This window comes from Coregonus lavaretus (assembly GCF_964263955.1).
Source record: "Coregonus lavaretus genome assembly, chromosome: 23".
In the NCBI taxonomy this organism is placed as follows: domain Eukaryota; kingdom Metazoa; phylum Chordata; class Actinopteri; order Salmoniformes; family Salmonidae; genus Coregonus; species Coregonus lavaretus.
In genome coordinates this window covers 31430223-31574401 of record NC_140010.1, presented here as the reverse complement: position 1 = coordinate 31574401, position 144179 = coordinate 31430223, and the positions used below count along the sequence as shown (strand labels likewise).

General features: G+C 42.8%; 2 protein-coding genes across 5 annotated transcripts; one reads left to right on the top strand and one right to left on the bottom strand.

Moving 5' to 3' along the window:
• Nucleotides 1-90506: 90506 nt before the first annotated feature.
• Nucleotides 90507-101162, bottom strand: LOC311150646 (TLC domain-containing protein 4-B-like). 4 transcript variants are annotated; one of them, XM_084188141.1, is made up of 7 exons: nt 100987-101162; nt 96823-96989; nt 96495-96584; nt 96300-96358; nt 96102-96196; nt 93257-93330; nt 90507-92288 (listed from the first exon to the last, which is right to left on the bottom strand). In XM_084188141.1, exons 2-7 carry the CDS (start codon nt 96975-96977, stop codon nt 91973-91975), a joined length of 789 nt encoding a protein of 262 aa, XP_084044267.1. In that variant the 5' UTR covers nt 96978-96989; nt 100987-101162; the 3' UTR covers nt 90507-91972. The 4 variants fall into 4 exon arrangements, with proteins under 4 accessions (XP_084044267.1, XP_084044265.1, XP_084044264.1 ...); XM_084188139.1 differs by having other exon boundaries at nt 101084-101159; XM_084188138.1 differs by having other exon boundaries at nt 90513-92288; nt 100216-101120.
• An 11545-nt stretch (nt 101163-112707) lies between these two features.
• On the top strand, nt 112708-134619 carry LOC311099178 (calponin-3-like). The gene is made up of 7 exons (XM_084139858.1): nt 112708-113023; nt 127474-127595; nt 128034-128100; nt 129853-129990; nt 132258-132374; nt 132657-132803; nt 133040-134619. The coding sequence occupies exons 1-7, from the start codon at nt 112967-112969 to the stop codon at nt 133427-133429; spliced, it is 1038 nt and encodes a 345-aa protein (XP_083995984.1). The 5' UTR covers nt 112708-112966; the 3' UTR covers nt 133430-134619.
• The last annotated feature ends 9560 nt before the right edge of the window (nt 134620-144179 follow it).

The window sequence follows — 144179 nt, the reverse complement described above, 5'->3', positions numbered from 1 at the left end:
TGTCTTTCTGTTGTAGTTGCCAAGATACTGAAAAGGCACCTTGAGATTGATTATACTCAAGGAAATGTAGATTGATTAATGTAGATTGATTATTGTGATCTAAATCCATAAAAAAAATATTTCATAAAATAACCCAATAAAATGCATATGAAGATCAGAATTTGCTTTATTTTCGCTTGCTTTATTTTCATTTCATGAGTTGGACCATTTTAATATTTTATCCAAAATTAGATTTCCTCCATTTCCACAGTTCCTTTTACAGCTTTCTCTCATTTATTGCCTCATGAAAACCACAGTCTTTGTTCCATTGGTTCCCCAGCTCACCTCAGAGGGCACTGCTAAAGATGACTCCTTTATCCAGGGAAGATGAACAGGACTGGAGAATGTCAAGTGGATTAATGTCCTCAAATAAACCTTGACTGCTGAGAATTCCCAGACCTGTTAATGCTTTACGGCACTGTATGTTTACGTGACACACTTAGTACAGTGTATGACACAGTTTTTTATTATTTTACCAGAAAACGGCCAATTCAATCCCCACAAAGGAAAGAATATATAGAGTGATTGGTTGTGGCTCTGTATGTTGAAATTGGGTGTAGTTTAATCTATAATTTCTGAGCTATTACATTTTTGTGTGAGAACTGTTAAACTGGGAAACAGCACAGGGTTGTCTTTTAGTGATGTGGGTATATGATTAGATAGATAGCCTTGCTGCATTAATCAATGAGTGGTGTTCATCCAGGCATTTTCTCTATCCAATTACATTAGCCCCCTGTCCTCAAGGTGTTTTAAAACTAAGCCTTTACCCATTTAAGTAATAATTTCCAAAGTCCTGGAGTTGATGACCAAATTAAGGCATTAGTTTAGGCTCTAATTTTTCTCAATTTTATAGGTCATTATTAAGTTCTGATCAGGGTAATTTCAGTCTCTTGCCTAAATAATAGCACTAGTTTGTTCCAATCTACAGTATACTGAACTTCAGTTGTTTTTCATTAAAGAGCAACTGCACCTAAAAGGCAACTAATCCCTTTGAAAACGGCCTATGTGGCATCGATATGAGTCAAACATTTATTCTAGTGTCAAAATTGTCTACAAAATATTGGTCATAAAGTCAGTCTCGTCTATCAAATCATGCCCCCTTTTGCCAAGCTCCATGTGCAAATCGCCCCTCCGCCCACTTCGCCCCCCTTTATTGAATTGGGCTCTGTTGTTTCATCGCCTGCAATGCGTTCAAAGGATCACGGGCCCTATACGGATTGATCATGCCTCCACAGCCAAAATGTGATGGTTTGCATGCCCTGCCGAAGAAGGACCCTAGCTAGTATGCGGAATAGGTGCTTGGAGTTCGTCGGTCCCCAAATCTGCACCAGTAATGCTAGCGCTTGGTGTGCAACGACCGGTTGTGGTGAGTATAACCAGAGATACTGGGATATAATGACCTCTGGTATAATTTAGCTAACGACAACGATAGATAACGTTATTGCTGGTTATGTAGGTAGATATCTGTTGATAGTGAGGCAGGTTAGCTAATGTTATAACTAACGCTAGCGTAGTTAGTTCGTAGCTCATACAAGTGTATTTTGTATTGTCTAGGGCAAAACTAAATAATGGATGCAGCTATCGTGGTAGCGAACTCAAGTCTGACTAATATAGTGAAGTAGCAGCAACAAACCGTAACTGTGTCACCGGCCTGAATCTAATCTAATCTGGTGCTACAGTCAGTCTACAGTACATCTGTAAAGCATAGAATTAGGGGTTTCCACTAGTTACTACAGCCACAAAGGCAATATCGTAAAAATTCATGAATACTAACATTTGCTTTTGGTCTTAAGGTTAGGGTTAGGTATAAGGTTAGCAGTGTGGTTAAGGTTAGGTTTAAAATAACATTTTAAGAAGAGAAATTGTAGAAATAGGTGGGCTTTCTCACTTTGTGGCTGTGGTAACCAGTGATGACATAATTAGTTTGACCCGAATAACTGCCCTGATGACACAGATGGCTTCATCAACAACAAAGTTATATAAAGTTATATAGTCCATATTATGGCAAGAACAGCGCAAATAAGCAAAGAGAAACGACAGTCCATCATTACTTTAAGACATGAAGGTCAGTCAATACGGAAAATATCAAGAACTTTGAAAGTTTCTTCAAGTGCAGTCACAAAAACCATCAAGCGCTATGATGAAACTGGCTCTCATGAGGACTGCCACAGGAAAGTCCAAATTTGAGATTTTTGGTTCCAACCGCCGTGTCTTTGAGAGACACGGTGTGGGTGAACGGATGATCTCCGCATGTGTAGTTCCCACTGTGTATGGAGGAGGAGGTGTTATGGTGAGGGGGTGCTTTGCTGGTGACACTGTCTGTGATTTATTTAGAATTCAAGGCACACTTAACCAGCATGGCTACCACAGCATTCTGCAGCGATATGCCATCCCATCTGGTTTGGGCTTAGTGGGATTATCATTTGTTTTCCAACAGGACAATGACCCAACACACCTCCAGGCTGTGTAAGGGCTATTTTACCAAGAAGGAGAGTGATGGGGTGCTGCATCAGATGACCTGGCCTCCACAATCCCTCAACCCAATTGGGATGAGTCGGACGGCAGAGTGAAGGAAAAGCAGCCAACAAGTGCTCAGCATATGTGGGAACTCCTTCAACTGTTGGAAAAGCATTCCAGGTGAAGCTGGTTGAGAGAATGCCAAGAGTGTTTAAAGCTGTCAAAAGGCAAAGGGTGGCTATTTGAAGAATCTCAAATATAACATATATTTTGATTTGTTGAACACTTCTTTAGTTAATACATTATTCCATATGTATTATTTCATAGTTTTGATGTCTCACTATTATTCTACAATGTAGGAAATAGTACAAATAAAGAAAAACCCTTGAATGAGTAGGTGTCCAAACTTTTGACTGGTACTGTATGTGTTCACAGATGCATCTATGGAGCCAGCACTTGGAGATTTGCAAGATGATGTGATGGAGTCCAGACTGACAGACAGGCTTGATACTGATGTCTCTAAAGGGAGAGGGACCTGGCACTCGGCATAATTGTACTAAACCACTTTTACTTGGATTGTCTTTTTTTATTATTGAATTGAATGTTATCAGTCAATATGAGGAGGGAGAAAGCCTGTGTATTCTGCACCAGGATCAGGGAATTCCTGTTGTATATATGGGACACCACACAGGAAGGTATGACCACTCTGACATGTTTGCCAAGGTAGCCCCATTACCACCAGACAGAATGCTGATAGACACAGTATCTGTATCGGCTGGGAATGACAATAAAAGGTGAACATTGTTATATTACAGTGGGGGGGGAAAGTATTTAGTCAGCCACCAATTGTGCAAGTTCTCCCACTTAAAAAGATGAGAGAGGCCTGTAATTTTCATCATAGGTACACGTCAACTATGACAGACAAATTGAGAAATAAAAATCCAGAAAATCACATTGTAGGATTTTTAATGAATTTATTTGCAAATTATGGTGGAAAATAAGTATTTGGTCACCTACAAACAAGCAAGATTTCTGGCTCTGACAGACCTGTAACTTCTTCTTTAAGAGGCTCCTCTGTCCTCCACTCGTTACCTGTATTAATGGCACCTGTTTGAACTTGTTATCAGTATAAAAGACACCTGTCCACAACCTCAAACAGTCACACTCCAAACTCCACTATGGCCAAGACCAAAGAGCTGTCAAAGGACACCAGAAACAAAATTGTAGACCTCCACCAGGCTGGGAAGACTGAATCTGCAATAGGTAAGCAGCTTGGTTTGAAGAAATCAACTGTGGGAGCAATTATTAGGAAATGGAAGACATACAAGACCACTGATAATCTCCCTCAATCTGGGGCTCCACGCAAAATCTCACCCCGTGGGGTCAAAATGATCACAAGAACGGTGAGCAAAAATCCCAGAACCACACGGGGGGACCTAGTGAATGACCTGCAGAGAGCTGGGACCAAAGTAACAATGCCTACCATCAGTAACACACTACGCCGCCAGGGACTCAAATACTGCAGTGCCAGACGTGTCCCCCTGCTTAAGCCAGTACATGTCCAGGCCCGTCTGAAGTTTGCTAGAGTGCATTTGGATGATCCAGAAGAGGATTGGGAGAATGTCATATGGTCAGATGAAACCAAAATAGAACTTTTTGGTAAAAACTCAACTCGTCATGTTTGGAGGACAAAGAATGCTGAGTTGCATCCAAAGAACACCATACCTACTGTGAAGCATGGGGGTGGAAACATCATGCTTTGGGGCTGTTTTTCTGCAAAGGGACCAGGACGACTGATCCGTGTAAAGGAAAGAATGAATGGGGCCATGTATCGTGAGATTTTGAGTGAAAACCTCCTTCCATCAGCAAGGGCATTGAAGATGAAACGTGGCTGGGTCTTTCAGCATGACAATGATCCCAAACACACCGCCCGGGCAACAAAGGAGTGGCTTCGTAAGAAGCATTTCAAGGTCCTGGAGTGGCCTAGCCAGTCTCCAGATCTCAACCCCATAGAAAATCTTTGGAGGGAGTTGAAAGTCTGTGTTGCCCAGCAACAGCCCCAAAACATCTCTGCTCTAGAGGAGATCTGCATGGAGGAATGGGCCAAAATACCAGCAACAGTGTGTGAAGACTTACAGAAAACGTTTGACCTGTGTCATTGCCAACAAAGGGTATACAGTAATCCCTCGTTTATCGCGGGGGTTACGTTCCGAAAATGACCCGCGATAAGTGAAATCCGCGAAATAGAAAATTTTTTTTTTTTACAATTAGCAACTATTACATGTATACAAATACAGTGACTCACGTGTAGGCCGTTTCACTGCTCTTCAGACTGGGCCGCTGCATCCTGACTGCGCTCTGCAGTGTTCTCTTCTTCTGAAGCCCGCGGTGCAGGTGTGTTTGTTCGGGAGAAGAACATAGTGATAGGCAGCTGTTGTCGCTCTTTTTTCTTCTTTGCAAAAAGATCCTTGTACACCGACATGCCACCATCGATTACGTTGGAGAACTGTAATGAACGGCTCATCAAAGGGTCCCATTCCTCACGGCTGCATAGCTTTTACCTTCCCTTAGCATGTCCAGAAGTTTAACTTTATCTGAGATAGGTAGCATCTTCCGCCGTTTGGGCCCATCCGCAGGTGCTTTTGTCGGTCCAGGCCGTTTCGTCGACATTATGGGTTTAGGAGATGTTCGAAATTACAAGATAATTTGGCCAACTTAATGTAAATTTGCCAAGCTGTTTTATGTACGTACACATAACTGCACGAGACGACAAAATGATAGCACAATTCGTAGCATGTTTTGATACAAGAAGCGGGAGTGAGTTTTTAGCGAATCAGAATGCAGAGCACAATGCACCAAAAAAAAAAAAATGCATTATGAAAATCCGCGAAATAGCGAATCCGCGATAAGTGAACCGCGAAGTGGCGAGGGATCACTGTATAACAAAGTATTGAGAAACTTTTGTTATTGACCAAATACTTATTTTCCACCATAATTTGCAAATAAATTCATTAAAAATCCTACAATGTGATTTTCTGGATTTTTTTTTCTCATTTTGTCTGTCATAGTTGACGTATACCTGTGATGAAAATTACAGGCCTCTCTCATCTTTTTAAGTGGGAGAACTTGCACAATTGGTGGCTGACTAAATACTTTTTTCCCCCACTGTAGCAGAACCCTGCTCCTATGGTGTTATGTAAAGGGTTGTTTATTCTACATGGACCTGTTACTGTCATGAGCCTCTCACTCCACCGGGTTACCACCTTAATTTTCTTCCACTCTGCTCACCACTCTCTCTACTCAGCCTAACTAGCTCCACCTGTCCCTGCTCTGCTCTGCTCTAATTACTCTGCCAGCTGCGCTGCATTACCCACTACCTCTCCCAGTATTTAAGGCCCTGTCTTTCAGCTCTCCGGTGTCAGATCGTCTGCAAAGCTCACACCCGGAACCTGTTTGCTCGCGCTTCTGGCTCACCCTGGTTTTGTGACCCCGGACCTGCCTGATTTTTGGATACTCGTCTGCCCCAGGAGATCCAGACCTGCTTCTGCCATTACGACTCCTGACTACTCTTCAATCCCGGTAACTCTGACCAGCCTTCTGCCTTGCTACTACGTATTTTGGATTTCCCTTGAACTGTACTGCTGCCTTGTTTCATTCCGCCCTGTTGTGTCTGTGTCTCCCCCCCCCCAGGACTTCTGGACCACCCACCACCGGCTTCATAGGACGCATCGCTGCCACTGGGGGGGGCACAGACCCAGCACATTGGACGGGATCCCTGTTACCCCTGGAGCCTTCATTCACTCCCTACTTCCCTTTTCCCTTAAGTTTAATAAACTTTCTGGTGTGACGCAATTGTGGTCCTCTGGTCGTCTGTCTGAACCGTGACAGTACGATCTGACCATTATGGACTCAGCGCACACTTTCCCCGACATGGAAACCGATGAGCATGAGCAGCAGTTCCAGCAGCAGCAACAACAACTCGCCATGATCATTCAACTCCTCACCAACCTGACCCCAGCCAGTCTGCCCACCAGCCCTGCCCCCGAGTTACCTGCCCCGGTCATTGCAGCCGCTGCTCCGGAACCCAAGATTGGAAACCCCGAGCGGTTCAACGGCGATTCAACCCAGGTCCGGCCATTCCTGACTAGCTGCCGACTTCAGTTCTCCTTGCAGCCAAGGACCTTCGCCACGGAGGGGGCTAAAGTTGGGTATGCCATCACTCACCTGACGGGCCGAGCTCGACTCTGGGGAACAGCAGAGTTCGAACGTCAAACCCCCGCATGTGCAACCTTCGACCTGTTTGCTGAGGAGATGCTGAAGGTGTTTGACCTGGATTCACCAACCGCAGAGGCGTCTCGTGAACTGTTCAGTATTCGACAAGGCAGACGTACAGTCGCAGACCATTCCATCGACTTCCGAACCCTGGCTAGACGAAGTTCTTGGAACACACCATCGTGGGTGGACGCGTTCTTCCATAGTTTGGCTGACTATATCAAGGACGAGTTGGTCTCCCATGAACTGCCTTCCACTCTTGATGAAGCCATCGCACTGACTGTCAGGATCGACAGAAGGATACAGACCCGTCGTCGTGAGAGGGGGCGCCAAGGTCCACCTACTACCGGCATTCGGAGAGATCCGACTGGGCTCCTGTCATCTACTGCCACTCACCCAGGTCAGCTTGATCAGTCTGAGCCTATGGAGATTGGGCGAGCCTCTCTCACTCCTGCAGAGCGCCAGCGACGCTTCACCTCAAACCTCTGCCTCTATTGTGGAGGTGATGGACATCGTGTGGTAACCTGCCCTTTAAAGGGCCGAAGCTCACCGGGCATAGGGGGAGTCCGGTTGAGTTCAATGACCATCCAGTCCTCCGACCGCAAACCCCTGCTGCAAGTTCACCTCCGCCTCTCTGACTCTACTCACACCCTGGCTGCTCTGGTGGATTCTGGCGCCGAAGCCAACATAATGGACATCAAGCTGGCACGCCAACTGGGACTGGAGAACCTCCGTTTGACACCTCCTATTCCTGCCCGGGCACTGGACGGACACTTACTCGGATCGGTCACTCATGTCACGGCCCCGGTCTCGATGGGTCTGTCCGGAAACCATCAAGAAACTATCCAGTTTCACCTGCTCCCCTCTCCAGGCCAACCCCTCATCCTGGGTTACCCATGGCTCCGCCGGCACAACCCTCAGCTCGACTGGGTGACCGGGGTGATCAGGGAGTGGGGAGAGGACTGCCACCGAACCTGCCTGCTTGCTGCCGCACTACCCCCTCGGCCAGTACCTACTAACTCCGCTCCTGACCTCTCCAATGTCCCCGAATGCTACCATGGTCTCAGAGAGGTGTTTAACAAAGCAAGAGCCACATCTCTGCCCCCTCACCGACCGTACGACTGTGCCATCGACCTCCTCCCTGGAACAGCCCCTCCAAAGGGTCGTCTTTATTCGTTGTCTGCTCCTGAAAGAAAGTCCATGGAGGACTACATCAATGGCTCTCTGTCCGCAGGATTAATCCGTTCATCTTCATCTCCTGCTGGTGCTGGCTTCTTCTTTGTGGGGAAGAAGGACGGATCTCTTCGCCCCTGCATCGACTACAGGGGACTCAACGACATCACAGTGAAGAACCGTTACCCTCTGCCTCTGCTCACCTCTGCTTTTGAGTTGCTCCAGGGAGCCACTGTTTTTACCAAGTTGGATCTCAGAAACGCTTACCACCTAGTGCGGATCCGGGAGGGAGATGAATGGAAAACCGCATTCAATACACCAACAGGCCACTACGAGTATCTGGTTATGCCTTTTGGCCTCACCAATGCTCCTGCTGTGTTCCAGGCTCTAGTGAATGATGTACTGCGGGACATGTTAAACAAGTTTGTCTTCGTTTACCTGGATGACATCTTAATCTACTCCAGAAACCTGTCTGAACACACCCGCCATGTCCAGCAAGTCCTTCATCGTCTTCTGGAGAATTCCCTCTACGCCAAGGCAGAGAAATGTGAGTTTCACGTCAAGACAGTGGCCTTCCTGGGGTACATAGTGGCAGAGGGAAGTATCCAAATGGATCCTGCCAAAGTATCAGCAGTCACTTCATGGCCAGTTCCGGAGAACAGAAAGAAGCTGCAACAGTTTCTGGGGTTTGCTAACTTCTATAGAAAGTTTATCCGGAACTACAGTACCGTTGCTGCCCCTCTCACTGCTCTAACCAGCACCAAGCAACCCTTCACCTGGACCCCAGCAGCCGACAAAGCCTTCAGTACCCTCAAGGTGAGGTTCACCTCCGCTCCCATCCTCCAGATGCCTGATGTGGACCGGCAATTCATTGTGGAGGTGGACGCCTCGGATGTGGGAGTTGGTGCTGTGATTTCTCAGTGGGCTGCGGAGGATAGGAAGCTCCATCCCTGTGCCTTTTTCTCACGTCGGTTGTCCCCCTCTGAGTGCAATTACGACATAGGGAACCGTGAGCTGCTGGCTGTGAAGCTTGCCTTGGAGGAGTGGCGTCACTGGCTGGAGGGGTCCACCATTCCATTTCTCGTTTGGACCGATCATAAGAACTTGGAGTACATCCGCACGGCCAAACGGTTGAACTCCAGGCAGTCCCGCTGGGCCCTGTTCTTCACCAGGTTTAATTTCACTCTGTCATACCGGCCTGGATCACGCAACACCAAGCCAGACGCCCTCTCCCGTCAATTCCAGAAGGATGACACCCCCTCCAAGGACCCTGTGTCGATTCTGCCAAGTCCCTGCATCGTTGCAGCTCTGACCTGGGCTGTTGAGGAACAGGTGCTGGAGGCTCTCCGTAACCAGCCAGGTCCCAGCACTTGCCCAGCTGACCGCCTTTTTGTCCCCGAAGACCTGAGGTCCCAGGTCGTTCAGTGGGGACATGACTCCCGCCTAGCTTGTCACCCTGGCTCCACCCGCACTTACAACCTGCTCGCCCAGAGGTTCTGGTGGCCCTCTCTGAGGAAGGATGTACGGGAATTCGTCCAAGCCTGCCCCATCTGCAACCAACACAAGTCATCCTGCCAGCCCCCAGCCGGATTGCTGCAGCCCCTGCCTGTGCCCAGACGTCCCTGGTCTCACATCGCCCTTGACTTTGTCACGGGGCTGCCCCCTTCAAGTGGCATGACCGTCATTCTCACCATAGTTGACCGTTTCAGCAAGATGGCACACTTCATTCCCCTCCCCAAGCTCCCAACCGCCAAGGAGACCGCCCAGGTGGTGCTGGAACACGTCTTCCGGATCCACGGACTGCCAAAGGATGTAGTTTCTGACCGTGGTCCACAATTCTCCTCCGCTTTTTGGAAGGAGTTCTGTCACCTGCTGGGAGCCACAGTCAGTCTGACTTCCGGATTCCATCCCCAATCCAATGGGCAGTCAGAGCGGGCTAATCAGGAGCTCGAGAAGGCACTGCGATGCATGACTTCACGCAACCCCCACTCCTGGTCGCAGCAATTGACATGGGTGGAGTACGCACACAATTCTCTGACCTGCTCTGCCATCGGTATGTCCCCTTTCCAATGTGTTTATGGATACCAGCCTCCTCTATTTGCCAGCCAGGAAGAGGAGGTTACTTGCCCATCTGCACTTGCTTTTGCCCGTCGATGTCGCCGCACCTGGTCACAAGCCCGAGCCACACTCCTCAGATCCGTTGCCAGCTACACTACCGGGGCCAACCGTCGGAGAATTCCTGCTCCCACCTACCATGTTGGTCAAAGGGTGTGGTTGTCATCGAAGAACCTGCCACTCAGGGTGGAGTCGCAGAAGCTGGCACCTCGGTTCATTGGCCCATTCCCTATCATAAGAGTGATTAGCCCAACTGCTGTCCGGCTCCAACTGCCTAATTCCCTGAGGGTGCACCCCACTTTCCATGTGTCTAAGATTAAGCCCATCCATGAGAGTCCGCTGGTCCCTGCTGCGCCTTGTCCTCCTCCTCCACGGCTCGTCGATGGTGGTCTGGTTTACACCGTCCGCCGCCTGCTTCGGTCCAGACGGAGGGGTAGGGGTCTCCAGTACCTCATTGACTGGGAGGGCTATGGACCTGAGGAAAGGACCTGGGTGCCAGCTAGTCGGATTGTGGATAGGACTCTCATCACCGCTTTCCACCAACGGCATCCTGATCAACCTGCAATCCGTAGGGGCCGCCCCAGAGGGGTCCCTAACCGTCCTGCCCGCTCGGCTTCCTGTCCTGTGCCTGATCCTGTCTCGGGACCTGTCCCATCTCCCGACCACGGCCCTCCGGCTTCCTCCGAGGATGAGGACGTTCACTCGGACCGTTCGGAGGAGTTCTAGCCCTCCTCCGGCTCCCCTCCTCCCGCCCGGCGTGGTGTTGCTCTTGGGACTTCTGGGGCCGTCCCTTGGGGGGGGGGTTCTGTCATGAGCCTCTCACTCCACCGGGTTACCACCTTAATTTTCTTCCACTCTGCTCACCACTCTCTCTACTCAGCCTAACTAGCTCCACCTGTCCCTGCTCTGCTCTGCTCTAATTACTCTGCCAGCTGCGCTGCATTACCCACTACCTCTCCCAGTATTTAAGGCCCTGTCTTTCAGCTCTCCGGTGTCAGATCGTCTGCAAAGCTCACACCCGGAACCTGTTTGCTCGCGCTTCTGGCTCACCCTGGTTTTGTGACCCCGGACCTGCCTGATTTTTGGATACTCGTCTGCCCCAGGAGATCCAGACCTGCTTCTGCCATTACGACTCCTGACTACTCTTCAATCCCGGTAACTCTGACCAGCCTTCTGCCTTGCTACTACGTATTTTGGATTTCCCTTGAACTGTACTGCTGCCTTGTTTCATTCCGCCCTGTTGTGTCTGTGTCTCCCCCCCCCCAGGACTTCTGGACCACCCACCACCGGCTTCATAGGACGCATCGCTGCCACTGGGGGGGGCACAGACCCAGCACATTGGACGGGATCCCTGTTACCCCTGGAGCCTTCATTCACTCCCTACTTCCCTTTTCCCTTAAGTTTAATAAACTTTCTGGTGTGACGCAATTGTGGTCCTCTGGTCGTCTGTCTGAACCGTGACAGTTACTATATTTGAAACGTATCAACACTTAGTTAAGAATATCTACATAAATTCAGCAATTGCATTCTTCTCATGACTCTGTAGGCTACTGACCAATTCAAAGCTCACTGACCTATTCAAACCTGCAGGTGGTTTGTTTGTTATGATTGACTGGGGGGAAACAGCTGGGGGCAAGGTTCTGACAGATGGGTCTGGCAAGGACACACCCAAGAAACACCCACATCAAACCACACCCCCAAGCCAACTCATATTTGGCTTCTGTCATGGCCGCTAGTATTTATTTAGAAGCAAGCCAAAAAATGAGTCCAAATCAGCGGGTGCAGATTTCCGTATCTTATTGTGCTCTGCAGTGGTAGCCTAGTGGTTAAGGGTGTTGGGCCAGTAACCGAAAGGTCGGTGCCCTTGAGCAAGGCACTTAACCTTAATTACTCCTGTAAGTTGCTCTGAATAAGAGTGTCTGCTAAATGAAACATGTAAAAATAAGAGCATTGAACCAATCAAGTACTTAAATTAATAAATGGGTGACATTGGGGCTGCATAATACCCTGAGCATGTCCTTGTGACAAAATTGATAAAGAAGAGACCAATATAGCAGAATGGGACAATGCCAGTCCTTAGCTCAATTAAACACAGATTTCCCAAATAACATAAGGGCTTCTCTAGAAAACCTCTATAATTTCAGTCAACAAACCATTCATTTTTTTGCAAAGCCAAGTAGCCTTTGAAATGGAATCCTGGTCAGTGAAGTGTCTGTTTTAAAATGTCAGGGCACCACTCTTATTTCCTCCCTGTTTCCTTTAGTGGACCGAGTGTGTGAAAATGACAGTAGGTTACTGGCCTTCTTGTTTTATGTGCCCATAGAGCTTTGGCCTTTTTATTCCACTTTGTCCACAGTTCTGTTCTTATGGCCACTCACTTTCCCCCAGCCGTGACGACTCAAAGTGTTTGATGGATGGCAGCTCTGCTCAAGGGCTGCAAATGGATCTCGGAGCTGGACTGGAGTTGGTCAAAGTTTCTCTTGACTTGTACTGTATCTGTCATCTCATCCAGAGCTATTTCTCTCCCAGATCTTTCTTTATTCGGTGGCATTGTGAGCCAACATATCAGACTGATGATACCAGTCAATGGGCAGAATCATGATCTGGTTATATCTTTGTGAGGTTGTGTCTAGGAATGAAAGCATTTTCCCTTATTTTTCAGAGCAAGGTTGGAAAGTTATTGAAAAGTCTGCTAGTAATGTCAGACATTCATCGAGTCCATTCACCACCCTCTTTTAAAAGAAGCATGCACCGTCTAAACCAATAAACATTGTATATATTGTAGCTATTGTATTCAATACCAGACTGAAATATGCCTGCAATCTTCACAGCCAAAGAATGTGATTTATAAACGGATTTGGTCAAAAGATACCAAGGACGCTTAGTTGAAAAGACAAATGCTGTAACCTTTTCAGTTAATTATATATTATATCATCTTCACGTAAGTGTTCACTCACACCTCTAAGTTCAGCAAGCAGTGTTCAGTATGAGTGGTGTGGTCCTCTCTGCCATGGCTATGTAATGGGGGCTATTCTTAGAAGTACCTGAACTCCATGTCTTTAGGACTTATTTTACGAATGTGTTCTTGACCTTTTTACTTGGTATTCAGGGTTGAGTAGGTTACTTTCTAAATGTAATCCGTTGCAGTTAGTAGTTACCTGTCCAAAATTGTAATCAGTAACAACTTTTGAATTAGCCAAACTCAGTAACGTAATCTGATTACTTTCAGTTACTTTCCCCTTTAGAGGCATTAGAAGAAGACAAAAACAATACATCAAACACATTTACTGTGTCATCATTGTGGTCTATGACTTGTGGTCAGACTCACTCAGGTGGAGCAAACTTAAACTTGCACCTTTTTTCAAAGCTGAATTGAAAGTCCTTGAGAAAACAGAAAGGTGTCATAATGTATTTTTTTCACAAACATCCATTCTGAATTTAAAGGTCATCCAAGAAGTAATCGTCTAGTTTTTCAAAAGTATCTGTAATCTGATTGGTCATCAGATTACATGTAACTGATTACATGTAGGGATCAGTTACTCCCCAACCCTGTTGGTATTTTTCTAAATGTAATTGCTAATATATACTTAAGTATCAAAATTAAAAGTATAAATCATTTCAAATTCCTTATATTAAGCAAAGCAGACACCACCATTTTATTGTTTTTAAAATTTACAGATAGCCAGGGCCACACTCCAACACTCAGACATAATTTACAAATTATGCATTTGTGTTTAGTGAGTCCGCCAGATCAGAGGCAGTAGGGATGACCATGTGTTCTGTTGATAAGTGCGTGAATTTGATCATTTTCCTGTCCTGCTAAGCATTCAAAATGTAACGAGTACTTTTGGATGTCAGGGAAAATGTATGGAGTAAAAAGTACATTATTTTCTGTAGGAATGTAGTGAAGTGAAAGTAAAAGTAGTCAAAAAAATCTAATAGTACAGATACCTCAAAAAACGACTTAAGTAGTACTTTGAAGTATTTTTACCTAAGTACTTTACACCACTGCTCAATAACCAGGTTTCCATCCAACATTTTTATGCGTGTAAAGTACAGGATAAGAAATCTGCTAAAAAATGGCCTGATGGAAATTTGTCGGTAAACTTTCCAAATGTCGACAAAACAAAATACGCTAGACAAGGTGGAATTTTCTTTTGTCATGGAAAATTATTTATGAGAGAAGATTGAACTCTTTGGCCTGAATGCAAAGCGTCACGTCTGAAGGAAACCTGGTACCATCTATGCGGTAAACATGGTGGTGGCAGCATGTCAGGGGTGGAGTGTAGTGGGATGTGGAATCACACGCAGGACACAGAGATATAAATCCAAAGTTCTTTAGTGAAGTCCGTAGTGCACGCCAAAACCGGCAACAGGCCACAGGCGAAAACAAACGCACACTAGACAGTCAAAGTAAGTATGCACAACGTGCAGGACTCTATTACAACCCGAAAATAAGAGAGAACAAAATACAAAGGACCAAACAACCACACGACAGCAGAACAATTACACACAACCCCTGACCTAACACAAGGGAACTAAATAGGGTGCCTACTGAAACTAAACAACGAACAGGTGTGACAAACAGACAAAACCAATCAACCAAGAAACATCGAACGGTGGCAGCTAGTACTCCGGAGGCGACGACCGCCGAAGCCTGCCCGAACAAGGAGAAGGGGCCGCCTCGGCCGAAACCGTGACACAGCATCATGCTGTGGGGATGTTGTTCAGCGACAGGGACTGGGAGACTAGTCAGGATCGAGGGAAAGATGAACAGAGCAAAGTATTGAGAGATCCTTGATGAAAACCTGCTCCAGAGCGCTCAGGACCTCAGACTGGGGCGAAGGTTCACCTTCCAACAGGACAACAACCCTAAGCACACAGCTAAGACAACGCAGGAGTGGCTTCGGGACAAGTCTCTGATTGTCCTTGAGTGGCACAGCCAGAGCCCGGACTTGAACCCGATCTAACATCTCTGGAGAGACCTGAAAATAGCTGTGCAGTGATGCTCCCCATTCAACCTGACAGAGCTTGAGAGGATCTGCGGAGAAACTCCCCAAATACAGGTGTGCCAAGCTTGTAGCGTCATACCCAAGAAGACTCAAGGTTGTAATCGCTGTCAAAGGTGCTTCAACAAAGTACTGAGTAAAGGGTCTGAATACTTATGTAAATGTGATATGTAAGTTTTTTTATTTGTAATACATTTGCAAAATAATCTAAAAACCTGTTTTTCTTTGTCATTATGGGGTATTGTGTTTAGATTGATGAGGGGGGAAAAAATCGTTGACTTTGCTACTCTGATTGGTTAAAGATGATCCAATCACTGATTACTTTGTCTTGTACAACACCCATCATTTTGACGTCACCACAAACGACATCAATGATGGCATTCTCAGAATGAAGTATATAGCGAACGATAGAGCAGCGGAAGAATTCAGTTTGAGTCGTCAGTCAACTTCATCAGTACACCACACCTGCTTTTCCTCCAAACGTCGCTCCTCCATAGGTACTGGTCCTCCGTTGCCGAACATGTAGCACCCACCTGGGTGATGCCACTGCTGCTGAAAAGCCAGGCTGGTCTCATAGACTAGACGTAACATAGTAAACGGAAATCCGGGACACTCAAATGAGTATGTTATGTTACTTTTGGTATGGTTACACAAGACAGAAGGTTACTTAAGGCATAAACGTAAGGAGGGTGGTTGGTCGGGGTGGATGGATGGGAGTACAGATTAGATTAGAGAGTTGAATAGTCACATGTACAGTGGGGAGAACAAGTATTTGATACACTGCCGATTTTGCAGGTTTTCCTACTTACAAAGCATGTAGAGGTCTGTAATTTTTATCATAGGTACACTTAAACTGTGAGAGACGGAATCTAAAGCAAAAATCCAGAAAATCACATTGTATGATTTTTAAGTAATTAATTTGCATTTTATTGCATGACATAAGTATTTGATCACCTACCAACCAGTAAGAATTCCGGCTCTCACAGACCTGTTAGTTTTTCTTTAAGAAGCCGTCCTGTTCTCCACTCATTACCTGTATTAACTGCACCTGTTTGAACTCGTTACCTGCATAAAAGACACCTGTCCACACACTCAATCAAACAGACTCCAACCTCTCCACAATGGCCAAGACCAGAGAGCTGTGTAAGGACATCAGGGATACAATTGTAGACCTGCACAAGGCTGGGATGGGCTACAGGACAATAGGCAAGCAGCTTGGTGAGAAGGCAACAACTGTTGGCGCAATTATTAGAAAATGGAAGAAGTTCAAGATGACGGTCAATCACACTCGGTCTGGGGCTCCATGCAAGATCTCACCTCATGGGGCATCAATGATCATGAGGAAGGTGAGGGATCAGCCCAGAACTACACGGCAGCACCTGGTCAATGACCTGAAGAGAGCTGGGACCACAGTCTCAAAGAAAACCATTAGTAACACACTACGCCGTCATGGATTTAAATCCTGCAGCGCACGCAAGGTCCCCCTGCTCAAGCCAGCGCATGTCCAGGCCCATCTGAAGTTTGCCAATGACCATCTGGATGATCCAGAGGAGGAATGGGAGAAAGTCAAGTGGTCTGATGAGACAAAAATATAGCTTTTTGGTCTAAACTCCACTCGCCGTGTTTGGAGGAAGAAGAAGGATGAGTACAACCCCAAGAACACCATCCCAGCCGTGAAGCATGGAGGTGGAAACATCATTCTTTGGGGATGCTTTTCTGCAAAGGGGACAGGACGACTGCACCGTATTGAGGGGAGGATGGATGGGGCCATGTATCGCGAGATCTTGGCCAACAACCTCCTTCCCTCAGTAAGAGCATTGAAGATGGGTCGTGGCTGGGTCTTCCAGCATGACAACGACCCGAAACACACAGCCAGGGCAACTAAGGATTGGCTCCGTAAGAAGCATCTCAAGGTCCTGGAGTGGCCTAGCCAGTCTCCAGACCTGAACCCAATAGAACATCTTTGGAAGGAGCTGAAAGTCCTTCTTGCCCAGCGACAGCCCCGAAACCTGAAGGATCTGGAGAAGGTCTTTATGGAGGAGTGGGCCAAAATCCCTGCTGCAGTGTGTGCAAACCTGGTCAAGACCTACAGGAAACGTATGATCTCTGTAATTGCAAACAAAGGTTTCTGTACCAAATATTAAGTTCTGCTTTTCTGATGTATCAAATACTAAAATGCAAATGAATTACTTAAAAATCATACAATGTGATTTTCTGGATTTTTGTTTTAGATTCCGTCTCTCACAGTTGAATTGTACCTATGATAAAAATTACAGACCTCTACATGCTTTGTAAGTAGGAAAACCTGCAAAATCGGCAGTGTATCAAATACTTGTTCTCCCCACTGTACATGGTTGCAGGTGTAATTACAGGGTATAGTGAAATTCTTGGGCTCCAACAACTCAGGACAAAGTGAAATAAAACAATACAACTATAATCAAAATAGATAATAATACAAATTGAAATAATAATAATAATATATACAGTATATATTAACAACTGTGGCAATGATAAATGCTCTGGATAAGAGCATCTGCTAAATGACAAAAATGTAAATGTAAATGTGCATTGGGGTGGGGGCTGGGTAAATGACCGTTGAGGGGGAGGAGGAGGGGTCCATATGGGGAGCAGCAGGTGGTGGTGGCTATTCAGCATGATACATGTCCATTGGGGTGGGGAAGGGTAAAATGTCTGTGGGAGGGGGGGTAATCAGACCTACTACTGTTGTGTCGTCCGTTGTGGGTATACAGGGAGTACATTTTACATTTTAGCAGACGCTCTTATCCAGAGCAATTTACAGTTAGTGAGTGCATACATAACTTTTTAATTTTTCATACTGGCCCCCCGTGGGAATCGAACCCTACAACCCTGGCGTTGCAAACAAACCGGTCACAGCCGGCTACGACAGAACCAGGATCTCTAGTGGCACAGCTAGCACTGCGATGCAGTGCCTTAGACCACTGCGCCACTCGGGAGAGTACATGAGGGGACTGAGGGCGCACCCTAATGCAAACGTCTAGCAACCCAAAGGTTGCCTGTTTCGAATCTCATTTTAGCAACTTTACTACCTTTTTTAGCTACTTTACAACTACTTAGTATGTTAGCTAACCCTTCCTGAGTCCAGGTTGCAAAAGTGCACAAACAGCCACCACATCTTGGCAGTGGTTAAGAACAGTCCTTCAGCCATCTCTGTTCACAGCATGCAGTCCTTGTTGTAGTTATTCCCTACAGATTAAACAAAAAAAGCCAGGGCTGCATTATTCAATGGATGTGTTGCAGCTATTTCTCAATGCCAGAAATGCATATAATAATAATAATTTTGAGCATCCCAAGAAAACATTCCCAAATTACAAATTCTTAAATAAAATTGTATAATACTGTAATATTGTTCTAAAAGTTGGGTTTGAGGTTTTCTCCAAATCAGCTCTAACTTTGGAAACAATCTCACAACGCCCCGCGGTCAGCGTCACACAATGAAGAAATAAAAATCCATGCTCACCCTTCATATAATCGTTGAAAAATAAATATATAAAAGTACTTGTGGGTAGTATGGCGGGCGAATTGGGCATCTACTCTTCAATCTGCGGGGCACATTTCATCCTTGAGAACTTCCATGGCTATCAACAACGGAAGGAGGGCTTCATCAAAATGTTTCTTTTCAAAGTGGATGCTGTCCCTACCAACTACCTATAAAGTACAGTAGGGAAAAAAAGTATTTAGTCAGCCACCAATTGTGCAAGTTCTCCCACTTAAAAAGATGAGACAGGCCTGTAATTTTCATCATAGGTACACGTCAACTATGACAGACAAAATGAGAAAAAAAAATCCAGAAAATCACATTGTAGGATTTTTAATGAATTTATTTGCAAATTATGGTGGAAAATAAGTATTTGGTCACCTACAAACAAGCAAGATTTCTGGCTCTCACAGACCTGTAACTTCTTCTTTAAGAGGCTCCTCTGTCCTCCACTCGTTACCTGTATTAATGGCACCTGTTTGAACTTGTTATCAGTATAAAAGACACCTGTCCACAACCTCAAACAGTCACACTCCAAACTCCACTATGGCCAAGACCAAAGAGCTGTCAAAGGACACCAGAAACAAAATTGTAGACCTGCACCAGGCTGGGAAGACTGAATCTGCAATAGGTAAGCAGCTTGATTTGAAGAAATCAACTGTGGGAGCAATTATTAGGAAATGGAAGACATACAAGACCACTGATAATCTCCCTTGATCTGGGGCTCCACGCAAGATCTCACCCCGTGGGGTCAAAATGATCACAAGAACGGTGAGCAAAAATCCCAGAACCACACGGGGGGACCTAGTGAATGACCTGCAGAGAGCTGGGACCAAAGTAACAATGCCTACCATCAGTAACATACTACGCCGCCAGGGACTCAAATCCTGCAGTGCGAGACGTGTCCCCCTGCTTAAGCCAGTACATGTCCAGGCCCGTCTGAAGTTTGCTAGAGTGCATTTGGATGATCCAGAAGAGGATTGGGAGAATGTCATATGGTCCGATGAAACCAAAATAGAACTTTTTGGTAAAAACTCAACTCGTCGTGTTTGGAGGACAAAGAATGCTGAGTTACATCCAAAGAACACCATACCTACTGTGAAGCATGGGGGTGGAAACATCATGCTTTGGGGCTGTTTTTCTGCAAAGGGACCAGGACGACTGATCCGTGTAAAGGAAAGAATGAATGTATCGTGAGATTTTGAGTGAAAACCTCCTTCCATCAGCAAGGGCATTGAAGATGAAACGTGACTGGGTCTTTCAGCATGACAATGATCCCAAACACACCGCCCGGGCAACAAAGGAGTGGCTTCGTAAGAAGCATTTCAAGGTCCTGGAATGGCCTAGCCAGTCTCCAGATCTCAACCCCATAGAAAATCTTTGGAGGGAGTTGAAAGTCCGTGTTGCCCAGCGACAGCCCCAAAACATCACTGCTCTAGAGGAGATCTGCATGGAGGAATGGGCCAAAATACCAGCAACAGTGTGTGAAAACCTTGTGAAGACTTACAGAAAACGTTTGACCTGTGTCATTGCCAACAAAGGGTATATAACAAAGTATTGAGAAACTTTTGTTATTGACCAAATACTTATTTTCCACCATAATTTGCAAATAAATTCATAAAAAATCCTACAATGTGATTTTCTGGAGAAAAAAATTCTCATTTTGTCTGTCATAGTTGACGTGTACCTATGATGAAAATTACAGGCCTCTCTCATCTTTTTACGTGGGAGAACTTGCACAATTGGTGGCTGACTAAATACTTTTCCCCCCCAATGTATCACAAACAGCCAGCAGCACCAGCAGATATAGATCATTATTAGGTCTTCACCATTTAAGTGAAAGAGCTAGCTTGCTACCTCTATGCTAATGTTAGCTAGCTATAGAGCTACCGCATTTAGCTCACGTCTTCCATCTAAATAACACTGATTAACGAAAGCTAAAGTAACCAAATGAACATGTCTGCCAGCTGTTAGTAGCTAACTACTGGTGCTGTCATACTATAGATAGTATAAGCCTATAGGAAAATAGTTGTTTTGGTCACGATGGAGGTCAATGTTTCTGTATAGAGCCCTGTGGCTGGGGCTGAAGCTGTGTGTCCAATTTGTAAGTCACTCTGGATAAGAGCGTCTGCTAAATGATGTAAATGTGAATGTAAATGTGTGTGTCTATGTGACGCTTCAGCCATGTATTCGATCATGGATCTGGTGGCATTTCAAAGAAAGGAGACATGTTTTCTTTAGAGGGGTGGATTGTGGATTTTGCTCAATGGCAAAGTTTATTTCTGGAGCTTGCCGCATGAGTTGTGTTTTGGAAGCCGCTGGCTGTCTGCACTTGGGTTCTCGGTGTGGCTCGTTGGATGGTGTCTGTGGCACCGGGGGAGTTTTCTATGGAGCCTGCCTACTGGCTAAATTGAAATGCGACGCTTTGGTCATGGATCTGATCGGGGATCTAGGGTCATTTTGGAGAAGTCCCGGAGACAGGCTTTCTTTGGAGGGGATTGTGAATTTTGTTCAATGGGATTTTTTTTTTTTTTTTATCTTAGGATCAATGTTGTCACAGTTGCTTCTTGTTGAAGAGGCATCAGCTAACGTTAGCTTAATATAGCTAGCTATCCTCTTCATTCGGTTCTGAATTAATTTGTGGCTGTTTCTTTCTAGCTGGCAAAATAAGTGAGCTAGATTTTGTTTATGTACTGCCATATGTCGATAACATAGCCAAGTTTGTCACTGATATGGGCTAGTAAATATCCGAAAGCTAGCCAGCTAGACAGTTATAGCTGCAAGCTAAAACCGGGGAGAGAGACAGGAGATAATTGTATATATATTATACAGTAGGCTCACCATGTGAGTCATCAAAATCACGTTCTTGTGTTCGGGCCTTTCCTGCAGACTATGAGTTTTTTATATGCAGCACCAACTACATAAATATCAGATTGGGTCCATTATCTGCTACCTGGACTTTAAACTGCCATCTCTAGCTAGCTAGCTAGCTATCGTCCCAATTCTGCAAATCTGAGAGTCAAAACCACAAGATGTAACACCCCAGAGCAGTAAAACCCAAAGTTAATTTTATGTGCACTGCGTCATCACGCGCAACAAGTCAATTTGATGGAAACATCTCTGGTGGGAAAATGCACATCTTGTTTTACGCGGCTTTTAGAATATTCGCATGAGAATCTGTCACCAATTGGATGGAAACCTAGCAAATTACTCCCCCATCTGTCCTTGTTAAATAAAGTGAGTTTTACAGTATACACCCAGCATAGTTAATTAATGACAGTGTTGGAAACTTTGAATAAGGATAGAAATGTAGATGATACCTATAATATCTTAGGATGATTATTAATTAAAGAACAAAAGACTAAATAAAATACTGCACAACATTGTGGAATCTGAGAATCTGATGACTGTCAGCTAAAATTAAATGGTTACATGATATGTTATAGAATAGATTATAGAGATGCACCATTGAGTGTTGAGAGGGATAAGAGGGAGAACCCTTCAAGGCCACATTGATAGGTTTTCTAAAGCTGTGCTGTGACACACTGTGATCCTGCTACACGAGGTAGCTTGTTAAGGAGGGACACAGGGGCCACAAAGACTTAATGAAGCACAGTCGGCCAAACAAAGAGTTAGGAATAAAGGATCATTGTTAACAGGAGCTGTTAAGGTGTATCTGCTTCTCCACTGAGTCCTCACAGACACGTGTGTGTGTGTGTGTGTGTGTGTGTGTGTGTGTGTGTGTGTGTGTGTGTGTGTGTGTGTGTGTGCGTGCGTGTGCGTGTGCGTGTGTGTTTGAGAGGCAGAGAGAGAGAGAGTAGCGGGGGAATATCTGTTTGTGTGATGAGGTGTAAACACTAACCCGTATAGGCAAGCTTTCCTGTGATGCTGTGATGCACTTGCACAGGGTGGGAACGGGAGTTGCACAGTCAAGAAGACATGGCCTACCTACTCCCCTGCTATCCCTTTCCTCAAACACACACTCCCCTCCCCCCACACACACACCCCATCTCCACATCCCTTAGACAGGTCAGTGGTTCTCCCAGAGAGGGGCGCCCCTGAGCTTTAAGCTGCCTTGCCTGCCTGTTATCCTGTTGTGACCATTCCATAATCTCCCGGGAGATGTGCCCACGGCCCTTGACGCTGTGACCAATCCTATTTGCTCGAGGAAACCCATTAATGCCTGGGCGAACTCTCCGCTGCCGTGGCGACATACACTCCTCAGGGAGTTTCAGAATACATCTTGGCTCCTAAATCAGTAAGGCAAGGCAGAGAGCTAGGCCTCCTTTGTCATAATTCTGCCACTGATAGTCAGTGATCACCCATCCTCCCCTTGAAAACACATACTATACGTTTAGAAGATGAATGGAGGTTTCGAATGGCTACACAAAGCATGGGCAGTTTCTGTATTCTCCTTGTGAGCTGCTATATGGATGAAAACACTAGTACTTTACAGATTGAGGCCTGTAGTGGGGATCTGGATGGAATATAAAGGTCACGGAAGTGGGGTTAATGGGAGGAGCATCCTTCTGGGGAGTTTCAGATCACCGCAGACACACTTTAGTGTTTGAGACCTACACTGTGGCTGGAGGTACACCACCATGGCCACAGCTCATTGCAAAGCCCACTTAGCCTGTAGAGTTACAGGACATTTGTCATGCAACTACAAAGATCTCGCAGGAAGAGTTAATGGCAACCTTAATATGATACCCCTGGAGATCCCCAAACCCCTACAGTATTTCTATACTGAACAAAAATATAAACGCAAGATTTTACTGAGTTACAGTTCATATAAGGAAATCAGTCAATTGAAATAAATAAATTAGGCCCTAATAAATGGATTTCACATGACTGGGCAGGGGGGCAGCCATGGGTGGGCCTGGGAGGGCATAGGCTCACCCACTTGGCAGCCAGGCCCAGCCAATCCGAATGAGTTTTTCCCCACAAAATGGCTTTATTACAGACAGAAATACTCCTTGAGAAATCTGTAGCATTGTGTTGTGTGACAAAACTGCACATTTAAAGTGGCCTTTTATTGTCCCCAGGACAAGGTGCACCTGTGTAATAATCATCTTCTTGATATGCCACACCTGTCAGGTGGATGGATTATCTTGGCAAAGGAGAAATGCTCACTAACAGGGATGTAAACAAATTTGTGCACAACATTTGAGAGAAATAAGCTTTTTGTGTGTATGGAATTTCTGGGATCTTTCATTTCAGCTCATGAAACATGGGACTAACACTTTAAATGTTGTGTTTATATTTTTGTTCAGTGCAGAAGACAATTTCAGAAGTTATTATCTTCCTTATTTCTTTGGTATGTGTTTTAGCCGGAGTACACACACGCACATACACGTGATCATTGTTGAATGAGTGTGGGAGTGCTCCATTTGTTTGTAAGGGTTTATGGAGGGGACACCCAAGGGATGGACAGCTGTAGCGTAGATAATAATCAACCACCAGAGAGAGAAGTCCAAGACCAAACAGACTGAACAAATAACAGTAACACCTCTCTGGGCCTCCTGGGAAATGTACCGGCATCTGGGAGGTAACCCACAAATGAGGGAAATGTTAATTAAAGCTTATGGAGTAAAATCCATAACATATGGTTGATTAGTGGGCCTGAGATTTAAATCGGTCTGTTCCACTGTTGCCTAGTAGTTATTGCTTTTCCATTCTCCCCCATGTTTCACAGTTTCAGCTACCTCAGGCAAAACCTGCAAAACATACATGTTTCACAGTTTCAGCTACCTCAGGCAAAACCTGCAAAACATACATGTTTCACATTCAGCTGTTTTTCATCTTATACATTGATAAAATGCCTTGAGCTAGGCTATGTTATGCATATACACTATTTAACTAGCAGTTAGAAAAGAAAACATTGATATATATTGAAGGATTCTAATGTCAATAAAGTTGTAATGTTATATCAGGATTATTTTGTACCAAACATGATTTCTGTCTTCATGAATCAATAACCCTGCCTTCACTTCTTAATAAACGTCAGGACTGTTGTAAACAAAAAGAAAACATAATCCCTCTCTTCTTTCATTTCCTGTCTGTCTTGTATCTATCCATCTGAAGTGGTCCTGATATATCCTGCTGTTGTTTGTCAGGGCTTAAATCAGTGCTGTGGTTTTTGTTTTTTTGTCAGCCCAAAAGGTGGATTTGTTTTGACTGGGTCTTTGGTGATCGGTGATGGGTTTAGGGAGGGGGGAGTGCACACACACACATGCACACACACACCTTCCACACACTCACACGGTGTTGTGTTACAGTTAATTGGGAGGCAGTGTTGATGAGTCTGTCTGCTCGCTGGGGCCCTTATCTCTCCACCAGGCCCTTCCGGTGGCGGTTGGAAGATTGGAGTAGGGCAGGAGCAGAAGCAGACATGGGCTCTGGTGGCTGGCCGGCTGGCTGGCCGGCTGGCTGGCTGAGTGGCAGGGTGATTGACTGGAGTGACTTAGGAGCTCAGTGTTACCGCAATGCCTCCCCATCCTGCTTAAGAGGCCCATCTGCTGCAGCAAAGCCAGATCCATACATAGATAGATGGAGAGTTGGATATAGAGATGGAAGTAGGGATGAAATTGTGCTTCAGGCTGAGATTATCTGGAAACTATCAACAGTGTGGCGCAACTGTTTGTGACTTCTTCCTTTTGCATATTTGTATATTTATTTTATGTACTTTGAATGTACTACAGCTTGGTACTACTACCGTAAATCACCCCTTTGGAAAAGCAAGAATCAATATATAAAAACGATATATAAAAAACTAAGCAGCTCTGTAAATAAGCAGAATATGTCTCGCATAGTTCAGCTTTGTCTGGGTTTCAGCACCACACAGCAGGGTAAACAGCTTCCTGCATCCAGGGCAGAGGCTTGCGTGTATTTGACTGAAACTGAAGTGATACATAAGAGCATAACAACCTTGGACAAACCTATCTCTGCTGAACACTTGATTACATACTGTATCGATCTAAGGACCCCAAGGGGTATCAAATGAATTATGTGCCATGAAACCAGTGCCATTTGACAGAACTGTCTTCTGACTGGTAATAACGTCATTTTGTCCACTAGATCCTGGTATCACAAGAAAGACCCAATCACAGGGGAATATAATATTTGCTATTGATGGAAGGACACAATGAACATGTTAGATATACTTCCTCATGCCTTTTATTATTATGATCATAGGAGAATCTGCCACTAACTTCATATGACTACAGTTTATACCAGCGCTTCTGTGGAAGTAAGTAAGTCACATATACTGTAAGGTTATTGCTCTTGATAAAATCATCCTTTTATTGCTGAGAATGAAGAAAACGCCTCTCTATGTAAAGGTCCAATGCAGATGTTTTTATCTCAATATCAAATCATTTCTGGGTAACAATTAAGTACCTACAGTACTTAAGTATTTAGTCAGCCACCAATTGTGCAAGTTTTCCCACTTAAAAAGATGAGAGAGGCCTGTAATTTTCATCATAGGTACACGTCAACTATGACAGACAAAATGAGATTTTTTTTCTCCAGAAAACAAAAAGTTTCTCAATACTTTGTTATATACCCTTTGTTGGCAATGACACAGGTCAAACGTTTTCTGTAAGTCTTCACAAGGTTTTCACACACTGTTGCTGGTATTTTGGCCCATTCCTCCATGCAGATCTCCTCTAGAGCAGTAATGTTTTGGGGCTGTCGCTGGGCAACACGGACTTTCAACTCCCTCCAAAGATTTTCTATGGGGTTGAGATCTGGAGACTGGCTAGGCCACTCCAGGACCTTGAAATGCTTCTTACGAAGCCACTCCTTCGTTGCCCGGGCGGTGTGTTTGGGATCATTGTCATGCTGAAAGACCCAGCCACGTTTCATCTTCAATGCCCTTGCTGATGGAAGGTGGTTTTCACTCAAAATCTCACGATACATGGCCCCATTCATTCTTTCCTTTACACGGATCAGTCGTCCTGGTCCCTTTGCAGAAAAACATCTGACCATATGACATTCTCCCAATCCTCTTCTGGATCATCCAAATGCACTCTAGCAAACTTCAGACGGGCCTGGACATGTACTGGCTTAAGCATGGGGACACGTCTCGCACTGCAGGATTTGAGTCCCTGGCGGCGTAGTGTGTTACTGATGGTAGGCTTTGTTACTTTGGTCCCAGCTCTCTGCAGGTCATTCACGAGGTCCCCCCGTGTGGTTCTGGGATTTTTGCTCACCGTTCTTGTGATCATTTTGACCCCACGGGGTGAGATCTTGCGTGGAGCCCCAGATCGAGGGAGATTATCAGTGGTCTTGTATGTCTTCCATTTCCTAATAATTGCTCCCACAGTTGATTTCTTCAAACCAAGCTGCTTACCTATTGCAGATTCAGTCTTCCCAGCCTGGTGCAGGTCTACAATTTTGTTTCTGGTGTCCTTTGACAGCTCTTTGGTCTTGGCCATAGTGGAGTTTGGAGTGTGACTGTTTGAGGTTGTGGACAGGTGTCTTTTATACTGATAACAAGTTCAAACAGGTGCCATTAATACAGGTAACGAGTGGAGGACAGAGGAGCCTCTTAAAGAAGTTGTTACAGGTCTGTGAGAGCCAGAAATCTTGCTTGTTTGTAGGTGACCAAATACTTATTTTCCACCATAATTTGCAAATAAATTCATAAATAATCCTACAATGTGATTTTCTGGATTTTCTTTTCTCAATTTGTCTGTCATAGTTGACGTGTACCTATGATGAAAATTACAGGCCTCTCTCATCTCTTTAAGTGGGAGAACTTGCACAATTGGTGGCTGACTAAATACTTTTTTCCCCCACTGTAACTGTCACCAGGTAGGCCAAAAACTCCATCCCACCAAAACAGGCTGAAAGGTCAGGCGGTCTTTTCAAACAGCAATTACACTAAAAGGGCATTATCATTTTCACAATTTCACATTATTAGTCCAACCAGATGGAAATATATATATATATATATATATATATATATATATATATATATATATATATATATATATATATATATATATATATATATATATATATATATATGCATACACGTATTGGTCTGCACTGGTCCTTCGAAGTGCATTTTACGGAACAGCACAAGCTGCATAGTAATAAACATGATTTGTATTTGCGCACCAAGGGCCATAATTTCAACATCGATGTCAAATACCACAATGTCATCAAATTAAGTGCTTATGTGGCCCTTGGTGCACACACACACACACACACACACACACACACACACACACACACACTCCATGCGAATAATACCACAACCCAGCCCATAAAGCCAACCCCCTCTGCTGTGCCCCTCTCATTATGGTTTTCAGACAGAGAGAGAGGACATAGAGATCAGACTGAGGAATGGGGTCACTGTCCTCCTTGACTTTAGTGGACACTGTGGAGGAAAGTCACACTGGGCCTCACTGATGTCACACGCACACACATGCACGCTGTACACTTATACACGCACGCATGCACGCAAAGTCGAACACACACATACAGGCGCAAGCACACGCAAACGGACGCACGCATACACACCCGCATGCACGCACATACACGCATGCACACACACATACAATCCTCTGCCTCACACACATCATCTCACCAGGCCTGGACTCTAACGAGTGTGTTCAGTGGCTGAGTTCTGCCACCCAGGCTGACTGCTGCGGTCCTCTCACCCAGACCTCACACCTCCAACAGCCCCTCAAGCCAGTCCATGTCACATCTGCTCCAGTCTCACTCACACACGATGCTGGATACACACACACAGGAGAGGATGCCTGAAAACACACACACGTATTCACACGTGCACAAGAGCTGACTTACACAGAATGTACTGTATGAACTCTCTTTCTCATACACACATGTATGCATGCATGCACACACACACACTTAGCGGGTGCATTAGATGTGTGAGTCATCGCGGCAGAGGAAGCAATCACTTCCAGTGAAATGGAAAGGTCACGATGATGAGGGGACTCCCCCTTGCTGAGGGAGAGAGGAGGAATACCCACAACACACACAAGATCTCTCATTACTCCACATACTGTTCATGTATCCCATTCACACACAGTTTATTAAAGTTCGGCACACACTGATGATATATATTTAAATCATGGGCATATGTGAACTAAAAGACATTCTTCAAAAATCTATTAAACAATACAGTTCAAATATGTGTGCCCAGCCTACAAGTGATTCATGCAGGGATACAAGGAAATACCATTCAGAGATCGAGGGAACAATAGTGATTATTTCTTAGATGATCTGCCGCAAACAGAGATTTGTGGCCCAAAGAGTGTTTAGAGTTTGAGTGGAAATGGATGCCACTTGGACTCGTTTTAAATTGGTAGTTTTGTCTGCCAAAAGTTGTTAAACACATTGAGTATTTATCCATCACATTCAAAAACAATCAGATCGAGCATCGAGGGAGGAGTTTTTGTTGTGTGTGTGTGATTTGCTTCTTTATTTCACTGTCACTACCAGATATGAGTGGGTTGATTTGCTACTACATCAATTCTAAGAACTTGTCTATGGACTACACATAGTTTTCATCAATGCTTATGTACAGATACAGTGCATTTGGAAAGTATTCAGACCCTTGACTTTTTCTTACAGTCTTATTCTAAAATTGATTAAATAAATTAAATATCCTCATCAATCTACACACAATACCCCATAATGACAAAGTGAAAACAGTTTTTTTGACATTTTTGCACAAAAGCAAAACAAAAACAGAAATACCTTATTTACATAAGTATACAGACCCTTTGCTATGAGACTCGAAATTGAGCTCAGGTGCATCCTGTTTCCATTGATCATCATTGAGATGTTTCTACAACTTGATTGGAGTCCACCTGTGATACATTCAATTGATTGGACATGATTTGGAAAGGCACACACCTGTCTATATAAGGTCCCACAGTTGACAGTGCATGTCAGAGCAAAACCAAGCCATGAGGTCGAAGGAATTGTCCGTAGAGCTCCGAGACAAGATTGTGTCAAGGCACAGATCTGGGGAAGGGTCCAAAAAAGTTCTGCAGCATTAATGGTCCCCAGGAACACAGTGGCCTCCATCATTCTTAAATGGAAGAAGTTTGGAACCACCAAGACTCTTCCTAGAGCTGGCCGCCCAGCCAAACTCAGCAATCGGGGGAGAAGGGCCTTGGTCAGGGAGGTGACCAAGAACCCGATGGTCAGTCTGACAGAGCTCCAGAGTTCCTCTGTGGAGATGGGAGAACCTTCCAGAAGGACAACCATCTTTGCAGCACTTCACCAATCAGGCCTTTATGGAAGCCACTCCTCAGTAAAAGGCACATGACAGCCCGCTTGGAGTTCGCCAAAAGGCACCTGAAGGACACTCAGACCATGAGAAACAAGATTATCTTCGGCCTGAATGCCAAGCTTCACGTCCCTACAGTGAAAAATGGTGGTGGCAGTGTCATGCTGTGGGAATGTTGTTCAGCGGCAGGGACTGGGAGACTAGTCAAGATCGAGGGAAAGATGAACGGAGCAAAGTACAGAGAGATCCTTCATGAAAACTGCTCCAGAGCACTCAGGACCTCAAACTGGTTTTAAGGTTCACCTTCCAACAGGACAACGACCCTAAGCACACAGCCAAGACAACGCAGGAGTGGCTTCGGGACAAGTCTCTGAATGTCCTTGAGTGGCCCATTCAGAACCCGGACTTGAACCTGATCTGGAGAGACCTGAAAGAAGCTGTGCGGCGACGCTCCCCATCCATCCTGACAGAGCTTGAGAGGATCTGCAGAGAAGAATGGGAGAAACTCCCCAAATACAGATGTGCCAAGCTTGTAGCGTCATACCCAAGAAGACTCGAGGCTGTGATCGCTGCCAATGGTGCATCAACAAAGTACTGAGTAAAGGGTCTGAATACTTATGTGAATGTGATATTTATGTTTTTTTTTTTTTGCTAAATTTTGTATAAACCTGTTTTTGCTTTGTCATTATGGGGTATTGTGTGTGTATATTGGTGACGGAATTTCTTTAAAAAAATACATTTTAGAATAAGGCTGTAACGTAACAAAATGTGTAAAATGTGAAGGGGTCTCAATACTTTCCGAATGCACTGTATATCATCCAATATTGTAGGCAATGTTAGTTCACATTGATGCATGGAAGAGAAGCCAACCAAAAAGAAGCTAACGTCTCCGGGTCTCTTCATTTTATCCTGTTATACATGTTACAGATTTTTGGGGGCTCATCCGGCATAACTAATGTGGCAAAATGTTGTCTAAAGAGAGAGTTTTTTTGTCAATACGAGCACTGACCAAGAAGACAAATTTACCTCATCATATATTTATCTTGGTGGATAAAGGTGAAGCAGGTTGATGTTAACTCCTGCTAACAAATGACTTGCTTGATTAGAATCTGCTGTCAACGAGGAAAAACATTATAATTATCAACTACAGTGTTCAGGTAATTAGTCAGATGCAACTACGACCTGATGTTTCATGAATTCCTAATGTGCTAAACAGAACTTAACGCCATCGAAGGCACGGAGAACAATTGAGCAAATTTGTGGCATGTCAATCACAACGGTAAGATTTCAGTGGCTGTTATATGAGTATGTTTTCTCTGGAGAACCATTCAGGTTTACAGTGCTGTCTCCATCACAGGCAATTATAAGGGAGTGATAGCAATTATGCTTTTTTTATGTTCGTCTTTGCGTTTTTTCTCCCTCTTGTTCAATCTGTTCTAATTGAAACTGTGAGAGAGACGGTAAGGCGAGAAGGGGAGGAAATGGGAGGCAGAGGCTTAAGTGATTTGCAGATAGAGTTTTAATGACACTAGAATTACAGTCCAGAGTTAAAGGAAAATCGATCCCTATGCCTAGAACAGTGACATTGCCCAGTAGTAGTTAGGATTTCTAACTGAACATTCTTCAACCTAATGGTTTATTCGAGTCTTAGTTCACTCAGTAGCATCATGCATCGGCTACTAATGAATACAGATGGATTTGGACAAGCACTAAAGGACATAAAATGTAAACAATGCACTTTAACATTCCCAAGGTATCACTTTTGGCATAATATTAACAGCAAACAAGGCTCAATTAATGTAACCAAGGCTAGCACATAATGGTTGCCACAGGTGGGAATATGCTAATATACATTTAGCACAGGGAGGTCAAGGAGGCACGGAGACCTCCACCCACGCTCTTGCTAATGGCTAACCTAGTGTGGCTGGCTCGACAGGAGCGTGTCATTTGTAACACGGAGTGGACGCAACGCTGCGCCAGGCCTCCCCTGGCTGCTGGGCCACAGAGAGATTAGTTCCACCCAGGAAGGAGGCTTCAGGGGATCCATAATGGCTCAACAGATTGTTCTGGGCTGACCTTTCAACCATTCTGTTTAATTTGGAGATTAGCAGCCAAGAGCTGTGGATTAACGAAATTAAAGAGAACAACACAGGGAGAGGGGGAGGAGAGAGAGAGAGAGAAAGAGAGAGCATACAAATTTAAAAGAGGTAGAGGATAGAAACAGCGAGAAAGAAATATGCTCCAAACAAAGGGGGACAATAGATTGAATTGTTACATCCTGAGTGTGACTCATAATACAAATAGTACAAATAAAATAGTAGATTTATGTTGTCTCTGTATTGTTACCTATTTATTACATAGTAGCTAAAGCTCCAACCCGAAAATGTGTGCTTGTGTCGTGCATGCTTGTATATTTGTACAAGGGTTAGCATAACGGAATGTAATTGAGATTGTCTCATTTTCACTACGGAACGGCTGATGTCATCTGTAGGGTTGCAGGCCACTGGGAGACAAACAATGTCACTCTTTAGCTGCCAGAGATAATTGTTAAACTCACACCGCTCACAGCTCCATTACAAAGATGTACCACCAGAGCAATTCAAACCAAAATAAATCTCCAGCACATTAAATTCCAGGAAACTGCTTAAAATACGTCTCGGTCTCAAATGAGGCCTCCCTCGGGTGGACATATTTGTTTTTGGAACGGCTGCCTAAACCTTTAAATATAGCAGTTACTTCAGCACAGCAGCTAGTGGGCATGAGATGAGACCTGCAAGTGGTGGAATAATGTGTAAATGTTGGTTTTCAATTCTGGACTTTAGATCCAACCTGAAGTACATATGGGGTCCCACAGGGATCTATCTTAGACCCTTGTTTTCTCTTTGTACAGCAGAAATACCTATAGTATAGCTTCCATCTCTGTCGCAACCTAAACCTTCCAACGTTGACAAGATGGATGCTAATTTTAGCCATCCCTCTCAAGTCACGGAGAACACAGTGACAAAAACACACAGAGAGAGCAGAGAGAGTACAGCCGGCTCTCTCTCCCCTCGTTGTCTCTTCCAGTCTACTCCTCTTCCATCAGCTAATTGCACTAATTAATTTGCATAGCCTGCAGACAATGGGAGCTCCAGCAGCTAGGCCCTGGCCAGGTTATCACTTAAGTGTGAAATCAATTTACAGCTGTATGATGGAGAGAGGAAAAGAGCAGGAAGGGAATCTCAAAGTAGGATGGATCGAGATTGTCGACCCTTTTAAACAGTGGACTCTGACCGAATCGATACTTGTGGTATGAAGAAGAAGACGTTTTGGACTAATCATGTTTTCTAAGGGAGACAGACATGGCCGTAACTGCATATGAGGACACCGAGGTCCGGTCTAATTAGATTTTTTTTAAATAATAATAATGTTGTACACAATAAAGAAAATCAACATCTAAATATTGCTCCCATCATTGAAAAAAGCCCAGAACGCTTATATTATTGATCTGATTGAGTTCTAATCGTGCCTGCCTCTTTGCGAATGAGTGGAATCATGAACAGTGGTTTGTTCGTCATATTTGCATACATTTCCCAGATTTGCCTCCTGGATTTCCCTTTTTAGCAGCACATTCACCACTCTCTCAAACGGCTAACTCCACCCTCTCACGGCACAGGCCGAGGGCCTGAGACGTGTAACGAACTACCCCAGCTCCCAGTCGGCTCAAGTAGGCAACTAGAGAGTCAGATCTAGAGACGCTGAGGAAATGGGAGGCAGAGGCTTAAGTGACAGTGTGTTTGCGAGATGCCAGATAAAAGGCCATTTTAAAACCGTCTCGCGACTCCTGCCGTGTCTACAGACATCCCCCAAACAAATAAAAACTGACTCTGAGAATGAGTGCACAACTGGTAAATAGTCGCTTATAGATATGTCAGTCACTCAGGTGGCTAGCTACCGGCAGATACTTATATTGCAGTAACGTTGAAGGGCTCTGGCTAGTATTACTTAGCCAGCTAGAAGGATGAAGTCAGAAGTTAAGGTTAAACAGAGCCTACCCCAGCAGGAGTAAAAAATACGCTATTAAGTTTTCATAATACCTTTGCTTTACAGAGAGAGGCTACTGAGACAGACAGTGATGTGGCACTCAGTTGTGAGGCTGAAGCAGGCTGCAATGCATGCAGGAGGAAGCAGAGACAGAGAGAGAGGAAGCAAGCAGAGAGAGAGGGGTTAGTACAGTGGTTCCCAAACTTGGGGTCGGGGCCTCATGTGGGGTCCCCTGAGAAAATCTACTGCAATCAAAATGCAAACAATACAGTTCTAAAAATGACATACATTTTCGTTTCGTCACTGATGCTACGTGTCAGTGTGAATCATGTCTCATATTTCCATTACAATTGTATAGCTAATAGGCTATGTGTTTGTAGATCGACTGAGGTGAATTAACCTACACTCTTAGAAAAAAGGGTTCTTCAGCTGTCCCCTATAGGAGAACTCTTTTTGGTTCCAGGTAGAACCCTTTTTGGTTCCAGGTAGAACCCTCTGTGGAAAGGGTTCTACATGGAACCCAAAAGGGTTCTACCTGGAACCAAAAAGGGTTCTTCAAAGGGTCCTCCTATGGGGACAGCCGAAGAACCCTTTTAGGTTCTAGATAGCACCTTTTTTCTAAGAGTGTACAGCAGCCGAGGTGATAATGGCTGGGGTCATTTTTGCTTGTTTTTGCTGTTCTTCAAATAGCGTTTTAATATTTTTTTGATTGTATAGAAATGCACTAAATCAACTTTACCCCCCTTCCGGACCTCACTAAAACTCAAACCCTGGTTGCAGCTCTGGAGACAAACTATTGGTAAGTGAATGTGGTTGATGATTGAGTGAACCTGACAGAAGACATCTGAAAATTGTACTTTGCATACAGATGTAGTATCTTAATTTGATCACCTTTTGAAGGAGAATGCAAGAAATGTAAACCTGCAATGCAAGAAATGTAAACCTTGTAGTGTATTTGAAGTTTAAAAAGGCTTCTGAAGTTTCAATTTCAGACTTGATTTTCTCTTATGAAAAATGTAACAACCCCTACAAAAATGTCCATTATTTATAATCCACATAATAATTCACATTTCCTGTTGCTGCAGGATTATTTTCCTGCTGTAGCAAACATGCTCAAATTAAGATCCTACATCTGTAGATGTGCAAAAAAGTTGCTCGTTTTGATGAAAGCCTAACTACATGAAACTACATGCCAAACACTGAAGACAAAGCAGAAAGAAAGACAGAGTCCATTTCACTGCTTCTCTCACTTCTATAGGCTTTATTACTTCTCCCCTACCAAACCAAGCCAGTAACGTTTAGGTCTGTCACCACAACACAATGTAAACACACAAGACTGACGTTGACTGCCTCCCTATTTCCCTCCTGGCAAAGCTCCACTTTAAAGGTCAGGGTTCTCTAGTCACTGAGAGACTGATGGGAGGTGAAGATTCAGGAGCTATACTGCAGGTGCTTGTCACATCCACACAGAAACTCCAACCTGATGCCCCCTGTACTAAAGTCTACCTTTGTGTCGCATTGTACTTCTTTAGTGTAGATTGCAACAACACTGCATGGCCCTGTGTGTTATTTCAGAAGTACCTTACTGGGTATCCATGTACCACTTCAAATGAGTGAATGGGGAATGCAAAAATAAGTGATACTGTAGATTTCGTGAGAGCAAACTAATCAGCTGTATTAGCTCCTTCTCCACAGCCTCTCTCCAATGATACACTTTCCCATTCACCTCCCTGAACCTCTGTCCAATCAGGCGAGAGATCTCCTAGTGTACAAAAGCATTTGCCTCGTGAGACAGAGATCAACCAACCACAATCTACCATCACAATGAGATCAGAGTCCCATCTCCTCTCTTTTCCTCTATCTACCCTGTCTTTCACAGATGGAGGCTCTGGCTGACTCACAGTCGACTCCAGCAGCGTCGTTCGGTTTGGTTCAGGTCATGTATCTCCCCATACAGCGCGATAGGAGAGTGACAGGAACCCAGAATAGAAAGGCCACCCAGAGAAGCTGTTGTCAATTGGGCAGAAAATAGGAGATGACAGGCAGTCTGGCCTGCATGCTGAAATAGATCGACTTGCCTTAGTCCCCTTCTCCCCAATGGCTCTTAATGACATTATTACCTCTCTGATGCTCTGTGGCAAAATGGCTCATTCAGTGAGGAAATGCCACGCCATGTTACAGGCTATAGGGCTTAGGATTTTCGTGTATTCTTCACCGGGATTGGTTTGACAAGTAGAAAACCATGTGAGGCAGGTGTTTTTGTAGAGATACTGGACTGATTCATTTTCTATTTTCTGCCTTTCTCACTTTTTCCCCCTCTAAAAAAATGTAATGTTGTAAAGGCATTTGTTGATTCAGCCTTTTGTTAAATAGGAGAACGCATGTTAAAATGTTAGAAAATTGAGACACACAGCTACACTGAAAAAGCATTGGACAAGCTAAGCCGAACACCTATCAAACCTGCAGCAGAACACACAAGTAAGACAACAAATGCCATGCGGCAACATATGAGTGTAAAGTAGATTTGGGATCTTCACATTCTTTTTTCTACTACTTTAAATATTCTCTTTAAAGCAAACAAGGTTAAAGCAAAGCCTCAGGCCCAAACACACATATTACCCATTTTGTTGTCCCTCTGTAAAATACTGATAGGTTTTTGGGGGGAGAGAGCTCAATCGATGCACTTCAAAGTGAGGGGAACCTCAGAGGCCAGGAGCTACAGTGTTGCGTCCCTGGGTTTGATGGTCTCAAACAGGTCCTCAAGAACCATTGAGAGAGGAAGTGGGTTCTTCTGAAGGAGGAAACACACAGCGGTTAGTGTGGACAGATATCTAACCTGCTGGGGAGAAAAGGGGGGTTAAAGCTAAACTCTGAGTGTGGAATAATTCAGCAGAGATCAAAGACTATTATGAAGCCTGGAAACCCTGCATGGGAGCTGCCATACATTTAAATTGACACTACATTTACATTTTTGTAATTTAGCAGATGCTCTTATCCAGAGCGACTTACAGGAGCAATTAGGTTAAAGTGCCTTGTTCAAGGGCACATCGACAGAATTACCATGTTGTGTGTTACACGGCTTCCACTTATGAGGGGTCACACACCTGATACGGTAGGGGTCACACACCTGATATGGTAGGTGTTGGCGTGGGTGTGAGTTGAAGTCGTTGAATATCTAGCTATGGTTCTATCCCTTGAATTCCAAAGTAAATATCAATCTCAATGAATGAATCAATTAATCACATTGTATTTGCATAGTACTTTTTACAAATACGTTTGATACAAAGTGCTTATCAGCAACCCAGGCCAAACCCCCCTGAATTTAGATAGAATGTACAGTTGTAACTATGTATATGGGAAATGTTGCATTATCAATGTATCTGAGTGAACATGCGTAGCCCTACATTTGGCGTAGTCGGCAGGATAAGATATGTATATTTATTAGTCCCCTGGATATACAACGCCTTCAGAAAGTATTTACACCCCTTGACTTTTTCCACATTTTGTTGTGTTACAGCCTGAATTTAAAATGGATAACATTTAGATTTTTTGTCACTGGCCTACACACAATACCCCATAATGTCAAAGTGGAATTTTGCATTTCAAAATGTTTACAAATTCATTAAAGTTGAAAAGCTGAAATGTCTTTAGTCAATAGGTATTCAACCCCTTTGTTATGGCAAGCCTAAATAAGTGCAGGAGTAAAAATGTGCTTAACAAGTCACATAATAAGTTGCATGGATTTACTCTGTGTGCAATAATAGTATTTAACATGATTTTTGAATGACTACCTCATCTCTGTACTCCACACATACAATTATCTGTAAGGTCCCTAAGTCGAGCAGTGAATTTCAACCACAGATTCAACCACAAAGACCAGGGAGGTTTTTCAATGCCTTGCAAAGAAGGGCACATATTTGTAGATGGGTTAAAATAAGAAAAAGCAGACATTGAAAATCCATTTGAGCATGGTGAAGTTATTAATTACACTTTGGATGGTGTATCAATACACCCAGTCACTACAAAGACACAGGTTTCCTTCCTAACTCAGTTGAGAGGAAGGAAACCGCTCAGGGATTTCAGCATGAGGCCAATGGTGACTTTAAAACAGTTAGAATTGAATGGCTGTGATAGGCAAAAACTGAGGATGGATCAACAACATTGTAGTTACTCCACAATACTAACCTAATTGACAGAGTGAAAAGACGGAAGCCTGTACAGAATATAAATATTCCAAAACATGCTTCTTGATTGCAACAAGGCCCTAAAGTAATACTGCAAAAGAATGTGTCAAAGCAATTCACTTGAATACAAAGGGTTATGTTTGGTGTAAACCCAATACAACACATCACTAAGTACCACTCTCCATATTTTCAAGCATAGTGGTGGCTGCATCATGTTATGGGTATACTTGTAATCGTTAAGGACCAGGACATTTTTCAGGATAAAAAAAATTAATGGAATGGAGCTAAGCACAGTCATAATCCTAGAGGAAAACCTTGTTCAGTCTGCTTTCCACCAGACACTGGGAGATGAATTCACCTTTCAGCAGGACAATAACCTAAAACACAAGGCCAAATCTACACTGATCAATAACCAATTTGACAGAGATTGAATACTTTTTTAAAGAATAATGGGCAAATGTTGCTCAATCCAATTGTGGAAAGCTCTTGGAGACTTACCCAGAAAGACTCACAGTTGTAATCGCTGCCAAAGGTGCTTCCACAAAGTATTGACTCAGGGGTGTAAATACTTATGTAAATGAGATATTTCTGTATTTATTTTCAATAAATGTGCTACAATTTCTAAAACATGTTTTCACATTGTCATTATGCGGTATTGTGTGTAGATGGGTGAGGGGAAAATATATATATTTAATACATTTTGAATTCAGGCTGTAAGACAACAAAATGTGGAATAATTCAAAGGGTATCAATACTTTCTGAAGGCACTGTAGTATGTTGAGTAAATAGGCCTTATCTTGTATTCTGGGAGAGAGGATATGTGACACTCCCCTAAATCCATTGTGACAATCCATGAAAACGTGATTTAGAGGCCGAGCCGAATCCCAAATTATTTAGCTCATTACGTCAAAAGTGTAACAGAGTCGGGATTTGAAATTTTAGATAATTGATTTAATTTTTTTGCTGCAGAGGATTGCCACGAATACCACAGCATTATGCAAGAAGAACTGAATACATCTCTTCAATATCATAGTCCATTGACGTTAGAGAACAGTATAGTGTTAGGCTGTAGTAAAGAAGAGTTATATAGGTTGTCCTCGAGAAAGAGAGAGAAAGAGAAAGAGAGAGCTGATACTGTAGCTAAAGAAATGGATATGGTATACGTATCTATGAGGCTCTGCTATGCTCCAGTCTGCCTGGTTTCTCCCATCATGCACCATGAATTTATCCTGCAAGCTGCCACTTCCTGTTAAAGGTCTGTGTTCAAGTGGGCAGGTCAGATTGGTGCTGTGTCTGCTTGAGTGGAGTCTCTCTCTCTCTCTCACTGTCTTTCTCTTTCTCTCTCTCTCTTTCTTTCTTTTTTCTTTCTCCTCGCCCTATCCTCTTCCTCTCTATACCTCTCCTCTCCCCGAGTCTCTTTCCCTTCCCCTTTCCCTCTCCCTCTCTAAAAAGGCAGTCTTATCCAGTCATCTCTCTGTCCCCTCTGAACCTCCCACTGATCAATATGTCTCCCTTGACTGACAGAACGGAGCCATCGCTCTGTGGCACATTGTAAAGCTAAACAACAATATTCCCTCATCGCTCTCTCTCTCTCTCTCTCTCTCTCTCTCTCTCTCTCTCTCTCTCTCTCTCTCTCTCTCTCTCTCTCTCTCTCTGACACATTGGGTCTAGCAGCTAGCTGAACCCGACACTGCAATTGCAATGATAAGTCGTTGTCCAGTGCTGAAATGTTATCCCCTAACTTTCAGACTCAGGTTGTCTGGGGATCTTAAAATCATGTTAGTCCTCCGAGCTAAAGCCCAGGCATTCGCTCTGGGATACCATCAAGACTGATAGAGACTATTAGAAATACAGCCACCCACTCAAATAAAAATGTATGGAGTATCTTTCAATAAGATTAGTGACAACCTTTCTGCAGACCGGCTGATTTACCCTTTGTGTGTTTTGCTCATGGCAGTTCCACAATATATGGTCGAGGTTGATGTATAGCTCTATAATTACCTCAAGCTATAACGCTTGTCAAAGGCTTCGCTGCCTGGCTGTAGCTCCAGGTGTTTATCGCCTTGATTTTCTCTCTGTGGTTTGTATTTTTCTCTTTCATTTTCCCGCTCCCTCCGTTTTCCTTGGGGGTCTCCCATGGCTTGTTAAATCACAACATGCCACACGGCTTGATTGCAACAGTCAAGCTTTAATGTATGCCACCTGTGGGTGTGCTTTAAAGTCTGTAAATTATATTAGCCCCATAAAACAAGATAAGCTATCACAGGTTCCACGATGAACTGAAAGAATAAAGGTGCGGGTTTCATTTTGCCCGCAAAGCTCCAATAAGCCAGGTTTGAAGACAGGGAGATAGAGAGGGAGATAGAAGCAAAGGATGTAAAAGCAGGGTGATTGAGTGTGGCTGGGTTGGGTTGTACTCTCTTGTGGAGACATGATGGGGTTTGTTTTTGGGAGAGGAGGGGGATAAAGAAACTGATGTTGCGTTGATGAACATGGAACTTAATTGCATGCCACTCGAAATCAAGGTGAATCTGGGTTATAGATTTCTTATGCCTCCGTATTTAGCAAGGAGTACAGTATACTGTAAGCTAGCTCCAAACAGAAATATTCGGATCAAGTATGTTAGTGAACAGTGGAGATGGTAAATAATGGATGTTCTGCTTCATCACTGTTTCAACCGAGTTTAAGGCTTAACTGAATGAACAACAGAGAAAAAATGCAATATGAACGTTTATTCAAATTGTTTGGGTAGTGGCCTCATCGCCAAGGAAAGCTCCTCGGAGCCAGATGCTGTTATCACAGGTAGCCCTATGCGGGGCAGCTGGTATCAACCCCCATCACTGGGTATTGAAGCTCATTGTTGAAAAATGTATAATCTTGGATATTAGAAGTCTTGGGCCATATCAAATAAACAATGTAAATTCTACTAAAGTCGTTATTTTCAATTGCGGTATCATGATATTTAAATGTAGCCTAATTATGTATAAAATCACCATGGCAAATAAATATAATTAATATCAAATCAACACTGTTGCTTTGGTTTATTTTATATTTTTATGATTCAGAATTCGCATGTTAATGAAATAGAGTGAAATGAATGAATGCCCTCTATGCATAATGTAAAATCAGTTTTACAATGAACCCAGTGCCAAAATTCTATTAACTTTAACACAGAAATGCACCAATCACCCAGATGTTGTGATCTCTATGCTTCATTTTAGAAGTATGATATCTAACATTTCACACACACACACACACCCTCACTATATGGCAGTTTCTAAGGACCCAGGTCAACTGACCATCTCCCAGACCCCGGCCTCAACCTGTCATGATCATCGTCCTGTTTGATCGTTCCTCTACAGAAAACGTCAGGGTGCCATGGAAACAGTGGTAGGCAGCATTTAATGAACAATGGCCCGGTCGGGGGCCTGAGTGACGGATGGCAAAGGGAGGAAAGGGAGAGTACAACTGTAACTACCAGGCCTGAGTTTGTTTGTCGCCCCGGGCGTGTGTCTCCTACAACAGCCCCCCCACTGCTTGTGCTGCCGGTATAAATTATTGAGGAAGCTGCCGGAAGGTACACTTTGTGTCTCCTATGTTATAACACTTCACCTCAAGACTCAGAGTCAAGACTGTGTCATGATAGGGTGTGAAGGTAGGGGGAAGACCACTTTTAAATATGTTTAATTTAGGAGGTGTTTGAGGGTGAGCTACTGTGTCCACTTTGTTGCCCTGTCCACTTCATTACCACTAAGTCAAATGACTGACATGCCATGGACACGTGAGGTGAACTAAGAGTAAGTAACATGGGTGAGAGTAACAATGAATGGGGGATTTTCTACTCATAACTAATAACTACAGTATATGCAGTGATAGGGGTGTTAAATACATTGAACAAAAAGCTACACGCAACATGCAACAATTTCAAAGACTTTACTGAGTTACAGTTCATATAAGGAAATCAGTCAATTGAAATAAATAAATTAGGCCCTAATCTATGTATTTCACATGACTAGGAATACAGATATGCATCTGTTGGTCACAGATACCTTTAAAGAAAAGTAGGGGCGTGGATCAGAGAACCAGTCAGTATCTGTTGTGACCACTATTTGCCTCATACAGCGTGACACATCTCCTTCTCATAGAGTTGATCAGGCTGTTGATTGTGGCCTTTGGAATGTTGTGCCACTCCTCTTCAATGGCTATTTGAAGTTGCTGGATATTGGTGGGAACTGGAACATGTTGTCATACACGTCAATCCAGAACATCCAAACATGCTCAATGGGTGGCATGTCTGGTGAGTAAGCAGGCCATGGAAGAACTGGGACATTTTCAGCTTCCAGGAATTGTGTACAGATCCTTGCAACATGGGGCCTTGCATTATCATGCTGAAACATGAGGTGATGGCGGAGCACGACAGGATCTCATTATGGTATCTCTGTGAATTCAAATTGCCATTGATAAAACGCAACTGTGTTGGTTGTCTGTAGCTTATGCCTGCCCATACCATAACCCCACCGCCACCATGAGGCACTCTGTTCACAACGTTGACATCAGCTAACTGCTCGCCCACACAACGCCATACACGCTGTCTGCCATCTGCCCAGTACAGTTAAAACCGGCAGTCATCCATGAAGAGCATACTTCTCCAGCGTGCCAGTGGCCATTGAAGATGAGCATTTGCCCACAGAAGTCGGATACGATGCCAAACTACAGTCAGGTCAAGACCCTGGTGAGGACGACGAGCACGCAGATGAGCTTCCCTGAGACGGTTTCTGACGGTTTGTGCAGAAATTCTTCGGTTGTGAAAATGCACAGTTTCATCAGATGTCCGGGTGGCTGGTCTCACATGATCCCGCAGGTGAAGAAGCCGGATGTGAAGGTCCTGGGCTGGCGTGGTTACACGTGGTCGGCTGTTGTGAGGCCAGTTGGACTGCCAAATTCTCTAAAACGATTTTATGGTAGAGAAATTAACATTCAAGTCACTGGCAACAGCTCTGGTGGACATTCCTCCAGTCAGCATGCCAATTGCACGCTCCCTCAAAACTTGAGACATCTGTGGCATTGTATTGTGTGACAAAACTGTACATTTTAGAGTGGCCTTTTATTGTCCCCAGCACAATTTGCACCTGTGTAATGATCATGCTGTTTAATCAGCTTCTTGATATGCCACACCTGTCAGGTGGATGGATTATCTTGGCAAAGGAGAAATGCTCACTAACAGGGATGTTAACAAATTTGTGCACAAAATTAGAGAGAAATAAACTTATTGTGCATATGGAACATTTCTGGGATCTTTTATTTCATCTCATGAAACATGGGACCAACACTTTAAATGTTGCGTTTATATTTTTGTTCAGTAGAGTTATTTCTAATTTTGCTTTAACAAGTGCTTGCAAATCATTCAAGTCATAAATTAGGAAATGTATTATTTAGGAAAGATTTTTCAGTAAGAAACCCGCTTTTTGAGGATTCCTTGTGTGGGACAATCTTTTCAGAGACATTAAAAATATTTATTGCGTAAATCACAAATAAGGAGGCAGATTTATGTGGAAAGGAGAAAGATTAATTTGCCTGCCAATCTGAATTAACTGAAATGAAACGTTTCACTCTCAGCAACAAAATCTGATTGTAGTGGAGCCGCCTGACAAATTACGTTTATTAAGTTGTCTTCGCTTCTTAGAATAAAACGTATCTGATAGCTTTCATTATTAAGATTCGGAAGCTCTGATTCTTGGATTACTCAAATGTATAAAATTACTCTTAATCCATTTTAACAGGAATGTTTTTGTTAGCTATAGTTATTGGTATGCTTCACATTTATAACCTATCTTTGTTCCTCGGGTTCAAAGCTGTGTGTGCGCGCGTGTGATGTGTCCCACGCATGTTTGCATGCATGCACGCCAGTCATGTTTGAGTGTATAAGCTAAATGTTAGGCCTATCAATTCATAATCCCTCACTAGAGGCCGGTATCCAGGTAGCCTGATATGATTTCATTAGTAACCTGCACGTTACCTCCCATCACCTGGACTAATAATCACTGACTGTCTGAACACATTGCCTAACATTATCTTTGTTCACTGAGACACAGTGAGCATGGAGACCAGGCAAGCGAGGCTTGGCAGAGGAGGAGAATAAACATGAATTATGCATAAGCACCCCATCATTGGCTATTATCCCTTTTTAACGCTGTATGTATGGCAGGTTCCTGGAGGATCCTTTAGGGGTTCTTCAAATTGAAACTGTGGGGGAAAACCCCTAAAAGTTATTTGGATCCTCTAAGAATCTTTTGAATAACCTTTTTGGGGTACATTTTTTAACTACACTCTAAAAAATAAAGGTTCCTGGAGTATCCTTTAGGGGTTCTTCAATTGAAACTGTGGGGGAACCCCTATAAGTTCTTCAAATAACCCCTTTTAATGGATCCTCGATTAACCTTTTGAATAACCTTTTGGGGTAAATTTTTGAACAACCCCCCCTATTCTATTATTATAACAATAACAACAATAACACAATATTTTAGTTGTCAGTGTTTATTATGATTTTAGTGGCAAAGCTAAAATTGTCTGCATCACTTCCAATCCCCCATGTTTATATATATATATATATACAGTGAGGGAAAAAAGTATTTGATCCCCTGCTGATTTTGTATGTTTACCCACTGACAAAGACATGATCAGTCTATAATTTTAATGGTAGGTTTATTTGAACAGTGAGAGACAGAATAACAACAAAAAAATCCAGAAAAACACATGTCAAAAATGTTCTAAATTGAATTGCATTTTAATGAGGGAAATAAGTATTTGACCCCTCTGCAAAACATGACTTAGTACTTCGTGGCAAAACCCTTGTTGGCAATCACAGAGGTCAGACGTTTCTTGTAGTTGGCCACCAGGTTTGCACACATCTCAAGAGGGATTTTGTCCCACTCCTCTTTGCAGATCTTCTCCAAGTCATTAAGGTTTCGAGGCTGACGTTTGGCAACTCAAACCTTCAGCTCCCTCTACAGATTTTCTATGGGATTAAGGTCTGGAGACTGGCTAGGCCACTCCAGGACCTTAATATGCTTCTTCTTGAGCCACTCCTTTGTTGCCTTGGCCGTGTGTTTTGGGTCATTGTCATGCTGGAATACCCATCCACAACCTATTGTCAATGCACTGGCTGAGGGAAGGAGGTTCTCACCCAAGATTTGACAGTACATGGCCCCGTCCATCGTCCCTTTGATGCGGTGAAGTTGTCCTGTCCCCTTAGCAGAAAACACCCCCCCAAAGCATAATGTTTCCACCTCCATGTTTGACGGTGGGGATGGTGTTCTTGGGGTCATAGGCAGCATTCCTCCTCCTCCAAACACTGCGAGTTGAGTTGATGCCAAAGAGCTCGATTTTGGTCTCATCTGACCACAACACTTTCACACAGTTCTCCTCTGAATCATTCAGATGTTCATTGGCAAACTTCAGACGGGCCTGTATATGTGCTTTCTTGAGCAGGGGGACCTTGCGGGCGCTGCAGGATTTCAGTCCTTCACGGCGTAGTGTGTTACCAATTGTTTTCTTGGTGACTATGGTCCCAGCTGCCTTGAGATCATTGACAAGATCCTCCGGAGTAGTTCTGGGCTGATTCCTCACCGTTCTCATGATCATTGCAACTCCACGAGGTGAGATCTTGCATGGAGCCCCAGGCCGAGGGAGATTGACAGTTATTTAGTGTTTCTTCCATTTGCGAATAATCGCACCAACTGTTGTCACCTTCTCACCAAGCTGCTTGGCGATGGTCTTGTAGCCCATTCCAGCCTTGTGTAGGTCTACAATCTTGTCCCTGACATCCTTGGAGAGCTCTTTGGTCTTGGCCATGGTGGAGAGTTTGGAATCAGATTGATTGATTGCTTCTGTGGACAGGTATCTTTTATACAGGTAACAAGCTGAGATTAGGAGCACTCCCTTTAAGAGTGCGCTCCTAATCTCAGCTCGTTACCTGTATAAAAGACACCTGGGAGCCAGAAATCTTTCTGATTGAGAGGGGGTCAAATACTTATTTCCCTCATTAAAATGCAAATCAATTCATAACATTTTTGACATGCGTTTTTCTGGATTTTGTTGTTGTTATTCTGTCTCTCACTGTTCAAATAAACCTACCATTAATATTATAGACTGATCATTTCTTTGTCAGTGGGCAAACGTACAAAATCAGCAGGGGATCAAATACTTTTTTCCCTCACTGTATATATATATATACACAGTATCTCACAAAAGTGAGTACACCCCTCACATTTTTGTAAATATTTGAGTATATCTTTTCATTTACACTGAAGAAATGACACTTTGCTACAATGTAAAGTAGTGAGTGTACAGCTTGTATAACAGTGTAAATTTGCTGTCCCCTCAAAATAACTAAACACACAGCCATTAATGTCTAAACCGCTGGCAACAAAAGTGAGTACACCCCTAAGTGAAAATGTCCAAATTGGGCCCAATTAGCCATTTTCCCTCCCCGGTGTCATGTGACTCGTTAGTGTTACAAGGTCTCAGGTGTGAATGGGGAGCAGGTGTGTTAAATTTTGTGTCATCGCCCTCACACTCCCTCATACTGGTCACTGGAAGTTAAACATGGCACCTCATAGCAAAGAACTCTATGAGGATCTGAAAAAAAGAATTGTTGCTCTACATAAAGATGGCCTGGGCTATAAGAAGATTGCCAAGACCCTGAAACTGAGCTGCAGCACGGTAGCCAAGACCATACAGCGGTTTAACAGGACAGGTTCCACTCAGAACAGGCCTCGCCATGGTCGACCAAAGAAGTTGAGTGCACGTGCTCAGCGTCATATCCAGAGGTTGTCTTTGGGAAATAGACGTATGAGTGCTGCCAGCATTGCTGCAGAGGATGAAGGGGTGGGGGGTCAGCCTGTCAGTGCTCAGACCATACGCCGCACACTGCATCAAATTGGTCTGCATGGATGTTGTCCCAGAAGGAAGCCTCTTCTAAAGATGATGCACAAGAAAGCCCGCAAAGAGTTTGCTGAAGACAAGCAGACTAAGGACATGGATTACTGGAACCATGTCCTGTGGTCTGATGAGATCAAGATAAACGTATTTGGTTCAGATGGTGTCAAGCGTGTGTGGCGGCAACCAGGTGAGGAGTACAAAGACAAGTGTGTCTTGCCTACAGCATGGTGGTGGGAGTGTCATGGTCTGGGGCTGCATGAGTGCTGCCTGCACTGGGGAGCTACAGTTCATTGAGGGAACCATGAATGCCAACATGTACTGTAACATACTGAAGCAGAGCATGATTCCCTCCCTTCGGAGACTGGGCCGCAGGGCAGTATTCCAACATGATAACGACCCCAAACACACCTCCAAGACGACCACTGCCTTGCTAAAGAAGCTGAGGATAAAGGTGATGGACTGGCCAAGCATGTCTCCAGACCTAAACCCTATTGAGCATATGTGGGGCATCCTCAAACGGAAGGTGGAGGAGTGCAAGGTCTCTAACATCCACCAGCTCCGTGATGTCGTCATGGAGGAGTGGAAGAGGACTCCAGTGGCAACCTGTGAAGCTCTGGTGAACTCCATGCCCAAGAGGGTTAAGGCAGTGCTGGAAAATGATGGTGGCCACACATAATATTGACACTTTGGGCCCAATTTGGACATTTTCACTTAGGGGTGTACTCACTTTTGTTACCAGTGGTTTAGACATTAATGGCTGTGTGTTGAGTTATTTTGAGGGGACAGCAAATTTACATTGTTATACAAGCTGTACACTCACTACTTTACATTGTAGCAAAGTGTCATTTCTTCAGTGTTGTCACATGAAAATATATACTCAAATATTTACAAAAATGTGAGGGGTGTACTCAATTTTGTGAGATACTGTGAGGGAAAAAAGAACAGTGAGGGAAAAAAGTATTTGATCCCCTGCTGATTTTGTACGTTTGCCCACTGACAAAGAAATGATCCGTCTATAATTTTAATGGTCGGTTTATTTGAACAGTGAGAGACAGAATAACAACAACAAAATCCAGAAAAACGCATGTCAAAAATGTTATGAATTGATTTGCATTTTAATGAGGGAAATAAGTATTTGACCCCCTCTCAATCAGAAAGATTTCTGGCACCCAGGTGTCATTTATACAGGTAACGAGCTGAGATTAGGAGCACACTCTTAAAGGGAGTGCTCCTAATCTCAGCTTGTTACCTGTATAAAAGACACCTGTCCACAGAAGCAATCAATCAATCAGATTCTAAACTCTCCACCATGGCCAAGACCAAAGAGCTCTCCAAGGATGTCAGGGACAAGATTGTAGACCTACACAAGGCTGGAATGGGCTACAAGACCATCGCCAAGCAGCTTGGTGAGAAGGTGACAACAGTTGGTGCGATTATTTGCAAATGGAAGAAACACAAAATAACTGTCAATCTCCGTCGGCCTGGGGCTCCATGCAAGATCTCCCCTCGTGATCATGAGAACGGTGAGGAATCAGCCCAGAACTACACGGGAGGATCTTGTCAATGATCTCAAGGCAGCTGGGACCATAGTCACCAAGAAAACAATTGGTAACACACTACGCCGTGAAGGACTGAAATCCTGCAGCACCCGCAAGGTGCTCAAGAAAGCACATATACAGGCCCGTCTGAAGTTTGCCAATGAACATCTGAATGATTCAGAGGAGAACTGGGTGAAAGTGTTGTGGTCAGATGAGACCAAAATCGAGCTCTTTGGCATCAACTCAACTCACCGTGTTTGGAGGAGGAGGAATGCTGCCTATGACCCCAAGAACACCATCCCCACCGTCAAACATGGAGGTGGAAACATTATGCTTTGGGGGTGTTTATTTGCTAAGGGGACAGGACAACTTCACTGCATCAAAGGGACGATGGACGGGGCCATGTACCGTCAAATCTTGGGTGAGAACCTCCTTCCCTCAGCCAGGGCATTGAAAATGGGTCGTGGATGGGTATTCCAGCATGACAAGGACCCAAAACACACGGCCCGGGCAACAAAGGAGTGGCTTCGTAAGAAGCATTTCAAGGTCCTGGAGTGGCCTAGCCAGTCTCCAGATCTCAACCCCATAGAAAATCTTTGGAGGGAGTTGAAAGTCTGTGTTGGCCAGCGACAGCGCAAAACATCACTGCTCTAGAGGAGATCTGCATGGAGGAATGGGCCAAAATACCAGCAACAGTGTGTGAAAACCTTGTGAAGACTTACAGAAAACGTTTGATTTGTGTCATTGCCAACAAAGGGTATATGACAAAGTATTGAGAAACTTTTGTTATTGACCAAATACTTATTTTCCACCATAATTTGCAAATAAATTCATTAAAAATCCTACAATGTGATTTTCTGGATATTTTTTCTCATTTAGTCTGTCATAGTTGACGTGTACCTATGATGAAAATTACAGGCCTCTCTCATCTTTTTAAGTGGGAGAACTTGCACAATTGGTGGCTGACTAAATACTTTTGTTCCCCCACTGTATATCCCTGTCACGATCGTCAAAAGGAGCAGCGTGATATGAGTACATACTTTTATTTTAATTCACCACACGAACAAAAACAACAAAACGATACGTGAAGTCCTCGGTAACATACACAAACCTACACGGAACAAGATCCCACAAAACACAAGTGCACAACAGGCTGCCTAAGTATGGTTCCCAATCAGAGACAACAAGCAACAGCTGATTCTCGTTGCCTCTGATTGAGAACCACCCCGGCCAACCTAGAAAACACATGAACTAGAAACAGAACATAGAACACAAAACATAGACCCTACACACCCTGGCTCAACATATAAGAGTCCCCAGAGCCAGGGCCTGACAATCCCTCATCTACACAAAATTGAAGCTCTCTCTCACTACCCCTGCTCATAGACACCCGTCGGCTCTGGGAAATGCAACCATTTCCCCTCTCACTCACTTAACGCCGCACCTTTCCAAACACAAAAATGCACACCACATGGTTGACTGCGGAGGAAATGGGCCGAGTGCACAAACGCACCCGCATCCCACACCTGCCGCAAGGGGAAAAGAACGCCAGGGAGAACACAGGACCAACCACAACAACCGTCCGCCAAAACAACAACTGCCTGCCAAAAAAGCCATGTTCTAATTAGTTGTATTTGAAGATGTATTATTCTGCTTGTTATCTTTTCTTGTTATATCGTTTTATCCTTTTTTAAAATACTATACTTACTATAAATGTTCTTTAATATTACAATCCCTATCATTGCTAGTATTTGGTGTTCCATTATTCGACTCCTCTATTACAACTTTTAGAATAGCCATGGAGTAGTCTTTGTGTCTCTGAACATTTGGTTGTCAATATATAGTTTATCGACCAAAAGTGCAACACGTTTATCTTTTAATCTATTTTCCTTGAAGATTGGATACAGAACTTTGCGCCTTTTTGCAATCTCCCTCGGAAACTGATCATTCATGCCTATTTTCGTGCCAGCAAGTCTTTTACCTAGGCTTTTAACCATTGCTTTATCCTTAAAAAAAGCAAATTTGGCAACGATTGGGCGATCATATTTCTGTCCTCTTTGTCCGAAACGGTGTACACGTTCGAGTTGGATTTTATCGACAGCCTCGAGTGGGATTTGAAGCGCTGTATGCAGGAAATCCTTCATAATATTCTCGGTTATTTCTCCCTCCTTTTCCTGAATACCTGTAAGTACTAGATTTTCTCTCAACGATCACAGAAGGTTGTTCTCCTTTTTAAGTTCCCTAACGTCCGTTTCCATCTTAGTGACTGTCACTTTTAAATTTTTGGTTTCTTTCTCCATTATCGCAGCTTTTTTGTCACTCATTTCAAGACTCGCTTTCAACTCTTTTACGTCCTTACTGACCAATTCTAGTATGCCCAATTTGTCATTTATCAACTTCAACAGGTCGCTTTCCACACTTACCAGACCCAGTGGTGAAAAGCATATATCATCTGTATCAGTCCACGAGTCGCGTTTTCTCTTGGAGATTGGTTCTCCTCGTTTATCTTCCGCCATGTTTGGGTGTTGTGTGTTGTTGTAATATTTGTTGATATATTTCTCTAGCCTTATGATTTGTTTTGTGTTATTATCCAGATTGAATTTTATTAACTGCGAATATATGAAATGCTAATATTTAGTCTAACTTACTGATTTTGAATATTATTTTTTTATCTTGATGTGTTGGTACCATTCTTTATTCATGGCTGTGTTCTTAGGCAACATTGTGAGTGAGCCCACTCCCTTGGCTGAGAAGCAACCCCACACATGAATGGTCTCAGGATGCTTTACTGTTGGCATGACACAGGACTGATGGTAGCGCTCACCTTGTCTTCTCCGGACAAGGTGTTTTCCGGATGCCCCAAACAATCGGAAAGGGGATTCATCAGAGAAAATGACTTTACCCCAGTCCTCAGCAGTCCAATCCCTGTACCTTTTGCAGAATATCAGTCTGTCCCTGATGTTTTTCCTGGAGAGAAGTGGCTTCCTCGCTGCCCTTCTTGACACCAGGCCATCCTCCAATGCACTCACACCTGCCTGCTGCCATTCCTGAGCAAGCTTTGCACTGGCGGTGCCCCGATCCCGCAGCTGAATCAACTTTAGGAGACGGTCCTGGCGCTTGCTGGACTTTCTTGGGCGCCCTGAAGCCTTCTTCACAACAATTGAACCTCTCTCCTTGAAGTTCTTGATGATCCGATAAATGGTTGATTTAGGTACAATCTTACTAGCAGCAATATCCTTGCCTGTGAAGCCCTTTTTGTCAGCTGGTCCTTTTGTGGCAGGGCTGAAATGCAGTGGAAAAACATTTTCATGGCAAAGAGGGACTTTGCAATTAATTGCAATTAATCTAATCACTCTTCATAACATTCTGGAGTATATGCAAATTGCCATCATAAAAACTGAGGCAGCAGACTTTGTGAAAATTAATATTTGTGTCATTCTCAAAACTTTTGACCACGACTGTATACACAAAAGTGAGCAGTTCAGTCATCTGCACCCAATACTGCTAGCCTTCAACATATTCTTATACATTTACGTCATTTAGCAGACGCTCTTATCCAGAGCGACTTACAGTTAAGTGAGTGCATACATTTCCATACTGGCCCCCTGTGGGAATCGAACCCACATCCCTGGCGTTGCAAACGCCATGCTCTACCGACTGAGCTACATCCCTGCCGGCCATGCCCTCCCCTACTCTGGCTTATTGTGCGCCGCCCCATGGGTCTCCCGGTCACGACAGAGTCTGGATACGAACCAGGATCTCTAGTGGCACAGCTAGCACTGCCTTAGACCACTGCACCACTCGGGAGACTACATATTCTTACCTCTTTGTTGATTGATATCCATTGAATTGTGTCCATTTTCTGTTTTAGAAAGATTTGCACAAATATGAAAAGATAAATGGTATCATCATAAAACAATATAAATTTAGATCATATAAGGGACTAACCTTACCTTCAATTGAGGATATCTTTAAATGTTTCAGTTAAGTGCCTGCACCTGCTGTCCTTTCAAATTGAAATCCAAATGTTTCAGTTGGGCAGTTAGGTTCCTGCAAGAACCCCAACCAACTAAGGAGGTTCCTCGATGAACCCCACCTCCTATGGGGTTCTTGGAATAACCTTTTGGGGGCAATTTTCTTCGAATAACTTTGAGGATCTTAGAAGAACCCTGGTTGAATCCCTAATTTTTAGAGTGTAGAAATGACTACTGAGCCCATGGAGAGATGGAGTACACAAGTCAACTGTACTAGAGAGAGAGAGAGGATGGTTTGTCTATTGTAATGTAAGACACGGATATGTAGACAATGCATTCAGACACACACACACACACACACACACAATTGTCTCTCTCTCACACACACACACACACACACACACACACACACACACACACACACACACACACACACACACACACACACACACACACACACACACACACACACACACACACACACACACACACACACACACACACACACAAACACACTGAAACTGTGGACCAATTTCTTCTCTACAATGATAATTGATAGTCCTCAACAATCAATGCAGATGAAAAGTATATAGCGATGTGGCGTCAGAAATCACATTTGTGTTGGAGCTGTAATCTTAACATGTTTGCCGAATAACCGAGTAAATCACGTGTCCTGCGTTTTACAGAGAATATTTGTAATGAAGCGCTGTCGTTGGTTGACGATAATTAAAATGTTGCTATGCATCGACGCTCCTGTCAAACATCAGCTTTCCGCTTCAAGCCTCACACAGTCGCTCTCGGAGCTATCTTTTCACTCAGTGAACCACAGCTCCCCTCTCCACACACACACACACAAACAAACACACACACACATTGCATCCGTTCCCTGTCTGCCACAGTACAGGGGCTGGTGTGTTAGTGTATGGCTGTTGCATTTGGTATGGTTGATCTAACTTGAGCTGGTCTCACACGTACTTCCTCATCCTATCTCATCTTCCAGTTCATGTGTATCATGAGTGACGTACAACTCTGATGTGGAACAACTGAAGAGTCCACTGAAATGTAATGAGCCTGTGGCACAACTGAATGTGATTGCTGAGATTATCGTCAAAGTGCTTTATGCATAGAGTTGACTCTCCATTCTTCATAAAAAGCTGAACAATTATCTCTCTGTAAACATTCTGTTTTTGGAATTTGGTGAAATGGGAGGCATTGCTGACTGCACTGATCTGCATATGTTTTAGCCAACTCCTCTGACTATTGTTGTCATACCATACAATCTGGCCTCAATGTAGTTAAAATTCTCATATGCAAGGCATTTCCTGTAACAAATCCTTAATGTAAACTGAAAAGCTACGCTTAAACTGCAGTGCAGGGTAGATAGCAGCAGGGGTGAAAGTAATCCTCTACAGTTTGGTACTGCATCCCATACATGAGCCTACCACAATAATTAAAACAAAATGCCAAGAAAACTATAGGTACCATTATTTAACATTACCGCATGTCAGCTGCATGAAAATGAGCGAATTTACTTGAAAACGGGCGGTATACCCTCCAAATTGTGTTGTTGTTTGATGAGTAACATTTTGCCAAGGCGGAGATAAGTGGCCAAGATCGACCGAGACGTGCCCGTACAGCAGTGGATGCATCAATTCAGGCTCCAAATATAGTGGGCCTAATGACAATCCCTGAATGTCATTACACTTTTAGTTGACTTGTAGGCTAACAGATATCTCTTTCCATTCATCAAATTGCAGGTGAACAGTGCTCTGTTTGGATACTGGAATTATTTTGACAAACGTTCGTGGGTAGCCAACAGGAACACCTTTTGAAGGGATTGTTTGACAATCAGATGAAAGCATCATGACTGGTTGCGTTTATGCCACCTCAAAAAGTGATATGACAAACCTTTACAAGGCCTACTAGTCCCATAGAGATCACACAACATTTATAGGTATTCTATATGTAATTCTGTGATTAGACCCATACATTTTCTTTCGTGAGTGCACACATAGTAAATCTCATACCGGTAAGAAATGAAAGATACTTTCACCCCTAGATAGAACTATAGTATAGAATAGAGATGTATCTCTTAGCGAGAGGTGAGTATGCCATGTGTTGAGACTTGGCCTCTTGCCAGCTCCCCCACTGAACCAGAGGCAAATTACATCACACACACACATTTGTCTGCGTGCCATATGGTACGAAGGAGCTCTCGCAGAGGTCAAGACGGGTCAGCTCAAACCAAGGATTATTAATTGATACAGGTTGTGATGAGGTGTGAATGACGGAGTCAGGCGCAGGAGGTCAAAACACAGAAATCCAGAGTTTATTCAGTGTACATGTATAAAGTGCAGTAAGCATCAAAACGGAACTAGCACAAGGGAAAATCCACAAGGAAAGAGTAGCTCAACCGAGCTACTCACTCTCACAATGAACAATCACTCATAAATGACAAGGGGGCAGAGGGAACATTTATACACAGACTAATGAGGGAATGAGTACCAGGTGTGTGTGATTGACAAGACAAGACAAATGGAGTGATGATAAATGGAGCGGTAGTGGCTAGTATGCCGGTGACGACGAACGCCGAAACCTACCCGAGCAAGGAGGAGGGGCAGCCTCGGCTGAATTCGTGACACAGGTCTAACTATCTGTGTAATCAGAATGCTTATAGCAGTCCTACTGTGAGTGGCTATTTCTAGGCCACAATATTACTGTTGTAATAGAAAACCAACTCTTAACTACTCACCTCTGACCTCTTCGGTAGAATTGCTGCTAATGAGAGGAAGTTGGTTGTGTATAATTATTGCACTTTGGCCTAAAACAACCAACTCAAGTGGGTTTTGATATTCTGGTAAAACAGTTGAAGTCGGAAGTTTACATTCACTTAGGTTGGAGCCATTAAAACTCGTTTTTCAACCACTCCACAAATTTCTTGTTAACACACTAGTTTTGGCAAGTCGGTTAGGACATCTACTTTGTGCATGACACAAGTAATTTTTCCAACAATTGTTTACAGAAAGATTATTTCACTTATAATTCACTGTATCACAATTCCAGTTGGTCAGAAGTTTACATACTCTAAGTTGACTGTGCCTTTAAACAGCTTGGAAAATTCCAGAAAATGATGTCATGGCTTTAGAAGCTTCTGATTTTGGAGGTGTACCTGTGGATGTATTTCAAGGCCTACCTTCAAACTCAAAGCCTCTTTGCTTGACATCATGAGAAAATCAAAAGAAATCAGCCAATACATCAGAAAGGTCCTTTGCTGTTGTTCTGGGATTGATTTGCACTTTTCGCACCAAAGTACGTTCATCTCTCGGAGACAGAACGCGTCTCCTTCCTGAGCGGTATAACGGCTGCGTGGTCCCATGGTGTTTATACTTGCGTACTATTATTTGTACAGATAAATGTGGTACCTTCAGGCGTTTGGAAATTGCTCCCAAGGATGAACCAGACTTGTGGAGGTCTACAATTTGTTTTCTGAGGTCTTGGCTGATTTCTTTTGATTTTCCCATGATGTCAAGCAAAGAGGCACTGAGTTTAAAGGTAGGCCTTGAAATACATCCACAGGTATACCTCCAATTGACTCAAATTATATCAATTAGCCTATCAGAAGCTTCTAAAGCCATGACATAATTTTCTGGAATTTTCCAAGCTGTTTAAAGGCACAGTCAACTTAGTGTATGTAATCTTCTGACCCACTGGAATTGTGATACAGTGAATTATAAGTGAAATAATCTGTCTGTAAACAATTGTTGGAAAAATGACTTGTGTCATGCACAAAGTAGATGTCCTAACTGACTTGCCAAAACTATAGTGTGTTAACAAGAAATTTGTGGAGTGGTTGAAAAACAAGTTTTAATGAGGAAGGAAAATGATGTGGATATATATACATCACAAAGCCCTGACCTTAATCCTATAGAAAATGTGTGGGCAGAACTGAAAAAGCGTGTGTGAGCAAGTTGGCCTACAAACCTGACTCAGTTATACCAGCTCTGTCAGGAGGAATGGGCCAAATTTCAGCCAACTTATTGTGGGAAGCTTGTGGAAGGCTACCCGAAACGTTTGACCCAAGTTAAACTATTTAAAGGCAATGCTACTAAATACTAATTGAGTGTATGTAAACTTCTGACCCACTGGGAATGTGATGAAAGAAGTAAAAGCTTAAATAAATAATTCTCTCTACTATTATTCTGACATTTCACATTCTTAAAATAAAGTGGTGATCCTAACTGACCTAAGACAGGGAATTTTTACTAGGATTAAATGTCAGGAATTGTGAAAAACTGAGTTTAAATGTATTTGGCTAAGGTGTATGTAAACTTCCGACTTCAACTGTTTATCTAATACATTATTTCTAATGTGTTTCGCTGGTTCATATCTGTCTCGAAGGACCACATATTTTTTATCACTGTAAAATTCTCACAGTCAAATATGTTGAATAAATTGTGTATTTCTGAACAGGTATGGTGGTGAGAAAGTAGCAAATATCTCATGGAGTTCAGTAAAATAGTTATTGACGCAAGCTCCAAATAAACCTACCTAACATATTCAAAGGCTAACTTTTAATATTGAACGATCTTCTGGTCTCAGTGTGAAATGTATTCTATGCATCATATTATTGATCATTCATGAGGAAATGTACCTTTTAATACTCTTAGATATCGAGTGGAGTCAATGTGGAGAGGTGGGCCTCTTGCTAATACCAGAGAGATCAAATTCCCTTCCCTATAAAACCTTCAAACCTGACAATCTATTCCTCAACTACTATTTATTTTACTATACCTATTTTTGAAAATGGCAAATATCAACTTGAATCATATATTTTTCTCTCAACCTTTTGCCTTTCCAAATCTGTCACACACCAATTACTTAAAGTAAGATGTCTCATTGGTTCTGAATAAGTAAAACCTTGGCATGCACGCAGTCCTCCCTTGTCTTGCTTGAAAGAAATGCAACTACACTCTCAATTAGATTACATGAACTGTGAACAACAGTTAAAATGGCTTCCCTGCTGCCAGGAACAACAGTTAAAACGGTAAAACCACTGTATGTTGGAAGTAAAGCAGAGAACACCCGCTGTTACCAGCCTCTTCTCTCGCCAGATTCTTAACAATAAAGCATTTGTTTGGTGGTTTCTACATTAAGTACACCATTTATTTCCAAAACAATGTTTTACTTTGTGCAAAATTCCTTCTTTTGGCGTTTCACCATCAAATGACCAATAGACGGTTAAATTCCCACCAACAGGTTAACCACCAGTGCAATATGAAGAGGTGGTTATCTGGTATTTGCTGGTGCTGTATTTAAAAGGGCAGTGTCTGAGGGAGCCCCAGTGGGGAGTAGCAGGCTGGAGGGTTTGACAATAATCCACAGTGATGTATCTGTTTAGTTAGATTCTCAGATGAGGTAGAGCGAACACACTGCATTCACTATCACTTTGCAGCACCTGCCATTTTATAAGCTAACAAATTGCATTTGTGAGGCACTCCAACAGCTCATTTAAGAAGTGTAAATGTGTGTGTCTGTGTGTCTGTGTGTGTGTGTCTGTGTGTCTATGTGTGTCTGTGTGTCTATGTGTGTCTGTGTGTCTACAGTATGTGTGTCTGTGTGTGTCTATGTGTGTCAACGTGTGTCTACTTGTGTCTATGTGTGTCTACGTGTGTCTACAGTATGTGTGTCTGTGTGTGTCTGTGTGTGTCTATGTGTGTCTGTGTGTGTTTATGTGTGTCTATGTGTGTGTGTGTGTGTGTGCGTGAAGTGTAAAAAAAAATATGTATATATATATATATATATATATATATATATATATATATATATATATATATACAGTGAGGGAAAAAAGTATTTGATCCTCTGCTGATTTTGTACGTTTGCCCACTGACAAAGACATGATCAGTCTATAATTTTAATGGTAGGTTTATTTGAACTGTGAGAGACAGAATAACAACAACAAAAAATCCAGAAAAACGCATGTAAAAAATGTTATAAATTGATTTGCATTTTGATGAGGGAAATAAGTATTAAGTACTCTGCAAAACATGACTTAGTACTTGGTGGCAAAACCCTTGTTGGCAATCACAGAGGTCAGACGTTTCTTGTAGTTGGCCACCAGGTTTGCACACATCTCAGGAGGGATTTTGTTCCACTCCTCTTTGCAGATCTTCTCCAAGTCATTAAGGTTTTGAGGCTGACGTTTGGCAACTCGAACCTTCAGCTCCCTACACAGATTTTCTATGGGATTAAGTTCTGGAGACTGGCTAGACCACTCCAGGACCTTAATATGCTTCTTCTTGAGCCACTCCTTTGTTGCCTTGGCCGTGTGTTTTGGGTCATTGTCATGCTGGAATTACCACTCTACGATCCATTTTCAATGCCCTGGTTGAGGGAAGGAGGTTCTCACCCAAGATTTGACGGTACATGGCTCCCGTCCATCGTCCCTTTGAGGCGTTGAAGTTGTCCTGTCCCCTTAGCAGAAAAACACCCCCAAAGCATAATGTTTCCACCTCCATGTTTGACGGTGGGGATGGTGTTCTTGGGGCCATAGGCAGCATTCCTCCTCCTCCAAACACGGCGAGTTGAGTTGATGCCAAAGAGCTCCATTTTGGTCTCATCTGACCACAACACTATCACGCAGTTCTCCTCTGAATCATTCAGATGTTCATTGGCAAACTTCAGACGTTCCTGTATATGTGCTTTCTTGAGCAGGCGGACCTTGCGGGCGCTGCAGGATTTCAGTCCTTCACACCGTAGTGTGTTACAAATTGTTTTCTTGGTGTCTATGGTCCCAGCTGCCTTGAGATCATTGACAAGATCCTCCCGTGTAGTTCTGGGCTGATTCCTCACCGTTCTCATGATCATTGCGACTCCACGAGGTGAGATCTTGCATGGAGCCCCAGGCCGAGGGAGATTGACAGTTCTTTTGTGTTTCTTCCATTTGCGAATAATCGCACCAACTGTTGTCACCTTCTCACCAAGCTGCTTGGCGATGGTCTTGTAGCCCATTCCAGCCTTGTGTAGGTCTACAATCTTGTCCCTGACATCATTGGAAAGCTCTTTGGTCTTGGCCATGGTGGAGAGTTTGGAATCTGATTGATTGATTGCTTCTGTGGACAGGTGTCTTTTATACAGGTAACAAGCTGAGATTAGGAGCACTCCCTTTAAGAGTGTGCTCCTAATCTCAGCTCGTTACCTGTATAAAAGACACCTGGGAGCCAGAAATCTTTCTGATTGAGAGGGGGTCAAATACTTATTTCCCTCATTAAAATGTAAATCAATTTATAACATTTTTCTGGATATTTTTGTTGTTATTCTGTCTCTCACTGTTCAAATAAACCTACCATTAAAATTATAGACAGATAATTTATTTGTCAGTGGGCAAACGTACAAAATCAGTAGGGGATCAAATACTTTTTTCCCTCACTATATATATATATACAGTACCAGTCAAATGTTTGGACACACCTACTCATTCAAGGGTTTTTCTTTATTTTCACTATTTTATATATTGTAGAATAATAGTGAAGACATCAAAACTATGAAATAACACATATGGAATCATGTAGTAACCAAAAAAGTGTTAAACAAATCAAAATCTATTATATATTTGAGATTCTTCAAAGTAGCCACCCTTTGCCTTGATGACAGCTTTGCACACTCTTGGCATTCTCTCAACCAGCTTCATGAGGAATGCTTTTCCAACAGTCTTGAAGGAGTTCCCACATATGCTGAGCACTTGTTGGCTGCTTTTCCTTCACTCTGCGGTCCAACTTATCCCAAACCATCTCAATTGGGTTGAGGTCGGGTGATTGTGGAGGCCAGGTCATCTGATGCAGCACTCCATCAGTCTCCTTGGTCAAATAGCCCTTACACAGCCTGGAGGTGTGTTTTGGGTCATTGTCCTGATGAAAAACAAATGATAGTACCACTAAGTGCAAACCAGATGGGGTGGCGTATCGCTGCAGAATGCTGTGGTAGCCATGCTGGTTAAGTGTGCCTTAAATTCTAAATAAATCACTGACAGTGTCACCAGCAAAGCACCCCCACACCATCACACCTCCTCCTCCATGCTTCACAGTGGGAACCACACATGCGGAGATCATCCGTTCACCTACTCTGCGGCTCACAAAGACACGGCGGTTGGAAACAAAAATCTCAAATTTGGACTCATCAGACCAAAGGACAGATTTCCACCAGTCTAATGTCTATTGCTTGTGTTTCTTGGCCCAAGCCAGTCTCTTCTTATTATTGGTGTCCTTTAGTAGTGGTTTCTTTGCAGCAATTCGGCCATGAAGGCCTGATTCACACAGTCTCCTCTGAACAGTTGATGTTGAGATGTGTCTGTTACTTGAACTTTGTGAAGCATTTATTTGGGCTGCAATCTGAGGTGCAGTTAACTCTAATGAACTTATCCTCTGTAGCAGAGGTAACTCTGGGTCTTCCTTTCCTGTGGCGGTCCTCATGAGAGCCAGTTTCATCATAGAACTTGATGGTTTTTGCGACTGCACTTGAAGAAACTTTTAAAGTTCTTGAAATTTTCCAGATTGACTGACCTTCATGTCTTAAAGTAATGATGGACTGTCGTTTCTCTTTGCTTATTTGAGCTGTTCTTGCCATAATATGGACTTTGTCTTTTACCAAATAGGGCTATCTTCTGTATACCCCCCTACCTTGTCACAACACAACTGATTGACTCAAACGCATTAAGAAGGAAAGAAATTCCACAAATTAACTTTTAACAATGCACAGCTGTTAATTGAAATGCATTCCAGGTGACTACCTCATGAAGCTGGTTGAGAGAATGCCAAGCGTGTGCAAAGCTGTCATCAAGGCAAAGGGTGGCTACTTTGAAGAATCTCAAATATAAAATATATTTTAATTTGTTTAACACTTTTTTTGGTTACTACATGATTCCATATGTGTTATTTCATAGTTTTGATGTCTTCACTATTATTTTACAATGTATAAAATAGTAAAAATAAAGAAAAACCCTTGAATGAGTAGGTGTTCTAAAACTTTTGACTGGTACTGTATATTTTATTGTCACGTACACCAGATCGGTGCAGTGAAATGTTTTGTTTTAAGTGTGTATGTGTGTGTGCATGTATTCGTGTGTGTGTGTATGCGTGCATGTGTTTCCTTTCATTGTATTCTTGAAGCACACAATCCACTCTAACAACGGTAGTCTTCATTTTGTTTTCTTCCGTTCGTTCTTTTCCCAGGTAACCACAATTAAGCTGACTTGTGGGTGGCAGTGGCACATCAAAGACATCATAGAGGCGTGATGATCTAGTCAGCATCTAATCTCTGTAAACTAAGGATTTAAGTTGTCGTGACCAAGGAAGCAGTTACAAACACTGATATATGTCTCCATATTGCTGCATTAATTGGGAGCAAGTACCAACCTAAATGTCAGAAGCTAGACTTGCACCACAGCAGTCCTATTGTATCATCTGAGGCTTGAAATGGCCCACTGCAACTTGTAACCTGGCCAATTCAAATAGCTCAAAACAAATTCTGTTTGTCAAAGCAATGGATTAACATTAGAACACATTTCTATACAGTAAAGTCTAGCCATGAGAAGGAGCTCATCCACTATGAGTGAACAGGAGCATCAGGACCATAGCCTTTATTCTGGACCAGGGCATTAGAAACAGATTCCATTTTTTTCAGACAAAGTCCACAGTACATCCCTCCTACTCCTCCGCATCCCTCCATCCCATTTTCATGACAGATTTGTGTGTATTTGTGCGTCTCTGCGAGGCAAGGTGAAACATGGGAAAATGTTTCATTAAGCCGGCAGGTGGCTCAATTATCCTCTTCCCAGCAATTAGGCACAACACATCGTCATCTTCAAGGGCATGGGCAAATCTGTTCTTTTGCTTGTTTTCCAGCAGCGCTGAGCCTGTCAGACCATGGCTTCTACCATTTGTTCACGGCTCTGTATACATATAGTGTGATTTTGGGGAAGGGGGACGAAATGCAATTTGTTTTGTATACAAGTAGGCCTGGTGTATAGAATAAAGACTATTAAGTTCCAATTTGTTCCCACTTTGAGTCCCACAAAACATGTCCCTCATACCTATGTATTTACATGGTAGTTACATAGGTAGTTACAGTGTAATGACAGCATAAACTGTGTCTGCCTTTGTAACTATCATGTAACTACAGGGCCATTTAAGACCCTTCTTATTAAGACTTTTCTCTAATAGATATTCAACTAATTTGCTCATTTGCCACCACAGACAGAAAAGTAGCACCTTCCCTGCACCGCCCACATTTGTCCTGCACTGTATCGGTGGCAGACAACATTGGAGAGGGTCTGAAGATGAGCGAGTCGTATTTCTCAGTCTGCACAGTTAATGATGTGTTTTTCTCCGATTAGATTTGTCTAGTCAGAAAGGGCCAGGGAAACAGGGAAACAAGGTTGTCCCGCCTTTACAGGAACAAGCCGAGGTCTTTTCGCGAACCGATTAATTAAAAATTGGCAGCAATAGCCACGGAGAGCAGACAGGGTCACTAGCACCCAATATGCCTCAAACAAACTTCTCTAGGTGTTGTTGAATGCCAATTCAAGTCAAGTACACCTACACAATAGCACGTCATCCTTAATAAAATTACTTGTTGTATACGACATGCCCGCTTGAGTATTTAAAGCAAGAAAACAATTGATGCGAAGTTGTTTTGCAGTATACCGAAAATCTCAGGTGATTGAGTTTTATCACATTCTCTATCTGCCAAAGGGGCATGGAAATGGGCTTGTCCTGGCATGGAGGCTAGTGAAATGAGACAGACCTAATTTTATTGCCATTGAGTGTTTCAACAGTCGTTTCAACAGTCGGTTGACTGACAGTGACCTCATGGGTAACTATCATTTGTCCAAGGTAATGAAGAGATATGATGCCTCTGAAATGACATCCTATTACCTGTTTAGTGCACTATACAGTATAGGCCAGGAAATAGGGTGACTAGTGAAAAGTAATGCACTATATGGTGTCATTTGAGACACAGACACAGGGATTTGCCTTTACCATCTGTAATCACCTGCTGAGTGTAAATGATGACCATGAGTCCTTCTATCGTGGTCATGTCATGCATGGCACATCCAGATCTGATCTGGCACCAGTCTAGAAATGACCCTCCTTCTTCACTGTAAACCCAGAGGCTACAAGCAAAGCCTCAGAGAGGGGCAGGTGTGACCGACTGCTGTTCTCAAGCATCAGGCGGAAACACTTCCAGTGTTTACACTTACACACTTACCAGACCCGGCACCAGGATAAAGTGACTAAGGGGGTAGTTGAAATCGGCGAGGGGGAACAATTTTGGGGTTCTTGCATTGGAATTACAGTGGGGAAAAAAAGTATTTAGTCAGCCACCAATTGTGCAAGTTCTCCCACTTAAAAAGATGAGAGAGGCCTGTCATTTTCATCATAGGTACACATCAACTATGACAGACAAATTGAGAATTTTTTTTCCAGAAAATCACATTGTAGGATTTTTAATGAATTTATTTGCAAATTATGGTGGAAAATAAGTATTTGGTCACCTACAAACAAGCAAGATTTCTGGCTCTCACAGACCTGTAACTTCTTCTTTAAGAGGCTCCTCTGTCCTCCACTCGTTACCTGTATTAACGGCACCTGTTTGAACTTGTTATCAGTATAAAAGACACCTGTCCACAACCTCAAACAGTCACACTCCAAACTCCACTATGGTCAAGACCAAAGAGCTGTCAAAGGACACCAGAAACAAAATTGTAGACCTGCACCAGGCTGGGAAGACTGAATCTGCAATAGGTAAGCAGCTTGGTTTGAAGAAATCAACTGTGGGAGCAATTATTAGGAAATGGAAGACATACAAGACCACTGATAATCTCCCTCGATCTGGGGCTCCACGCAAGATCTCACCCCGTGGGGTCAAAATGATCACAAGAACGGTGAGCAAAAATCCCAGAACCACACGGGGGGACCTAGTGAATGACCTGCAGAGAGATGGGACCAAAGTAACAAAGCCTACCATCAGTAACACACTACTCCGCCAGGGACTCAAATCCTGCATTGCCAGACGTGTCCCCCTGCTTAAGCCAGTACATGTCCAGGCCCGTCTGAAGTTTGCTAGAGTGCATTTGGATGATCCAGAAGAGGATTGGGAGAATGTCATATTGTCAGATGAAACCAAAATATAACTTTTTGGTAAAAACTCAACTCATCGTGTTTGGAGGACAAAGAATGCTGAGTTGCATCCAAAGAACACCATACCTACTGTGAAGCATGGGGGTGGAAACTTCATGCTTTGGGGCTGTTTTTTTGCAAAGGGACCAGGACGACTGATCCGTGTAAAGGAAAGAATGAATGGGGCCATGTATCGTGAGATTTTGAGTGAAAACCTCCTTCCATCAGCAAGGGCATTGAAGATGAAACGTGGCTGGGTCTTTTAGCATGACAATGATCCCAAACACACCTCCCGGGCAACGAAGGAGTGGCTTCGTAAGAAGCATTTCAAGGTCCTGGAGTGGCCTAGCCAGTCTCCAGATCTCAACCCCATAGAAAATCTTTGGAGGGAGTTGAAAGTCCGTGTTGCCCAGCGACAGCCCCAAAACATCACTGCTCTAGAGGAGATCTGCATGGAGGAATGGGCCAAAATACCAGCAACAGTGTGTGAAAACCTTGTGAAGACTTACAGAAAACGTTTGACCTGTGTCATTGCCAACAAGGGGTATATAACAAAGTATTGAGAAACTTTTGTTATTGACCAAATACTTATTTTCCACCATAATTTGCAAATAAATTCATAAAAAATCCTACAATGTGATTTTCTGGAATTTTTTTTCTCATTTTGTCTGTCATAGTTGACATGTACCTATGATGAAAATTACAGGCCTCTCTCATCTTTTTAAGTGGGAGAACTTGCACAATTGGTGGCTGACTAAATACTTTTTTTCCCCACTGTATATTGAATTCTGGTTATATAATCACACTATACCACAACAAGTTCAAATGCCGAGACTCCGAGATCATTCAGTGCTTTTGAAATCGGTAGCCTATTTCTGCTGGGCTGTATCAGCACAATGGACAGCTCCCTACAGCAAGGCCATTTTGCTAATGAATATAGGCTACAAGATAGATAGGGTAATTCACCTATTACAAACAGACTATGTGAATGCAGCCGTACACACAGCTGTCTTACCAAAAGAATGCAACCTAAATGCTGAAAGTAGTAGCCTAGTTATTCATGCATGCAAAAAAAAGACTGAATAGCGGTGTGGTTTAGAATACTGACACAACTGCGAATGTGAACAAATGAATGCGTACAGGACAAAACAGAGGTACCAAGTAGTATGAATTTTTATTAGGATCCCCATTAGCTAACGCCGTAACGTTAGCTAAACTTCCTGGGGTCCAACACCAATTAATAAGACATTACAAACAATTACAAATTAAGACTTTACAAACATTTAACAAATATACAATACAGACAATTAAAATACCTGACAGGTACACATTTAACATTCGGTTGATGCTTTCTATTTCCTGTCCAGTCATATGGTCTATCGCATTGGATGTTCTTTAATTTTTTTCTTGAAGGTGGATTTACTTTTTGCCTGAGAAATATGGATCGGTAAAGAGTTCCAGTCAGCTATTGTTCTATATAGAACTGTAGATTTAAGGCGATTTGTCCTTGGCTTGGGTTGTCTTAGATGCCCTGAATTTACCTGTCTGGTTGGTGGTTATGCGTGGTGCTAGTATGTACTAACTGGTCTGAAAAATACTGTGTTTTTTTGAAAAATATAACATTCCTAAAGAAAATCAGAAGACTGGATAGTAATTTGTTTTCAACGTGAAGCCATGAGAGATTCTGATGCATTTGGATAATATTCATACGGATAGAGCAATGAAGAGCTAATCTGGCGGCCCTGTTTTGTGCGATTTTGAGCTTTTTTATATCTTTCTTTGCTGCAGATGACCATATAACTGGACAGTACTCTAGGTGTGATAGGACCAGGGATTGAATCACCTGATTCAGAGTGCTAGATGTTACATACTCTGAACATTTTCTTGTAACAGCAATTCCCTTACCCATCTTAATAACAATATTATCTATGTGTTCTGACCATGATAAAGCTGCATTCAACATGATGTCTAGTAGTTTCATTTTTTCCACTTGCTCTACATGCGTTCTATTCATTGACAAATTCAATTGGCGATCATCAGCAAACATATACAGTGGGGAGAACAAGTATTTGATACACTGCCGATTTTGCAGGTTTTCCTACTTACAAAGCATGTATCTGAAAACTGAACTTGGATCCGCGTTAAGTAATAATGTATCCTTCGCCACCGTTGTCTTACGACACGACAGATAACTCTAACCAGTTATGACTATTCAACAAAACAATAAATCATTTTCAAGTTTCTTTCCAGCGAATTTCATAGTTATATGATTGTATAATTAGCAAAGGAGTTTTGATGTTGCAGTATTTATGAAGTTTGGCAATGAGGACAAAAACTTGCATAGTTCAGCTAGTTTAGCCAGGGGAAACTGGGGAAAACAAACTCAGGGTATAGCTGGACACACATGCGCACTAGGCTAATTCAGGACACAGATTGTAGTTTTTATGCCCTGATATCAGTTTGATTAAACAATTCTGAGACTGAAACTAATACATCAGATGACAAATATTTAAGGAGAGCTAATCGATAAACAATCCCGAAATCAGCTGTAACGGTCAATAGTAAAACAAAGCTTAAATTGATGTTTGAGTGAACCTGAATCCAGAAAATGAATGGTAAAGTCGCTTGTGGACATGGTAGACCACTCTATAAAGGCCTGCTTCAAACATGGTAAATCATGCCGCTCGCTCATGAGATCAGCAACACGTTGTGATATGGCACAATAATCTTCTGTGAATGAAATTCGACCGACTTTATATATTTAGCAATGCCAGTTTACCATAAAACGTTTCCAATACGTACAGTTCCATTTACAGCAACGAAAACCAATAGGCTACCAAGAAAACCATAATAGAATGTATCTATTTCTATGATGAAATTACATGTAGCTATACCCACAGGCATCATTCTTGCATTGGAATTATATTGAATTCTGCTTATATCACGCTATACCACAATAAACATAAAAGTTCAAATGCTTTTGACCAAGAAGTGACAGGTTCAATGGCACGAAATCTCCACTGCCCTCCATCAGCACCATGGACAGCATCCTACACACTAAAGCAAGATTTGTATAAAAACCAACCAGCTATATTGTTTCAATCTTAACTTTTCAAAGAGTTGCAGCCTCCTTGATGCTCTGTGAAACTTCCTTACTAATCGATCCTTCCATTCTCCCTGAAATCTTCTTGTAAGATCCTCCTAGTTGAGCTTTCCTCGGGGGTAGCATGCTTCTTCTGTGCTGACTAAAGAAGTTTTTTCAAAGTGGAAAAGGAGTTCTTGCATGTAGTTGTGAACACCCCAAAAGTCTGTTCATGTTTCAGTGCAGTAAGCACTGTCAGCATAGCGGAGAGAGGCCCAGAGAATTGTTGCAGGATATCAAGTGGGGTCCATTTGTCCACATTGGAGCCAGAGCGGGCGATTTCAGTCTACAAAAACTGGCGAGCGACACTAAACTCAGCTTCCACCAAATCTGTTTTGCTTAAATCCAGCAGTGGTTTCACCTTTTTCACATCTAGAAAATCATGGCTCTCTAGGTCAAGAGCACACAGGGCCTCCAGCAGTTGGCTGTTGTGTTCGCTGAATCGTTCTGTCATTTCACCAATGACAGCATCCAACATGCTGAAGAACAGTATTTTACACTCAGTCTCTTCTCTGTCCTGCTGGCCTACTGTACTGTCCACCATGTATTGCTGGAGATTTGTACTTACTGTACATAACGTCGTTGTTTGCTTGGAGCTGGTGGTGGTGAATCCTTTGGTACTATCAATAGCATGCTTCCAGCTAGAATACCCACCTTTGGTGAAGGCCTTGTCTGCGTTAGCATTGGACCCAACACAGAACTTTTGACATGGGAAACAAATTGCCGCATCTGCAGTAACCGAGTATTCCAGCCACTCCATTCCTATTAAGCAGTTGCTATTAAATGAACGTTTTTGGACAGAAAACCTGTGGCTAGGGTATGATTCTAGGCTAACCTGGGCTGGCTCCTCTGTTCCAAGATCATCAGGAACAGTCGGAGGTGGAGGGGGCTGTGGAGCCATTATCCTGGCGGCGCTTGTGGAAGGGTGGGTAGGCTCTGCATGTGGAGCTAGCTGGAGCTCGGCAGCATCATCGCTGCTGGGCTTGGCGGCGGCCTAGGTGGTTTTGATGCTGCTGATGTTCATCGCACTCCGTCTCCTTTGTTTGGGTACTTTGGCGAAGCCAAATTCTGATATCCATAGTGGCAGATTAGCTGGTTCGAGCTAGCTAAATAGGCTAAGGCTAATAACATTAAAGCTTTTTACGGCTAGCTAAGAAGCGAACTAAACTCGATAGTGGTGAGGCGTGAGGCAGAGTTGAGTGAAGCAGCTTCAACGGTAAACTTGACCCCACCCTTATAACTAAATAAAATATTATGTTATTCACTTAGCCTACCACAGAGATGAGAAGCATTTTTTTCCCGCCCAGTGGCTTTCCATAGCCCACCTACACACACCTTTGCCCGTCCATTGTGCTGGCACAGCGCAGGGAAGATACAGATTTTGGTCACTCAATAATTTGAACTTTTTTGCTATTTTTATATAGGGACATAAAACTAAAACTGAGGGGGCTCCAGTTTGAACTGAGGGGGCTAAGCCCCCTTACACTCACTTACACTCACACTTACACACTCACAGACCTCTTCAATGGTTGGTAGAATCCTTGATCACCCCTGATGTGAAATATAACTTTGATGTAACTCATTACATTAACTGTAATGTCTGCTGTAATTGTAGTTTTGAAGGAAACCAAATTAAACATCATGATCATAATTATCCATAGTCTCAATTTACATCAGAATTCAAATATGTGTGACCGTGGCTGTGGAGGGAATAGTCCCTTGGTATAGCACGACAGTGTCCTCTGGTGGTTGTCATTTAAAAATAATACACCGTTCTGGTCTGAGAGTTGACACATGCAAGTTCTCTCTTTTATCACTTTCTAACACTCTCTATTTGTATCTCTCTCTCGCTCACAAACACACACACACACACACACAAACCACATATCAATAGATGTGTGTTTTTCAAGGCCTAAGCTGTCAATCACCCCTTCCCAGCATCACCACATCGCCTTCAAGTTTAAAGTTGGTATTATTTCGGAGCTAAGGGGGCAGGAGATACAGGCTCTATTAAAATATTTATTGACTCACTGTGTCTATGTATGAATACTTGTGTTATTTTTTCATTCCAACTCTTTCATGTGAATATCAAAGACTTCATCAAAATGGAGTCTCATAAAGAAGTAATTGAGGTCTGCGCAGAAAATTACACACCCACATATTTATGTGTCATCAACACTGAGACGTGGGACGGACACACAAACACACACACACACACAAACACACACTGAGTGTACTAAACTTGTTGACTCCAATGCTTCCCACAGTTGTGTCAAGTTGGCTAGATGTCCTTTGGGTGGTGGACCATTCTTGATACACACAGGAAACTGTTGAGCATGAAAAACCCAGCAGCGTTGCAGTTCTTGACACAAACCGGTGCGCCTGGTGTACCCCGTTCAAAAGCACTTCAATCTTTTGTCTTGCCCATTCACCCTCTGAATGGTACACATACACAATCCATGTCTCAATTGTGTCAAGGCTTAAAAATCCTTCTTTAACCTGTCTCCTCCCCTTCATCTACACTGATTGAAGTGCATTTAACAAGTGACATCAATAAGGGATCATAGCTTTCACCTGGATTCACCTGGTCAGTCTATGTCAAGGAAAGAGTTCATAATGTTTTGTACACTCAGTCACAGGAGGTTGGTGGCACCTTAATTGGGGAGGACGGGCTCATGGTAATGGCTGGAGCGTAATAGTGGAATGGTAGCAAAAACATCAAACACAAGGTTTCCATGTGTTGGATGCCATTCCATTTGCTCTGTTCCACCCATTATTATGAGCCGTCCTCCCCTCAGCAGCCTCCACTGCACTCAGTGTAGACCAGTGCATTCCCCTCGTTGTGGTTTGGGTATAATGCGCTCTCCTAATTGACTCTCTAATCTTTGCCTACCCCTCTCAAGCATGTCAGCTGTCTTATCTTCTCCAGGAAAATAAGATTGCCGTTGAATTTGATTGAGTAACAGTGTTGGAAAATAGATTTTGGTGGCAGAGTGCTTACGATAGGGCAAAATGCTAATCTTGGTTTGACAATGAAATCATGAATTGTTTGTTTGGTTTGTCTGGATTAATGGAATAAGACTTCCTTAATCTGTGAAGTACCAACATTGAAAACAACTATTTATCTCACAGTTAATGTCACAGTAGTCACCAACTAACAAAAACTAAGCCTTGAATCATAATGTAAAGCCACATAGCCCTACTATACTGTATGACAGACATCCAAAAACATAATTCCAGGTACTTTCTCTCATCCATCCCGTCAACCAATCAGAAGCATTATGTCCCGTCCTGTACCACTTTTTTTTCTTCCTTTTGCGTAATTGCCAATAACACGTTTATCTCTCACGTAAAAAACAACTACTCCACTTTAATTAAAAAGGCAAGCGTCCTCTCGCTGCGTTACTCAGGAGCGTGCGGCTGCATGCTAACGAGTTAGGGATAATTAAGAAGCCAGCTCAATAATAGGGAGAGGAGTAGTAATGCCAGGGTAATTGAGGCAGGTGTGTGTGTGTGTGTGTGTGTGTGTGTGTGTGTGTGTGTGTGTGTGTGTGTGTGTGTGTGTGTGTGTGTGTGTGTGTGTGTGTGTGTGTGCGTGCCCACGCTATCAGCACCGCCGTGAGGGGCAGGTCATGAGAATGATTAGAGCGTCAACAGTCAGTGCAGGGTGAAATGCCACATCCGATGACACTGTCATTCACTAATTCATTACGCTGATAAAGATTGAAGAACTCTGTGTGTGTGTGTGGTTTGGTTTATGTGCAACACAATGAATCCTTGGAAAATGTCGAGGAATTGAATGTATGCTAATCTCGGTTAACCCAGAACTAAAGTCTTGCGTAATTGGTCAGCTGCTCGATTAAATTCTGGGTCTATACATGTTAAGAGAAGAGATGAAGCACTAGAATGAGGAGCTGAACCGGAACGAGGAGGTCCGCCTCTCTTTGCAAGTTACAGGCCCAATGTCCTGCTGCTCCTTATTCCACGCAGCCAATTCCTTCCCGACAGATTCTATGGTACCAGTTATGTTTACGTAGATCTGTTCACGAGAGATTCACTGAATGCAGACACATCCGGTCAAGTACATGAATTCATATTTCTTTATTTCCAAAGTAAAGGTAAAGGGGAAGAGAGGGTGAAACAGAGGGAGGAGAGAGGAGGGCTGCTGATGGGTTGCGAGACTTTCAGCTTATCTAAATGGGATGGCCTAATTACAGTTTGGGTGAGTTTTGGGGGCGTGTTTTAAATATTTGCCATCTTGGAAATCTATGAGTTGTTGAATTGGACTAATTTAAACTTTGTTGGGGGGCAGGCGATAGATATATACTGTGTATTTGTTGAGTGTGAAGGTGTTGAGTTGACCAGGGCTGACTTCAAGTTCTTGATAAGATTTTGCGACATCTGCAATGAAGCTCTGCCACAATGCATGGTATGTCGTATGTGACGCATAAATGACGTCTGAAAAGTTAAAATGTTGGATCTGTAAGGTGTCATTCAGTCAATTTACACCTGTTCGTTTGGGACTATTGCGCAATATGGTATTCATATGTACACACTGTATATACAGTAAATAGACCTAAAAATGTGGTGAACTGACTCCATGGTCGGCCAACTCCTGGCCGATTGAGGTAGGATTTGTTTCATCCCTGGCGTACATCAGCAGTTATTCATAGAGGGAGTAGAACTCTCTCCTGTTCTGTTTCAAGGGAAGCAAGAGAGACATAAAGTAATTCATAACAAAGTCAGTATTAAGGCTCTATTCAATCCGTATCACTGAAGCTTTACAGATTGAGCGAGATAAATTTAAAGGTCATTTGGATTGAGCCGACATATTCGGCATTTCCCATGAATGCCGTCTCCGCCAACGTGGGTACATTGCCTTTAATTGTCAATCGCGCTATAAAGCGTCTCTTCAGCGCTATGGATTGAATAGAGCCTTAAGTGTACAGCATGTTGTTACTCTTCAAGGTTATTGAGACCACTACAGGTCAGAGGTTATATCTACCTTGCTGCCAGCAATGGCCTATCCACCCAGTTACATTGCTCCAGTCACGGAGGAAGTTAATTAACTTCTTGTTGCTCAGGAGGGTCTATGGGACAGAGAAGGAAATGAAAGGGCATGTTGGAACTCATGATACCTACAGTAGCGGTATACCAGTAACGACTATAAACATGCATTTGTAGATACTATTGAAGGACTCACATTGAAGGCCTCTCTCATGGCAGACAGCTTCAGGGGAAAGTTATGTATTACCCTCTTGACCAAAGGCCCACAGTACAGGGGCTGTACCGCCATGGCAACAACTATCCACCTGACGAATATCTCCTGGAACACAGGGAGGACATACCTTATGATGGATGGATTAGTTTCGACCAATATAGATATTATTTCTAGACTAGAAGGTGCCATACTTCTCTGGTGTGAAGTCTTACCTTAGGATGACAGCAGAGGGAGGCTCCTTCCCGTCTAGTCGGCCAAGGTCTGTATTCACCCACAGACGGGCCACTGCAAGTTTAGGAAACCCTGCTCTAGGCTAGTTAATCTGATGAGTGAGTAATAATCTAGGCTTTATACAACAACACGTCCACCACTGAGCTTACACTCTGAAAAAAAGGAGCTATCTAGAACCTAAAAGGGTTCTTCGGCTGTCCCCATAGAAGAAACCTTTTGAAAACCCCTTTTGGTTCCAGGTAGAACCCTTTTGAGTTCCATGTAGAACCCTTTATACAGATGATGCTAAATGGAACCCAAAATAGTTCTACCTGGAACCAAAAAGGGTTTTACCTGGAACCAGAAAGGGTTATCCTATGGGGACAGCCGAAGAACCCTTTTGGAACCCTTTTTTCTAAGATTGTATAAATCAATCATTATTCTGATTTGGGTTTGAACAGACAAAATAGTTTTTTTGTCATAATCTCTATTTCATAACTGGCTGGACCTGTGTTCTCTGCTCTAAGCCCTGTTTTATCCAATGAAATGCCAGTAGTTGAGTGACATTTAAGCAGTGTTATTTTGAGAGTGTGTGTCAGGGAAAAGGGCAGGCCAGGTGGATTGATTGTCCAGGGCAGGAGGTGGTATAAAGGTGCTGGAGTGAGTGGGTTTCATTAAGGCCTGTTTAATCACTGAGAAAAACAAAGACATTGTATCCCTACGCCATTCACAAGCACTATCTCCTACACCATTCTATACCTGTATAGCATTCATTGAGACACTATATCATTCTGTACCTATACCATTCACAAGGATACTTGTATACCATTCTATACCATTGTACGGACTGTACCATTCTGCACCCATCTACCATTCATACAGACACTCTCCGGTACAATTCTACACCTGTGTAATATACCATTCATAAATACTTTTATTCCATTCTGTACCTATATATTGTTTAATGACACATATGTATCCTGTAACATTCTATACCTGTACCATTGATAGTACTGAATCCCTCAAAGTCTGTTTCCTAACAACAACCTGAGGTATTCAGTACAGATACCCATGACAGCTGGTTAATAGGTACAACAGTCAACATGACTACTTCTCTGCTTGTAATTTCTAATTATAATAACTCGATGGCTGGGCAGGACAGGACAGGAATAAGCTGATATTATTGAATGTGCCTCCGAAATGTAAAAGACATCCATCTTCCAATACGCAGCTGTTTTAAGATGAGATCAATAAAACTATAAAACACTGCCTAACATATAAATGGCCTAATTTGCAGGCCTTCTGTAAGGGAGAAAAACAATTGATATTGACATACAGGGAACTCTGAGTAATGGTTGTGTTGTGGGCTCTGTTTTATTTATGGCCGATGGAGGCAGGAATATATGATGAGTGGTACTTCCCACAGTTTGAGATAAACTTTGCAACAACCTTTCAGTTCAGTATTTTTAAGTGGCGCTAAAAGGCAGTTACATGAATAGTGTAATAGTATATGTTGTTACTTCGTCCTACAATGTAACTTCTATCTTACATCCTGGTTTTGCCCACCGCTTAATGTTTTTCTATATGACCTTAACATTATTGTATTTACCATCAACCTGCATCATCAACATGTTGAAGAGCTACAAGAGGGAGGGACAAATCTGTCAGGAGTAGAAAGGTACAACTTTTCAACTGGGAATAGACTAACAAACAAACAACTTTACAAATCTCTGATTGAGATGGTAGACTTTGCCGCCATCTTGTGGATGGTATACTGTATAAAAGTCAAAGATGACAAAATATTACAATCAATGAAAACAATTAATGAATGACCTTTTACATGTCAATGCAGAAATGTAACCCATCATTTAATGTTCATCAGACGTTTACTTTGACTTTAAAAGATGAGATCCTGTGAATGAAAGAGAGAAAGAAACGCAATGATGGATGACAGAGTCATGAGGAGCAGTAAGATAAATCAAGGACACAGCATTGAGACAGTTCTTGGAAGAGCATGTGGCTGCTGGCTATTGTCTCGGATACCTTGAACACATTTACTGCTAAGACCTTTACAATGCCCAATTGTACAATGCCAAGTTAAGACACAAATTCATACAGAACAGCTGAGAAAATCATTAACTGTTTGAGGTCTGAGACTGGGGTTTCACAAGGAACTCTCATCATCTTCTCTTTGCATCTCTTTCCTGATGAATCCACGTCTACTTTCACAGTTCTCTGGATATGGATGTACTATATTCCTACAGAGGGAAAACAAATGGTAAACAGGGCGAAATATAAAATGGATGGTCTGTTTGAGGCCTTTTGAGGCTTGTAATTATAATTACTTGTCAAACCAGTTGTCATGGAGATGATAGGCATTTCTGATTGGCCATTGTTATCTTAGCTTAATTAATTAATACTGTTCAAGTACAAGTTTAGCATGGGTAATAATTATTCCTTATTGGCAAATTATGAAGAAGAAAGCGGGTTAATAATGATCAATACATTTAATAATGATGTTGCAATAATTAAGGTGTCAAGTCAACATGTCCCAACACAGTCTGTCTGAATTCTCCAACTTCCATATTCAGTACAAGTTGATTTACATACAGTTAATCAATGAACAAAAGAAAAGTGGGAAAGTTGTTTTTGAGATTTTTGTTTTAAGCCTATCCCAAACCTTACCTTAACCATTTGAAGTTAATGCCTAACCTTACGTTTTCTGAGTTAATTCCTAAACTTAACCTTAAACACTTTGAAATTTGACGTTTGGATCAACTTCGAAATTCAAAGATTGAGAAACATGTATGAATGTCTAATTCTTACGTGAGACTGAGAGCTTGTTAATATTAACACCACTGCTTTAAAATAGATTAAAACATAACATAGCCCTACAGTACATGCATTGGATCAGTTGTTGTCCAAACTGGATGAAACAACCTTGATGTTCCTCCTTGCTTCTTGCAGAAGCACCAGTATCAACTTCCCTAAGAACAATCTTCTGGTTAGCCCCAATTCCAAGCTCCACTTTTTAATTGTCTTTATATAATTCGTTTTGGATCTCATATGATCTACTAGAAGAAGAGCTATTCACATCTCTTCCTCACCACCCTCCTCTTGCACCTCCTTTACCTGGGACTGTTCATTTGAGGTGAGTTCAGTGAAGTTCTTTTGGAGCCAAAGCCAGGGCCGGCACTAGCGTTTTTGCGGGCCCTAACCGAGATTTGGTTGGGGGTCCCCCCCACCTCACGGGCAAAACATTTTAGTGGCCCCTCTCTTGACAGTGGAGAGAATTATTTACGTTTTGAAGTACATTTCATGCAATTCTTGTGAGGTAGGCTAGGCAGGGAAAGTACACTTGGCCATGTATTCTCACGTGGGGTGATGAAACATAAGTTTCAGCACCACACAAATAATGGACAGTTCCCTGATCCACTGCTTGCGTGGCTGGTAGCCTGTGTGCCTCACCATTCACAGAATGGAATATATTCTCATGATTTAAAACGTTTCCGACCCGCAGTATATAATTTTTCTGAACCGCAAACTGACCCGCGGGTTGAAAGAATGTTTTCATTCCACCCACCAGCGGATATCCAACCCAATGCAGGACTCTAGAGCCTTGTTTATACCTGGTGCTAACATTCGTCCTGATCTTGCCCACATTCTTAATGTGCCCACATTTTCAGAAATGCGTCTACACATGGTATTAAAATGTCTCTAAGGCTGCATTTAAGCCATGTTCACATTGGAAGTGACTCAAATCCAATTTTTTGGTATATCCGATTAGAATCTGTTCTTTTTCCTGCCATCTGAACAGCCAAAAAGCACATGGAATCACAAGTCACATTTCAAACCACCTTCGTAGGTGGTTTGAAGTCAGATACAAATCTGATTCCTGGCCATAGGACATAGGATATTGAATTTGAATGTAATATTTAGATTTAACTTGTATTCCATGATTTGAAACGGAATTGAATGAATACTGCATTCAGTTTTAAAATTAAATGTACATTTAATTTAATATTAAAATTCAATATTTATATATTCAGTTTCAATATGGTAGATATTACATTCATTGTCTGTGTATCAAGTGTACAAACTATTATTTCAAGTTCATCGAAACCTGCAACCTGCAGGTAGCCTGGCGGGTAGGAGCGTTGGGCCAGTAACCGAAAGGTTGCTGGATTGAATCCCCGAGCTGTCAAGGTAAAAATCTGCCCCTGAGCAAGGCAGTTAACCCACTGTTCCCCGGGCGCTGTGGATGTCGATTAAGGCAGCCCGCCGCACCTCTCTGATTCAGAGGGGTTGGGTTAAATGCAGAAGACACATTTCAGTTGAGTGCACTCAGTTGTACAACTGACTAGATATCCCCTTTCCCTTTCTATTCATATATTCAACTTCTCAGAATAATTCCAATTCAGTTCTCTAAGCCTCAAAAGATAAGATAATGCAACTTTCAAAATGAGTCCTTTTTGGCTAGCCACAGTAGCTTTCTAGCACATTCACTAATTTGTTTGTAAACAATTACCAAGCTAGTTAGCTACCACATGTTCTTTTGAAACTGTAGCTAGCAAGCAACAAGATATGCCAAAATAACAGTTTAAAAACCATTGAAGGCAAATAAATCCGATTTGACCATTCAAAAACAAGTCTATGGAGCAATATCAGTGCTAACAGAAATTGTATTTGAATTCCAGAATTTTGAATTTGTATTAGGATATAGAATTTGAATTTAATATTTTAGAAGTTGTAATGCACAAATGTAATCATTGAATTCATAAATTGAATTCATAAAATTATATTTCAATTTGATTGAATATTTAAATTCTGTATTTTTATATTCAGCTTCAGTATGGTAGATATTGCATTATTGTCTGTTTATCAAGTTTACAAACTATAATTTCAAGTTGATCAAAGTTTCATATGTTAAACTTCTCAGCTGCATTCAGATTCAGTTTTCAAATTCAGTTATCTAGATTCAGATTCAAAACCAGAGACAAAATTCTGTTACTTTGCCAGCCAGGAGAGGTAGAGGAGAACAGATCCTCTAGATCCTCAGAATCAAAGCTTCTGGCGGTTTCTGAAGCCAAAGTAGCATGTTGAAATTATTTTTCTTCATATGAATTTGTCTCTAGCGTTTGAACCGTTTTGGCTATAACCTATTATAACCCTATTCCTGAAAGCTAAGACTCTCTGTTCCCCTCTATGAAGATCAAAGGCCGGGCAGGACATGTTAGAAGGGACTGTCACAAAAACCGCAATTTGGCCCCCATAAGAATATAGTTGAATAGCCCTGTCATAGCCTTTCTAAGGATAGCCTTTAGATCAGCTTTAACATTGCAGATAGTTTGTGGCTTCTATCAATGTAATTGGCTGCATAATTTCCAATCCCCCATTATTATTTTTTTGTATATATATGTATATATGTATGTATGTATGTATGTATATATACAGTGGGGAGAACAAGTATTTGATACACTCCCGATTTTGCAGGTTTTCCTACTTACAAAGCATGTAGAGGTCTGTAATTTTTATCATAGGTACACTTCAACTGTGAGAGACGGAATCTAAAACAAAAATCCAGAAAATCACATTGTATGACTTTTAAGTAATTCATTTGCATTTTATTGCATGACATAAGTATTTGATACATAAGAAAAGCAGAATTTAATATTTGGTACAGAAACCTTTGTTTGCAATTACAGAGATCATACGTTTCCTGTAGGTCTTGACCAGGTTTGCACACACTGCAGCAGGGATTTTGGCCCACTCCTCCATACAGACCTTCTCCAGATCCTTCAGGTTTCGGGGCTGTCGCTGGGCAATACAGACTTTCAGCTCCCTCCAAAGATTTTCTATTGGGTTCAGGTCTGGAGACTGGCTAGGCCACTCCAGGACCTTGAGATACCTCTTACGGAGCCACTCCTTAGTTGCCCTGGCTGTGTGTTTCGGGTCGTTGTCATGCTGGAAGACCCAGCCACGACCCATCTTCAATGCTCTTACTGAGGGAAGGAGGTTGTTGGCCAAGATCTCGCGATACATGGCCCCATCCATCCTCCCCTCAATATGGTGCAGTCGTCCTGTCCCCTTTGCAGAAAGCATCCCCAAAGACTGATGTTTCCACCTCCATGCTTCACGGTTGGGATGGTGTTCTTGGGGTTGTACTCATACTTCTTCTTCCTCCAAACACGGCGAGTGGAGTTTAGACCAAAAAGCTCTATTTTTGTCTCATCAGACCACATGACCTTCTCCCATTCCTCCTCTGGATCATCCAGATGGTCATTGGCAAACTTCAGACGGGCCTGGACATGCGCTGGCTTGAGCAGGGGGACCTTGCGTGCGCTGCAGGATTTTAATCCATGACGGCGTAGTGTGTTACTAATGGTTTTCTTTGAGACTGTGGTCCCAGCTCTCTTCAGGTCATTGACCAGGTCCTGCTGTGTAGTTCTGGGCTGATCCCTCACCTTCCTCATGATCATTGATGCCCCACGAGGTGAGATCTTGCATGGAGCCCCAGACCGAGGGTGATTGACCGTCATCTTGAACTTCTTCCATTTTCTAATAATTGCGCCAACAGTTGTTGCCTTCTCACCAAGCTGCTTGCCTATTGTCCTGTAGCCCATCCCAGCCTTGGGCAGGTCTACCATTTTATCCCTGATGTCCTTACACAGCTCTCTGATCTTGGCCATTATGGAGAGGTTGGAGTCTGTTTGATTGAGTGTGTGGACAGGTGTCTTTTATACAGGTAACGAGTTCAAACAGGTGCAGTTAATACAGGTAATGAGTGGAGAACAGGAGGGCTTCTTAAAGAAAAACTAACAGGTCTGTGAGAGCTTGAATTCTTACTGGTTGGTAGGTGATCAAATACTTATGTCATGCAATAAAATGCAAATTAATTACTTTAAAATCATACAATGTGATTTTCTGGCTTTGTAAGTAGGAAAACCTGCAAAATCGGCAGTGTATCAAATACTTGTTCTCCCCTCTGTATATCTATATATATATATATATATATACACACACACACACAGCGCATTCGAAAAGTATTCAGACCCCTTGACTTTTTCCACATTTTGTTACATTACAGCCTTATTCTAAAATGGATTAAATTAATGTTTCCTCTATCAATCTACACACAATAGCCCATAATGACAAAGTGAAAACAGGTATTTAGAAATTTTGCTAATTTATCATTTTTTTAAAATACAGAAATACCTTATTTACATATGTATGAGACTCGAAATTGAGCTCAGGTGCATCGTGTTTCCATTTATCATCCTTGAGATGTTTCTACAACTTGATTGAAGTCCACCTGTGGTAAATTCAATTGATTGCACATGATTTGGAAAGGCACACACCTGTCTATATAAGGTCCCACAGTTGACAGTGCATGTCAGAGCAAAAACCAAGCTATGAGGTCGAAGGAATTGTCCGTAGACCTCAGAGACAGGATTGTGTCGAGGCACTGATCTGGGGAATGGTACCAAAACATTTCTGCAGCATTGAAGGTCCCCAAGAACACAGTGGCCTTCATCATTCTTAAATGGAAAAATGTTGGAACCACCAAGACTAATGGTCACTCTGACAGAGCTCCAGAGTTCCTCTGTGGAGATGGGTGAACCTTCCAGAAGGACAACCATCTCTGCAGCACTCCACCAATCAGGCCTTTATGGTAGAGTGGACAGACGGAAGCCATTCCTCAGTAAAAGGCACATGACAGCCCGCTTGGAGTTTGCCAAAAGGCACCTAAAGACTCTCAGACCATGAGAAACAAGATTCTCTGGTCTGATGAAACCAAGATTGAACTCTTTGGCCTGAATGCCAAACGTCACGTCTGGAGGAAACCTGGCACCATCCCTACGGTGAAGTATGGTGGTGGCAGCATCATTCTGTGGGGATGTTTTTCAGCGGCAGGGATTGGGAGACTAGTCAGGATTGAGGGAAAGATGAACGGAGCAAAGTACAGAGAGATCCTTGATGAAAACCTGCTCCAGAGCGCTCAGGACCTCAGACTGGGGCGAAGATTCACCTTCCAACAGGACAACGACCCTAAGCACACAGCCAAGACAACGCAGGAGTGGCTTCAGGACAAGTCACTGAATGTCCTTGAGTGGCCCAGCCAGAGCCCGGACTTGAACCCGATCGAACATCTCTGGAGAGACCTAAAATAGCTGTGTAGCAACGCTCCCCATCCAACCGGACTAGGCTTGAGAGGATCTGCAGAGAAGAATGGTAGAATCTCCCCAAATATAGGTGTGACGTCATACACAATAAGACTTGAGGCTGTAATCACTGCCAAAGGTGCTTCAACAAAGTACTGAGTAAAGGGTCTGAATACCTATGTAAATGTGATATTTTAAAATGTCTAAAAACCTGTTTTTGCTTTGTCATTATGGGGTATTGTGTGTAAATTGCTGAGGGAAAAAAACGATTTAATCAATTTTAGAATAAGGCTGTAACGTAACAAAATGTGGAAAAACCTAAGGGGTCTGAATACTTTCCGAAGGCAATGTACATGGTGATAGTGTGTGTGTGGACTCAAAGTCAATCAAAACAGTTCATTTCAAGCAATGAAGCCAATCTAGCTGTCATTTAAAGGTTTAGTTATTAGCAGAGTCTGTTCAATAAATACATGTTTACTCCCTCAAATCAATGAAGGAGAACATGGAGACTGTATTCAACCCTGTGAATCTAAAGTGGTAGTGGATAGCCTGGTCCCAGATCTGTATGTGATTTAGCCAACTCCTCTGACTATCAATGAATGGCATGACAATATACAGATCTGAGACCAGACTATTAGTGTGGGCAGTGTGGGCTTAAGAGGAGGTCCAGTGCCACCAGGCCACTCTCATACGGTCCCACACAGCACTGAGGGAGTCGAAGCATGGTGAAGTTCTGCTTATTGATCTCACCGCCATTGTAGTAGTCAATCACAAGCGCACCTCTTTTACACAGCGGTCTACGATCCAGTCGTGCATGTCAAACGGTAAGCCATACCTGCAAAGAGTAGAAGACAAAATGAGGTTATATAATCTATTGTATTATAAATTGAAACAACCACACAAAGAGTGCTAGCTATTTATATTTTTGACTACTACTACTTTACTTTTACTCCACTACATTTGTAATTTAAAAAAGTACTTGTTACATTTCGAATGCTTAGCAGGACAGGAAAATTGTCCAATTCACACATCAAGAGAACACCCCTGGTCATCCCTACTGCCTCTGATCTGGCGGAATCACTAAACACAAATGCTTCATTTGTAAATTATGTCTGAGTGTTGGAGTGTGCCCCTGGCTATCCGTGAATGAAAAAACAAGAAAATCGTGCCGTCTGGTTTTCTTATGTAAGGAATGTGAAATTATTTATACTTTTACTTTTGATACTTAAATATATTTTAGCAATTACATTTACTTTTGATACTTAACTATATTTAAAACCAAATACTTTTAGACTTTTGCTCAAGTAGTATTTTACTGGGTGACTTTGACTTGAGTCATTTTCTATTAAGGTATCTTTACTTTTACTCAAGTATGACAATTGGGTATTTTTTCCATCACTGGGTCCTTTTTCCATCACTGAACATAACAGGGAGGGTCTAGTTCCCTAGAAAGAAATCAATAAAATAAATGTCACATATCTGGCATGGCACACATATCATGACAAGTACAGGTCATTCAGGAGCTATTTGAAGCTTCAGTTAAAAGTACATGGATCGTGTTCATTAGGGCATGCAAGGAAAACAAAACAAATGAGTGTTTAGTGTTTATAAGTCCTCCCTGTTTCAATCAATTTTCAGTGCCAAATAAACACGAGCCTGGCTATACCCATTTACATGGTGCACTAAAACCCTATTCCTCCTCTAGCAGTGTTATGATTGGTCCACTCACCCTTTCCTCAGCATGGCATTCCAGAACATCTCTTCCGAGGTGTAGACCCGATTCTGACCCGTACCGCCCAGGGGATCTGGGATCAAACGGCTGACCTAGGGCGTGCTGCTGGTTGGATGGAGGCATCTGGATAAAGAGAAATAACAGAACTAGCCTACTGAGTTTTCAGTCACATCAGGTGTATGTCATTCAAAGCAATGCTTAATTTCTGTCTTGATCAATGAGAGAAGATTAGAAATAGACCAAATGGCTGCCTATGCATTGTTGGATTACTTCATGAAGCAAAACTGTATTTAATTGAATAACAGAGCATTTTCTAAATTCCAACGTTCCACCTGCAACTTGCGAAGGGAGAGACACTGGTGCCTTCCAAGTCGAGAATTAAGGAAGTATCGCCATGTAAAGGTTTGTTGAAAATGTCTGTGCTTTTCATTACCACCACTGGAACGGTGTATGGAAGCAATGCATATCACGTAACAATTCTGCATTTACAGTGCCTTGCAAAAGTATTCATCCCACTTGGCGTTTTTCCTATTTTGTTGCATTACAACCTGTAATTTAAATGGATTTTTATTTGGATTTCATGTAATGGACATACACAAAACAGTCCAAATTGGTGAAGTGAAATGAAAAAAATAACTTGTTTCAAAGATTTCTAAGAAATAAATAACGGAAAATGGTGGGTGCATATGTATTCACCCCCTTTGCTATGAAGCCCCTAAATAAGATCTGGTGCAACCAATTACCTTCAGAAGTCACATAATTAGTTAAATAAAGTCCACCTGTGTGCAATCTAAGTGTCACATGATCTGTTACATGATCTCAGTATATATACACACCTGTTCTGAAAGGCCCCAGAGTCAGCAACACCACTAAGCAAATGGCACCACCAAGCAAGCGGCACCATGAAGACGAAGGAGCTCTCCAAACAGGTCAGGGACAAAGTTGTGGAGAAGTACAGATCAGGGTTGGGTTATAAAAAAATATCTGAAACTTTGAACATCCCACAGAGCACCATTAAATCCATTATTTAAAAATTGAAAGAATATGGCACCACAACAAACCTGCCAAAAGAGGGCCGCCCACCAAAACTCACGGACCAGGCAAGGAGGGCATTCATCAGAGAGGCAACAAATAGACCAAAGATAACCCTGAAGGAGCTGCAAAGCTCCACAGAGGAGATTGGAGTATCTGTCCATAGGACCACTTTAAGCCGTACACGCCACAGAGCTGGGCTTTATGGAAGAGTGGCCAGAAAAAAGCCATTGCTTAAAGACAAAAATAAGCAAACACGTTTGATGTTCGCCAAAAGGCATGTGGGAGACTCCCCAAACATATGGAAGAAGGTACTCTGGTCAGATGAGACAAAAAATGTAGCTTTTTGCCCATCAAGGAAAACGCTATGTCTGACGCAAACCCAACACCTCTCATCACCCCGAGAACACCATCCCCACAGTGAAGCATGGTGGTGGCAGCATCATGATGTGGGGATGTTTTTCATCGGCAGGGACTGGGAAACTGGTCAGAATTGAAGGAATGATGGATGGCGCTAAATACAGGGAAATTCTTGAGGGAAACCTGTTTCAGTCTTCCAGAGATTTGAGACGGGACGGAGGTTACCTTCCAGCAGGACAATGACCCTAAGCATACTGATAAAGCAACACTCAAGTGGTTTAAGGGGAAACATTTAAATGTCTTGGAATGGCCTAGTCAAAGCCCAGACCTCAATCCAATTCAGAATCTGTGGTATGACTTAAAGATTGCTGTACACCAGCAGAACCCATCCAACTTGAAGGAGCTGGAGCAGTTTGGCCTTGAAGAATGGGCAAGAATCCCAGTGGCTAGATGTGCCAAGCTTATAGAGACATACCCCAAGAGACTTGCAGCTGTAATTGCTGCAAAAGGTGGCTTTACAAAGTATTGACTTTGGGGGGGGGAATAGTTATGCACGCTCAAGTTTTCTGTTTTTTTGTCTTATTTCTTGTTTGTTTCAGAATAAAAAATATTTTGCATCTTCAAAGTGTTGTGTAAATCAAATTATACAAACCCCAAAAAATCAATTTTAATTCCAGGTTGGAAGGCAACAAAATAGGAAAAATGCCAAGGGGGGTGAATACTTTCGCAAGCTTGTGTAATGCTGTAGTAGCTCCTATCTTGTAACTGACTGGTTTAAAATACATTTGAGCCATTAGCCAACCACTTCCTTGGTAAAAAAAAAAAGAAAGAAAGAGAGGAAGTACACCAAATGCCAACATTCAGTACCTCACAGTTTATTAAAACAAATGTCTATAACACTTTAGTGTTCTTATTACTGCGTTATTATACTTGTAGGAGTAACAAGTATTGTAATTACACAGTAATAAGAATAATACACAGTCCAGCTAAAAAACATGTATCTGCTTTGTGTACCATGTTTGCCATATCGATGTCAGACACACATTTTTCTCTGTCTTCTGCCTTCATGGGGCACTCCACAAACTCACAGGCCCGGTCCTGATGTGCTGATCCTGCTGCTGGAGCTGCTGGGGGGGTTGTGGTCTCGACCTGGGCCGGGCGGATGCCTTGTGCATAAGGAATTCTGGTGGTGGTGCTGTTGCACCTGAGAGGACAGGCCAAAATACATTAGTACAAACAAATTAAAGTACTGATGTCATACAGTTCGTCGATGCTGGAACCTATTTTGTATGATCAAAAGCATTCACCCCTGATATTTTGTATGATCAAAAGCATTCACCCCTGAAAGTGGAAACTGTTTAATCAGATTTTGGGTTGTACAGAAATGACTAGTTCCTGCAAAGGATGGTCGAAAATGTTCTGATTAGCAGCGTTGTATCAATGGCTATCCGCAAACTGTAACACTTAACGTCGGACTAGTTGTATGATTTATTGGCTACAAACAACAGTATCAACCTGTTTCAGCTCAGTGTTTCCCCTATATATTTGTATTTTTTCATTTTGCTGAAACAAGCTTTTAAGATCATAGTGACAAGTTACAACAAATTACATATCTTCCTCAGATTCTTATCAGATCATCTGAGAAACCTCCAAGGCAACTAGCTAGCTATCTTCTAATCCTGGAAGACAACCCTATTAATAGATGTATGTAATCATTGTTAGCTAAAATACAATAACGTTACACTAGCTAAATAATTTTGGGGGTTAATATAGAATTGGCTGGTGATGAAATTGAGATAAGGAGATCAAATTAAACTGTCCTTGATTGAAAGGAAGAGAACATCATTTAATGTTCATGCATTTTGGAGAATAACGTCCTTTTAAATGTCAGCAGAAGTGACCTCACAGTAGTTCAACAAAAATAAATCCCTGGGGCATGCCACCAGACCTCAACAGGAAGACACCGATAGCCAAGCTTGATTTGCCCTCATGTTGATAATAGCAAGCAGGCTAGGTAGTGCTAGGTATCAACAGCCAATCCAGTAGGCGCTGGAAACTATAGTGAGCTTCAATTAGTCAATAGCAACGCGATGTTGCGGAGTATGTGACAAAAGTTAAACATTTCACCAACTTGTTCACGTTCCCTCGCCAATGGCTGCTAGCATTGCCCAACGGTCCCCCGCCCACTTCGCTTCCTTCATGAAAATGAGTGGGCTTCCTTTGTTTCATCGCCCCAACGTGCTATATGGATCTCTTGTGACAGAGTTAGGACTCCCATCCCATGAGCACACAAGACGGTTTGACGTTCGGTTAGAAACAGCTGGCTATGTGAAATAGTTGTCTATTCCTTTAAGTCAATCATCTAAAACAAAGTATTTTATTATGGTTTACCGTAATAAATATAAACAGTTCGCTACCTTTCTTACAGCGGTCCGCCAATAGCAAGCTTGACGCACGGCCCACGACTACAGAGCTGAGACCATAGAGATAGATAGAGTACTCATATTTGTATCTGTGCTATTAGCGTTTGTGACAGAATGTGCAGCGCCATTGAGGCAATCTCCTTTTTGAACTAGTCAATTGTCTTCTTCTTGACTCCAACAGGGTCGTGAGGAGGAATCAGCAAATGAAGTTGGAAGTCCCATCCAATTGACTATATTAATGCCCATGCAAATACAGTGAGGGAAAAAAGTATTTGATCCCCTGCTGATTTTGTACGTTTGCCCACTGACAAAGACATGATCAGTCTATAATTTTAATGGTAGGTTTATTTGAACAGTGAGAGACAGAATAACAACAACAAAAATCCAGAAAAACGCATGTCAAAATTTTTATAAATTGATTTGCATTTCAATGAGGGAAATAAGTATTTGATCCATCTGCAAAACATGACTTAGTACTTGGTGGCAAAACCCTTGTTGGCAATCACAGAGGTCAGACGTTTCTTGTAGTTGGCCACCAGGTTTGCACACATCTCAGGAGGGATTTTGTCCCACTCCTCTTTGCAGATCTTCTCCAAGTCATTAAAGGTTTCGAGGCTGACGTTTGGCAACTCAAACCTTCAGCTCCCTCCACAGATTTTCTATGGGATTAAGGTCTGGAGACTGGCTAGGCCACTCCAGGACCTTAATGTGCTTCTTCTTGAGCCACTCCTTTGTTGCCTTGGCCGTGTGTTTTGGGTCATTGTCATGCTGGAATACCCATCCATGACCCAATTTCAATGCCCTGGCTGAGGGAAGGAGGTTCTCACCCAAGATTTGACGGTACATGGCCCCGTCCATCGTCCCTTTGATGCGGTGAAGTTGTCCTGTCCCCTTAGCAGAAAAACACCCCCAAAGCATAATGTTTCCACCTCCATGTTTGACGGTGGGGATGGTGTTCTTGGGGTCATAGGCAGCATTCCTCCTCCTCCAAACACGGCAGGTTGAGTTGATGCCAAAGAGCTCCATTTTGGTCTCATCTGACCACAACACTTTCACCCAGTTCTCCTCTGAATCATTCAGATGTTCATTGGCAAACTTCAGACGGTGCTTTCTTGAGCAGGGGGACCTTGCGGGCGCTGCAGGATTTCAGTCCTTCACGGCGTAGTGTGTTACCAATTGTTTTCTTGGTGACTATGGTCCCAGCTGCCTTGAGATAATTGACAAGATCCTCCCGTGTAGTTCTGGGCTGATTCCTCACCATTCTCATGATCATTGCGACTCCACAAGGTGAGATCTTGCATGGAGCCCCAGGCCGAGGGAGATTGACAGTCTTTTGTGTTTCTTCCATTTGCAAATAATCACACCAACTGTTGTCACCTTCTCACCAAGCTGCTTGGCGATGGTCTTGTAGCCCATTCCAGCCTTGTGTAGGTCTACAATCTTATCCCTGACATCCTTGGAGAGCTCTTTGGTCTTGGCCATGGTGGAGAGTTTGGAATCTGATTGATTGATTGCTTCTGTGGACAGGTGTCTTTTATACAGGTAACAAACTGAGATTAGGAGCACTCCCTTTAAGAGTGTGGTCCTAATCTCAGCTCGTTACCTGTATAAAAGACACCTGGGAGCCAGAAATCTTTCTGATTGAGAGGGGGTCAAATACTTATTTCCCTCATTAAACTGGCCTCCCGAGTGGCGCAGTGGTCTAAGGCACTGCTGTGCCACTAGAGATCCTGGTTTGAATCCAGGCTCTGTCGTAGCTGGCCGTGACCGAGAGAACCCATGGGGCGGCGCACAATTGGCCCAGGGTAGGGGAGGGAATGGCCGGCAGGGATGTAGCTCAGTTGGTAGAGCATGGCGTTTGCAACGCCAGGGTTGTGGGTTTGATTCCCACGGGGGGCCAGTATGAAAAAAATAATGTATGCACTCACTAACTGTAAGTTGCTCTGGATAAGAGCGTCTGCTAAAATGCAAATTAATTTATAACATTTTTGACATGCGTTTTTCTGGATTTGTTTGTTGTTATTCTGTCTCTCACTGTTCAAATAAACCTACCATTAAAATTATAGACTGATCATTTCTTTGTCAGTGGGAAAACGTACAAAATCAGCAGGGGATCAAATACTTTTTTTCCTCACTGTATAACCTTTTGGCCTCTATCGTTCTCTATGCTTCGGTATCGAAGTGGCGTGAAAAAGTTTCCCTTGTCGTTACATCAAAGACAGTAAACTCTGTGATTACACACTTTGGTTTGGTAGAGGCCTAAATGACTACCGACCCGTAGCAGTCACGTCTGTAGCCATGAAGTGCTTTGAAAGGCTGGTCATGGCTCACATCAACACCATTATCCCAGAAACCCTAGACCCACTCCAATTTGCATACCACCCCAACAGATCCACAGATGATGCAATCTATATTGCACTCCACACTGCCCTTTTCCACCTGGACAAGAGGAACACCTACGTGAGAATGCTATTCATTGACTACAGCTCAGTGTTCAACACCATAGTGCCCTCAAAGCTCATCACTAAGCAAAGGACCCTGGGACTAAACACCTCCCTCTGCAACTGGATCCTGGACTTCCTGACGGGCCGCCCCCAGGTGGTAAGGGTAGGTAACAACACATCTGCCACGCTGATCCTCAACACGGGGGCCTCTCAGGGGTGCGTGCTCAGTCCCCTCCTGTACTCCCTGTTCACCCATGACTGCATGGCCAGGCACGACACCAACACCATCATTAAGTTTGCCGACGACACAACAGTGGTAGGCCTGATCACAGACAACAACGAGACAGCCTATAGGGAGGTCAGAGACCTGGATAACAACCTCTCCCTCAACATGATCAAGACAAAGGAGATTATTGTGGACTACAGGAAAAAAAGACTGTTCTCATAGACTGTTCTCTCTGCTACCGCACAGCAAGCGGTACCGGAGCGCCAAGTCTTGGTCCAAAAGGCTTCTTAACAGCTTCTACCCCCAAGCCATAAGACTCCTGAACAGCTAATCATGGCTACCTGGACTATTTGCATTGTCCCGCTACTCTGTTTATTATCTATGCATAGTCACTTTAACTCTACCCACATGTACATATTACCTCAATTACCTCGACTAACCGGTGCCCCCGCACATTGACTCTGTACCGGTACCCCCTATATATAGCCTCCCTACTGTTATTTTATTTTACTGCTACTCTTTAATATTTGCTATTTTTATTTTTTACTTATCTATTCTTTACTTAACATTTTTTATTTTCTTAAAACAGAATTGTTGGTTAAGGGCTTGTAAGTAATAATTTCACTGTAAGGTCTGCACCTGTTGTATTCGGTGCATGTGGCAAATACAAATTGATTTGATTTCAAAAGATGTCATTTCCGACTCCGACTGAAAACCCGCATCCGGTTTCAAAAGAAATGGGCTCATATAGGGAGAACCTCAATTGCATTCTCCTCGCGTCCTCTCTCCTTGCCTCCTTCTCAAACCACATTGGATGAGAAAGCCAGAGGTCCCGCCCCTCTGATATTTTAAAAAATGTTTTGTGAGTGAATCGAAGTATTTAATGTTATTCAACTTAAATAAAAAATACACACATGCATAATTGCACGTTTTTATAACAGCCAGAGGTAATACTGGTGGGCAAAGTAGCCATAAGTATCGAACTTTTAGACAAAACAATGTGATTACCAAATTACACCAAACCAAGGTCTTAACGTCAATTATTTGTTTATGAATATTGCTCAATGCTCCTTGCCCACTGTAGTATGAAAAAAAAAAAGTATGCACTCACCAACTGTAAGTCGCTCTGGATAAGAGCGTCTGCTAAATGACTAAAATGTAAAATGTACCCTCTCTTTGAGTATGTCTCGTCTTGATAAAATGGAAATACAATGTTTGCAGTCCTGCTTTGTCTCCACAAGAGAGCAGCATATCCAAGTGTTGTCTTCTGACAACGGTCTGAAGACTTTTAAAGCAGGTATGGACATTTAGTTCATAAATCACTCACTCAAAGAAGACTACATTATTAGAATTCATTTTTTAAATGAAATATTAAAATTACCATAGCTGTAAATGTCACAATAAATAGCATTATATTCTCGTCCAGAAATCCAACAGGAAACCATCATTCATTTTTCACATTACATTATGAAGCTCTGTTTCAACATTGACAGTGAAGTATGATCAGTCATTTGTTAACTGTGTGAAGCTGCTTGAGTGAAGTTGTACTGTGTGTGTCGGTTAGACATAAGTGCACTTTTATGGCTGTTATCATACATCACTCAGTAAGGTCCCTTCTAGAGATAAAATGACACATTCTGGCATGTTTGCTGTGTTTTGTCTTAATCTACCCTGATAATATATGCACAACTAATAATTCCTAGGCCTACTGTATGTTCCAAACATGAGCAGGCTCCTGAGCAGAGAGACTTCAGTAGGAGTCTATCAATATACATTTTTTACATCCTAATGCTGGTGAAAACACAGATTTAATTAGTAATTATGTTATTTTTGTACATATATCTCATGATATTTGTGCAAGAGCCATCTTTACAGCTTCATAAACATTACAAAAATATGTGAGCTCCTTTTCCATTCTCTTCAATGTCAGTTCATATCATTTTGGCAATACGCACAATACCTTTTGGTGGACATCAACAATTTACAAACAAAGGGTCCAGCAGAAAATAGTATTTGTCTGTCTGTTTCCATCCATGATGCCACACAGTCCATTCACTTACTCTCTATCTGTAATGACCAAGAGGAGAAGTAGTCCAATGGCTTTTACGATGTCCCCTCCCATCATGGTGGAGGACTTTCGTGCTTGTTTAATTGTAAGTCTTCTGGGCAAATAAGTGTAGTGGTACACAATTTACCTAGGGCTGGTCAAGAGATACTAGGGACTCTCAAGACATTTCCAGTCCATGAACCATTTGATCCAAAAATGTCCATGAACCATTTGAAGCAGACATATAATAAAATAATACCATCATTGCCTTTTTCTATCCCTCAGTGCACTTTCCCATTCTGCATCTTTTCCACTTTCACTTTTCCAGGAGAGCGCAGGACACCAATGCAGCCGCGGGCCATTTTATGCATCCACATGACATTCATAATGTCTAGACAGAAACTGGGGCCCATCCAGGCACAGCGGCCACCAAAAGTCACCCGGTAGAAGGGTTCCGTCCCGTACACGGCATACATCCGGCTGTAGTACAGTGGCATGACCGCTATCCTCACCAGGAAGAAGGATGCCGTCATGGCAATGCCGTTGACCATATTTGGTAATGATCTTTTTGGGTAACCAAGCACTTCAAAGAACCAGCTGAAAGATAGATACAGTTAGTACAGTTATGGATGTGACAGAGTGAGATAAGAGTTGAAGATTCACTCACTTTGTAATGGAGTCATGGATATCAACTGGCATTGTTCCAGAAGGTCACCTACATTACACATATACAGTGCCTTCAGAAAGAGTCCCTTGTATCACATGACCAGCCCTAGGTAAATTGTGTACCCCTACACTTCACTACAATCCCCCACCATGGAGGGGACATCGTAAAAGTCATTGGACTACGTCTTGACTTACTCCACATTTTGTTGTGTTACAGCCTGAATTCAACATGGATTAAATAGATTTTGTCCCCCTCACCCATCTTCACACAATACCCCATAACGACAAAGAGAAAACATGTTTAGACATTATTGTGAATACTTATGTAAATGAGATCTGTATTTCAATTTCAATAAATGTGCAAACATTTCTAAAAACATGTTTTCACTTAGTCATTATGGGGTATTGTGTGTAGATGTGCGATTTGTTGTATTAATCCATTTTTAATTCAAGCTGTAACAACAAAATGTGGAAAAAGTCAAGGGTGTGAATACTTTCTGAAGGCACTATATATACCCAGCACTTGAAAGATTTTAAGTACAATTCTTTAACAGTGCATCTGTATTTTGTCTTTGTTGGATTCAAATCAGGATAATATACAATTGGAAATGTATGTGACTCAAAATGTATTTAAGTATGAAACATGGGTCTCTAATAATGCTGTCAGATACAAGCTTTTAGCTGGGTGTGTCTGGTCTGACTTACTATAAGTAGTTAAACATTAACGGTCAATACTGTTTCTGAAATGGTTAAACGACCAACGACAAAAGCCCCTCTGCAAATACATTCAGGGCAGTAAATGGTTACTTTAAAAGGTTCCCTCTACTTCCCAGTTAACGTTGTGTGTGTGTGCAAGTTTGCACACGTTCATGAGTCTATTTGGCATAGAAGTTACCTACCGCTGATTCACACAAGGAGTCGAAAGCTCTGCGACCAGACGGAAGTTAGCAAAATAAGGCAACATTCCTATGCTCTAAAAGAGAAAGAGACAAAACAAAGTGCAAAGAAAATAATGGCAAGAGAAGTACTCTCAATAATATGAGTTCAGGATAAATCATGATCGTAAACTTACCGTACGATCTCTAAAAAGGAAAAATCGAGGTGCACTTACTGGGGTTATGACACAGTTAATTAACTTGGGTCACAGACATTTTCAAAATGTGGTGGTGAACATTCCAGCAGTGCATGCTCATACCTCTATGTACTGGTAAGTCCATACTGTTACTAGGCAACATGTGCTCAATGTACCACAACAGAATCCACTACAGACAAGATAGGAAGGGCCCCTTCTGTACCTAACCAATTGACACAGGCCTGTTCTTTGTTTAGGACATTTTTTGCATGTACTGTATAGTTAGCATGTTAGAGACACGAGACTAGGTTCATTGATCACACATGTTAGTGGAGGAGAGACATAGAAAAAAAATACATACCTAAACAAAACAGAAGTGCAACTAGTGAAAACTGGCACAATAAAATGAAAAAAACATCCCAACATTGAAAAAGTGAACAAACATTCTAGAGAAAATAAAAGATGTATGGACTACCAATGTGGATGACGGATAAGTTAATGTAATGATCATTTTCATAACCTTTACTTTACAATCCATTCTAACATTACCCAAAAAAGGGACCGGGAATTAGCCAGTACAGTTTACCAAAATAAGTCAGTGGTGATTTGGAAATACAGTGATCCCTCGCCACTTCGCGGTTCACTTATCGCGGATTCGCTATTTCGCGGATTTTCATAATGCATTTTTTTTTTTTTTTTGGTGCATTGTGCTCTGCATTCTGATTCGCTAAAAACTCACTCCCGCTTCTTGTATCAAAACATGCTACGAATTGTGCTATCATTTTGTCGTCTCGTGCAGTTATGTGTACGTACATAAAACAGCTTGGCAAATTTACATTAAGTTGGCCAAATTATCTTGTAATTTCGAACATCTTCTAAACCCATAATGTCGACGGAACGGCCTACACGTGAGTCACTGTATTTGTATACATGTAATAGTTGCTAATTGTAAAAAAAAAAAAGTTTTCTATTTCGCGGATTTCACTTATCGCGGGTCATTTTCGGAACGTAACCCCCGCGATAAACGAGGGATTACTGTATAGGAGAGGAGGTCCCTTTCTTTGTGTAGTTGTATAGGGTTGTAGAGTTAAAAGGTCTAAACAAGCAAAAAAGGCAGCATGCACCAATCACCATCATTACAGACTGAGTGAATTAAGGGAAAGCTTCATGCAGTATGGACAGAAAATCTACAGGACGGTTTCCTGGACACAGATTAAGCCTAGTCTGGGACTAAAAAGCACTTTCAATGGCAATTCCCCATTGAGCATGTTTTCTAGTCCAGGACTAGGCTGAATATGTGTCCTGGAAACCCGTCATCACAATCCATGCAAAAAATGGTCCCCATTGTCATCATCATCGTCAGTCTTAGCAGCCACTGAACCTGATGGCCCAGAACACCTACACAGGACAGGACCAAGAGTGAACAGTCCTATATCGACATAACCTGAAAGGCCGCTCAGCAAGGAAGCAGCCACTGCTCCAAAACCTCCGTAAAAAAGCCAGACTATGGTTAGCAACTGCACATGGGGACAAAGATTGTACTTTTTGGAGAAATGTCCTCTGGTCTGATGAAACAAAAATAGAACTGTTTGGCCATAATGACCATCGTTATGTTTGCAGGAAAAAGGGGGTAACTTGCAAGCCGAAGAACACCATCCCAACCGTGAAGCAAGGGGTGGCAGCATCATGCTGTGGGGGTGCTTTGCTGCAGGAGGGACTGGTGCACTTCACAAAATAGATGGCATTGTGAGGAAGGAAAATTATGTGGATATATTGAAGCAACATCTCAAGACATCAGTCAGGAAGTTAAAGCTTGGTCGCAAATGGGTCTTCCAAATGGCCAATGACCCCAAGCATACTTCCAAAGTTGTGACAAAATGGCTTAAGGACAACAAAGTCAAGGTATTGGAGTGGCCATCACAAAGCCCTGACCTCAATCCTATAGAACATTTGTGGGCAGAACTGAAAAAGCGTGTGCGAGCAAGGAGGCCTACTTATTGTGGGAAGCTTGTGGAAGGCTACCTGAAACATTTGACCCAAGTTAAACAATTTAAAAGGCAATGCTACCAAATACTAATTGAGTGTATGTAAACGTCTGACCCACTGGGAATGTGATGAAATAAATAAAAGCTTAAATAAATCTCTACCATTATCCTGACATTTCACATTCTTAAAATAAAGTGGTGATCCTAACTGACCTAAGACAGGACATTTTTACTAGGATAAAATGTCAGGAATTGTGAAAAACTGAGTTTAAATGTATTTGGCTAAGTTGTATGTAAACTTCCGACTTCAACTGTATGCGCTTACTTACACTGTACCTTCCAAAAAGAGGGGAGGGAAACACTTTACAGTGTTCTATTTCTGGGTAATACTCTCGTAAGTACAGTAAAACACATTTTGCAATGATTAAAACTCAGTAATAACAACACTTGTAGCAATGTACTTATAGGTCAATTACACAGTAACAACAACACTGTCAAGCAAAGGGTTCCAAATATAAAGATATTAGGGATACTGACTGTAAAGTGGAACCCAACTATTTCATCACTGACCAGACCTTTGTTATCCATTCTAACCCATCCCATCAAACTACATGGGTGTTCACCCTTGGCCCATGTCCCTTCCCCATCTTGCCTGCACATTCTGCTCTGGATCAGTAGGGAACTCACCAGTACATAGTAGTAAGCATACAGTGCTGCCAGGTGGTGGATTACAAAAAACGTGTCCCCTATCGCCCGCCAATAGTAACATATGAGCAGCATATCTGCAAGACAGACAAGGGAGATAGCTCACTGTATGGGTCAACATAATCCATGGAAATATGCAAAGTAATACAAGGGTTAGACATGACTGAAGTGGAGACCCACCTGATAGGAGGTAGCCACAGGTTATGGCCACATTTATTTTCACCAGTGACGGATCTCCCCTATTGGCAAGATGGCAGAAAGCACATGTTGAAATTATAGGAAATATGATAAGAAAGCATGGTGTCAAATATACCAAATATGACTATTCTACCAAGGATTGCACACTTAGCACTTAGTAATCAGGGAGATTCTTACCAGACAGGGTCATCATTGACTGCATCATCATGTAGTAATATGTAGAGACAAAAAAGCCCCACTATCAAGGCGTGTAATGTAGACACAGTTCTAGAAAAATAACACAAAAAACAGACACAAATACTCATAAAAGCATACTTCCTTAAACTAAACATTTGGAGGCAGCAGTGGGATTCCACGCAATGGACAATTCTCAACAACGATATTTGAAAGTGTCTACGCTCAGAAATATGCTTTAACTGGGAAAATTATAATACAATATGTCTTCTGATAGGAGCTTTGATTGAATAATCATATCACTTCTCAGTCTCCTGATCAGATGCTGTACCTGGAGTTCCACTCTATGGTGTGTCTGGGGCTAAGACGTTGGTACCCAGGAAAGAACCGAGCAGAGATCCAGGGGCTGACAAAGTGGAACAGACACTGGAACGTCACAAAGCTGGTGGCAGTAATGGCCAGGACCAGCGGAGAGAAGCTCTCCATGATCACTCGTTACTGAGAGAGATAGAAAAAACATACACAGGGGAGTATGAGGGCATAGTAGAGACACAAATAGGAGCGTGAGATATACAAACATATAGTACAGTAAGTCAGACTTTTGCCTACATCAATTTATATTTTATACTAATACAATTGCTCAGAGAAAGAGATTTTGTAATAGTTTTTCTCTCTCAAAATGATAGGTGTCAATAATTGGCACCCCTAAAGATTCTTATAAATAAAATCAAACAAAATAAAATCTGCATTAATTTTCTGCTTTTTTAAGTTAATCTCAGCTTTAAAAAAGGTCCAATGCAGCCATTTTTTTCTATATAAAATTATTTCTGGGTAACAATTAAGTACCTTACTGTGATTGTTTTTAATTAAAAATACACCAAAAATTGCTAGGACTGTCTGGGAGTGGTCTGAGTGGGGAGGGGAAATTCTAAACTAGCTGTTATTGGCAGAGAGGTTTGAAACTCTGTCTTATTGGTCTATTAACTAATTTACCGCCTGTCACCAGGCAGGCCAAACCACCATCCCACCAAAAGAGGCTGACATTTCAGGCACTCTATTCAAACACTAAAAGCGTATTATCAGTTTCACAATTTTGCTGTATTATTCCAAACTCATAGTGTGGAAATCAAAGGTTGGAACCGGTTCAGGGAACAGAAACTAAAACCGGAAAATAACCAGTTAATAATGTTATTTTATGTTCTGGGCAACAAAGCGCCTATGCAAAGCCCTCACTCTGTCACTCAGAAATGTATTCCGGCATCTGTGGTGAGTTTGCCAGCTGGAAATCTTTGCCAGTGGCGTGCGTAGGCTACCTGCACCTCCCCGCTGAAGCATAGGTTACTGCAGCCTACTGAGGACGTTACAAGCATGATTCAGAAAAATGAAAACTTTTCAATGCTAGTTAAGGTTACTATAGTTATCACGTATCACATTGGATTTATTAATTACAAAAATATGTGTTTTAATTCATTATAGTGCTGCTCTGAACACACACAAGCTCGTTAGCTAGCATAACAAGATACCCAGTGCTTCAAGGCAAGCTTCCTTCATCCTCTCTCGCCCGCAAAATTTCAGTTGCACCCTGCGCCCTACACTGTGACTGGCAGCACAGTGTGCGTGTGTTTCTCTTTCATTATGATTAAACCATTCTGTTATGGCAAAATACAAGTGGATCTTGTCCCCACGCACAGTGAGGAAGATGGTTCAAGAGGCAAAGAAAAATCCAAAGGGCCAAAGTTGGAGAATTACAGAACTTGGTCACATCTTCGTGTCACCCAAATCCCCAAATCTACAATTAGACGCCACTTCCATGCCAATAAGCTCTTTGGAAGGGTTGCCAGAAAAAAAGCCTTTATTGAGAGCAACCAACAAATGTAAACGCCTGGAGTTTGCTAAACGGCATTGGCACTGGTGCTATGGTCAGGTGACATGAAAATAGAGCTCTTTTGCCACGCACACCAGCAGTGAGTTTGGCGTCGAAAGAAGGATGCATATGCAGAAAATAATCTCACACCTACTGTAAAATATGGTGGTGGATCTTTGATGTTATGGGGCTGTATTGCTTTCACTGGTCCTGGGGCCCTTGATAAAGGTCATCAGCATCATGAACTCTTCCAAGTACCAGGACATTTTACCATTTCAACATTTTGCAATGGCCATCTCAGTCTCCGGACTTGAACCCCATTGAAAACCTGTGGTTTGAATTTAAGAGGGCAGTCCATAAGCGCAGACCAAAGGATATCAAGTATCTGGAAAGATTATGTATGGAGGAATGGTCTAAGATCCCTCCCAATGTGTTCTCCAATCTCATAAAACATTTTAGAAAAAGCCTCAGTGCCGTTATCCTCGCAAGGGGAGGGTGCCGGAGTATTGAAAACATGGAGTGCCAATAATGTTGACACCAATCTTTTTTAGAATTATTTGTATTACTTGTTAAACAAAATCTATTATTTCATTGAGCAATTGTATTAGTATAAAATATTATTTTCTTTAACAATTTGAGCATACAATATAGCTCAGTATTTGAATGAGTTATTTTATACAGTATTTTTTACTCATCTTTATCAAGGGTACCAATAATGTTGGACCTGACTGTATGTCATCACCTGCTTCTGCAGTATCTGACCTCAGACCAGGACCCATGTATTTACCACTGGCTGCCTTGCAACAGTTTAGTATTTGCCTATTACTGCATAGTATTTGTTGATTTAGTTCCATTATCGCGTTAAGGTCATGATCAGTCCATGGGTCAGCCAAAGCCACATCTCATGTGCCCCCCCACTGCTTTACAAATAGGCCAGTCACACTATCACTCATGTGGTCATCAGATCCTTTGGTGAAGGGGTGTAGTGGATGACCCTGACCTTTTGTTCACCTGTCATAACTAAAGCTGGAGCGGCCATATTTCATGCAAGGATTTATTTGGTGAGAGGCATTTTAGGAGGAAGTGAAACTGTATGGCAAACTGCATTCCTCAAAATTACTTGAAGTGTTTCTGTATTAACAACTCAAATTATGTTCTCAACTCCCTACTAAGAATAACATGTCCATGTAGAAGTGTGTTGTTTCCTCAAAATTGTGAGAAACATTCCTAGTGCCCTTAAGAAAATCGTTTGAATAAACCAAACCTCACCTTCAGCTAACAGGTGTGGGCCGACCAATCATACTTCTGGCAAGTAAACAACTCTTTGACCGCATCTGACTTTGTGTCAAAATCGCTGATGGTCTGTAACTAAATACAGGGACACAAGCAGATCCCCCTACATGTCCCCACAGCCCTAAACCCCAACCCTCCTCCACGAATGAAAGGAAACATGGGGAACCTCGCCAAACTCTCCTCAAGTGTCCGGTCAGGCAGTTGCTGATCACTAGTGAATCTGTCTGAAATAGCCAATGACTGAGGAATTATTGGATATTGTGGAATAGCTTAAATTGTTGCCAGACAGAAATCTAAACAGCTGATATTTTTTAAGAAAAAGTAGACATAGCATACTTTTTCAAAACTAGAGCATGAATAACTACTGTACAATAAAACATTATCTCTACAGTAGTCACTGAGTACAGTATACTGTAGTAGTAGGTTATGAGGGTAGATACTGTATTAACAGCAGTTCATAAGAGAGTAACATCATTGAAGTGTGATACTGATAGGTCAATTGACAGGCAGACAATTGATACAAGGCAAGCACATTGCACACTATTGACAGAAGCATACTGTACTTACCCTCAAGTCACTGTCGTAGTTTCTAAGCAATTATATTCCCCCGCGTAGAGGTACGACATGTTGGAATAACAGCACTTGCACTTGCAATGACGCCCTATAACAGTGCCTTCATCGTGCGCTGCAGAAGTGCGAGTAAGGGCAAGTGATTTTCAAGGGGAACACCATATCCCGAGATATAAATATCCCCCGTGATGTCGAAACCCAGGCTGTGTCAAAGACAACACCCGTAAAACTGGTTGCCCGACATATTTTGGAAAAATGACTCCACATCGAAACGCAGGCTGTGTAGGCCTACAATAGGAGTTGGTCGTTATAAGGATAACTGCTTTACACCTAGGCTGAAATTTTATCTAGACTAAAAGGCAAACGCAACTGAAGAAAACGCGTAAAACTGGCTGTCCGAAATATTTAGGCAACATTCCTAGAATGACATCCGCATATGTTCATGCAGGAGACAATGTAAACAAACCTGTTTTATGACTGGTTTGCTTTAGCTAGTGACGCTGTCGACTTACCTTGTTTTTCACATACCCATGATGCGAACGGAATGGCTTTTACATAGGCTAATCATAACGCAGCCTTTCCATATTTTAAAGAAAAATGTTGCTCAAGTTAATACAAGCTAGCTATATTTGAATTTGACTAGGCCTATTCCTTTGTGGCTTTTTTTCACCGAAAATATTTAGCATAAACCTGTTTTGAAAGCAACTGTTAGGCAATGAATTAATCTGATGTTTGATAGTTGTACCCTGATGTGGGAGGTACCATTACCTAAGCTTCTTCTTATAACAAAAAAAATAATAATTAGTTTCTACAGTCTCTACTTGTCTTCTAAAGTCAGATCTCTCTTCCTCCCTCCATTTCGCACCTCTTAGTCAGTTCCTCTTAGTCAGTTCTAGTTCTTCTTCTTCTTCTTCTTCTTCTTCGTCGACGTCGTCTTCTTCTTCTTCTTCTCCTTCTGTGGATTTTGTATGGCAGTTGGCAACCAACTTTAAGGTGCATTACCGCCAACAACTGGACTGGAGTGTGGACAGAGACAGGGACGGTCTAAATCAGACCCAATATTCTCGTCTCCCTAAGGAAACGAAATACATAATTAAATACTACATCCCCTGAAGATTTCCCCAGCAGTTAACTTAATCTTGGCTCTTCAACCCCATTACTCCTCAAATCTAGAAACAATCGCTCCCTTTCCCTCCCATATTTCTGGCACTGAAATAGAACGTGTTCCACTGTCTCCATCTCCTCCTGACAATTCTTTTTACCTTCCAGTCGGATGATTCCCCACCAATTTCAATGTACTATTGAGCCTTGTGTGTCCCAGTCTCAGCCTTGTGATTACACTTTCCTCCCTTCTCTCTCGGCCTGAGGACCTCCCTGCCCTCACCTTTTCCTGAATCTTATACAGGTGTCTTCACTTTCCCTCCCTGTTCCACAACTCTTGCCATTTGTTTTTAATCACTGTTTTTATCAACCCCTTGGCTTCTGATTACTAATTGACAATTCCATCTCAACATTAGGATGTTTAAGAGCCTGCTTGGCGATAACATCCACCTCCTCATTCCCCTCTGCTCCTCCATGAGCTGGTATCCAAAGGAACATCACAAATGCCCCCATCTATCTCACTCTATACAAGCACTGCAAAACCTCATACAATACATCCTTACTGCTCCAAGACACAAATGAATTTCAGCTCATCAGTGCTGCACAGGAGTGAGAACAGATGACTACCCTGTCTGGCCTCACCTCCTACACCCACTCTGCAGCCAAGAGTATGGCCATCAACTCCATTGTGTAAACAGATAAATGATCTATTGCGCTTTTTGTCACTGCCACATTAAACTCAGGAACACTAAAAGCTGCACCTTTTAGGGTCCTAAGATCCATCTGTGAATATATTCAAGAAAGCATAGTATTGTGTTCTTAAATGTTCCCTTACAACTGAATCTACTCCTTCCTCACAGCTCTTACCCTCTCAGGCAACCCTAGATCAATCCCTGGCTGACGGAGCAACCAAGGTGGGATAGCAGGAATAACCACAGAGGGGCTAAACTCCCTCCCAAACAACCCCATCTCTCTCGTCATGCCATTTCCTATCCACCCAAAACTTGTATTCAGATTCCGTTCATGTTCCCAGCACTCTAGGAGCACCTTTTCTGTAAGATGTGTAACCTTATGTCTTTTGTAGATTTACCCAATATGTCATGGTTCGCTGTTGTTTTCTCAACTTTAATGGCATCTCTCCCAACTCTCCCTGCATCGCTGCCACCAGGGAGGTCCTGAGTGCTCCACAACATATTCTTAAGGCTTGGGCCTGGATTACATCTAGCTTTTTTAAAGATGTCTGAGCTGCTGATCCATATGCTACACTTCCATAATCCAGTGATGACCTTAACAGCGCTATATATCGCATTTTCAACGCCATTCTATCTGTCACCTACTCCGTTCCTGACAGGCAACGCATCACATTCAATATTTTCTTTGCTTTGACAACTACTCTGTTAATATGCTCCACCCATGCCATTTGAGTATCTAACCAGATCCCCAGGAACCTAGACACTCCCACCCTATCCAGATTCCTTCCATACAACTTCAAGTATATTTCCTCCCCAACCTTCATTCTAGAAAAAAACACAGTCTGTGTTTTCTCAACTCAAAACTTGAAGCCCCACCTGAGGGACCACTGCTTAGCTTCACTGATTGCTTCTTGAACTCTCCTGGCTGTATGGATAATATTTCTCCCTCTCTTCCACAGTGCCCCATCATCCGCAAACAATTACCTCCCAATTTCAGATCTCAGCTGGGAGAATACATCGTCAATCATAATGGAGAAAAACAAAGAGAAAAACAAAGGACTAATGACACTTCCCTGGGGGATACCGTTATCTACCTCATAGCTTTCTGACATAGAGCTCCCCACCCTCACTTGTATTGCCCAAAAATAAAATCCTTTATCCAGTTAAAAACCCTTCCTCCAACCCCCATTATATCCAGCTTGATAAGTAGGCCTTCCTTCCACATTATATCATAGGCCTTCACTACATTGAAGAAAACGGCTACCACCACCTCCTTATTTGCCTGTGCCTTCCATATGACTAACTCAAGGCACAGTACAGGATCCATTGTTCCCCTGCATTTTCTGAACCCACTTTGATCTGGTGACATTAGTCCTCTACTCTCCAGAAAGTAAGTCAGCCTTTCCGTTATCATCCTTTCCATAAGTTTACATACATGAGATGTCAACGCTATCAGCCTAAAGCTTGAAGGACTAGTAGGGTCTTTCCTTGGTTTCCGTATCGGCACTACTACAGCCTTCTTCTTCTTCTTCTTCTTCTTCTTCTTCTTCTTCTTCTTCTTCTTCTTCTTCTTCTTCTTCTTCTTCTTCTTCTTCTTCTTCTTCTTCTTTTTTCTTCTTCTTCTTCTTCTTCTCTGGTATTATGGCGGTCCGCAAACAAATGTTAAAGGTGCATGCCGCCACCTACTGTACGGGTAGTGAACGAGAAAACAAAAATCCATTGTGGGAATCCAACATCACATACAATATAAAAATAAATGAATCCAAAAACCCATCCCACTCCTTCAGTCATAGTCCAAATCACATCCCTACACAGGCTCAGGGGCCTGTGAGGACGGCACATTCGTCAACAGGATTCCTTGTAATCACAGAAGGCTGCTGAGGGGAGGACGGCTCATAATAATGGTCAGAACGGAGCAAATGGAATGGCATCCAACACGTGTTTGATGTCTTTGATACCATTCCACTTATTCCGCTCCAGCCATTACCACGACCCTGTCCTCCCTAATTAAGGTGCCACCAACCGCCTGTGCTTGTAATGCCTCTGCTGTAAAATCCCTGAGTCCCAAAAAACATTCAGCCGCACTCACAACAATGCCTACTTTCTCAGATTTCCTCTGAGCAGTTTATAACCAATGCAATAAACGATACAAAGTCCACCTTTTTAACATGGAACATGTCAGGATCCTGTTGGCGGGGTTTCTCTAATCCAACTACCATGGTTTCTTCAACGTTACTCCCTTCTTCCACTTTTCTCAACGCCTCCAGATAGGAAACACGCTGGACAGCCTTTACTCTTGCCAATTCGGTCTCCTTCACCCTAACAGGTGTGAATGCTCGTCACCACAATTGCAGAATTTTCCCTCAACTGGCATACGATACTCCTCCCATCTAAATACACTTGACACATGTCCAAATAGTTGAAATGTATCACAATGCATGGGTTTGGGCACAAATGGTCAGTCAACGTGTCCTGCTATGCAGATCCACACATGACACATTCCAATCCAATATATTTTTCCATTGCAAAGGTGTGTGTGTTCTCCTTCTGCTCCTCGAACACACACACACACACACACACACACAAAGCCCACTTCTTGTTATCCTCAACAACCTGACGCAACCTTATCCAATGCATCTATGATATTAATCGAGATGTCAAACGGATCTCCCAGATAACGCCATCGGTCCAAAACCTTCACTCCAACTAAAAAAGAGTCAGAGCAAGGCTTGGCTTTACTCGATTCCACGACCACTTTATTTCTCTTATCTCCCTTATTGTTCGCCACGGTAATCCATTCCTTCTCACGCTCATCTACACTCGACACGCCATCAGTTTATTTTTTAAACATCAGCCTCCGCCATCTTCTTCTTCTCCATGTTCCACTGCCTTTAGCCAAAACTGTGTGTCTGTCTACGAGAAACACTCTTTTCACCTCACTTCGATACAGCTACGACCGGAAGTGACTTTTTCGTATCAGGTTTAGGAGAATTAACGTAGCAGGTTAGGAGAATTAACGTAGCAGGTTAGGAGACTGAGGTTAAGGTTAGGAAAAGGGTTAGGGTTAGAGAAAATCACTTCCGGTCGTAGCTGTATCGAAGTGGCGTGAAAAGGGTGTGTCCTGTCTGTGTACCAGAGACGGAAGAGGAAGCGAGACACCCCATTTTTTTCTGGATCAATGAAAGTCAATGAAGTAAGTAGACCAGACCCATCTGCAATTGCATTGGTGTCTATGGGAGACACACCCAGTTAAGTAGACCGGATCTGACAATTTCTTTCAATGGTAACTGGCCTGAGTGCCCTATCTTCATTTATCCACCATCTTTGTGCGTACTTTGTCTTCTTCTGTGTGGTTTTATGGCGGACTACATCTTGTTTTGGTGTATTGCCGCCACCTACTGGGTGGGGTGAAAACTGTGAAGCCAATAAAAAAATGTAAAAGGGGAAAAGGGAGAAGGATTAAAAACATACTCATAATATTCCAAAAATCAACAACAAAGAAAATCTAACAAAATAGTCTCAGTCTTATTCAATTCCAACTCAGATCCCTACACAGGCTCTGGGGCCTAAGAGGAGGAAACATCTTCAGATAATATTCCCAACAATGTCTCTGCCGTGAAGTCCTGGAGATCCAAAAACCTTTTAGCCGCATTCACAATGTATGATATACAGTTTCTTCGATTTCTTGGTAGTTTGGCCAGTACAATTCATCACCTTCTCAATAAAAGCAACAAAATCCACTTTCTTAACCATCAGTGTTTCAGGATCTATGATGAACAACTTTCTCAGAAAGCTGCGGGGCGGGACATCCACTGCCATGTCCTCCTCCTCATCTCCATTTCCTCCTTCAACTATTTCCACTGCCTCCGCATAGGAGACCTGCTGGACATCCCTGATCCTCGCCACCTCCAACCCCCTTCACCCTGACAGGGCACCCCGGGGACTCAGGAACATGATTCCCACCACAATTGCAGCATCCTACACCCTCCGACTCTTCAACAAACATTTTATTCAGCAACAAACATTTTCAGCCTGCACACACTTGACACATGTCCACATTTTGTACAATCTGGCATTGCAGTGGCTTGTGCACAAATGCTCTCACGGCGTATTTTATATACCCCAACTTTACATGCGTCGGTAGCTCTTCCTCAAACATCAGTAATGTGCGTGTGTATCGATGGTATTGTGTGACGAAACAGATTGCTTTAAGTGGATATAAAGTGCCTTCGGAAAGTATTCAGACCCCTTGACTTTTTACACATTTTGTTACCATACAGACTTATTCTAAAATGGATTTAAAATAAATAAATAATCCTCAGCAATCTACACCCAATACCCAATAATGACAAAGCGAAAACAGTTTTGTAGAAATGTTAGAAAAAAATTATAAAAAAGAACAGAAAGAACTTCTTTACATAAGTATTCAGACCCTTTGCTATGAGACTCGAAATTGAGCTCAGGTGCATCCTGTTTCCATTGATCATCCTTGTGATATTTCTACAATTTGATTGGAGTCCACCTGTTATAAATTTAATTGATTGGACATGATTTGGAAAGGCACACACCTGTTTGTGTAAGGTCCCACAATTGGCAGTGCTTGTCAGAGCAAAAACCAAGCCATGAGGAAGGAAGGAATTGTCCGTAGAGCTCCGAGACAGGATTGTGTTGAGGCACAGATCTGCAGAAGGGTACCAAAAAATTTCTGCAGCATTGACAGTCCCCAAGAACACAGTGGCCTCCATCATTCTTAAATGGAAGAACTTTGGAACCACCAAGACTCTTCATAGAGCTGGCCGCCCGGCCAAACTGAGCAATCGGGGGAGAAGGGCCTTGGTCAGGGAGGTGACTAAGAACCCGATAGTCACTCTGACAGAGCTCTAGAGTTCCTCTGTGGAGATGGGAGAACCTTCCAGAAGGACAACCATCTCTGCAGCACTCCACCCATCAGGCCTTTATGGTAGAGTGGCCATACAGAAGCCACTTTTCAGTAAAAGGCACATGACAGCCCACTTGGAGTTTGCCAAAAGGCACCTAAAGACTCTCAGACCGTGAGAAACAAGATTCTCTGGTCTGATGAAACCAAGATTCAACTCTTTGGCCTGAATGCCAAATGTCACGTCTGGAGGAAACCTGGCACCATCCCTACAGTGAAGCATGGTGGTGGCAGCACCATGCTGTGGGGGTGGTTTTCAGCTGCAGGGACTGGGAGACTAGTCAGGATCGAGGGAAAGATGAACGGAGCAAAGTACAGAGAGATCCTTGATGAAAACCTGCTCCAGAGCGCTCAGGACCTCAGACTGGGGCGAAGATTCACCTTCCAACAGGACATCGACCCTAAGCCAAGGCAACGCAGCAGTGGCTTCAGGACATGTCTCTGAATGTCCTTGAGTGGCCCAGCCAGAGCCCGGACTTGAACTCAATCGAACATCTCTGGAGAGACCTGAAAATAGCTGTGCAGCAACGCTCCCCAACCTGACAGAGCTTGAGAGGATCTGCAGAGAAGAATGGGAGAAACTCCCCAAATACAGGTGTGCCAAGCTTGTAGCGTCATACCCAAGAAGACTCTAGGCTGTAATTGCTGCCAAAGGTGCTTCAACAAAGTACTGATTAAAGGGTCTGAATATTTATGTAAATTTATTATTTCTGTTTTTTATAAATTAGTAAAAATTATTGTGTGTAGATTGATGAGGGAAAAAAACAATTTAATCAATTTTAGAATAATGCTGTAACCTAACAAAATGTAGAAAAAGTCAAGCGGTCTGAATACTTTCTGAAGGCACTGTATGGTGCTTTCAAGACAACTTGGAAACTCGGAACCTCCGAGTTAAAATGTACACATGTTATTTTTCTATTGGTCGATTCTGATCTTATCCAAATGGGAAACTCGGAGCTCATCTTTCTACAACGAGTTTCCATGTCGGACATTTCTGGGTTTCCGAGTTTCGAGTTGTCTTGAACATGACAATAAGAACCTTGAGGAGTATCGTACTACTTTACTGCATGCCATTCACCCATAGCATGTCATTTAACCAGTCATTTAAGTAAACAGTGTTGTGGGAATGCTAATGCCCCATATGACCAACATATTCAGTTGCTCTCTTGTATAGCTGTTTATAATCACCACTAGATGGTGGGATTCCCTTTCTGTTTTTCACTTGCTTTTTTCACCAACACAGATGTTTACCACTGATGAATACAGTATATACACTTTCTTGAGTAGTCTCAAGTAAGCTAAGGAATTTTTACACTACATAGCTAGCTTATGTGATATTATATCAAATTAAAGTACAACAACAACCTTGATGTGTTGCTTCATGTTTGATTGATAGGCTACTGTATGCATGATTTACTTAATCAATTAGGCTACCTGAGGTTCTTATACATGAGTGAATATGATTTGAACATGGTTTAATATCCAATTTTATGCCATGAACTGAAGTATATGACTACTGATCACTGTAGCCTATGGTTTATACTCACAAAATAAATATGTTCCGTTACAAAGCAAATCAGCATTCCAAGAGGCTAATTACTAATAGCATCAACTGGCTTACAATATTAATTCAGAAACCTGGATTTGTTCTGGATAATATTTAACCAAACTAATTCAAGAAATCTCTCTCTGCATGTTCCGTAATAACAGTATTACAAAAACTCTCTGCATGTACCGCAGGCCGACCTGTTCTAAATGTAAACGGGACCACACATCTGTTGAAGTACTTTGGATGAAGTGTTACCTTAATTATGAGAGCAAATTACTCAAATTTGGTCATTACTCAATGAATGCCTCTGAATGTTATTCTGTCTCTTCTGTCTATCTGTTCGTGGGTCGTAAAAAAGTTAGTTATCAGGCAACATAATCAAGTCAAAGAGAATCCGTTATAATTTACTTGGAAAAAAACATTTCACTTAGGGGCTTAATAGTCTTCTGCTACTGCACATACAGCTAGGATTTGCAAAAGAGGTTTAGAAAGTGTAGATCAATCACAATACTTTTTAATGGTTGTCAAACCTTTTAAATGTTTAAATGTTTAATGGTCCTGATACAGAGGGCTGAATGAAAAGTGTGTTTTGAAAGTCAAGGAAATTACCCCATTGAAATCATTATGTAACTTTCATGACTTATCTTGCCTATTTAAAGGTTATTGTCTCCATGTATAGACATACTGTATAGACTGAACAACCTAAACAGTGAGATGTTAACATTGAATGAGACTTGACTGGGTCTTTTAATCCTTATGATTCATTAGGAAGCATTCCTCTCTCTCTCTCTCTCTCTCTCTCTCTCTCTCTCTCTCTCTCTCTCTCTCTCTCTCTCTCTCTCTCTCTCTCTCTCTCTCTCTCTCTCTCTCTCTCTCTCTCTCTCTCTCTCTCTCTCTCTCAGATGTCTAGGCTGAGGGGGAAGTATTTGTCTGAGCTTTACTGCATGTCTACTCTACATGGGTCAGGGTCTACAAGTGGGTTCTCATTTAGCAGTGTGTAGCACCACATCTCAGCGTAATCTGCTGATACAGGACCTCGGTCACCATTCTATATAGTGTTTTTCAGTCAGCTTCTCCATATCGAAAGGGCTCCGACTTTGTTTGGAAGGAAACCATACATGACAGAGGGGGCCAAGAGTCACAGATGGGGAGCATTTACAATAGAGTTGGGATGAGTGGGATGTTTGAGTCACCACGATGGAGAGGAAAAGTTGTTGGAGAGGGAAAATGTACATCTATTCTTTCCTCTAGTCGACCTGAAAGGTTTGAAAAGTGTGGGGCGAATGGCCACGTAGGTCCTTCATATGATACTCAATGTGTCACAATGGCTTTTGAATACATTGAATATATCTAGTCTTGTATCTGGGAGGATCTCTTGTTCGGTTTCTAGTAAATCATGCATGACAGTAGGGGCCAATGGCCATAGCTGGGGAGAATTCTGAGTTGGGAGGAGTGGAAATAGGGGGCTCACCGCGTAGGAGAGGGAAACTTGGCATTCCCAGATATGTGATGACCATACAAGGGCATTTGAATGAGATCATGAGAGAAGTACTTCAAGTACCGGTACTTTAATCCCAAGAAGCCCTGACATGGTGAGTACTATCTTTGTTGCCTGACGACTCAAACTGAAATCTTCCGCTGCTCGATGTTCGCTACATACTTCAGTCTGAGACTGCCATCGTTGAAGTTGTTTGTAGTGATGTCAAAATAAGGGGTGATGTACAAAGCAAAGTCATCAGCGATTGGATAATCTCTAACCAATCAAGAATATCAAAGCCAATGGCACATTTTCGAAATGCCGCTTTACCCACTTGTGTTCTGGCTCTGGCCCAACCCATCAGTTTCTGGGACAAATCAAAACAGTTAGAATGTGTTTGCATTCTAGAAATCGTCGGGAGGTATTCAGATCCAGACTCACTGAGGGAGTTCTATTAACCTGAGCCGTGGTGCACTGGTCTATGGCCTGTGACGTGAACGGGCAAAAGCGGAGCACCCTTCTCAAATCGAACAGAAATCAGCGCCGCTCGGTCATGTTGTCAACAAGGCAGCATGGTGCATCGTCCAGAAACATATAACATATATTTTCCAGAAAATATATGTTTGAATTTTCCAACTAGTTTTCAATGGGAAGGCAGATAAAGCGTTTTTATCAAAAGCAATAATTTTTGCATGTGAAAACACAGATTCCTACTCATTACTCCATGTGCTTAACCTAGCCTAGGCTAGAGTCGACTTCGCCGTGGGCTTTGAATGGTGCACCTGCCTTACACCCGGGAGGCAGCCTGGTTCCAAAACTAATGCAATCACTTTTCCCCAGTGGAAACTCCTCCCATCGGGGTAACGTTGGCCAGATAATCAAATCCCCTCGTTGCAGAAAATAAACTAACATCTGTGGGCATGGCGTAGCATTTGGCCTGAGCAAGGAGTCTGGGTAGCCAGGCAACTATCTTTGCCTAAATTGGGAGCTATTCTCAAGCTGGGAAAAATGGGAAATGGTGTTCTATTTTACTGGGTAGTATTTGATGGACAATGGCTGGTTGCCAGTACTCTGCTCTACTCGTTTTTTAGTTTGAGCACTATAGGCTCACACACGCACACACGCGTGCATACACACACACACATACACACAAACCATGAAAACAGACATATCTGTTTCTGCCATTTTTAACACTCAGCAATACAGATCCATGCCATGTAGCCTATTTCCCGGCAGGACCTGATGTAGAAAGAGACACAAATGTCTGATGGACTTAACAGTAAATGTCTTGGCATTGCAATGTGGCTTTCTGCCACTGTTGAAATAAGCCCACTGCCAGTTTCCATGAGAAATGTCTTCTACACTATGGAATTATCTTACCTTCTGCAGTGACTTTTGTCTTTCGACTGATGTTTGTCGTTTGAGCAGTTTGAAAGTCGACTGTCTCCCTTCCTAAGCAAAATCAGAATGGCTAACAGTCATTGCTTCAGTGTACTGTGCATCAAGCATGCAGTAAGTAGTACACTACCTACAGTAATTGTGCAGTTGGCACTAGTTGTTGGTGAACAAGAAATAACAATAATAATTACAAATCAGATTAGTGGACTATGTACAGTTACTGCTTGTGCAAACTGGAGAAAGGTAATTGAATTTCCATTCACAGTTAGTTTTTTTATTTTGTGGCAACTGTTACCTACCTGGGTGAATACCAATTCTCTCCCTTACTTTTTTTCTCATCACCTAAGTAACATCCAAAACACCAGAATCATACACATTAATATGTTTCATGTACAGAATGAAAATGTTTGACATAGCCTACACACAATCAAACAGTAATAATACAATTCACTCTTTCTATGAGGCATATACAGTAATAGTATGACTGTCATCCTGAAAAAACTTTTCAAACGACTTTTCCTCAGAAATGTAACTCAGAACTATTTTGGGAGTGGGACAGACTAGTAGACTAGGCCTAGACCACCCTGAGTTATTCAGAGGAAAAGGCAGAGACTGAGACCTAGCTAGGCCTCACAGTGGGAATAGCATGGGGAGTTCTTCAGAGGGTAGCTCTGTTTGTGTTATTTTCAGGATGAGCAGTTCTGGCAGCAAGTTTCCATTGTGGACAGTCTTCCTGTTTATGGACACTTGGAGTCCCTTGATGGCACTGCTCAGGGGACAGGAAACACATGGCGGGAGGGGGAGGGATGCAGGGAGGGAGGGAAAGATTTGTTTGCATTCGGTCAGCTAATGTAGAGATAGTATGGACAGAGACTTAGGTATCCTTTACTAGAGGCTATTTTTTAGAGCTGATCTCAGTCTAGTGTAAACTTGTCATTTCCCAATGCATTGTTGAAGGAGGCAGTATTTCTGTCACTCCCATTTGCTTTACTACTCTAACCCATCCTGTTGTAGAGGACTCTTGGAAGAGAGGAATATGCTGCATGATAGCCTACTATAATGAAATTAGATATCTTCATAAATAATTTGTGTTGTTTGTAATTAACGTTTTATTCTATTTTTGATGACATTTAGATATTTTATGGAAAAGGGATCGAATGGTAGGAGTGTCATATAGCCTAATCAGGGGATACTTGATAAACCAAATTGTGAATCTGTTATTGTGAATAACTTGTGTTAGAACGATTTCTTTCTAACATCCTTATTTCTTTATCTTTGTTGTGATCCATGAGCGAGTACAAGGATTCTGATTGGCTTACCACAGGTCTCTCGCGCTGCACACTTTTTTTTTTTAGGTCGAAAGACAAGCTATCTACTGCGACACATAACTTTCTGTGCAAAGTCAGATCCGTGCTCTCTCTGTCTATCTGCTCACTGAAAACGAAGACTATTAAAGAGGTTGACAGATTTCTTTTATTTTCACAGTTGTAACTCTTGCACGGAGATTTCTACTTTGTAACAGAGGAAACGTGGAAGAAGCCGCAACTTGTGTTGCAAATTATTGACACTGTTTTACATTTGCAAAACAAAGGAAAATGACTCAATTCAACAAGGGACCAGTTTACGGGCTGACTGCAGAATTGAGAAGCAAGGTAAGCGTGCGTGAATATAAGGATTATACCATTTTAACTATCAAATTGATGAAATTATAGGTTTTTGGGAAGAAAATTATAATTTACATAAAATAGATCACCGTGAAACTGCTTCGCATCAATCGGTGCATTCATTTCCTCTCGATACGACCTGAAACTTTTTTTCTAATTGTGGAAAGTGTGTGATGGCAAATAGCCACGTACTTCACTATGAATTATGCTCTATTTGTCAATCAATGTGCCCTTTGTCTTGTTGCACATTTTGTCCTGAAAAGGATAGTCTACCAGGTTAAAGGGTGCAGAATAACGTGTGTTAGAACGCTTTCTTTCTAACATCCTTATTGCCTGTGATTTAATTTCTTTGACATAATTATTTAATTTTCTCAGCAAGAACAACACTGCGTTGGAAACAAATAGGCTGTATGTCAAATATTGACATTCTTGGTCCCCTTTTCCCAGACCTTTCACAAGTGCAACCTTTTTGGGCTTCAGTGATGCTGGATGAAAACAATTATACATTGTGTACAATATTCCTTTATGATCTTTTTTGTTACAGGAAAGGATGAAAGCGTCATGAATGAATGGCAAGGCCAACAACTCATTGTTGCTCCAACATAGTGGGTGGAGCCTGTATGGGCGGTGGAGGGGTCCCTATACTTCTGAGTGAAGTCTGCAGTACTAGACAACATCCGCCTCAACAATGCTTTCTCCTTGTCTGACCTCACTGTAGTTTATTGAATTTTGTACACAGTCTCAAGCTGCAGTGTTGCCTTCATTGTCAGACTCATGTGGAATCAATTTGCTACTATTGTTTTAAAGGGTCCCCTAGATGTCATTCTGTCTACCATTTTCTGTCTACCATGCAGCTCAGCAATATAGCATGACTCACTTATCCCATAAAAAATCTGAAAATGAAATATTAATATTTTTAGCTGTTGAATAGATGATGGGCTGGGCCCCTTGACAAGTCTTCCATGTTTTTTTTTTGGCTTCTGTTCCATTGAGCACATTGCTGCTGGGGAGAATCCCAGATGGCCCAGAGGTCTATGACCCACACGTACAGTATGTCCCACACTTTAACTAAAGAGGTGGATCACTAGTGTCAGGAGTTTTTCCTGATCACCTAACTTGACCCAGTTATAGCTATGGTATATCTAGGGCCCAGAGTTTTCCAGGTCAAGCCACATAGTCTGAAAAAAACTGCTATCGCCAATCATCGTATTTACCAGTCTTTTTATACCGATACCCACAGCTCCTCTCCAGTGGCTTTTTGTTATTTCACTCCCTTTCTAAATGGAGCCCAAAGTGGGTCATTCCATCCATGCAAAGCAATGGTTCCATCCTATCCCCGCCGCCTGCCAGTGTGAGCGGATACATTTTCCATGTGGTCTGCCAGAAGATACGCTTTATTAGAAGTCTGACAGAGATATACCAGCCCTTCAGTGGTCTGCTGCGATGGCTTGTGGAAAAGAAAAGTCAGATTGTGTTCCATAGGAAGTGCCTTGAATGTCTCTGAACTGTCAAGCGGTGCACAAAAACCTCTTAGCCAACCCTCCTTGTAGCATTTTAATATACCTTTCTAGTAAAGATCTGCATACTGTACTTTAGGCAAATCCTTTTGGCCTCTTTGGACAAGTTTCCCAGACCCGGATTAAGCTTACTCTTGGATTTAAGCATGCTAAATGGATATTCTCCATTGAAAGTGCATTCGAGTCCTGGAAGCTGTCTGTAATAGTAGAATTAAAGCCCTAGTAGAGCCCTCCACATGGGTTCCTGGTCATGGTTTTCATGGTAACTCCAGGCAGGCTGACATCCAGATGTGTTCCAGGAAGTAAGCTGATCACAATGGGAGGCTCCCATCATCACTTGGATGTCAAGACCACAGTGGGAGCTTTGGTGTGTGTAACTGGCTGTCAACAGGTCGTCAACATCACCTTACACGGCCTTTGATACTTTTAGTAAAAACCACCACACAACATCTTCACAGCTATGGCTGTATGCCAGACAGCAACAATGTAGGACATTGTACTGGAGTAGCAGGCTTGGGTGATTGGGGCCGATTCCTTTTCAACTCAGTGGATTCAGGAAATTAATTATTGACTTACTTGAAATGGTATTGACCCCGTCCTATGTTTATTTTACTTACAGAGATGGAAAATTCCCAGGAAATGCTTGTGTGTGCTATTTATGAATACTTAAAATGAACTCAGGAGTACAATAGAGCTCTACACTACAAAGGAAGTTGCTTTGTCCAGTAATTGCAAAAGTAATGTAAGTGAATTAGCCTACTTTGTAAAATACCCTCTCCCTGGTCTTTAGCCATATCTCAAGTTCTGGCTTCCTGCATCGTGTTATCTGACACCGTCCAAAATGTTGAAACTATGTCACTACCTGGAATTATGAATCTGATACAGGGCTGAAACTGTTGCGGTTATAGCTTTTTCTTTAGTACTACAGATACTTGGAGTACTCTGTAAGCTGTAACGTCTGTAAGACCGCCGCTGTAAGACGGGTCTATTTTTGCCATAACCCTTAACAGTAAGGACTGTTATAAAGTGGTGCTGTGATGGCCAGACCATCTGTGCTGGCTCGAGGACAGGACACTTAAACCTCCAGTCCGCTAGGAAGTGCTAGGAAGAAGAGAAAATACCAATTTTAACTATGAAAACTAGGCTGAAAGTGTTGACACATGGACATGACCCCTACTCATCTTCAGAAAGTATTCAGATCCCTTGACTTTTTCCATATTTTGTTAGGTTACAGCCTTATTCTAAAATTGATTAAAAAATGTTTTTCCCTCAATCTACACACAATACCCCATAATGACAAAGCAAAAACGGGTTTAAAAAAAAAAAAAAACATGGAAATATCACATTTACATAAGTATTCAGACCTTTTACTCAGTACTTTGTTGAAGCACCTTTGGCAGCGATTACAGCCTCGAGTCTTCTTGGGTATGACGCTACAAGCTTGGCACAACTGTATTTGGGGAGTTTCTCCCATTCTTCTCTGCAGATTCTCTCAAGCTCTGTCAGGTTGGATGGGGAGCGTTGCTGCATAGCTATTTTCAGGTCTCTCCAGAGATGTTCAAGTCCGGGCTCTGGCTGGGCCACTCAAGGACATTCGGAGACTTGTCCCGAATCCACTCCTGCGTTGTCTTGGCTGTGTGCTTAGGGTCATTGTCCTGTTGGAAGGTGAACCTTCGCCCCAGTCTGAGGTCCTGAGGGCTCTGGAGTAGGTTTTCATCAAGGATCTCTCTGTACTTTGCTCCGTTCATCTTTGCCTCGATCCTGACTAGTCTCCCAGATCCTGTCGCTGAAAAACATCCCCACAGTATGATGCTGCCACCACCATGCTTCATCGTAGGGATGGTGCCAGGTTTCATCCAGATGTGACGCTTGGCATTCACGCCAAAGAGTTCAATCTTGGTTTCATCAGACCAGAGAATCTTAGTCTTCAGGTGCCTTTTGTCAAACTCCAAGCGGGCTGTCATGTGCCTTTTACTGAGGAGTGGCTTCCGTCTGGTCACTCTACCATAAAGGCCTGATTGGTGGAGTGCTGCAGAGATTGTTGTCCTTCTGGAAGGTTCTCCCATCTCCACAGAGGAACTCTAGAGCTCTGTCAGAGTGACCATCGGGTTCTTGGTCACCTCTAGGAAGAGTCTTGGTCTTTCCAAATTTCTTCAATTTAAGAATGATGGAGGCCACTGTGTTCTTGGGGACCTTCAATGCTGCAGAAATGTTTTTGTACCCTTCCCCAGATCTGTGCCTCGACACAATCCTGTCTTGGAGCTCTACGGACAATTCCTTCGACCTCATGGCCTGGTTTTTGCTCTGACATGCACTGTCAACTGTGGGACCTTTATATAGACCGGTGTGTGCCTTTCCAAATCATGTCCAATCAATTTAATTTACCACAGGTGGACTCCAGTCAAGTTGTAGAAACATCTCAAGGATGATCAATGGAAACAGGATGCACCTGAGCTCAATTTTGAGTCTCATAGCAAAAGGTTTGAATACGTATGCAAATAAGGTATTTCTGTTTTTTTATTTGTAATACATTTTGCAAACATTTCTAAAAACGTGTTTTCGCTTTGTCATTATGGGGTATTGTGTGTAGATTGCTGAGGATTTTTATTTTATCCATTTAAGAATAAGGCTGAAACGTAACAATGTGGAAAAAGTCAAGGGGTCTGAATACTTTCAGAAGGCACTGTACCCCTCTAACCTTCACCCCTACGGTAGAGATACAGTAGACACGGTAGAAGTGGGCTACACCGGTACAAACCTGTTCACGTCATGAGTACCCTAACGAGAAAGAATGTGTTTTTTTCACATCAATATTCAATGCATACGGGTTAATCTCACTAAGAAGACACAACTTGCGTCATTTGCAATAAGGATGAATTCAAGCCACCTGTCCAATAACTTTTCCCATGACTCTGGCTGACCTCTTCAGTAATCAGACAACGTTTACACACCGTCCTTGTATCGTATCTGCAGCTTACGTGTCCACAGCTACTTTTCCCTCCTGTGCACAAGAGATAAGGCTGTGGTGAACATCATGTGCACAGTGCACCTCATCCATAGGACTTAAAATAGCTCCCCTGACTACAGTATTTAGGGTTAGCCCAAGTCCAGCCACACAGAACAAAGACATGTTTGTGGTGTTGGCTTGGCAGTTAGTTGTTTGAAAGAGGACTGAAGAGATTACGCGTATCAGTCCAGAAATATTTGCATTTAACTCCCAGGAATACTCACCACTTGTTCTGTTTTGCATAATTGAATGTAAATGCAAAATATGTTCATATATTTCAGCAAACTGTGGCCAGTGTGGTGGGGTGGGGGTGGGGGTGGGGGTGGGGGGGCCTCCCTTTAATTAGTTCTACCACCACAACACTAGCATAGCTGTTCTGAGAGAATGTCATGATTTTGTTGACACATCCTCCATCTGTTGAGGATGTCCCAGAGTGGCCTTTTAAACCCCACGCTGACATCTCAAGGAGAACAGGAAGGAGTCTTCCTGAGTGCTGTTAAGTAAACACTCACTATAATTACCCTTCAAACCCAGGAAGAGCAGGAAGAACACCGGATGGAGCAGCAGCACTTTCTGTTTTTGACATATCGGGAGTTATTTCCTTTTTGGTTATTTTTATATTATCAGGTCAAGAGGAGGTGTCTTAAGGATAACAGTGACATTTTGAGTCATGGCTCACAGGTGAAGATGGATAGAGCCAGATTTGAATTGGAAATGGGGAAAAACGTTGTCCACACAATTTGGAAAATGGCCGCCTTCCAGCTTTACTTGAGGGTCTCTGTTAACACGTTCTTACTGTATGTCAACAAACAGCACTATGACAATGGGCCTAGGGCAACGTAAACAGACGGCGTAATTGTTTCTACCTCCCCTTACACTCATCACAGACAAAATCGCTGCATCATTCCACTCCATTGAACATTTCCCAGAGCCACAGAAGGTTAATAATTTATTAACCCACCACCAGCTGTCTCTTGTCAAGGCTCCATTCAATGCCATTTCCTCTCCAATAAATGGATAACCAATATTTAAACAGGTTGTGGGTTTTGTAGTAGCATACATTTCGAGGTTTTGGAGGGCAAAGCCTGTCATTTTTGCCACAAACGTAGGCTAACTTTTGCAGAACAGTAATGTTGTATCCTGAAGGAGCGGCCCATTTACAATACGACGCTCTCATTCTTTTTTTCAGTCCAGATGTTCTCTCCATTCCCCAGACTCATCAGAAAATGCTTCCAGTTGCGTGGGCAGGATTGGTAGTATAAGAAGAGGGGGTTTCTTTCTCTGCATGTCTGAGAAAGAGAAAGATGAATCAATGGCTTTTTGGCTAGTCCTGCTTTTCTCCCCCTCTTTCCTCTCTGAATGCCTAGCTAGTTCTGCTCTATCAAGTCCAAGAACATTGGAGCTATTGTTTAGCCATGAGGAGCGATTTCTAGACCCGAACAGGGATTGTTCACACTCCCCTCTCAGCTCTCCATGGGATGTTTTTAAAGGTACTCGCTGTGTGGGACTTGTGTCTTCTGGGTCTCATAGCAACGACTAGCCTAACATAGCTTGTTTGGTGTGACACAAGGTTGTGAGGGCACTTTTTCCTTTATCTACCTCTCACATTGACCTCTGACCCTCCCAGTGTGGGATAGGAGTCAAATGAATGCATTTCTGGGACATCACATCAACTTTACCCTCCTTTTAATCCCATTAAAGACTCTTTGCCCTTTTTGAAGACTGCTGGTCTTTGTAGGAACGGTTGCCATCTTTCCTACACAGAGCCTTTGAGTGATAATGAGAATACGTCTTTTCCCTTTTTCATCTTGATGACAGATTTCTCATTTGACTTGTGGGCGGGTGATTAACTGTTAGACACTATAAAAGTTTTGTGTGAAGGGGAAGGGAGAGGTTGGTGGGGTTTGAGTCCTCTCTTGCTGAGGGAAGACTACTGAAGACTGTTTTCAGCAGAGAGAGCTGCAGGCATTGTGTGGGGATTGATAACTGTGTGTGTAACCCAAGTGCAGACTGGGGGTTTAATCAATTGCAGATGAGGGATCTCTCTTGAACCTCTACCTCCACTCCTCCCAGCTAAACACACGCACAAGCACACACACAGACAGACAGACCTTGAAGAGGCTCTGTTTTGACATTTGTGGTATCTTCAGTCTGAAGCAGCAGTGCTAGAATAAAAGCAGACTGATTCAAATCAAATTTCATTTGTCACATGCACCGAATACAACAGGTGTAGACCTTACCGTCAAATGCTTACTTACGAGCCCTTAACCAACAATGCAGAGTAAAAATAAAATAAAAAGAATGGAAAATTAGCTAAAAACACTAAAGGGGGGAAAAAAACTGGAACACAAAATAACAAGGCTACCGAGTCAATGTGCAGGGGTGCGGGTCTGGGAAAATCGGATAAATGTAGGTTTGTGGGTGTAGTTACCCTTTCATTCAAATGCACACCTAGCAAGAGGCTGTGGTTTAGCAGTGCTTTTGTAGCGCACATGTGATGGTAGAGTTTGCAAAACAAATAGCCACTTGATGAAAATAATCATTATATAATTCTGCCAGGTAAGCATAGTCTACTTTGTAGTTAACATTTCTATCTACCAGAAGAGTGTTTCATTAGCATCACAGAGAGGGGGGCATTCTCGTTGCCTCTTCAGAAAGTTACAGGAAATACAAATTATTGATGCATTCTGTTCATGTCTTACGATAAACTTGGGCAAATTAATTTTCTATACATTTAGTTGATTCCCTACTGTCAATAAAAGTTTTTTTTTATATTGTTGAATTCTGTTTTAATGCCTGGATTCCGTGAGGGCCCCAATTATCATACACTGCTCAAAAAAATAAAGGGAACACTTAAACAAAATGTAACTCCAAGTCAATCACACTTCTGTGAAATCAAACTGTCCACTTAGGAAGCAACACTGATTGACAATACATTTCACATGCTGTTGTGCAAATGGAATAGACAATAGGTGGAAATTCTAGGCAATTAGCAAGACACCCCCAATAAAGGACTGGTTTTGCAGTTGGTGACCACAGAACACTTCTCAGTTCCTATGCTTCCTGGCTAATGTTTTGGTCACTTTTGAATGCTGGCGGTGCTTTCACTCTAGTGGTAGCATGAGACGGAGTCTACAACCCACACAAGTGGCTCAGGTAGTGCAGCTCATCCAGGAGGGCACATCAATGCGAGCTGTGGCAAGAAGGTTTGCTGTGTCTGTCAGCGTAGTGTCCAGAGCATGGAGGCGCTACCAGGAGACAGGCCAGTACATCAGGAGACGTGGAGGAGGCCGTAGGAGGGCAACAACCCAGCAGCAGGACTGCTACCTCCGCCTTTGTGCAAGGAGGAGCAGGAGGAGCACTGCCAGAGGCCACAAATGTGCATGTGTCTGCTCAAACGGTCAGAAACAGACTCCATGAGGGTGGTATGAGGGCCCGACGTCCACAGGTGGGGGTTGTGCTTACAGCCCAACACCGTGCAGGACGTTTGGCATTTGCCAGAGAACACCAAGATTGGCAAATTCGCCACTGGCGCCCTGTGCTCTTCACAGATGAAAGCAGGTTCACACTGAGCACGTGACAGACGTGACAGAGTCTGGAGACGCCGTGGAGAACGTTCTGCTGCCTGCAACATCCTCCAGCATGACCGGTTTGGCGGTGGGTCAGTCATGGTGTGGGGTGGCATTTCTTTGGGGGGCCGCACAGCCCTCCATGTGCTCGCCAGAGGTAACCTGACTGCCATTAGGTACCGAGATGAGATCCTCAGACCCCTTGTGAGACCATATGCTGGTGCGGTTGGCCCTGGGTTCCTCTTAATGCAAGACAATGCTAGACCTCATGTGGCTGGAGTGTCAGCAGTTCCTGCAAGAGGAAGGCATTGATGCTATGGACTGGCCCGCCCGTTCCCCAGACCTGAATCCAATTGAGCACATCTGGGACATCATGTCTCGCTCCATCCACCAACGACACGTTGCACCACAGACTGTCCAGGAGTTGGCGGATGCTTTAGTCCAGGTCTGGGAGGAGATCCTTCAGGAAACCATCCGCCACCTCATCAGGAGCCTGCCCAGGCGTTGTAGGGAGGTCATACAGGCACGTGGAGGCCACACACACTACTGAGCCTCATTTTGACTTGTTTTAAGGACATTACATCAAATTTGAGGGTGACTCCAAATCCAGACCTCCATGGGTTGATACATTTGATTTCCATTGATAATTTTTGTGTGATTTTGTTGTCAGCACATTCAACTATGTAAAGAAAAAAGTATTTAATAAGATTATTTCATTCATTCAGATCTAGGATGTGTTATTTTAGTGTTCCCTTTATTTTTTTGAGCAGTGTATTTGGACCAGAATGCATCTCTCCACTGCCTATTGTTCCTGCAGTGATGATTCACCATCTTCATCGGATGTTTTAATAATTTATCTGCAGATAACCACCAAAAAGCCTAGGCCTACCAGTAGCCTATGCCTGTAGGCTGATGAGGCGAGAGTCACTTTAGCGTCACTGACTGGCAAGTCCCGACATCCTAGGAAAGGAAAGGAACCTATGCGATACCATGGACATAACTACGTTGCATGATTTCTGAATGGCAAAGGGATATAGGAGATGGACTTTATTCAGTCAGTTCAACACCTTTTTATAAACTAGGCAACACTTGCTGTTCAGTTGTCAATCAACACACAGTAAATAGCATAGGCCTACTATGGACAATGACTCCGCGTGGTTGGCCAAATGAAACACGCGGAAGAAATTAATAAATGAAATGTAAACCACTGCAACCAGAGATCTGTATATATTGACGAGATGCTCATGTCTCCACCCTGACAATGGGAGTCATTGTCCCAAAGGCGGGAAGACCCGTGACAAGCTTAGGTCCAAAATAAGCCCATAGAAACGCATTGGGCTTATTTTGGACAGATTTTGGCTGGAGTGAAACCTCTTGCTTCGCATCTTCCTCTCTGCAGCGTTTCCCTGTCATCGCTCGCTTTGTGACTGACAGGCGCCTGTCCTGTCAATAGATCGCTAGAAGACACATATCGTTCATTCTAGTGGGAGAGGGCTCGACGGACTAGCACATTTAAAAAAATGAAAAGTAGCCTAGTTAATATGAAGTGGAAAATGTAGCCGCACTAATGGAAAACACTGTTAAAGGATGCACTACAGCCCTCAAACTCAACTCTGGACCTAGAAGCCAGTTCCACTGCCTTTTTTCATTGTTCCCCTCTAATCAGGGACTGATTTAGACCTGGGACACCAAGTGGGTGCAATTAATTATCAGGTAGAACAGAAAAGCAGCAGGCTCCGGACCTCGTAGGGTAAGAGTTGAATACTCCTGCACTACAGTAACTCAAGCTGCGAGGAAGAGACCTGGTCGATCGCTATTCCACATTCCTTCTGAATGGGAAACTGCTGACTACAGCGTTGTTACTGTACCATAACCTGCTGGAGTTGCGCCTGTAGCCCGGAGAGGAAAACAATATTTTTGGTATCTCCGATTGTTCTGGCAATTCTCACATAGAAACTTAATTGGGAGGAAGGAGGTTTGGTATGCTTTTTACATTTTATAATGGTGCAAGTGGCCATTTTAAGCCTTTTTTTAGACCTATACAAGCCCCCTGTAAGACCCACTGATACATGATACAGACAACACCTTGGTGTCATTATACTCGTAATAGTGTGCTCTTAAATATTAATTATATCTGCTGAACACCTTCCTAATATTGAGTTTCACCCACTTTTGCCCTCAGAACAGCCTCAATTCGTCGGGGCATGGACTCTACAAGGTGTCAAAAGCGTTCCACAGGGATGCTGGCACGTTGACTCTAATGCTTCCCACAGTTGAGTCAAGTTGGCTGGATGTTCTTTGGGTGGTGGACCATTCTTGATACACAGCAAAATGTTGACCGTGAAAAACCCAGCAGCGTTGCAGTTCTTGACACACTCAAACCGGTTTGCCTGGCACCTACTACCATACCCTGTTTTTAAAGGCACTTAAATCTTTTGTCTTGCCCATTCACCCTGTGAATGGCACAATACACATTCCATGTCTCAAGGCTCCTCCCCTTCACCAACACTGATTTTGAAGTGGATTTAACAGGTGACATCAATAAGGAATCATAGCTTTCACCTGGATTCACCTGGTGAGTCTGTCATGGAAAGAGCAGGTGTTCCTAATGTTTTCTACAGTCAGTATATAATTGAAATACAATTTTACACATTAATTTATTCAACATTAAAAATATTAATATGAATATCTCAAAAGTACCCTTTTTGATTTTGTTCATATTTAGACATACTCTACAAGTACATCACATTTCCAGAGTGGGCTCTCTGCTACTTTCGAAGTTATGATACATTTTATGAGCATCACCAACACAGTGAATGGGGAAAATGGATTCAAAGGGAACTCCCTCTGCTGGTGATTTGCTAAATGCACAATCCTGCAGGAGGGCTGTGATTGATTTAATGATATATATATATATCACACACACACACACACACAGTGGGGAGAACAAGTATTTGATACACTGCCGATTTTGCAGGTTTTCCTACTTCCAAAGCATGTAGAGGTGTAATTTTTATCATAGGTACACTTCAACTGTGAGAGACGGAATCTAAAACAAAAATCCAGAAAATCACATTGTATGATTTTTAAGTAATTCATTTACATTTTATTGCATGACATAAGTATTTGATCACCTACCAACCAGTAAGAATTCCTGCTCTCACAGACCCGTTAGTTTTTCTTTAAGAAGCCCTCCTGTTCTCCACTCATTACCTGTATTAACTGCACCTGTTTGAACTCGTTACCTGTATAAAAGACACCTGTCCACACACTCAATCAAACAGACTCCAACCTCTCCACAATGGCCAAGACCAGAGATCTGTGTAAGGACATCAGGGATAAAATTGTAGACCTGCACAAGGCTGGGATGGGCTACAGGACAATAGGCAAGCAGCTTGGTGAGAAGGCAACAACTGTTGGCGCAATTATTAGAAGATGGAAGTTCAAGATGACGGTCAATCACACTCGGTCTGGGGCTCCATGCAAGATCTCACCTCGTGGGGCATCAATGATCATTAGGAAGGTGAGGGATCAGCCCAGAACTACACGGCAGGACCTGGTCAATGACCTGAAGAGAGCTGGGACCACCGTCTCAAAGAACCATTAGTAACACACTACGCCGTCATGGATTAAAATCCTGCAGCGCACGCAAGGTCCCCCTGCTCAAGCCAGCGCATGTCCAGGCCCGTCTGAAGTTTGCCAATGACCATCTGGATGATCCAGAGGAGGAATGGGAGAAGGTCATGTGGTCTGATGAGACAAAAATATAGCTTTTTGGTCTAAACTCCACTCGCCGTGTTTGGAGGAAGAAGAAGGATGAGTACAACCCCAAGAACACCATCCCAATCGTGAAGCATGGAGGTGGAAACATCATTCTTTGGGGATGCTTTTCTGTAAAGGGGACAGGACGACTGCACCATATTGAGGGGAGGATGGATGGGGCCATGTATCGCGAGATCTTGGCCAACAACCTCCTTCCCTCAGTAAGAGCATTGAAGATGGGTCGTGGCTGGGTCTTCCAGCATGACAACGACCCGAACCACACAGCCAGGGCAACTAAGGAGTGGCTCCGTAAGAAGCATCTCAAGGTCCTGGAGTGGCCTAGCCAGTCTCTAGACCTGAACCCAATAGAAAATCTTTGGAGGGAGCTGAAAGTCTGTATTGCCCAGCGACAGCCCCGCAACCTGAAGGATCTGGAGAAGGTCTGTATGGAGGAGTGGGACAAAATCCCTGCTGCAGTGTGTGCAAACCTGGTCAAGACCTACAGGAAACGTATGATCTCTGTAATTGCAAACAAAGATTTCTGTACCAAATATTAAGTTCTGCTTTTCTGATGTATCAAATACTTATGTCATGCAATAAAATGCAAATTAATTACTTAAAAATCATACAATGTGATTTTCTGGATTTTTGTTTTATATTCCGTCTCTCACAGTTGAAGTGTACCTATGATAAAAATTACAGACATCTACATGCTTTGTAAGTAGGAAAACCTGCAAAATCGGCAGTGTATCAAATACTTGTTCTCCCCACTGTGTGTGTGTGTGTGTGTGTGTGTGTGTATATGTGTATATATATATATATATATATATCTGATCATTTCTTCCAAAGTAGCGGAGAGCCCACTCTGGAAATGTTATGTTTGGAGAGTATATCGTTCCAAACAATATGTCTGCAAATAAGCCAAATCAAAAAGGTACTTTTGAGATATGAATAATAATGTTAATGTGAACATTTTGTACTTCAGAATATAGATATACTTCATATTTAAGAGCACACTATAGGTGCACATGTATAGGTTTAAAAGGGCCTTAAATGGCCACTTTCATCATGATTTCCTCAAAAATGGTTTGTGATACAAATGTATAAAGCATGTTAAACATCCTTCCTCCCAAAGAAGTTTTTGTGAGAATTGCCAGAACAATCTGAGATTTTTTTTTTTTTTATTGGCCGTGCTGACATGTAATCGCCCCTTAGTCCTTTAATAAGCCCTGGAGCCGTCTCCTAGGAGGAGTGCTGATCTAGGATCAGTTTTGCCATTTAGATCATGTTAAATAATATTATGGCCAGGGGGGACCTGGGGCCGTACTGTATGTATCAAGCGTCTCAGAGTAGGAGTTCTGATCTAGGATCAGTTTAGCCTTTTAAATCATAATGAATAAAATGACATGGGGTCCTGATCCTAGATCAGCACTCCTACTCTGAGATGGTTGATACATGTACATGCAGCCCTTGAGTGCTTTCTCTTGAGTTATTAGCGAAAGCAGCAAGAAATGTATATCGCAGTTGGAAGCCCTGGGCTTCAACCAAGCAGCCAATGAAAGCTCATTAAGATGACTGACAGAAATATCCCTCTAATCTCTCCCTCTGCTATGCCACGTAAAGTTGTCGCTGTGATATTTTTACTTTCTGTGTGTGTGTCTCTGTCTCTTTCTCTGTCTATCTCTCCTTCAAGCCGTTGGGTAATGAAACGGTGTCAGTCTGGTCTTAGGAACCTGTGGAGCCGTCCCCCTAAAACCAGGGTTCAGGCGCGGGGCAGCGGTCCATGTAATTTCCTGTGTCTTACATCTATTAGCAGTGGGCCTAGGTAAACACACAGCCGTGATGTGGGTGAGGAGAGAGGAGTGTTTTCCCAAAAAGCTGACCTTGCGGCATTGTCAGCACCTTTTAGAACAATATGTGATGGCTTCAGTTGAAAAGCTTTGGCCTGTTGTGAGGACTGAAGCGCTACAATATTTTGATTGCGTAATACTTTCTCAGATGTTCTGTATTTACAGTAGATTGGGCTAAAAGCCCTCTGAATTGTTGTGCAAGCCTTCCCTTTAAACAGACTGTATCTAACTTTCCCAAGGAGTGGGCCGGCTGGGCCCAATGACCATGAGTTATAACTATTGAGTGGGTGTGCTGCTCACTGCTTACTAAGCAATATGTTGAGGCATTACACACTCATAACAGCAAACTGCCTCTGCCTTGAGGCTATTATAACTTTCCTTCTCTCACTGCCTGTGGCCAACACATACATAAATATACGAAGAGGTTATTGAGTTTGCAAAGCAAAGTAGTCTGGGTTTAGGCTTACATTCGTTATAATTGTTTCAAATGACAAGCTACCTTAAGTGTGTGGCTTGGTTGGTTGGTGTTAGGATTGGGTTTGCTTAAAGGATTGGATGTTTTATGATAATAGCTCAACCTTGTCCTTTTATAAGCTAAGTGGTATTTATGTTTTATAGCCTACCTATCCAAACAAGTTAGATCCTAACAAGTGTCTAGGGGGTCAGGGTTTGATTTTGGACAACTGTTGAATGAAGAGTGGGTGGAGTAAACATCATTCTTTTGTCTTCTCAGATCGCAGGGAAGTACGACCTGCAGAAGGAGGAGGAGCTCCGGTTCTGGATCGAGGAGGTGACAGGCATGCCCATTGGAGAGAACTTCCAGAAGGGCCTCAAGGATGGAGTCATCCTTTGCGAGTGAGTTTTCTGTCTATACAAAAAAGTCTGTTAGATTTACCCACTCAACAACAGGGTTTGTATGCTGACATATGCTGCTGTTTTAGGTATTTGCATATTATACCATCCTTCCAATCATTTTATATTATCCCCCCATCATATGAAGTATGTTTTGCCCTGTTCAGGTTACTGGTTTACAAGCCCTAGACTTCACCGGTCTTTAGCTCAGTCAGCTATGAGAATGTAGGGGAATACTTAGTCACATTCCTCGACAGATGGTCACTCAAGTAGACTTAATACAGGATGTTATATTGTTGCCATAACAGTGATCAGGTGTTGAAAAAATCTACAGAGGATTAGCTGTGTTCTTAATCGCTTCATCATTCCTTTAACTACCACTGAGAATTTGTTTATGTTCATATCAAATTGGAAGAGATTTACTATTTTCTCCTGCTTTAGGCTGATTAACAAACTGCAGCCTGGTTCCATTAAAAAAATCAACCTCTCCAAACTCAACTGGCACAAGGTACGCGAGACAAAATAAAACTTGAGATTTTGATGTACAGTTGAAGTCGGATGTTTACATTCACTTAGGTTGGAGTCATTGAAACTCGTTTTTCAACCACTCCACAAATTTCTTGTTAACAAACTATAGTATAGGCAAGTCGGTTAGGACATCTACTTTGTGCATGACAAGTAATTTTTCCAACAATTGTTTACAGACAGATTATTTCACTTATAATTCACTGTATCACAATTCCAGTGGGTCAGAAGTTTACATACACAAAGTTGACTGTGCCTTTTAAACAGCTTGGAAAATTCCAGAAAATTATGTCATGGCTTTAGAAGCTTCTGATAGGCTAATTGACATCATTTGAGTCAATTGGAGGTGTACCCGTGGATGTATTTCAAGGCCTACCTTCAAACTCAGTGCCTCTATTCTTGACATCATGGGAAAATCAAAACAAATCAGCCAAGACCTCCGAAAAAAATGTGTAGACCTCCACAAGTCTGGTTCATCCTTGGGAGCAATTTCCAAACGCCTGAAGGTACCACGTTCATCTGTACAAACAATAGTACGCAAGGATAAACACCATGGGACCACGCATCCGTCATACCGCTCAGGAAGGAGACGCGTTCTGTCTCCTAGAGATGAACGTACTTTGGTGCGAAAAGTGCAAATCAATCCCAGAACCACAGCGAAGGACCTTGTGAAGATGCTGAGGAAACAGGTACAAAAGTATCTATATCCACAGTAAAACGAGTCCTATATCGACATAGCCTGAAAGGCCGCTCAGCAAGGAAGAAGCCACTGCTCCAAAACCGCCATAAAAAAGCCAGACTACGGTTAGCAACTGCACATGGGGACAAAGATTGTACTTTTTGGGGAAATGTCCTCTGGTCTGATGAAACAAAAATAGAACTGTTTGGCCATAATGACTATCGTTATATTTGGAGGACAAAGGTGGTTGCTTGCAAGCCGAAGAACACCATCCCAACCGTGAAGCACGGGGGTGCCAGCATCATGCTGTGGGGGTGCTTTGCTGCAGGAGGGACTGGTGCACTTCACAAAATAGATGGCATCATGAGGAAGGAAAATTTATGTGGATATATTGAAGCAACATCTCAAGACATCAGTCAGGAAGTTAAAGCTTGGTCGCAAATGGGTCTTCCAAATGGACAATGACCCCAAGCATACTTCCAAAGTTGTGGCAAAATGGCTTAAGGACCACAAAGTCAAGGTATTGGAGTGGCCATCACCAAGCCCTGACCTCAATCCTATAGAACATTTGTGGGCAGAACTGAAAAAGTGTGTGCGAGCAAGGAGGCCTACAAACCTGACTCAGTTACACCAGCTCTGTCAGGAGGAATGGGCCAAAATTCACCCAACTTATTGTGGGAAGCTTGTGGAAGGCTACCCAAAACGTTTGACCCAAGTTAAACAATTTAAAGGCAATGCCACCAAATACTAATTGTGTGTATGTAAACTTCTGACCCACTGGGAATGTGATGAAATAAATAAATCATTCTCTCTACTATTATTCTGACATTTCACATTCTTAAAATAAAGTGGTGATCCTAACTGACCCAAGAGAGGGAATTTTTACTAGGATTAAATGTCAGGAATTGTGAAAAACTGAATTTAAATGTATTTGTCTATGGTGTATGTAAACTTCCGACTTCAACTGTATACTGTAACGCTGCTACGGTATTTCACAGAAAAATAAAGACTAAATAATGACTGAACCGGAGTCTGATTTCCTTTGTTCCATTCTAGCTGGAAAATCTGGGGAATTTCATCCGAGCCATTCTGAAGTTTGGCCTTTGTCCCAACGACATCTTTGAAGCCAACGACCTGTTTGAGAACGGGAACATGACACAGGTCCAGAGCACACTGCTGTCTCTGGCTGGTATGGTAGGTTCTCAATTACTGGGGTGAATATAGAACCCTGAGTTTTTCCTGGTGTCGTTATTACCCAGTACCAAACATACAGAAGGAGTGTGCCATAGGAGAGGATTACGATTAATCAAAATACAGAAAAATAGGAAAACATTGTGTTTTTATTGGTGCTGAAACCCTGTATCGGACAAACGCTAGTGTTTTCTTATTGAAATGCTCAAATGGCTACCCGGACTATTTGCATTGACCCCCTTTTTTACAGCTACTTACTGTTTATTATCTATACATAGTCACTTTACCCCTACCTACATGTACATACAGTGGGGGAAAAAATTATTTAGTCAGCCACCAATTGTGAAAGTTCTCCCACTTAAAAAGATGAGAGAGGCCTGTAATTTTCATCATAGGTACACGTCAACTATGACAGACAAATTGAGAAAAAATATTCCAGAAAATCCCATTGTAGGATTTTTAATGAATTTATTTGCAAATTATGGTGGAAAATAAGTATTTGGTCACCTACAAACAAGCAAGATTTCTGGCTCTCACAGACCTGTAACTTCTTCTTTAAGAGGCTCCTCTGTCCTCCACTCGTTACCTGTATTAATGGCACCTGTTTGAACTTATCAGTATAAAAGACACCTGTACACAACCTCAAACAGTCACACTCCAAACTCCACTATGGCCAAGACCAAAGAGCTGTCAAAGGACACCAGAAACAAAATTGTAGACCTGCACCAGGCTGGGAAGACTGAATCTGCAATAGGTAAGCAGCTTGGTTTGAAGAAATCAACTGTGGGAGCAATTATTAGGAAATGGAAGACATACAAGACCACTGATAATCTCCCTCGATCTGGGGCTCCACGCAAGATCTCACCCCGTGGGGTCAAAATGATCACAAGAACGGTGAGCAAAAATCCCAGAACCACACGGGGGGACCTAGTGAATGACCTGCAGAGAGCTGGGACCAAAGTAACAAAGCCTACCATCAGTAACACACTACGCCGCCAGGGACTCAAATCCTGCAGTGCGAGACGTGTCCCCATGCTTAAGCCAGTACATGTCCAGGCCCGTCTGAAGTTTGCTAGAGTGCATTTGGATGATCCAGAAGAGGATTGGGAGAATGTCATATGGTCAGATGAAACCAAAATAGAACTTTTTGGTAAAAACTCAACTCGTCGTGTTTGGAGGACAAAGAATGCTGAGTTGCATCCAAAGAACACCATACCTACTGTGAAGCATGGGGGTGGAAACATCATGCTTTGGGGCTGTTTTTCTGCAAAGGGACCAGGACGACTGATCCGTGTAAAGGAAAGAATGAATGGGGCCATGTATCGTGAGATTTTGAGTGAAAACCTCCTTCCATCAGCAAGGGCATTGAAGATGAAACATGGCTGGGTCTTTCAGCATAACAATGATCCCAAACACACCACCCGGGCAACAAAGGAGTGGCTTCGTAAGAAGCATTTCAAGGTCCTGGAGTGGCCTAGCCAGTCTCCAGATCTCAACCCCATAGAAAATCTTTGGAGGGAGTTGAAAGTCTGTGTTGCCCAGCGACAGCCCCAAAACATCACTGCTCTAGAGGATATCTGCATGGAGGAATGGGCCAAAATACCAGCAACAGTGTGTGAAAAACCTTGTGAAGACTTACAGAAAACATTTGACCTGTGTCATTGCCAACAAAGGGTATATAACAATGTACTGAGAAACTTTTGTTATTGACCAAATACTTATTTTCCACCATAATTTGCAAATAAATAAATTAAAAATCCTACAATGTGATTTTCTGGATTTTTTTCTTCTCAATTTGTCTGTCATAGTTGACGTGTACCTATGATGAAAATTACAGGCCTCTCATCTTTTTAAGTGGGAGAACTTGCACAATTGGTGGCTGACTAAATACTTTTTTTCCCCACTGTATTACCTGGACTAACCTGTACCCCTGCACATTGACTCGGTACCGGTACCCTCTGTATATACAGTAGGCGCGTTATTGTTATTTTGTGTTACTTTTTTTACTTTAGTTTATTATTTGTATTTATTTTTTTTGCAAATATTTTCTTACTTTAAAAAGAAATCTGCATTATTGGTTACGAAATTGGTTGGGCTTGTAAGTAAACATTTCACGGTAAGGTCATCACCTGTTGTATTCGGCGCATGTGACAATAAAATGTTATTTGACTGAGATACCCATGCACCACTATGTAGGCTTACAGTACAGTTGGAAATAGAAACATGTTCATGACACTGACTTTGTTCCTTTGTCTCATAACATGCAACAGGCGAAAACCAAAGGCTCAAACTCCAACTGTGACATCGGTGTGAAGTTCGCAGACAAGAGGACGCGCCATTTCGACGAGGACAAAATGAAGGCTGGCCAATGTGTCATTGGACTGCAGGTGAGTCGTGCTCACACTAGCAATGACCACAGAGATAATGCTTTAAATGGATCTCATCTATGTGGTTTTACTAAATAATGATATTGTAGCAGTAGACATGTTTGTATTTTTCCACTTTTTTTATCCTGTCTGTACCATAACAATGGATCCCAGTCATACTCGGAAACACATCGAATTTGTGGTCAATAAAATGGCCAGATATAGAAGAGATTTGATTAGAGGACATTGTGACCTATGGATGGAGCCATGTCTGAAAGCTGTTTGTGTTTCTGTCCTGGATAGATGGGGACAAATAAATGTGCCAGCCAGTCTGGTATGACAGCGTATGGGACCAGGAGACACTTATATGACCCAAAGTCACAGACAGACAAGCCCTATGACCAGACTACCATCAGCCTGCAGATGGGAACTAACAAGGGAGCCAGCCAGGTAAGAATGTAGTCTTTGGTGTGCATGGTGTGTTTCTTTTGGTTCAATGGTTTCTGCTGCAATGGATTCCTAGCCACTGTAATCCCTGGAAGCAATTAGCAGTGATCTTGTAACAGGGTGAGATCTCTACCAACTAAAGGTTACTGTGGTCACACACACACACACACTGTCGCTCACACACACACACACACACACTACCAACCACTCCACCACCAACCTAACCTTCTCTCCCCCAGGCTGGCATGTCAGCCCCTGGTACCCGCCGTGACATCTACGACCAGAAGTCGGCGGGACAGACCGCAGACAGCTCCACCATCTCCCTGCAGATGGGCACCAACAAGGTGGCGTCCCAGAAGGGCATGAGCAGCTACGGCCTGGGCAGGCAGATCTATGACCCCAAGTACTGTGCCTCCCCCACAGAGCCCACCTCGCCCGTCACCCTCGGCAACCATGCCGGTAGCCACGGCAACGGGAGCCTGGGAACAGGCACCAATGGATCGGAGATTAGTGACAGCGACTACCAGGCGGAATACCAGTATCAGCATGACGACGAGGAAGAGTACAGGGGCAGGTACCAACAGCAGTACAGTGGGCACTATGACGAGGACCAGGGTATCAACTATTAGACTGACTGTGTCTCAAATGGCACCCTATTTGCCTATGTATTGCTCTATATCGGTAATAGGGTGACATTTTCCCCTCTGTGGGCCCCATTTTGGTATCGAAAAAAAGTAGCGCTTGTTTTGACAACGGCATTGCTTTTTTGCGTAGTCAAAATGTCACCCTGTGTAGCAGTAGTTCCAGTTGGCATAAGTGTAACACAGTGTGTCTGGGAATATGTAACGTTATAGTGGCCTTCTACAGGAATCAGGAGTGGAGTTGCATGTCCAAGTACCTTTACGGATCATATGAACCATAGGCCTATATGTAGTTTGATACAATTTTGTGGTACCACTTATGATGAAGTTGTTTAAACTGATGCAAATATGTGTTACTCTGGTATAAAGCCACTGTAATGTAAAGTGAGTGTGAGAGAGTGATTATGTTATCAACAGAGCAAGACACTTACTATCCTTGCTAGCTTTTTTAAACATTTTTTTCCCCTATAAGGGAAATGTTGGCTTATCAATCTAGCATTCCTTTTAAACTCTCGTTAAAGTGTCAATATTTTCCGACCAATCGTAACAATGTATAGAATGTGCCAAGTTCTTTCTATGTTTTATAGGTTTTGTAGTTCTCATAGTTCAGAAACTCAACTAGGGAGTTCTGTGTGAAATATTCCATCACTGACATTCACTACACATCATGTTTACCTGCTCCCTTCTTTCCTCTTTGTGTTCAATATACTATATTGTTTGTCCTCTTTCATCTCCTTCAAATCAGTCTACTGCTCTGTGGTAAGTTTTGGTAAGAGACTTATATTTTCTATATCCATTCTAAATATACAGCAATCATATTTTAGAGAAGGTTGGCTGGAGAAAAAGATGGATGGTTGGAGTTAAGATGCTTATGGCCATCCTGTCCCAGTTTGACTTGAAATCACTGGAATGTTTTTGATGTTCTCTGTGTGTAGTTTCTCTGCCTGTTTTGAGACTTTCACAAGATGATCGCAAATGTTAGTTCTGTCACATGACCAAAATTCTTATGGATTTTTAAATGTTATTTTATATCTCATTGATTCCTTGTGCCATAATGCCCCCCTGTCTGTATGTAGACCCCATCCACTGGTGTTGTATTTATTGCCATTTGTTCCAATATAGACATTTCTTCTATTGTTTTGGTATTTTGTATCAATAAACTTTTTCATGAAGTCTTCCATACAGCATGTCTCTAGTTATATCTAAACTGAAACCACTGAGAACCCACTTGTGGGTGTTCTTTTACCTCATAATTACTAATAACATCTGAAGGTCAAGTCATACTGACACTAGCCTGAGTCCCGGATCTGTTTGTGCTGTTTTGGCAGGATAATGACATAGGAGTTGGCAATGCCATACTAACAGATCTGGGACTCAGGCTAGTGTCAGTATGACTTCACCTTCAGAGAAGATTTAGTATATCTGAGATTGCCAACCTAAAACCCAGGGACACCCTCGACATCAGACAGTGGCGTAACCACTAGGCTGAACATGTGTAATAGACGAGCACAGCCAGGAATGATGTGTGTTGTGAAAAGCCACTGTGGCAGAATGACTGGCATAGACCACAACTGACCGGAGAGCAACAGAACAGACTTCCTAGCAACCAACAGGGATCATGAGAACAGGGCTGTGGCACACAGTCAAAAATCCAACCTCAACCCCCCTCTCCTCCCATCTCTTTATTCACATCACCCCCCCCCCCCCCCCCCTCTCTCCTCCCTTCTCTTTATTCAAATCAACCCCCCCCCCCCCCACCTCTCTCTTTCTCCCTCACCCCTTTCTCTCTCTTCCCATCAACAACCTCTTAAGTGAGTCTATGGCCAGGGTGAATAATCCCCTCTTTGTATGCTTGTGGAATTCACCCTCCATAATACAAGACTCAATTAGGGAGAGTACACAGGAGAGGGAAAACTGTTACCTTGGCAACGCCTCCTTTCAGAGCTAGCTGAATGTCCAACCATGTGGCACAACACTCAGACTTTTAGCACGTAGGCCTAATAGATAGACGACATGTGGAATCCCACTGGCACAACGTCTAGTTTTGATTTACATTTGGTTGAGTTGTCGTCTAACGTGAAATCAACCGAAATCACCATGTCATTGGATTTAGGTTATAAGTTGGGTGAGAAAAATTACTAAATTCCCTTATGTTGAGGACTTCTTTTCAAATCCAATCAGTTTTCCATGTTCATTCAATGTCATCACATTGAATTTTCTTGTTTAAATGAAGTGGAAACAATGTTGATTCAACCTGTTTTTGCCCAGTGGGATGGTTCTTAACCCCATAAGGGGTCTTTGGGTCTGCCGTTTAACTTGTTATCTGAAACTCTGAACTCCCCCTCAGTTCCCATTGCAAGATTTACAGAATAAGCTTGTCTTATTGACCAACTTATTAACTCAATGTAGGTTTCATATGCTTAGAGTAACCTTTAAGAGTCATAGACTCTTGTATTCTTTAGAGCATCGTGCCTTCATCTTGTCAGTGGTAGCCTAATCACATGGTTACAAGTGGTTTAAATAATAATAATAATAATAATATGCCATTTAGCAGACGCTTTTATCCAAAGCGACTTACAGTCATGCGTGCATACATTTTTGTGTATGGGTGGATAGAGATAAGATAAGCGTAAGGGAGGCATGAGACAAGATTTAAAGAAGAGTAATACATTGGATAGTATGGGAATGAGTTTTGGTAATGAATGAGTTTTGTGCGTGCTAAGATCCTACAGATAAAGTCTAACAACGATGCTATTGTTAGAATGCCTCTTCTTATAAAACCATCCACATGAAAGTGTTAAAACACAGTTGTAAACATGTTTGGAATGAAAGACACAAAGCTTCATAGCGTCAGCAGCCATATTTTCTTCCAGTAAATAACCCGGGCTAGTTTTTGCAGCTGTGCCAGGTTTCCTACTTGAGAGTGAAGAGTCCCATAGTGAAGCTTGATTTACAGTAAATCTCCCAGAGCAGAGCTGGGGTAGGACTGGGTGGTCTTCCCACACACAGGAACAACTCCCCATTCCACCAACACACCCACTTCCTGCCAAATAGATCATTATGTATATGATCTTCTGACCTGTCTGGGTCAGTAATAGTCGGGGTCCTGTTCAGCAGGCACTTAACGTGATAAAATGTTTTGATGTGGAGGCGGTTGTATCTGAACTTGTTCTCCATGTAAAAATATGTTCTCCAGTTTGTGGCTATAGAACTAGACAGACCCTGGTCTTACAGTGTTCACATGATCGGTTGAAGTTCACCAGCATCTGTTTTATGTGGATCCAGTGACGTGCTTTGGACCATTTCAGTGTAGTGTATAGCACGCATACACAAACACAGACTTGAGACTCAGAAATGGTGTGATTAGCACCACTACATTTAAAACAGGCTAGTGTAGATTTATGAACTTGGACTGAGTTTTAATCCTGAGGGGTATTTTCCTGCAGGCCTCTATCTAGCTGAACACATTCCTCTGTCCAGTCGGATGCACCAGCTGTGGAAGGACAAGGACTGGAAATGTTTCGCAAATCGTTCCACAAGGACAAAGTCTCACACTAGCGCTTGGGGTTGGATTTTGGGACAAAGTTATAAAGACAGTAATGTCTTAAAAGTAAGAGTTGGTGACAGAAATTGGCTTTGTTGCCCGTGCTAGGTACTATATTGCTGCAAATGTGGGGATATTGTTTGCAAGAGTCAAACTCAAAACCCTCTAGCCACCAAGACGAAACGATCGTAGAAGTCATCATAGACAGCCTACCAAAGGCAGGTTTGTTACAGCACATCGCAAAACACTCACTACACTGTTTCTCAGTCATGTCTTTCTTTCAAAGCCCATACCATCTAAGAGGAGAGGAGAGGAGATGCATTTATCAATAGCATGTTGTTTAAGACACTAAGACACATGCTTAACAGGCAAGACAAAGCACACCACAGAGTATGACCTCTGTCATTGATAGGTCTTACTGTAGCTACCCCAACTCTCCTGACTGCTTCATGTCACATGCTGCTTTTTCTCGGCTGTCAGTCAACGTCCACACCTCCACGTTAACCCTTCAGTTAGCCCTGGCTGGCTGTTGAACTCTGACCTGTGTGTCATGGTAGGATCAAATCATACTGTATTTGTCACATGCGCCAAATACAACAGGTGTAGACCTTACCAACAATGCAGTTTTAAGAAAATAGAGTTAAGAAAATATTTACAAATAAACTAAAGTAAAAAATATATATACTATATATATACACTACCAGTCAAAAGTTTGGACACACCTACTCATTCAAGTTTTTTTTTGAAGAATCTCAAATATAAAATATATTCTGACTTGTTTACCACTTTTTTGGTTATGCAAATAGTCCGGGTGGCCATTTGATTAATTGTTCAGCAGTCTTATGGCTTGGGGGTAGAATCTGTTAAGGAGCCTTTTGGACCTAGACTTGGCGCTCCGGTAGAGCTTGGCATGCGGTAGCAGAGAGAACAGTCTATGACTTGGGTGACTGAAGTATTTTATAATTGTTTTGGGCTTCCTCTGACAGTGCCTAGTATATAGGTCCTGGATGGCAGGAAGCTTGGCCCCAGTGATGTACTGGGCCATACGTATTACTCTCTGTAGCGCCTTATGGTCGGATGCAGAGCAGTTGCCATACCAGGCGGTGATGCAACCAGTCAGGATGCTCTCGATGGTGCAGCTGTAGAACGTTTTGAGGATCTGGGGAGCCATGCCAAATCTTTTCAGAAAAGGCGTTGTCGTGCTCTCTTCAGAACTTTCTTGGTGTGTTTGGACCATGATAGTTTGTTGGTGACCTACTCTTCCATAAGACTAAACTAATTGACTTGATAAAATAATGACTTAACGTAGCAGCTACAGTGTAGAGTGCACAGGAATGTCAAACTGTTAGCCGTATTAATGTAATTGAATTGAGAGACAGAGTTGATCAAATAAGAGAGGCATTTAGCCAAATAGACAATGGTTCATTATCTTGAGTCACCAAGATGTACTCAGCAAGACATAATCATCTCGTTGTTGATTGTTAAAATGGGGACAAGCTGCCCTTCATTTCCGAAAACACAATAAAAATCTGCTAAATTCGGTTCCTGTCAAACCTAGGGAAATCAGTTTACTGTGTGTTACAGGAAGGAAACGTTGGAGTGCCGGTGAGAGTTCTGCTTTTCATCATAAGACAGAAGTCTGTGATTCTGAGCCAGCATTTCAAAACATAATGTTGTTTCATTGAGATTAACTAAATTTGAATTGAAATAATGTAATTTAACCTAACAGATACAAGTTATTTTGAGGGTATACTGTAGAGGGGCGCACTTTTCACACACAAAAGATCTGTGTTAATTTCTATGATACATCTGTGATAAAGACTCCACATGGTATGGCATGCATCCAATGAACTATACATATCTTTGCCACATCCTTTATATTTGTATCAGATATCAATGAATGAGAGGATTTCACAGTCCCCAACCTAAGACACTGACTTTATCCTCTCACTCCCTTCCTTACTCCTGAATTCGACATGGTTGACTGGACTGGCCTGGATTAGACTGGCCTAGACTGGAGGGTTTGGCTAGATCATGTCCCATTGGCTTCCCCAGGCTTTGTGACTTTGAAGTCTGACAAGGTCAATTTTACAGCCTGATGCAATTGACTTCAGTAAAACAGTTCATTTCCAAATGTTATGTCATGAATTGAATACGGGGCAGCAATCGACCATGACCACATGATAATATGGTTTATCCTAATAACACACAAAGTTGATGACAGTGTCTCCTTACATTCCTTACACGTACAGTACTGAAAACTGTGTCTAAGTAAAGTTACTTATTTGTCAATAACAGCTGGTGCGCGATGTCTAATATTAAGGTAGTCTCGAGATATTGCTCGCCTGAGGTAGAGTACATCATGATAAGCTGTAGACCACTATCTACCAAGACAGTTTTCATCTATATTTTTCGTAGCCATCTATTTACCACCACAAACCGACGCTGGTACTAAGACTCCACTCAACGAGCTGTATAAGGCCATAAGAAAACAAGAAAATGCCCATCCAGAAGCGGTGCTCCTAGTGGCCGGGGACTTTAATGCAGGCAAACTTAAATCTGTTTTACTTTATTTCTACCAGCATGTCACATGTACAAACAGAGGACAAAAAACTCTAGACCACCTTTACTCCACACACAGAGACACGTACAAAGCTTTCCCACGCCCTCCATTTGGAAAATCTGACCATAATTCTATCCTATTGATTCCTGCTTACAAGCAAAAACTAAAGCAGGAAGTACCAGTGACTCGCTCAATACGGAAGTGGTCAGATGACGCGGCTGCTACGCTACAGGACTGTTTTGCTAGCACAGACTGGAATATGTTTCGGGATTCATCCAATGGCATTGAGGAGTATACCACCTCAGTCACCGGCTTCATCAATAAGTGCATCGATGACGTCGTCCCCACAGTGACCGTACGTACATATCCCAACCAGAAGCTATGGATTACAAGCAACATCTGCACCGAGTTAAAGAGCTGCCGCTTTCAAGGAGTGGGACACTAATCCGGACGCTTATAAGAAATCCCGCTATGCCCTCAGACGAACCATCAAACAGGTCAATACAGGACTAAGATTGAATCATACTACACCGGCTCTGACGCTCGTCAGATGTGGCAGGGCTTGCAAACTATTACGGACTACAAAGGGAAACCCAGCCGCGAGCTGCCCAGTGACGCAAGCCTACCAGATGGGCTAAATGCCTTTTATGCCCTTTAATACCTCAATTACCTCGACTAACCTGTGCCCCCGCACATTGACTGGTATAGAGGTCCTGTATGGCAGGAAGCTTGGCCCCTGTGATCTACTGGGCCGTACGCACTACCCTCAGTAGTGCCTTGCGGTCGGAGGCCGAGCAGTTGCCATACCAGGCGGTGATGCAACCAGTCAGGATGCTCTCGATGGTGCAACTGTATAACTTTTTGAGGATCTGAGAACACATGCCAAATCTTTTCAGTCTCCTGAGGGGGAATAGGTTTTGTCGTGCCCTCTTCACGACTGTCTTGGTGTGTTTGGACCATGATAGTTCGTTGGTGATGTGGACACCAAGGAACTTGAAGCTCTCAACCTGTTCCACTACAGCCCCATTGATGTGAATGGGGGCGTGCTCAGTCCTCTTTTTTTCCTGTAGTCCACAAGCTTGTAGCGTCATACCCAAGAAGACTCAAGGCTGTAATCGCTGCCAAAGGTGCTTCAACAAAGTACTGTGTAAAGGGTCTGAATACTTATGTAAATGTGATATTTCAGTTTTTTTATATTTTATAAATTTGCAAACATTCTAAAAACCTGTTTTTGCTGTCATTATGGAGTATTGTGTTTAGATTTATGAGGGGAAAAAACTATTTATCAATTTTTGAATAAGACTGTAACGTAACAAAATGTGGAAAAAGTCAAGGGGTCTGAATACTTTCCGAATGCACTGTATTACTGAGCTTTGAGTGTTGTGAGCGCAAGTGCAGAGAATGCATGGAATCACGATAATTCTGCCAAAAAGTTATACTTTGAAATACACATCAAGGGGTAATTTTGAAGAGTTGTTTGGCAAGGATAGGTGATTGGGAAACTGCTGAATCTGTGCCACACATGCACTGAAACGTATACAGTTGGCCTTGTTGGTTTGATTTTTGTTGTCCTTGATGTCTTTTGTTTTTGCATTGTTGTTTTCCTTTGTTTTTTTTTCTCTTATGTTCATTTTGTTGTTGTTGGTGCATTGGGGGATGGTGGCTTGGGGGGGGGTTATGTTTTGTATTTTATTTTATTATTATTTGTGGGGGGGGGGGGGGTCTCGGATGGTTGAGGGGCAACTCTTGGGGAACTTTGGGGGGATCTTGGATGGTTGGTGGTCTGGCGGTTGGGAGCTTGGGCCGGTGGCCGATAAGTCGCTGGTTTGGGTCCCCGTTTTGACTTGGTGGGAGATCTGTCGACGTGCCCTTGGGCGGGGCGCTTGACCCTGGTTGCTCCTGTGGGCCGCTCTGGACGGTAGCCAGTTAGATGACTGAATGTACTAGGACCCCTGGAGGTATTTGGCCTATCCACAGGTTGTACTTGAGAAGACTCATGGGACCATAGGCCTACTGGTAATATGCACATCAGGGGTACTCATGGAAGAGCAAGATTCAGTTGGTGGTACAGTAACCAAAAAGGGTTGGGAACCAATGCATTAGATGACTGACACCGTGCCTTCATCTTGGCACTCCCCCTCCATTGTACAAAATGTATTTATTAATGTCTACATTCGTTTTCACCACATTTACTCTATTACATATACCTTAATGCATGCTTTTAAATTATATTTTGTGAGGTAAACATAAAAAAAAAATATATATAGAAATACATTTTCCTTAAAGTATTAATTAATGTTTCTGTCCCCACTACACCCCAAAAAATACTTAAATACAAGTAATTTTGTCCTATTTAATTAAAATACTGTAGAATTCCATTCATTCCTATGGAGGAACTTTTTGAGGATCTGAGGACCCATGCTCAGACCCATGACTCATTTCTGTCTCCTGAGGAGGAATAGGCTTTGTCGTGCCCTCTTCACGACTGTCTTGGTGATTTTGGACCATGACAGTTCGTTGGTGATTTGGACACCAAGGAACTTGAAGCTCTCAACCTGTTCCACTACAGCCCCGTCAATGAGAATGGGGGCGTGCTCAGTCCTCTTTTTTTTCCTGTAGTCCACAATCATCTCCTTTGTCTTAATCACATTGAGGGATAGGTTGTTATCCTGGCACCACACGGCCAGGTTTTGGACCTCCTCCCTATAGGCTGTCTCATCGTTGTCGGTGATCAGGCCTACCACTGTTGTGTCGTCGGCAAACTTAATGATGGTGTTGGAGTCGTGCCTGGCCATGCAGTCATGGGTGAACAGGGAGTACAGGAGGGGACTGAGCACGCACCCCTGAGGGGCCCCCGTATTGAGGATCAGCGTGGCAGATGTGTTGTTACCTACCCTTACCACCTGGGGGCGGCCCATCAGGAAGTCCAGGATCCAGTTGCAGAGGGAGGTGTTTAGTCCCAGGATCCTTAGCTTAGTGATGAGCTTTGAGGTCACTATGGTGTTGAACACTGAGCTGTAGTCAATTAATAGCATTCTCACGTAGGTGTTCCTCTTGTCCAGGTGGGAAAGGGCAGTGTGGAGTGCAATAGAGATTGCATCATCTGTGGATCTGTTGGGGCGGTATGCAAATTAGAGTGGGTCTAGGGTTTCTGGGATAATGGTGTTGATGTGAGCCATGACCAGCCTTTCATTTACCCTCTAAGTCAGGTACACTGTATTCTTGAGTGATTTGCAAGTGCTCTCAGTCCTCTAACCTGTTCATTTGCCTGTACATGTCACGGTTCAGACAGACGACCAGAGGACCACAATTGCGTCACACCAGAAAGTTTATTAAAACTTAAGGGAAAAGGGAAGTAGGGAGTGAATGAAGGCTCCAGGGGTAACAGGGATCCCGTCCAATGTGCTGGGTCTGTGCCCCCCCCAGTGGCAGCGATGCGTCCTATGAAGCCGGTGGTGGGTGGTCCAGAAGTCCTGGGGGGGGGAGACACAGACACAACAGGGCGGAATGAAACAAGGCAGCAGTACAGTTCAAGGGAAATCCAAAATACGTAGTAGCAAGGCAGAAGGCTGGTCAGAGTTACCGGGATTGAAGAGTAGTCAGGAGTCGTTATGGCAGAAGCAGGTCTGGATCTCATGGGGCAGAAGAGTATCCAAAAATCAGGCAGGTCCGGGGTCACAAAACCAGGGTGAGCCAGAAGCGCGAGCAAACAGGTTCCGGGTGTGAGCTTTGCAGACGATCTGACACCGGAGAGCTGAAAGACAGGGCCTTAAATACTGGGAGAGGTAGTGGGTAATGCAGCGCAGCTGGCAGAGTAATTAGAGCAGAGCAGAGCAGGGACAGGTGGAGCTAGTTAGGCTGAGTAGAGAGAGTGGTGAGCAGAGTGGAAGAAAATTAAGGTGGTAACCCGGTGGAGTGAGAGGCTCATGACAGAACCCCCCCCCCAAGGGACGGCCCCAGAAGTCCCAAGAGCAACACCACGCCGGGCGGGAGGAGGGGAGCCGGAGGAGGGCTAGAACTCCTCCGAACGGTCCGAGTGAACGTCCTCATCCTCGGAGGAAGCCGGAGGGCCGTGGTCGGGAGATGGGACAGGTCCCGAGACAGGATCAGGCACAGGACAGGAAGCCGAGCGGGCAGGACGGTTAGGGACCCCTCTGGGGCGGCCCCTACGGATTGCAGGTTGATCAGGATGCCGTTGGTGGAAAGCGGTGATGAGAGTCCTATCCACAATCCGACTAGCTGGCACCCAGGTCCTTTCCTCAGGTCCATAGCCCTCCCAGTCAATGAGGTACTGGAGACCCCTACCCCTCCGTCTGGACCGAAGCAGGCGGCGGACGGTGTAAACCAGACCACCATCGACGAGCCGTGGAGGAGGAGGACAAGGCGCAGCAGGGACCAGCGGACTCTCATGGATGGGCTTAATCTTAGACACATGGAAAGTGGGGTGCACCCTCAGGGAATTAGGCAGTTGGAGCCGGACAGCAGTTGGGCTAATCACTCTTATGATAGGGAATGGGCCAATGAACCGAGGTGCCAGCTTCTGCGACTCCACCCTGAGTGGCAGGTTCTTCGATGACAACCACACCCTTTGACCAACATGGTAGGTGGGAGCAGGAATTCTCCGACGGTTG

Excerpts from the sequence above, each read along its gene's own strand:
- LOC311150646 (XM_084188141.1), bottom strand. The coding sequence starts at position 96,977 with ATGGAGAGCTTCTCTCCGCTGGTCCTGGCCATTACTGCCACCAGCTTT. Across the intron at positions 96,585-96,822 it reads ACCATAGAGTGGAACTCCAG|AACTGTGTCTACATTACACG; the intron begins GTACAGCATCTG and ends TTATTTTTCTAG. Across the intron at positions 92,289-93,256 it reads ACTCCTTGTGTGAATCAGCG|CTGGTTCTTTGAAGTGCTTG; the intron begins GTAGGTAACTTC and ends TCTATCTTTCAG.
- LOC311099178 (XM_084139858.1), top strand. The coding sequence starts at position 112,967 with ATGACTCAATTCAACAAGGGACCAGTTTACGGGCTGACTGCAGAATTG. Across the intron at positions 113,024-127,473 it reads CTGCAGAATTGAGAAGCAAG|ATCGCAGGGAAGTACGACCT; the intron begins GTAAGCGTGCGT and ends TTGTCTTCTCAG. Across the intron at positions 132,804-133,039 it reads CTAACAAGGGAGCCAGCCAG|GCTGGCATGTCAGCCCCTGG; the intron begins GTAAGAATGTAG and ends TCTCTCCCCCAG.